This window comes from Crinia signifera, chromosome 3, assembly GCF_055691185.1.
Source record: "Crinia signifera chromosome 3, ASM5569118v1, whole genome shotgun sequence".
NCBI classification, from domain to species: domain Eukaryota; kingdom Metazoa; phylum Chordata; class Amphibia; order Anura; family Myobatrachidae; genus Crinia; species Crinia signifera.
The window spans coordinates 279,115,102-279,259,280 of record NC_139219.1 but is presented as its reverse complement, the minus strand read 5'-3'; the positions used below and the strand labels follow the sequence as shown (position 1 = coordinate 279,259,280).

Here is a 144,179-nt window from a genome sequence, read left to right as displayed (position 1 = left end):
CATTAATACCCAATGGCATAAACAGATTAAATATTCCATTCTTCTGTGCAAGATTTAATAAGATTTAACATTGTAATTATTTTCCAAGGCTACTTTGCTACTTGGCCGACACATATGTAAAAAGGTACAGACACTGTCCTTAGAACACTATAATTCCTAACTTCTAAACCCAAGTGGATAACAATGAATGGTAAGAATTGTATGTAAAACTTTGCATTGTACACACTAGAGGACCCGCAGCATCGCTGATATCATTGATATTGGTGGTGCCGTGGGTAGACTGTATTGGACATACACACTGGGCCTGATTCAGACCCCATCGCTCATCTCCAGCAAGGTCTCCTGGGCGATTTCCAGAGATCTGTGCATGCAAGTGAGCTGGAGCGAGCATGCGCATAAACTGCAGTCAGCATTTTCGCCATGTCAGTATTTTGACTGTTGGCCAATGGTGGTTGGTATTTTGTTGGAAAGGGCCCGTGTCTGCCACCGACGCCACTCTCAGCCCCCTCTTACCTGTCAGCAGCATTAGTGTCCACCCTCAGGATTTGTCTCTGGTAGCGCTGCAGATATTTTTTTATTTAAGAGGTTGTAGCCCATACATACTGACTTTTGTGACCCCTCCTCTGGGAGGAGGAAGCATGGTCGGAATTAGGGGGCGTGGCTGGCGTGGAAAAGAATCAGTTAGGGGGCGTGGTCATACAAATTTTCCATCATGGCTCAACCCCCTTTTATACAGCACTGTAAACCAGGCAAGGCTATGACGGTGCAATTCAGCGCAAGCACACTTGTGCTCTGTAGGTGGGCAGCTGAGGGGGTGTGGTGGGCCTGGATAAGATGCGGGGAACTTGCCCACCTTTCTGGGTGTCCAGGAGGTCCACTTAATTTTTGGGAGCTTCCCAGCCATTCCGGGAGGGTAGGCAAGTTTAGCCAAACCAACCACTACTAGACCATGTATCCAAAATGACTCGGGCTGCTCAGACCAGCACTCTACAGCTCTGGCTGCATATAACTGGCCTTCATTAGCAGCATTGCTGCATGTTTTATCACTACTATTAATATCAATAAATCTATGTAGTCTCACTAAGGGAGGCAGGGCCTAATTCAGCATGAAATTATATAGAAAATGCAGTGGACTGCGAGCAAAAAGCCACCACCCAGAAGGAGACGCCCCTTGCAAAATTGCAAATGCCGTGCATTCACAATTTCAGGAACATCAGAGAGAACGTTTCCATCTGTGCAAATGTGAGTAAGTCTGAGGCTTTCTCTATCCTGCGAATGTCGCTATTTAGGTCTGCGCAGTTGTTCGATAATTGCTCGATTTTCAAATTCACTAATTAGTGTTCATTGCTGAATAACTCATAGTTAAAGTCAAAATGTCAACATTTATGATCCCTTTGTATAATTGGGTGTGTCTTATGCTGGCCATACATTAGGACGACAAGCATCCGAACTCCCCGGCAGCTCCGTAGCAGCTCCACGGCTTACGATTTGGAGCATTTTGACACACGTTGTGCTAGGATGTGCTTACGACATTACTTAGCAAACACATCAGCTCTGCACAGGTGAAGACTGGGGGACCCCATTATTGGGCGAGTCCACACTCCCCCAGGTATCCTGTCCACGGCTGACCAGCCTCAGTGCTCATGGTACGGCCGGGGACCTTATGTAAAAAGTGTCCCCCGGCTGTGGCATGACACTGCGGGCTGTTGAAGTCCACTGCTAGTTCCAAAATACGGGGACCCTCAGTTTTACGGGGACTCCTAGAGTCCGGGCTTGTTTCAGAAATACTAGGGGCCCCTACACTTTTTGTCCCCTGTATTTTTGGAACCAAGTCCGGCTTAATAAGCTCGGGCTGGTTATGCTCAGGAGGGTGGACCTCACGCCGTTTTTTATTTTATTTAAACTACTACACATTTTTTAAGACAGAACCATGTACAGATCTCAATGATCTGTGCATGGATCCGTCAAATTCACCTCTCAGAACTGGGCCTACTTTTTTTTTTGTGAGAAAAAGTCAACATGTAAAAATTTGCAATTTTCGTCACAAAAAGTGCAATTTTTATCTCAATTCACATCCTATTAAATGTGCTATTTTGGAAAATGTGGAAATTCGCGTGTTTTTGTGAAAAAAATCGCAAAAGTTTAAAAATCGTACTCTGTTAAACAGCCCAAAGTTTCTATATAGCTCTCCCACGTTTAAAAAAAAACTAATTCAGTGAATTTTTGTTATTGCAACGAGGTCTCAAGCCATTCTCAGCTGTCCACTTTATGCTTGTTTTTTTTTTATGTACAGTACTAAACATTGAGAAACCTAGTAGCAGAGCATCTTGTGCCTGGTGGTAGGGGTCATCTTGGTGGGTATGCACTCACCTGTCTTTGCTTACTCCTTACTGGTACTAGTAAGCATAGCCTTTGTAAACAGAATGCCAGGCGGCAGGATCGCATACGATACATCCCATGTGGTCCTTCTGCATGTGACGGATCCCATTTGATCCCTATTCCCCGCTGCAGGGAGAGGTGCCAAGTCGGAAGTTCATACGAGCAGCACGTATGATCTCCGGTTCTGATCTGTTATGCACGGGATCAGTAGCTGCCTATTCCTGGACATTGGGGACGATTCAGGGGCGAGGTGGCATTTACCTGCAAATATGCGTAGTCTAGCGAGCAGGCCTGAATCAGACCCATTATGTAGTTCTGGAACGCCACCCCTCCACACTCCGGTCTTAATTACCGGACTGTCCAGAGTAATCCTGGATGGGTGGTAAGCCTAGGGAATTAGCCCATAGCAACAAAATCAGATTTTAGCTATAATTTCGAAGAATATAGCAGGAGGGAATAAAATGACAATAAATTGGTTGCTATGGGCAATATCCTACTCTTCTGTAAGTTTGATACATCCATCTCCCCAGTAAAAGGAGAGTCTCCTTACGAGGCTGAAGTTGGCTTCTTATTCGGCCAGCTTCTTATTCGAGCTCCAGCTTCTTATTCGAGCTCCAGCTTCTTATTCAGAAAAATCACTTTTACAAGGGTTAATGAATGATGGACCACAAATTTCACTGCAGAAATCAACACAGGGGGGTTGCCTACATATGACCCACTTGCAATTTCTTTTGACCAACAATGATTTGGGCAGAAAATGGGCACAAAAATGGGCATGGGTCCCAGATATCATTTTGAATAAGTAGCTTGTGTTCTGCAAGGGTTAAACAGCGTTGGTCAACAAATATTACACTAAAAACCCGCACTAGGGGGTCACTTACATATCACCCACTTGCCACTTCTTTTGACCAACAAGGATTTGGGCAGAAATAGGGCAGTAAAGTGGGCATAGGTCCCAGATGTCATCATTTTGAATAAGTAGCTGGTGTCCTGCAAGGGTTAAACAGCGTTGGTCAAAAAATGTTACACTGGAAACCCGCACAGGGGGGTCACTTATATATGACCCACTTGCCATTTCTTTTGACCAACGAGGATTTGGGCAGAAATAGGGCAGTAAAGTGGGCATAGGTCCCAGATGTCATCATTTTGAATAAGTAGCTGGTATCCTGCAAGGGTTAAACAGCGTTGGTCAAAAAATTTTACACTTAGAATCCACACAAGGGCATGACTTACATATGACCCACTTGCTATTTCTTTTGACCAACAAGGATTTGGGCAGAAATAGGGCAGTAAAGTGGGCATGGGTCCCAGAATCATCATTTTGAATAAGTAGCTGGTGTCCTGCAAGGGTTAAACAGCAGTGGTCAAAAAATATTACACTGGAAACCCGCACAGGGGGGTCACTTACATATGACCCACTTGCCATTTCTTTTGACCAACAAGGATTTGGGCAGAAATAGGGCAGTAAAGTGGGCATAGGTCCCAGATGTCATCATTTTGAATAAGTAGCTGGTGTCCTGCAAGGGTTAAACAGCGTTGGTCAAAAAATGTTACACTTAGAATCCACACAGGGGGGTCAGATACATATGACCCACTTGCCATTTCTTTTGACCAACAAGGATTTTGGCAGTAATAGGGCAGTAAAGTGGGCATGGGTCACAGATGTCATTATTTTGAATAAGTAGCTGGTGTCCTGCAAGGGTTAAACAGTGTTGGTCAAAACATATTACACTTGAAACCCACACAGGGGGGTTGCCTACATATGACCCACTTGCAATTTCTTTTGACCAACAATGATTTGGGCAGAAAATGGGCATGGGTCCCAGAATCATCATTTTGAATAAGTAGCTGGTGTTCTGCAAGGGTTAAACAGCGTTGGTCAACAAATATTACACTGAAAACCCGCACAGGGGGTCACTTACATATCACCCACTTGCCACTTCTTTTGACCAACAAGGATTTGGGCAGAAATAGGGCAGTAAAGTGGGCATAGGTCCCAGATGTCATCATTTTGAATAAGTAGCTGGTGTCCTGCAAGGGTTAAACAGCGTTGGTCAAAAAATGTTACACTGGAAACCCGCACAGGGGGGTCACTTATATATGACCCACTTGCCATTTCTTTTGACCAACGAGGATTTGGGCAGAAATAGGGCAGTAAAGTGGGCATAGGTCCCAGATGTCATCATTTTGAATAAGTAGCTGGTATCCTGCAAGGGTTAAACAGCCTTGGTCAAAAAATTTTACACTTAGAATCCACACAAGGGCATAACTTACATATGACCCACTTGCTATTTCTTTTGACCAACAAGGATTTGGGCAGAAATAGGGCAGTAAAGTGGGCATGGGTCCCAGAATCATCATTTTGAATAAGTAGCTGGTGTCCTGCAAGGGTTAAACAGCAGTGGTCAAAAAATATTACACTGGAAACCCGCACAGGGGGGTCACTTACATATGACCCACTTGCCATTTCTTTTGACCAACAAGGATTTGGGCAGAAATAGGGCAGTAAAGTGGGCATGGGTCCCAGAATCATCATTTTGAATAAGTAGCTGGTGTCCTGCAAGGGTTAAACAGTGTTGGTCAAAACATATTACACTTGAAACCCACACAGGGGGGTTGCCTACATATGACCCACTTGCAACTTCTTTTGACCAACAAGGATTTGGGCAGAAAATGGGCACAAAAATGGGCATGGGTCCCAGATATCATTTTGAATAAGTAGCTGGTGTCCTGCAAGGGTTAAACAGCGTTGGTCAAAAAATCTTACACTGGAAACCCGCACACGGGGGTTACTTACATATGACCCACTTGCCATTTCTTTTGACCAACAAAGATTTGGGCAGAAATAGGGCAGTAAAGTGGGCATGGGTCCCAGAATCATCATTTTGAATAAGTAGCTGGTGTCCTGCAAGGGTTAAACAGCGTTGGTCAAAAAATGTTACACTTGGAATCCACACAGGGGGGTCACTTACATATGACCCACTTGCCATTTCTTTTGACCAACAAGGATTTGGGCAGTAATAGGGCAGTAAAGTGGGCATGGGTCCCAGAATCATCATTTTGAATAAGTAGCTGGTGTCCTGCAAGGGTTAAACAGCGTTGGTCAAAAAATCTTACACTGGAAACCCGCACAGGGGGGTCACTTACATATGACCAACTTGCCATTTCTTTTGACCAACAAGGATTTGGGCAGAAATAGGACAGTAAAGTGGGCATGGGTCCCAGAATCATCACTTTGAATAAGTAGCTGGTGTCCTGCAAGGGTTAAACAGCGTTGGTCAAAAAATATTACAATGGAAACCCGCACAGGGGGGTCACTTACATATGACCCACTTGCCATTTTTTTTGCCCAACAAGGATTTGGGCAGAAATAGGGCAGTAAAGTGGGCATGGGTCCCAGAATCATCATTTTGAATAAGTAGCTGGTGTCCTGCAAGGGTTAAACAGTGTTGGTCAAAACATATTACACTTGAAAACCACACAGGGGGGTTGCCTACATATGACCCACTTGCAACTTCTTTTGACCAACAAGGATTTGGGCAGAAAATGGGCACAAAAATGGGCATGGGTCCCAGATATCATTTTGAATAAGTAGCTGGTGTCCTGCAAGGGTTAAACAGCGTTGGTCAAAAAATATTACACTGGAAACCCGCACAGGGGGGTCACTTACATATGACCCACTTGCCATTTCTTTTGACCAACAAGGATTTGGGCAGAAATAGGGCACTAAAGTGGGCATGGGTCCCAAAATCATCATTTTGAATAAGTAGCTGTGTCCTGCAAGGGTTAAACAGCGTTGGTCAAAAAATGTTACACTTGGAATCCACACAGGGGGGTCACTTACATATGACCCACTTGCCATTTCTTTTGACCAACAAGGATTTGGGCAGTAATAGGGCAGTAAAGTGGGCATGGGTCCCAGAATCATCATTTTGAATAAGTAGCTGGTGTCCTGCAAGGGTTAAACAGCGTTGGTCAAAAAATATTACACTGGAAACCCGCACAGGGGGGTCACTTACATATGACCCACTTGCCATTTCTTTTGACCAACAAGGATTTGGGCAGAAATAGGGCAGTAAAGTGGGCATGGGTCCCAAAATCATCATTTTGAATAAGTAGCTGGTGTCCTGCAAGGGTTAAACAGCGTTGGTCAAAAAATATTACACTGGAAACCCACACAGGGGGGTCACTTACATATGACCCACTTGCCATTTCTTTTGACCAACAAGGATTTGGGCAGAAAATGGGCACAAAAATGGGCATGGGTCCCAGATATCATTTTGAATAAGTAGCTGGTGTCCTGCAAGGGTTAAACAGCGTTGGTCAAAAAATATTACACTGGAAACCCGCACAGGGGGGGTCACTTACATATGACCCACTTGCCATTTCTTTTGACCAACAAGGATTTGGGAAGAAATAGGGCACTAAAGTGGGCATGGGTCCCAGAATCATCATTTTGAATAAGTAGCTGGTGTCATGCAAGGGCTAAACAGCGTTGGTCAAAAAATGTTACACTGGAAACTCGCACAGGGGAGTCACTTACATATGACCCACTTGCCATTTCTTTTGACCAACAAGGATTTGGGCAGAAATAGGGCAGTAAAGTGGGCATGGGTCCCAGAATCATCATTTTGAATAAGTAGCTGGTGTCCTGCAAGGGTTAAACAGCGTTGGTCAAAAAATATTACACTGGAAACCCGCACAGGGGGGTCACTTACATATGACCCACTTGCCATTTCTTTTGACCAACAAGGATTTGGACAGAAATAGGGCAGTAAAGTGGGCATAGGTCCCAGATGTCATCATTTTGAATAAGTAGCTGGTGTCCTGCAAGGGTTAAACAGCGTTGGTCAAAACATATTACACTGGAAACCCACACAGGGGGGTCACTTACATATGACCCACTTGCCATTTCTTTTGACCAACAAGGATTTGTTCAGAAAATGGGCACAAAAATGGGCATGGGTCCCAGATATCATTTTGAATAAGTAGCTGGTGTCCTGCAAGGGTTAAAATGCGTTGGTCAAAAAATGTTACAATTGGAATCCACACAGGGGGATCACTTACATATGACCCACTTGCCATTTCTTTTGACCAACAAGGATTTGGGCAGTAATAGGGCAGTAAAGTGGGCATGGGTCCCAGAATCATCATTTTGAATAAGTAGCTGGTGTCCTGCAAGGGTTAAACAGCGTTGGTCAAAAAATGTTACACTTGGAATCCACACAGGGGGGTCACTTACATATGACCCACTTGCCATTTCTTTTGACCAACAAGGATTTGGGCAGAAATAGGGCAGTAAAGTGGGCATGGGTCCCAGAATCATCATTTTGAATAAGTAGCTGGTGTCCTGCAAGGGTTAAACAGCGTTGGTCAAAAAATGTTACACTTGGAATCCACACAGGGGGGTCACTTACATATGACCCACTTGCCATTTCTTTTGACCAACAAGGATTTGGGCAGTAATAGGGCAGTAAAGTGGGCATGGGTCCCAGAATCATCATTTTGAATAAGTAGCTGGTGTCCTGCAAGGGTTAAACAGTGTTGGTCAAAACATATTACACTTGAAACCCACACAGGGGGGTTGCCTACATATGACCCACTTGCAACTTCTTTTGACCAACAAGGATTTGGGCAGAAAATGGGCACAAAAATGGGCATGGGTCCCAGATATCATTTTGAATAAGTAGCTGGTGTCCTGCAAGGGTTAAACAGCGTTGGTCAAAAAATATTACACTGGAAACCCGCACAGGGGGGGTCACTTACATATGACTCACTTGCCATTTCTTTTGACCAACAAGGATTTGGGCAGAAATAGGGCACTAAAGTGGGCATGGGTCCCAGAATCATCATTTTGAATAAGTAGCTGGTGTCATGCAAGGGCTAAACAGCGTTGGTCAAAAAATGTTACACTGGAAACTCGCACAGGGGGGTCACATACATATGACCCACTTGCCATTTCTTTTGACCAACAAGGATTTGGGCAGAAATAGGGCAGTAAAGTGGGCATGGGTCCCAGAATCATCATTTTGAATAAGTAGCTGGTGTCCTGCAAGGGTTAAACAGCGTTGGTCAAAAAATATTACACTGGAAACCCGCACAGGGGGGTCACTTACATATGACCCACTTGCCATTTCTTTTGACCAACAAGGATTTGGGCAGAAAATGGGCACAAAAATGGGCATGGGTCCCAGATATCATTTTGAATAAGTAGCTGGTGTCCTGCAAGGGTTAAACAGCGTTGGTCAAAAAATATTACACTGGAAACCCGCACAGGGGGGGTCACTTACATATGACCCACTTGCCATTTCTTTTGACCAACAAGGATTTGGGAAGAAATAGGGCACTAAAGTGGGCATGGGTCCCAGAATCATCATTTTGAATAAGTAGCTGGTGTCATGCAAGGGCTAAACAGCGTTGGTCAAAAAATGTTACACTGGAAACTCGCACAGGGGAGTCACTTACATATGACCCACTTGCCATTTCTTTTGACCAACAAGGATTTGGGCAGAAATAGGGCAGTAAAGTGGGCATGGGTCCCAGAATCATCATTTTGAATAAGTAGCTGGTGTCCTGCAAGGGTTAAACAGCGTTGGTCAAAAAATATTACACTGGAAACCCGCACAGGGGGGTCACTTACATATGACCCACTTGCCATTTCTTTTGACCAACAAGGATTTGGACAGAAATAGGGCAGTAAAGTGGGCATAGGTCCCAGATGTCATCATTTTGAATAAGTAGCTGGTGTCCTGCAAGGGTTAAACAGCGTTGGTCAAAACATATTACACTGGAAACCCACACAGGGGGGTCACTTACATATGACCCACTTGCCATTTCTTTTGACCAACAAGGATTTGTTCAGAAAATGGGCACAAAAATGGGCATGGGTCCCAGATATCATTTTGAATAAGTAGCTGGTGTCCTGCAAGGGTTAAAATGCGTTGGTCAAAAAATGTTACAATTGGAATCCACACAGGGGGATCACTTACATATGACCCACTTGCCATTTCTTTTGACCAACAAGGATTTGGGCAGTAATAGGGCAGTAAAGTGGGCATGGGTCCCAGAATCATCATTTTGAATAAGTAGCTGGTGTCCTGCAAGGGTTAAACAGCGTTGGTCAAAAAATGTTACACTTGGAATCCACACAGGGGGGTCACTTACATATGACCCACTTGCCATTTCTTTTGACCAACAAGGATTTGGGCAGTAATAGGGCAGTAAAGTGGGCATGGGTCCCAGAATCATTATTTTGAATAAGTAGCTGGTGTCCTGCAAGGGTTAAACAGTGTTGGTCAAAACATATTACACTTGAAACCCACACAGGGGGGTTGCCTACATATGACCCACTTGCAACTTCTTTTGACCAACAAGGATTTGGGCAGAAAATGGGCACAAAAATGGGCATGGGTCCCAGATATCATTTTGAATAAGTAGCTGGTGTCCTGCAAGGGTTAAACAGCGTTGGTCAAAAAATATTACACTGGAAACCCGCACAGGGGGGGTCACTTACATATGACTCACTTGCCATTTCTTTTGACCAACAAGGATTTGGGCAGAAATAGGGCACTAAAGTGGGCATGGGTCCCAGAATCATCATTTTGAATAAGTAGCTGGTGTCATGCAAGGGCTAAACAGCGTTGGTCAAAAAATGTTACACTGGAAACTCGCACAGGGGGGTCACATACATATGACCCACTTGCCATTTCTTTTGACCAACAAGGATTTGGGCAGAAATAGGGCAGTAAAGTGGGCATGGGTCCCAGAATCATCATTTTGAATAAGTAGCTGGTGTCCTGCAAGGGTTAAACAGCGTTGGTCAAAAAATATTACACTGGAAACCCGCACAGGGGGGTCACTTACATATGACCCACTTGCCATTTCTTTTGACCAACAAGGATTTGGGCAGAAAATGGGCACAAAAATGGGCATGGGTCCCAGATATCATTTTGAATAAGTAGCTGGTGTCCTGCAAGGGTTAAACAGCGTTGGTCAAAAAATATTACACTGGAAACCCGCACAGGGGGGGTCACTTACATATGACCCACTTGCCATTTCTTTTGACCAACAAGGATTTGGGAAGAAATAGGGCACTAAAGTGGGCATGGGTCCCAGAATCATCATTTTGAATAAGTAGCTGGTGTCATGCAAGGGCTAAACAGCGTTGGTCAAAAAATGTTACACTGGAAACTCGCACAGGGGAGTCACTTACATATGACCCACTTGCCATTTCTTTTGACCAACAAGGATTTGGGCAGAAATAGGGCAGTAAAGTGGGCATGGGTCCCAGAATCATCATTTTGAATAAGTAGCTGGTGTCCTGCAAGGGTTAAACAGCGTTGGTCAAAAAATATTACACTGGAAACCCGCACAGGGGGGTCACTTACATATGACCCACTTGCCATTTCTTTTGACCAACAAGGATTTGGACAGAAATAGGGCAGTAAAGTGGGCATAGGTCCCAGATGTCATCATTTTGAATAAGTAGCTGGTGTCCTGCAAGGGTTAAACAGCGTTGGTCAAAACATATTACACTGGAAACCCACACAGGGGGGTCACTTACATATGACCCACTTGCCATTTCTTTTGACCAACAAGGATTTGTTCAGAAAATGGGCACAAAAATGGGCATGGGTCCCAGATATCATTTTGAATAAGTAGCTGGTGTCCTGCAAGGGTTAAAATGCGTTGGTCAAAAAATGTTACAATTGGAATCCACACAGGGGGATCACTTACATATGACCCACTTGCCATTTCTTTTGACCAACAAGGATTTGGGCAGTAATAGGGCAGTAAAGTGGGCATGGGTCCCAGAATCATCATTTTGAATAAGTAGCTGGTGTCCTGCAAGGGTTAAACAGCGTTGGTCAAAAAATGTTACACTTGGAATCCACACAGGGGGGTCACTTACATATGACCCACTTGCCATTTCTTTTGACCAACAAGGATTTGGGCAGAAATAGGGCAGTAAAGTGGGCATGGGTCCCAGAATCATCATTTTGAATAAGTAGCTGGTGTCCTGCAAGGGTTAAACAGCGTTGGTCAAAAAATGTTACACTTGGAATCCACACAGGGGGGTCACTTACATATGACCCACTTGCCATTTCTTTTGACCAACAAGGATTTGGGCAGTAATAGGGCAGTAAAGTGGGCATGGGTCCCAGAATCATCATTTTGAATAAGTAGCTGGTGTCCTGCAAGGGTTAAACAGTGTTGGTCAAAACATATTACACTTGAAACCCACACAGGGGGGTTGCCTACATATGACCCACTTGCAACTTCTTTTGACCAACAAGGATTTGGGCAGAAAATGGGCACAAAAATGGGCATGGGTCCCAGATATCATTTTGAATAAGTAGCTGGTGTCCTGCAAGGGTTAAACAGCGTTGGTCAAAAAATATTACACTGGAAACCCGCAGAGGGGGGGTCACTTACATATGACTCACTTGCCATTTCTTTTGACCAACAAGGATTTGGGCAGAAATAGGGCACTAAAGTGGGCATGGGTCCCAGAATCATCATTTTGAATAAGTAGCTGGTGTCATGCAAGGGCTAAACAGCGTTGGTCAAAAAATGTTACACTGGAAACTCGCACAGGGGGGTCACATACATATGACCCACTTGCCATTTCTTTTGACCAACAAGGATTTGGGCAGAAATAGGGCAGTAAAGTGGGCATGGGTCCCAGAATCATCATTTTGAATAAGTAGCTGGTGTCCTGCAAGGGTTAAACAGCGTTGGTCAAAAAATATTACACTGGAAACCCGCACAGGGGGGTCACTTACATATGACCCACTTGCCATTTCTTTTGACCAACAAGGATTTGGGCAGAAATAGGGCAGTAAAGTGGGCATGGGTCCCAGAATCATCATTTTGAATAAGTAGCTGGTGTCCTGCAAGGGTTAAACAGCGTTGGTCAAAACATATTACACTTGAAACCCACACAGGGGGGTTGCCTACATATGACCCACTTGCAACTTCTTTTGACCAACAAGGATTTGGGCAGAAAATGGGCACAAAAATGGGCATGGGTCCCAGATATCATTTTGAATAAGTAGCTGGTGTCCTTCAAGGGTTAAACAGCGTTGGTCAAAAAAAATTACACTGGAAACCCACACAGGGGGTTCACTTACATATGACCCACTTGCCATTTCTTTTGACCAACAAGGATTTGGGCAGAAATAGGGCACTAAAGTGGGCATGGGTCCCAGAATCATCATTTTGAATAAGTAGCTGGTGTCCTGCAAGGGTTAAACAGCGTTGGTCAAAAAATGTTACACTTGGAATCCACACAGGGGGGTCACTTACATATGACCCACTTGCCATTTCTTTTGACCATCAAGGATTTGGGCAGTAATAGGGCAGTAAAGTGGGCATGGGTCCCAGAATCATCATTTTGAATAAGTAGCTGGTGTCCTGCAAGGGTTAAACAGTGTTGGTCAAAAAATGTTACACTTGGAATCCACACAGGGGGGTCACTTACATATGACCCACTTGCCATTTCTTTTGACCAACAAGAATTTGGGCAGTAATAGGGCAGTAAAGTGGGCATGGGTCCCAGAATCATCATTTTGAATAAGTAGCTGGTGTCCTGCAAGGGTTAAACAGCGTTGGTCAAAAAATTTTACACTGGAAACCCGCATAGGGGGGTCACTTACATATGACCCACTTGCCATTTCTTTTGACCAACAAGGATTTGGGCAGAAATAGGGCAGTAAAGTGGGCATGGGTCCCAGAATCATCATTTTGAATAAGTAGCTGGTGTCCTGCAAGGGTTAAACAGCGTTGGTCAAAACATATTACACTGGAAACCAACACAGGGGGGTCACTTACATATGACCCACTTGCCATTTCTTTTGACCAACAAGGATTTGGGCAGAAATAGGGCAGTAAAGTGGGCATGGGTCCCAGAATCATTTTGAATAAGTAGCTGGTGTCCTGCAAGGGTTAAACAGCGTTGGTCAAAAAATCTTACACTGTAAACCCGCACAGGGGGGTCACTTACATATGACCCACTTGACATTTCTTTTGACCAACAAGGATTTGGGCAGAAATAGGGCAGTAAAGTGGGCATGGGTCCCAGAATCATCATTTTGAATAAGTAGCTGGTGTCCTGCAAGGGTTAAACAGCGTTGGTCAAAACATATTACACTGGAAACCAACACAGGGGGGTCACTTACATATGACCCACTTGCCATTTCTTTTGACCAACAAGGATTTGGGCAGAAATAGGGCAGTAAAGTGGGCATGGGTCCCAGAATCATTTTGAATAAGTAGCTGGTGTCCTGCAAGGGTTAAACAGCGTTGGTCAAAAAATCTTACACTGTAAACCCGCACAGGGGGGTCACTTACATATGACCCACTTGACATTTCTTTTGACCAACAAGGATTTGGGCAGAAATAGGGCAGTAAAGTGGGCATGGGTCCCAGAATCATCATTTTGAATAAGTAGCTGGTGTCCTGCAAGGGTTAAACAGCGTTGGTCAAAACATATTACACTGGAAACCAACACAGGGGGGTCACTTACATATGACCCACTTGCCATTTCTTTTGACCAACAAGGATTTGGGCAGAAATAGGGCAGTAAAGTGGGCATGGGTCCCAGAATCATTTTGAATAAGTAGCTGGTGTCCTGCAAGGGTTAAACAGCGTTGGTCAAAAAATCTTACACTGGAAACCCGCACAGGGGGGTCACTTACATATGACCCACTTGACATTTCTTTTGACCAACAAGGATTTGGGCAGAAATAGGGCAGTAAAGTGGGCATGGGTCCCAGAATCATCATTTTGAATAAGTAGCTGGTGTCCTGCAAGGGTTAAACAGCGTTGGTCAAAAAATATTACACTGGAAACCCGCACAGGGGGGTCACTTACATATGACCCACTTGACATTTCTTTTGACCAAAAAGGATTTGGGCAGAAATAGGGCAGTAAAGTGGGCATGGGTCCCAGAAGCATCATTTTGAATAAGTAGCTGGTGTCCTGCAAGGGTTAAACAGCGTTGGTCAAAAAATGTTACACTGGAAACCCGCACAGAGGGGTCACTTATATATGACCCACTTGCCATTTCTTTTGACCAACAAGGATTTGGACAGAAATAGGGCAGTAAAGTGGGCATAGATCACAGATGTCATCATTTTGAATAAGTAGCTGGTGTCCTGCAAGGGTTAAACAGCGTTGGTCAAAAAATGTTACACTTGGAATCCACACAGGGGGGTCAGATACATATGACCCACTTGCCATTTCTTTTGACCAACAAGGATTTGGGCAGAAATAGGGCAGTAAAGTGGGCATGGGTCCCAGAATCATTTTGAATAAGTAGCTGGTGTCCTGCAAGGGTTAAACAGCGTTGGTCAAAAAATCTTACACTGTAAACCCGCACAGGGGGGTCACTTACATATGACCCACTTGACATTTCTTTTGACCAACAAGGATTTGGGCAGAAATAGGGCAGTAAAGTGGGCATGGGTCCCAGAATCATCATTTTGAATAAGTAGCTGGTGTCCTGCAAGGGTTAAACAGCGTTGGTCAAAACATATTACACTGGAAACCAACACAGGGGGGTCACTTACATATGACCCACTTGCCATTTCTTTTGACCAACAAGGATTTGGGCAGAAATAGGGCAGTAAAGTGGGCATGGGTCCCAGAATCATTTTGAATAAGTAGCTGGTGTCCTGCAAGGGTTAAACAGCGTTGGTCAAAAAATCTTACACTGTAAACCCGCACAGGGGGGTCACTTACATATGACCCACTTGACATTTCTTTTGACCAACAAGGATTTGGGCAGAAATAGGGCAGTAAAGTGGGCATGGGTCCCAGAATCATCATTTTGAATAAGTAGCTGGTGTCCTGCAAGGGTTAAACAGCGTTGGTCAAAACATATTACACTGGAAACCAACACAGGGGGGTCACTTACATATGACCCACTTGCCATTTCTTTTGACCAACAAGGATTTGGGCAGAAATAGGGCAGTAAAGTGGGCATGGGTCCCAGAATCATTTTGAATAAGTAGCTGGTGTCCTGCAAGGGTTAAACAGCGTTGGTCAAAAAATCTTACACTGGAAACCCGCACAGGGGGGTCACTTACATATGACCCCCTTGACATTTCTTTTGACCAACAAGGATTTGGGCAGAAATAGGGCAGTAAAGTGGGCATGGGTCCCAGAATCATCATTTTGAATAAGTAGCTGGTGTCCTGCAAGGGTTAAACAGCGTTGGTCAAAAAATATTACACTGGAAACCCGCACAGGGGGGTCACTTACATATGACCCATTTGACATTTCTTTTGACCAAAAAGGATTTGGGCAGAAATAGGGCAGTAAAGTGGGCATGGGTCCCAGAAGCATCATTTTGAATAAGTAGCTGGTGTCCTGCAAGGGTTAAACAGCGTTGGTCAAAAAATGTTACACTGGAAACCCGCACAGAGGGGTCACTTATATATGACCCACTTGCCATTTCTTTTGACCAACAAGGATTTGGACAGAAATAGGGCAGTAAAGTGGGCATAGATCACAGATGTCATCATTTTGAATAAGTAGCTGGTGTCCTGCAAGGGTTAAACAGCGTTGGTCAAAAAATGTTACACTTGGAATCCACACAGGGGGGTCAGATACATATGACCCACTTGCCATTTCTTTTGACCAACAAGGATTTGGACAGAAATAGGGCAGTAAAGTGGGCATAGATCCCAGATGTCATCATTTTGAATAAGTAGCTGGTGTCCTGCAAGGGTTAAACAGCGTTGGTCAAAAAATGTTACACTTGGAATCCATACAGGGGGGTCACTTACATATGACCCACTTGCAATTTCTTTTGACCAACGAGGATTTGGTCAGTAATAGGGCAGTAAAGTGGGTATGGGTCACAGATTACATCATTTTGAATAAGTAGCTGGTGTCCTGCAAGGGTTAAACAGCGTTGCTCAAAAGAAATGGCAAGTGGGTCATATGTAAGTGACCCCCCTGTGCGGGTTTCCAGTGTAATATTTGTTGACCAACGCTGTTTAACCCTTGCAGAACACCAGCTACTTATTCAAAATGATATCTGGGACCCATGCCCATTTTTGTGCCCATTTTCTGCCCAAATCATTGTTGGTTAAAAGAAATTGCAAGTGGGTCATATGTAGGCAACCCCCCTGTGTGGGTTTCAAATGTAATTTGTTTTGACCAACACTGTTTAACCCTTGCAGGACACCAGCTACTTATTCAAAATGATGACATCTGGGACCTATGCCCACTTTACTGCCCTATTTCTGCCCAAATCCTTGTTGGTCAAAAGAAATGGCAAGTGGGTCATATGTATCTGACCCCCCTGTGTGGATTACAAGTGTAACATTTTTTGACCAACGCTGTTTAACCCTTGCAGGACACCAGCTACTTATTCAAAATGATGACATCTGGGACCTATGCCCACTTTACTGCCCTATTTCTGTCCAAATCCTTGTTGGTCAAAAGAAATGGCAAGTGGGTCATATATAAGTGACCCACCTGTGCGGGTTTCCAGTGTAATATTTGTTGACCAACGCTGTTTAACCCTTGCAGGACACCAGCTACTTATTCAAAATAATGATTCTGGGACCCATGCCCACTTTACTGCCCTATTTCTGCCCAAATCCTTGTTGGTCAAAAGAAATGGCAAGTGGGTCATATGTAAGTGACCCCCCTGTGCGGGTTTCCAGTGTAATATTTGTTGACCAACGCTGTTTAACCCTTGCAGGACACCAGCTACTTATTCAAAATAATGATTCTGGGACCCATGCCCAATTTACTGCCCTATTTCTGCCCAAATCCTTGTTGGTCAAAAGAAATGGCAAGTGGGTCATATGTAAGTGACCCCCCTGTGCGGGTTTCCAGTGTAATATTTTTTGACCAACGCTGTTTAACCCTTGCAGGACACCAGCTACTTATTCAAAATAATGACATCTGTGACCCATGCCCACTTTACTGCCCTATTACTGCCCAAATCCTTGTTGGTCAAAAGAAATGGCAAGTGGGTCATATGTAAGTGACCACCCTGTGCGGGTTTCCAGTTTAACATTTTTTGACCAATGCTGTTTAACCCTTGCAGGACACCAGCTACTTATTCAAAATGATGACATCTGGGACCTATGCCCACTTTAGTGCCCTATTTCTGCCCAAATCCTTGTTGGTCAAAAGAAATGTCAAGTGGGTCATATGTAAGTGACCCCCCTGTGCGGGTTTCCAGTGTAATATTTTTTGACCAACGCTGTTTAACCCTTGCAGGACACCAGCTACTTATTGAAAATGATGATTCTGGGACCCATGCCCACTTTACTGCCCTATTTCTGCCCAAATCCTTGTTGGTCAAAAGAAATATCAAGTGGGTCATATGTAAGTGACCCCCCTGTGCGGGTTTCCAGTGTAAGATTTTTTAACCAACGCTGTTTAACCCTTGCAGGACACCAGCTGCTTATTCAAAATGATGATTCTGGGACCCATGCCCACTTTACTGCCCTATTTTTGCCCAAATCCTTGTTGGTCAAAAGAAATGTCAAGTGGGTCATATGTAAGTGACCCCCCTGTGCGGGTTTCCAGTGTAAGATTTTTTGACCAACGCTGTTTAACCCTTGCAGGACACCAGCTACTTATTCAAAATGATGATTCTGGGACCCATGCCCACTTTACTGCCCTATTTCTGCCCAAATCCTTGTTGGTCAAAAGAAATGGCAAGTGGGTCATATGTAAGTGACCCCCCTGTGTGGGTTTCCAGTGTAATATTTTTTGACCAACGCTGTTTAACCCTTGCAGGACACCAGCTACTTATTCAAAATGATGATTCTGGGACCCATGCCCACTTTACTGCCCTATTTCTGCCCAAATCCTTGTTGGTCAAAAGAAATGGCAAGTGGGTCATATGTAAGTGACCCCCCTGTGTGGGTTTCCAGTGTAATATGTTTTGACCAACGCTGTTTAACCCTTGCAGGACACCAGCTACTTATTCAAAATGATGATTCTGTGACCCATGCCCACTTTACTGCCCTATTACTGCCCAAATCCTTGTTGGTCAAAAGAAATGGCAAGTGGGTCATATGTAAGTGACCCCCCTGTGTGGGTTTCCAGTGTAATATTTTTTGACCAACGCTGTTTAGCCCTTGCAGGACACCAGCTACTTATTCAAAATGATATCTGGGACCCATGCCCATTTTTGTGCCCATTTTCTGCCCAAATCCTTGTTGGTCAAAAGAAATGGCAAGTGGGTCATATGTAAGTGACCCCCCTGTGTGGATTCCAAGTGTAATATGTTTTGTCCAACACTGTTTAACCCTTGCAGGACACCAGCTACTTATTCAAAATAATGACATCTGTGACCCATGCCCACTTTACTGCCCTATTACTGCCCAAATCCTTGTTGGTCAAAAGAAATGGCAAGTGGGTCATATGTAAGTGACCCCCCTGTGTGGGTTTCCAGTGTAATATTTTTTGACCAACGCTGTTTAGCCCTTGCAGGACACCAGCTACTTATTCAAAATGATATCTGGGACCTATGCCCACTTTAGTGCCCACTTTACTGCCCAAATCCTTGTTGGTCAAAAGAAATGGCAAGTGGGTCATATGTAAGTGACCCCCCTGTGTGGGTTTCCAGTGTAATATTTTTTGACCAACGCTGTTTAACCCTTGCAGGACACCAGCTACTTATTCAAAATGATGATTCTGGGACCCATGCCCACTTTACTGCCCTATTTCTGCCCAAATCCTTGATGGTCAAAAGAAATGGCAAGTGGGTCATATGTAAGTGACCCCCCTCTGCGGGTTTCCAGTGTAATATTTTTTGACCAATGCTGTTTAACCCTTGCAGGACACCAGCTACTTATTCAAAATAATGATTTTGGGACCCATGCCCACTTTACTGCCCTATTTCTGCCCAAATCCTTGTTGGTCAAAAGAAATGGCAAGTGGGTCATATGTAAGTGACCCCCCTGTGCGGGTTTCCAGTGTAATATTTTTTGACCAACGCTGTTTAACCCTTGCAGGACACCAGCTACTTATTCAAAATGATGAAATCTGGGACCCATGCCCACTTTACTGCCCTATTTCTGCCCAAATCCTTGTTGGTCAAAAGAAATGGCAAGTGGGTCATATGTAAGTGACCCCCCTGTGTGGATTCCAAGTGTAAAATTTTTTGACCAACGCTGTTTAACCCTTGCAGGACACCAGCTACTTATTCAAAATGATGAAATCTGGGACCCATGCCCACTTTACTGCCCTATTTCTGCCCAAATCCTTGTTGGTCAAAAGAAATGGCAAGTGGGTCATATGTAAGTAACCCCCCTGTGTGGATTCCAAGTGTAACATTTTTTGACCAACGCTGTTTAACCCTTGCAGGACACCAGCTACTTATTCAAAATGATGATTCTGGGACCCATGCCCACTTTACTGCCCTATTTCTGCCCAAATCCTTGTTGGTCAAAAGAAATGGCAAGTGGGTCATATGTAAGTGACCCCCCTGTGTGGGTTTCCAGTGTAATATTTTTTGACCAACGCTGTTTAACCCTTGCAGGACACCAGCTACTTATTCAAAATGATATCTGGGACCCATGCCCATTTTTGTGCCCATTTTCTGCCAAAATCCTTGTTGGTCAAAAGAAATGGCAAGTGGGTCATATGTAAGTGACCCCCCTGTGTGGATTCCAAGTGTATTATGTTTTGACCAACACTGTTTAACCCTTGCAGGGCACCAGCTACTTATTCAAAATAATGACATCTGTGACCCATGCCCACTTTACTGCCCTATTTCTGCCCAAATCCTTGTTGGTCAAAAGAAATGGCAAGTGGGTCATATGTAAGTGACCCCCCTGTGTGGGTTTCCAGTGTAATATGTTTTGACCAACGCTGTTTAACCCTTGCAGGACACCAGCTACTTATTCAAAATGATGATTCTGGGACCCAAGCCCACTTTACTGCCCTATTTCTGCCCAAATCCTTGTTGGTCAAAAGAAATGTCAAGTGGGTCATATGTAAGTGACCCCCCTGTGCGGGTTTCCAGTGTAACATTTTTTGACCAACGCTGTTTAACCCTTGCAGGACACCAGCTACTTATTCAAAATGATGATTCTGTGACCCATGCCCACTTTACTGCCCTATTTCTGCCCAAATCCTTGTTGGTCAAAAGAAATGTCAAGTGGGTCATATGTAAGTGACCCCCCTGTGCGGGTTTCCAGTGTAAGATTTTTTGACCAACGCTGTTTAACCCTTGCAGGACACCAGCTACTTATTCAAAATGATTCTGGGACCCATGCCCACTTTACTGCCCTATTTCTGCCCAAATCCTTGTTGGTCAAAAGAAATGGCAAGTGGGTCATATGTAAGTGACCCCCCTGTGTGGGTTTCCAGTGTAATATTTTTTGACCAACGCTGTTTAACCCTTGCAGGACACCAGCTACTTATTCAAAATGATATCTGGGACCCATGCCCATTTTTGTGCCCATTTTCTGCCCAAATCCTTGTTGGTCAAAAGAAATGGCAAGTGGGTCATATGTAAGTGACCCCCCTGTGTGGATTCCAAGTGTAATATGTTTTGACCAACGCTGTTTAACCCTTGCAGGACACCAGCTACTTATTCAAAATAATGACATCTGTGACCCATGCCCACTTTACTGCCCTATTACTGCCCAAATCCTTGTTGGTCAAAAGAAATGGCAAGTGGGTCATATGTAAGTGACCCCCCTGTGTGGGTTTCCAGTGTAATATTTTTTGACCAACGCTGTTTAGCCCTTGCAGGACACCAGCTACTTATTCAAAATAATGATTCTGGGACCCATGCCCACTTTACTGCCCTATTTCTGCCCAAATCCTTGTTGGTCAAAAGAAATGGCAAGTGGGTCATATGTAAGTGACCCCCCTCTGCGGGTTTCCAGTGTAATATTTTTTGACCAACGCTGTTTAACCCTTGCAGGACACCAGCTACTTATTCAAAATAATGATTCTGGGACCCATGCCCACTTTACTGCCCTATTTCTGCCCAAATCCTTGTTGGTCAAAAGAAATGGCAAGTGGGTCATATGTAAGTGACCCCCCTGTGCGGGTTTCCAGTGTAATATTTTTTGACCAACGCTGTTTAACCCTTGCAGGACACCAGCTACTTATTCAAAATGATGAAATCTGGGACCCATGCCCACTTTACTGCCCTATTTCTGCCCAAATCCTTGTTGGTCAAAAGAAATGGCAAGTGGGTCATATGTAAGTGACCCCCCTGTGTGGATTCCAAGTGTAACATTTTTTGACCAACGCTGTTTAACCCTTGCAGGACACCAGCTACTTATTCAAAATGATGAAATCTGTGACCCATGCCCACTTTACTGCCCTATTACTGCCCAAATCCTTGTTGGTCAAAAGAAATGGCAAGTGGGTCATATGTAAGTGACCCCCCTGTGCGGGTTTCCAGTGTAATATTTTTTGACCAACGCTGTTTAACCCTTGCAGGACACCAGCTACTTATTCAAAATGATGAAATCTGGGACCCATGCCCACTTTACTGCCCTATTTCTGCCCAAATCCTTGTTGGTCAAAAGAAATGGCAAGTGGGTCATATGTAAGTGACCCCCCTGTGTGGATTCCAAGTGTAACATTTTTTGACCAACGCTGTTTAACCCTTGCAGGACACCAGCTACTTATTCAAAATGATGAAATCTGGGACCCATGCCCACTTTACTGCCCTATTTCTGCCCAAATCCTTGTTGGTCAAAAGAAATGGCAAGTGGGTCATATGTAAGTAACCCCCCTGTGTGGATTCCAAGTGTAACATTTTTTGACCAACGCTGTTTAACCCTTGCAGGACACCAGCTACTTATTCAAAATGATGATTCTGGGACCCATGCCCACTTTACTGCCCTATTTATGCCCAAATCCTTGTTGGTCAAAAGAAATGGCAAGTGGGTCATATGTAAGTGACCCCCCTGTGCGGGTTTCCAGTGTAATATTTTTTGACCAACGCTGTTTAACCCTTGCAGGACACCAGCTACTTATTCAAAATGATATCTGGGACCCATGCCCATTTTTGTGCCCATTTTCTGCCCAAATCATTGTTGGTCAAAAGAAATTGCAAGTGGGTCATATGTAGGCAACCCCCCTGTGTTGATTTCTGCAGTCACATTTTTGGTCCATGATTCATTAACCCTTGTACAAGTGATTGTTCTGAATAAGAAGCTGGAGCTCGAATAAGAAGCTGGAGCTCGAATAAGAAGCTGGAGCTCGAATAAGAAGCTGGCCGAATAAGAAGCCAACTTCAGCCTCGTAGTCTCCTTCCCATATGTGAGTGTAGTGCCTGCAGCACACATCTATGTGTATGTATAATATATATAATCAATCCTACCCTTATCACATGATTTAATAACAAACAGAGCCACACCCACTCCCCAGTATAAGGCGAAAGCCACCTCTGATCACATGACCGGGATATCCGCCCTCTACCTCCTGTACTACAACTACCAGAAGCCACCTGTGCTTCGGTCAGTGTGGCTGCCTCTGGGAGATGTAGTTCACGGGAACCTGTGTTACGCGGCTGCCCACAGTACATGGAAATACAAGTCCCAGGTTACCTTGCGAGGGGACGTCACTGTGGGTAAAACTTGGGTGGGGGGGTCTGTACTTAGGGGTGTCAGGGAAAACAGGGTTGAGACTAGTTCCCCTTCACCGTAAGGACCTGGGGAGGAGATGGGGCAGGGAGAGGAGGAGCAAGTTCAGAAGAAGGGACCCAAATGGACCCTCGCATAGCTCGCTTCGCTCGCAATGCTTCGGGCACGGTGGCTCGCTTCGCTCGCCACAGCTTTAATAACCTCCTCCACGCCCTAGTGGATGGTAGGGCATGAAATACCGCCTGTCGGCACATGTCGGCTCAAAAAAAAGTTGTCTTGTTCTGACCTTGCTCCTCCTCTCCCGCCCACTCTCCCGCCCCCTCTCCTCCCCAGGTCCTTACGGCGAAGGGGAACTAGCTGCTACCGGGAAAACAGGCCCCGTGCGAAGGGTCGATCGCCTCCTGCTTTGCTGCAGGCTTGTATGCAATCAGCATCAGTAACATGGTGGCACAGCTGTCACTGGCATAGCCTGGCATGGGGGCAGCCTGCGGGCTCCATATCCTGCAGGTTTGGGAGGATGTAGCCTGAACCTTCCCCTGGGTCAGCAGATGTGTGTTATTACAGGGGGATACATTAGCATTCTGCATTAGGGCTGGGGTTTGTGTGATGAGAATATGGTCTCTAGCTGTGCGGCAATGCAGGACTTATCTCCAAACTAAGACTGCACATATGCTTCATGGTGGGTGATTATTGCATGGACTGGCATAGCTGCTTCCCATAGCGCATAGGTCTGTATATAAGGCTACTTGGCTGCTGCTGGCACAGAATTGTACTGCTAAGTACAGCAACACTTTATAAATACACACAGAAGAGAGCGCTTGCTGCTATATATGTGTGTGTCTTGCATTCTGGCTTTAGGCAGACTTATTTTTCAGGTTCATTATAAAATAGGGACATGTAAGGGTAGCAGTATGGGGTGACTTGTGGCGCTGGACCCACAGAAGCATTTAACCACGTAACGTCTGGCTGGTCTTCCGCTGACCGGGGAAAACTCACTTCAGAATGGCCCATATCCGAGACTTCCCAGCACAGGTAATAATGGACACAATATACATACTAGTCCGATTTATTTCCATTTTTCCTGAAACTATCTCCACATCTCATATATTCACATTACGGTAACCTCTAAAGTGCGCTCAATATAATTTATTTTCCTGGTACATTAGTGGGTAGGATGAACAATCCTTGGAACTCTTAATCTTATTGTCTGTGTATATATATAGAACATCTGTTGGCTTTATACCATACATTATTTATTAAAATAAACATTCCATATGGTTCTGTAGTGGGAATATGGATTTTTATATAAACACAGTATGTGTTGTTGTGGTTTCACTTTGGGTGAACCATTACTTGAACAGTTGCGCTTGCTGTGTTTGTAATGATCATTCTCTTTTCTGTAGGGGTCCAGGATGGATCCAGAGCGCCTCTTTACCAAGCTGGAACGCATTGGGAAGGGCTCGTTTGGAGAGGTGTATAAAGGGATAGAGAACAGCAACAAAGAAGTGGTGGCCATCAAGATCATAGACCTGGAGGAGGCAGAAGATGAGATTGAGGACATTCAACAAGAGATCACAGTTTTGAGCCAATGTGACAGTCCTTATATCACTCGTTATTATGGCTCCTACCTGAAGGTAATGTGATACAAACTACTGTACCTATGCTCTGTGCTACTGTAGGACTGTCCTGTTACCCTCTACAATGGTAGATTTGACCAGGAGTGAGGGTGTCTCGCAAATGATGTTTTGTGAACTTGGATGTACTAAACTTTTTTTGTTTATGTAATTTATTTGAATGTTCATCTTTTTCTACCTAGGGGTCAAAGCTGTGGATAATTATGGAGTATTTGGGTGGGGGATCCGCTTTAGACTTGGTAAGACCGTCCTAATTCTATTAGCATGTACACACAACTGTTGTTTCCCCATCATGTCTTCATCTCTGTACTTTTTCATGCTGCAGTTGAAACCTGGCCCACTGGAAGAGTCCTATATTGCAACAATACTACGGGAAATCCTTAAAGGCCTGGATTACTTACACTCTGAAAGGAAGATCCATCGAGACATCAAAGGTGGGACACTGGTACAGCGATCTGCTTTCCTTGCTCATCTTTATCTATATTGCTGATACTACTCTTCTATTTCCTCTGGCTGTAATGCGGGGTGTTTCACTGCCCAATACGCATGCCCGTAATATGTTGGCTACCCTGTTTTACTTTGCGGGTTGTCTACAGAGGCATCCAAATGTACGGAAACCCACAGGGCACATATTAAGGGTGCACCTAGCAGCCTCCTTCCTGCTTCTCTGCAGTGTCCCTAGCACTTATTCTGTGACATTTAGCAGTTTGCCCTTGGAGGGGGTTGTTTGCCGGACAAGGGTGCACAGTTGCCCAGCTACCGTACTCTTTTCTGATGTGCATGACAATAAATAGCTTTAAAAATGCGGCCTAATTCAGATTTGATCGCAGGGAAATTTTTGTTCTCAAAATGGGCAAAAACTGATGTAACTTGAGCAGAGAGAGTGTCTTTTTCTTTAAATATGTGTCTTGTTTGTATGGATTCAGTATTAAATCCCGGCGTTCAAAATCCCGACCGCCGAAATCCCGACAAGGGGGGGGGGGCGTGGATCGCGGGCCCGGTGCCTCGCTACGCTCGGCACACTAATTTATTCTCCCTCCGAGGGTGTCGTGGACACCCACGGAGGGAGAAAGTGTTGGGATTTCGGCGGTCGGGATTCCGGCATCGGGATCCTGACCGCCGGCATTTACACTGCATCCCATTTGTATTGTTCGTGCACAAAAGTACAATGCTGGGGCTGGCATTCATGTACTTATGTGTGTACACTGTGACAGACCTTGTATGCAGCTGTGAGGCGTATAACGTGCAAAAGTTAGGAAAGGTTGTGAATCACTACCGGTGATTGACATCTCACACGGCGTCTTTGTGCCACAAAAACTAACTATAAAAGCATGGATTTTATTTAAGCATTTAGAGGGTGTTTCTGGTTGGTTTTCAAAAGCAAACTCCTTCTTTAATGGACAAAACCATGTGCACCGCAGGTGGGGCAGATGTAACGTGCAGAGAGTGTTAGATTTTGGGTGAGTTATTTTGTTTCTGTGCAGTGTAAATACTGGCTGCTTTATTCTTACACTGCAATTTTTAGATTACAGTTTGAATACACCCCACCCAAATGTACCTCTCTCTGCACATTTTACATCTGCCCCACCTGCAGTGCAGCATGGTTTTGTCCATTAAAGAAGGAGTTTGCTTTTGCAAACCAACCAGAACCACCCCCATAATACGGTTTCACATAAGTCTGGTACATAAGATGAGAGTACTAGGTTGAAGACAGAAGGGGAGATTCATCAAACCTCTAAAGAGGATAAGAGGATGTATTGTAAATAACATCGAAATCAGATTCTAGCTACCATTTATGTAGTGATCTCTAAAATGATAGCTGGAAGCTCATTGGTTGCTGTTGGCAACACCTCCATAGTGTTCATTCTAGCACCCGCCATATTTGAAAACCCATGCAGTTCCTCTTCCCTGCCTGGGGTGTCGCTGTCTGCTGTGGTGTTTCTAACACAGGTTTGGTTTGCATATCAGTGCTGATATACAGACCACCCTGTGCAAGAAGCACTACAACAGACATCGACGCCCCAGACAGGGAAGAGGAACTGCATGGGTTTTCAAATATGGCGGGTGCTAGAATGAACACTACTTCACATGTCTACTGGAGGTTTGATCAATCTCCCTTAGAGTACAGGGTCCTGTATTTATTGCAATCTTTGCTAGAAAGTATGGTATCCTTGGGCAATAAAGTATTGCATATAGTATGTAGTACATCCCTCCACCTATTGCATGCATACTGCAGGTTAATAATGCTGGTATGCATAAATACATTTATCTTGGGACAGCTCTTCCAATGTAGAGCTATCCCAGTCCTGATCTGGGTTTATGACCTGTTGCTCATGTGCAGCAATTGTCCTGTGCAGTCATTGGGGGGATTAGAGGGGTCCTTTGTATCCCTCTCTGGATCTTTGTGCAGAGCTGTGTTGCCTATCACTACAGAAACTTTTGCTTTCTGTAGCTTACTGCATACTGGTATATCGCAGTCCGTGTAAGTCTACCCTTTGAGCGCCATGTGAAAATTGCCAAGCTAACATTTGTATTCATAGTAATGACCTGTAATGTTTATCTTGTATAGGAAATCTAATCTTTTTTTTTTTTTTTACACAACGATTTGAATTGATATAACAAATATGAGCGACGCTGGTTTTTTTTAAGCAGATATTTTAAACATCTTTCACAGATGTTGGCACTCAAAGGTTTAATATCTGCTGCGGAAATAGGGGAACTGAAGAAAATCTAAATGCAGTCAACCTTTTTAATAAAAAGCAATATAAAAAGTTAACTTTTGAGGACAAAGAGTGCCTTAGGCGATACATATGCATAAAAAAACATTAGAAACAAATGCGTTGTATATAAAGTGCTTTGTTTTCAAATATTTTGGTTCCAAGGACCAGAGAGAGGACAAGAGGTCATCAGTTATTTGCCACATAATACTTCTTTCACATCGCATAAATAACCTGTGTCGGACCCGGGTCAATGTGCAGTGTGAAAGCGCCACTAGTCAATAACCCGGGATGACCAAACCGGGATTTGAACACGGGTTAAAAGAAGGGTTTAACCCGGGTCGATGTGTAGTTAAAAGCTACAGACCCTGGGTCGGTGAAAAATGATGTTGATAGACTGTTTCTGTGTTCATGTCACCAGCTTGCATATACAGTATGCATATCCTGTACAGAGCACACTGCATTCAGAGAGCACATTATCAGTACACACTTTTGGAGTGATGAAGAGGTGAGGGAGCTGCTGCGGATCAGGGGTGAGGAAGAATCACAGGCTAAATCCACCAGCAGTACAGCAGAAACAATCATGAAGTCGGGACTGTGTGCTGTGACATGTGCTCTGTCAGCCATGATTGCTGCTCTGCACAGAGCATTCCGCAGCCGCTCCTTTAGTTTCATGCAAAACATCATAAATGTGAGCCAAAAAGTCCATTTAAAATCACATCACTACTGTTTAACATGGGTGACCCATGTTGTTTAATTAGGCATCAAAATGCACCAAACCAGGTCTAAAATGGGCTAAATAAGGATCTGAGCCTGGTCGTACAAAGGTCCAACCCGGGTTTGCAAGTGCAAAAGGGGTAATTGAGATGGGAGAACAGAAAAACAGAACACGCAACCGTGTGTTGACTGATCGGTGCTGCACTGCAGGTGGGGCAGATGTGTAATGTCCAGAGAGCTATAGGCCAGTAACCAATTAGCCATTGTAATTTACCGCAGTTAATTGAATCTTCCGGGGCTACCCTATTATCATTGTTACCAACAAGTATAAGGGATTTTGGGCACGCAGAACAAAATCAACAGTGACCGTCCATTAAGAGCCCCGTGCTTTTTTTTTTTTTTTCTTTATTAAAGTATCACTTTATAAAAAAAAAAAACATATAGCAATTATGACATGTAAGAGGAAATGCATTGAATGATGGCAGCAATTACAATTCTGGCAGAATCAGCAATTCTGATTCTAAAACCACAGAGGCAACGGGATTCATTTGTATTGCATCATCATATGTAGAACATGTTATTGTTAAATAATTATAGTTCAACTGACATATAGGGCACGAAGACATGGGAGGGTCCCGACCCAGCAGAAACTTCCCTACTCGGTGCAAATGCCAAGTCAAAACAATCTATGTAATTGGAGCATCCCCTGTCAGTACTCTCGTTTCATAGTATTCTGTGTTTTGAAGAGAACATTTGATTCTGCCTCGGAAATCACTAGAAAGGGTACAAAGAAGCCAGTTATTTGCCAATTTTTATGTAATGTTGTTTCTAAACAATCCATAAAGAATATATGTTGTTAGTTAATTTTAAACAATTCATTGTTTTTGCGAAAAACACATAGGTCTAGGCAGGGGTTAAAGTGAGGGGGAACAGGGTGGAACAGAGTTCCATCACCTCTAATGGTGAGGTGGAACATTTATACCTCCACATTGGCCCTGCACAGTAATTCTCACAGAGAAGCATTCTAGTTTGTAGGGGGATGCCAAAAACCCTACCACTGGCCCTGTCTCTGCCTAATGGGGGTAGAGGAGGGGGGTAATTAGGTGGCATAGAGAAATGAGTTCCCCCACCTCTGCCTGACCACTTTATGCCCTGGGTCTAGGAATTTATCCTGGATCCTGCCGATGTGTCCACATACATCTATTATTCATATGTTACAAAGTCATGTTGCACATAAGGCGAGAGCACCGTGTGAACCGGTAGCACAGAGCATGGTTTTGTACAAGTTTCTACATTAACATGCATCTTATTCACAAAATAATGCCTACACACAAGCAGCATATGCTGATTAAAATGCGACATTCCTATATACTGTGAGCGACTGGCATGGCATGACTAGAAGGGATTTTTAATGCACATGGAGGCTTGGTATATGTGTTTTTTTTTTTTTTTTTTCACTTGAAAATTATTCACATTTAACTGATTAACCATATTTATAGTGTACTAGTTAATTGCAGCTATAATTAGTTGAGAATTTATTGTGTGTGTGAGCAAACTGAAGAACTTAATCAAAATTTCCAGTTTTGAGGTTGGAAACAATTTTTCTTTTACCCTGTAAAAACAGCTTTCACACTGGGGCTGTGGTTGTGCTGTCCTGTATGTAAGCAGAATGACAGTGTATGAAACATGGGGTTGCACACATTAAATAAACTGATAATAAATAGTGGAGATTTGATTCATGAATTGATCAGTGCATTTAAGCCTGCAGCCCCCTTCACGGGACCCCACTTTTCTGCAAGTCCTAACACTATCACTGAAAATGGCTACAATACACATAGCTATCACATCAATGTTTGATTCCAGGCATACTATCTGGTCTAAGGCTCACAGCACACTATGCTTTTATATGTGAGCAGTTACCAACACACCTGTCACTAATCATCTAGGGAAATGGTTAACATAAGCTATGTTAACCATTTCCCTAGATGATTAGTTTTGCATTGATCAATTCATGAACCAAATCTCCACTATTTATTATCAGTTAATTTAGTGTGTGCAGAGCTCCTACAATGTCTGTTTAAACAATGTGGTCACAAACCATAGGGCACCCCAAAACTAGGAAAGGTGTGTGTGTGTGTATGGGGGGCCAGCACTCACTACAACAAACTAACTCACCTTAACATTAAAATAATCAATTAAATAAATAATGGGGTTTTAGTTCATGAATTGATCAATGCATTTAAGCTTGCAGCCCATCGCCAAGGGACCCCATTTCACTGCAAGTCCTACACTAACAACTGATTTTCATGGGAACCTGGCAACTGTTGTCACATCATAGCTAAAATGAACATGTGTTATTTTCCGGGGTTAAAGCTCAACTGCCATGTCCTTATGGCTTTTAAAGGTGAGACCATCCCAAACACAGCACCTGAATTAGTATTAAAGGGGCAGCTGTCACAGGTTTCAGGTAAATGAGCTTATCTAGGGTGCATGAGAAAGCTATGATCACAGTAACAGAGGTTAATTAAAAAATCAACCCAAATATATAGATACAGAAGTACCAACACACTCGCCATTCCTAGGAATGGGGTGCAAACAGCACCCACTTCCCAGGATGGGGTGCATTGGCCTGTGACCACACACTGTGTTTGTATTTACTAGAGTCTACTATTGTAAAGCGCAACGGAATCTGCTGCGCTATATAAGAAACTGCAAATAGATAAATAATACTTCTGTGTATATATATATATATATCACACACACACGTTTATGATTGTGTTCAATAGTTACTAAAAATGTTAAGCCCACATTAAAGGTAAGCTCCTTTTCGTAGAAATCCATTTTGATGACCTTGTCAAAGTGATATATTGCTTTGTAAATATAGGCAACTCTGGAAACTGAATACTTGTCAGGAGTTATGAGCCAGGCGTCTCGCTGCACCTCAAGTCATGTAAAGTGTTGTTTTTGGTTGCCCTGACATCCCACTGGCTATAGTAGGTTCTCAGGTGGAAGGCTTTTATTTTGTCTGTGATTACTCTTATCTGCCACGTGTCTCATCTCCACTCTGTTACTGGTTATTCCTATCTGCTTTCTGTACATCCTAACATGACAAGCAGATATATATGCGCAGCCGAACATTGCCGCTGTTTAAACTGCTTCCCTTTTTTTATGGAAGTATAGCAAGTGCGATAATCTAACAGAGAAATAGGCTGAAAGAGCATGCAGACTTTAACCCACGGAGTGCCAACATCTCTGTGAGAGATGTGCAAAATATCCTCTAAAAATACCAGCGTCGTTCACATTTGTTATATAAATGCAATTAAAATATGGGTAAAAAAAAAAAAGATATTTCCTATATAGGGTAAACATTACAGGCCATTATGATGAATAAATATGTTTGTGTGGCAATTTTTACACCTATTTTGACAAATTTACCTTGGCACTCAAAGTGTTAATAACCAGGAACCTGTGGTAGGAAGCTACGCTGGTGATTAACACTTCACTGTATTGTACCTTGGTTCATATCTGAATTTGGTACTTGTGTATTATCACGGCACCCAAGTTTCCTACGTACGGCACCATAGGAAAATCGCATCGAATCGCATGGGCCATTTTAAGGGCCGTGCGATGCGATTTTCCTATGTAATTTATACAATTGCATGTGATCGCATGCGATGCGATCCCCTGGCGCTAAGAGAGCTGTGAATAAATTACATAGGAAAATCGCATCGCATGGCCCTTAAAATGGCCCATGCGATGTGATGCGATTTTCCTACGCAGAATAGCCCACTAAGCAAATTGCTTAGTGGGCGCCGTGATAATACAAGTACCCTGAATTTTTGAGTTTAGTGATCATCTAAAGTTTGTAAATGTTCCTTTTTAGGCCATCTAAAATCTTTGTTACCATACTTAGAGCAGTTTGTATAGTATGTGATGTCAGCTTCTATTATCATGTCACTGCATTTATAGCACATCTTTGTTACCATACTTAGAGCAGTTTGTATAGTATGTGATGTCAGCTTCTATTATCATGTCACTGCATTTATAGCACATCTGTGTTACCATACTTAGAGCAGTTTGTATAGTATGTGATGTCAGCTTCTATTATGTCACTGCATTTATAGCACATCTTTGTTACCATACTTAGAGCAGTTTGTATAGTATGTGATGTCAGCTTCTATTATCATGTCACTGCATTTATAGCACATCTTTGTGACCTTTAGCTGCAAACGTGTTGCTGTCAGAGCAAGGAGACGTGAAACTGGCTGATTTTGGGGTAGCGGGTCAACTGACAGATACTCAGATCAAGAGGAACACGTTTGTGGGCACCCCATTCTGGATGGCACCAGAAGTCATCAAGCAGTCGGCCTATGACTTTAAGGTTTGAACCCATGTGAAATTTTTAGTTTTTGCCATACAGAATCCACATTTGATAACTGTTCTCATTCTTTTCATCCTCCCTAGGCAGACATCTGGTCCTTGGGCATCACGGCCATTGAGTTGGCCAAAGGCGAACCTCCGTACTCTGACCTCCATCCCATGAGAGTCTTGTTCCTCATTCCCAAAAACAACCCTCCATCTCTGCAAGGCCAACACAGCAAACCGTTTAAAGATTTTGTGGACGCTTGTCTGAACAAAGACCCTCGATCTGTAAGTGTCTATTATCCTTTTAAATCTAATTTCTCTATCATTCTTATGGGATACAGGGAGTCGTTCATAACGATGGGGAAAAGAGCTTATCCGAAGGAGACAGGTTTCCTGCTGTTGGGTAATAAATACATTAATCAGTGGCGTAACCACTTCCCCAATGGCTGAGCCATTTTGCAAATGCCAATGATTGCAATTTGTCAGAATGACCACTGACCTGATGAAAAATAAATGCAAGTGTATTACTGAGGGTCCTGAAGTCTAGCACATGACATGTGATGCTCTTTCTGTTGCATTAGCTGCTATGTAGACACTGTGTTGTTGTTGTTGTTGTTGTTGTTGTTGTTGTTTTTTTATCAACTTTCAGACATTCTGAATGTAAGAAGAGCTAGTGATGAATTGTTGTATTCTATGTTTAGAAAAGCACACTGTACCATGCCTGTGATACGTTTTATAAACCATCGATAACTAGGAAGCCTGCTTGAAGCAAATGATTCGAAAGCTATTAAGGAAGCTAATGTGAGAGAAAGATCTAGTTTTCCATTTAATGTCTATAATAAATCATTATCTGTATGTAGAGGCCCACGGCGCGGGAGCTGCTCAAACATCGCTTCATCTTGCGATACACCAAGAAAACATCCTTCCTTATGGAACTGGTGGAACGATACAGGCGCTGGAAGTCCCAGGGCCACCGCGATGACTCCAGCTCGGACGAGTCTGATCTGTGAGTAACGTGAGAAGAGTTAGACGCTTCATTTCTCAGTTAGGGGCAGATTTTTTAAGCTCGGTGAAGTGATATGGTTTTTATCACCGGCCAATCAGCTCCTAACTGTGAAGTTGCAGGCTTGGTTTGAAAAAATGACAGGTAGGAGCTGATTGGCCGGTGATAAAAGCCAGACACTTTATAACTTCACCGAGCTTAATAAATCTACCCCTCAGTGTCAGGATGACTGTGCAGTATGTCACGTGACCTGCATTGTGCAGTAACATCCAATGCCTTGTTTTTGTGATGGTCAGGGATAACGAAGATGAGAGAAATCAGAACCAGACACCTCACTGGTCCTTTCCAGAAACCATGAGACCCTCTTCCATGAGCAGACTGCAGTGGGGATACCAGCAGGTATATTTGTGAATCATGTGTAACGTGCACTTTAGGGACAGTCACTATGGCCTGTCCTTTACAGCTGATCTAATATACCTGACGCTATTATTGCTTATCAATGGGTTTTATTTTTGCTAAACCTACAATGAGCCAGGTCTGCATTTACCATATACTGTAGGCACACTGACCGAATAGAATTATTATCAACCCCTTTCCTTCCCCTGCTTCCTGCTTTATACTGATCAGCCAGAAAATAATTGCGTCTGATAGGAGCATGGAGGTTGCATGATTACTTATAGCCACCTGCCCTAGTTACACTTATCCTAGATACAGTGGCTGTAGACATCTTAAAGTCCCACCCATTTACTAATAAACAGAGACCGTTCTAAGGCTGAATATTTGTTCCACCCACAAAATTGTTGCCTGTGTTAGGTTTTCTATGAGTGACTGGCAGTAGGGGATTAGCAATATCCATCTGATAGGTACGGATTACCTGTTTCACAAACTCTTCCATTACAGTCTAGATTTAAGGCTATCAAGGCCTCAGTCCAGATGGTCAAATCAAATTGTCTGAGGTACCAATTAAAGGCACTTACTCAGATCTGATCGCAGTACAAATTTGTTCTCAAAATGGGCAAAACCATATGCACTGCAGTTGGGGCAGATGTAACATGTGCAGAGAGAGTTAGATTTGGGTGGGGTTTGTTGAAACTGAAATCTAAATTGTAGTGTAAAAATAAAGCAGCACAGAAACAATCTAACTCCCCCAAATCTAACTCTCTCTATACATGTTACATCTGTACTGCGATCAGATCTGAATAAGGGCCAAAGTTCTGTGTGCTTAAGAAAAGCTATGCTTAAAAAAAAATGTACTGCAATGGAAGAGTTTAAGGAATTCTGGGTTAAGGCGTAAAATGGACAGAGTGGAGTTCTTGCTTCTTCTATCAGGTAAGTGAACAGAAGAAAAATATATTTTTTAATTATTCATTTTATTGATATGCATTAAAATTTGGGCACACACGGTCTCCTTGTTGTACATTCAATAATAACAGATATATACACAACAAAATATAATGGTATAGATGTATAGCGAGGAAATGTATCAGCCAGCGTGCTTTATGATTTCCAGATCAATCCTGTGAATCACTTGCTGATAAGGCTGTAATAATTGTATAAGTGCAGCGGTGTAGCTACGTGTCACGATGCCCGAAGCAAGGGCATGTTGCACAGGCCGCCACCTCTTCCAACCCTTCCCCAGCAATGATTATTACAGGTACCTTTTGCAGAGGGAGGGGGGAAGACCTGGGAGTATGTGGAGCCTATAGGGAGTGTGTGTGTCCTGACTCTTGCGCCGCCCGTCCGTGGCACTCACAGCTGACATTGTGAGCCACGGCTGGTTGGTGCAGGAGTTGGGACACAGAAGACCGCGGGCGACACAGGTGCCTTTTGCGGTGCACGGCTCCAGCGCTCTATTAACTCTCGGCGCCCAGAGCTCGGGCTACACCCCTGTATAAGTGACCATACATTTAGACAAAAAAACGGAATTGGCGAAAATATTTATATAAATGGTGTTCACGGATGGGATACCAAGGTCAACAAGATGTACCCTAAAAAGTGCTCACTCTCTCCAAGATCCGTTTCTACCTCTTATCCATGTGCCAGCAGTGAACGGAATAAGTGAGGGCACGGAGACCATGGATTTATTTTAAAGTAGGGGATCTGCTGTTGTAATTCAAAACCAAGTTTAACCCCTGTTCATCCAGCGCAGGGGGTATATCCTAGTCCGTTCACCATGAGAGTCCCCAGAAGAAGAAGTCCAGTACAGCAGAGATAGTGTTACTTATTTTATTCATAAATGCAATAATACTTATATATATATATATATATCGAGCAAAGGGTGGTATAAGCGCCGAGTGGATTCTCCCAAAGAAGAAAAGTTCTGTCCTTTTGATCACAAGATGTATTTGATCTCCTCCATATACACCAATCCTCTTCCTCTTCTAAGAGTGGCAGCTCCTCTCCTATTGGTTCCTGTTCCAGGGAACCTTTGTACAGAAATCTAGGAAAAAAGAGTGAGAAGGGCGCCTTCTGGTGAAGTAGGTTTAAGCTGTATCACCCAAATGTGTACAAGTGTACCGTTGTTAGTGGATTCCAACCACTTTTAATGAGCGTGTTTACAGGTAACGTCCAGGACTTGGGTTTCTCTTATCCCCTCGTTCTTTTCTCTCAGACCCTCCGCTTCAATCTTTTTGGACGCTGTCCGCCGCACATCGCTAAATATGCTGCGTGTTATAGAGTCCAGTTGCAGTCGGACAGTCGCGGGCCGCGGACAGCGTCCAAAAAGATTGAAGCGGAGGGTCAGAGAAAAGAACGTGGGGATAAGAGAAACCCAAGTCCTGGACGTTACCTGTAAACACGCTCATTAAAAGTGGTTGGAATCCACTAACAACGGTACACTTGTACACATTTGGGGTGATCATTCACTAAAGGTGAAGGGATCTATATTAAGCTTAAACCTACTACACCAGAAGGCGCCCTTCTCACTCTTTTTTTTTTTTTTTTTTTTTTTTTTTTTATATATATATATATATATATTTGGTGTGCCCTATGGCTTGTGACCACATTACTTAAACAGACATTGTAGGGGCTCTGCACACACTAAATTAGTTGAGATTTGGATTGATCAATGCATTTAAGCCTGCAGCCCCCTTTCACGGGACCCCACTTTTCTGCAGGTCCTAACACTATCGCTCAAAATGGTTACAATACACATAGCTATCACTTGAATGAAACATTAATGTGATAGCTATGTGTATTGTAACCATTTTAAGCGATAGTGTTGGGTTCCCGTAAAGGGGGCTGCAGGCTTAAATGCATTGATCAATTCATGAACCAAATCTCCACTATTTATTATCAGTTAATTTAGTGTGTGCAGAGCCCCTACAATGTCTGTTTAAACAATGTGGTCACAAGCCATAGGGCACCCCAAAACTAGGAAAGGTGAGTGCCGATGTTTAGTGTATATATTGTTAATCAGATTATTTTTTTAAATTAGTCTTATTGTGGTCACATTCTCTCATGCACCCTGTTTTAGCTAAGATTCCATAGCTTATGCTAACCAGTTCCCTAGATGATTAGTGACAGGTGTGTTGGTAACTGCTCACATATAAAAGCATAGTGTGCTGTGATCCTTAGACCAGATAGCATGCCTGGAATCAAACATTAATGTGATAGCTATGTGTATTGTAACCATTTTCAGCAATAGTGTTAGGACCTGCAGAAAAGTGGGGTCCCGTGAAGGGGGCTGCAGGCTTAAATGCATTGATGAATTCATGAACCAAATCTCCACTATTTATTATCAGTTAATTTAGTGTGTGCAGAGCCCCTACAATGTCTATATATATATATATATATATATATATATATATATATATATATATATATATATATATATATATATATATATATATATTCTCATTATCAAATGCTGATGGGTGCTGCAAAGTTTTAGCACTTCAGTGTCATGCCAGGACAAATGATGATTTAACTAATTGTTAATTTAGATGAGTACATATATTGTACAGTATAAAAGATTATAATCTTTGTACTCATCTCAACTAACAATTCTCTAAATCATCATTTGTCCTGGCATGACCCTGAAGTGCTAAAACTTATCAGCACCCAGCAGCATATGATAGTAAGAGAGATATATATAAGAAGTATTATTGCAATATCCCCTATAGTAATCTTTACTTCAGCTCTAGAATAAATCCCTGGTCTCCGTGCCATCATTTATTCCATTCACAGCCCATTGTAACACACGGATAAGAAGTAAGAACGGGACTTACAGAGAGATGTACTAAGCTTGAAAAGTGATAAAATGGACAGTGATAAACCACCAGCCAATCAGCTACTACCTGACCTTTTTCAAACACAGCCTGTGAGATCACAGGTAGGAGCTGATTGGCTGGCTGTTTATCACTCTCCATTTTATCACTTTTGAACCTGAGTACATCTGGCCCTAAGAGAGAGAGCGAGCACTTTTGTAGGGTACACCTCCGTGACCCACTATCCCTATCTTGGATGTATATTCTGCCAACACGGTACCGATAGATTAAAACACATTATGGACCTTTATTCTGGTCCGTTTGCAGCCAGCATTCGTTCGATGTTAGGTGTATGTGCATCTATAGCCGCATTTCTTGTGCATACGCCGGGTGTGTGCAGCCGGGGGGCGTGGGCTGCACGGCGGATAGTCGTGCCCATGGAAATGCCCAGCATTTCTTGGGCGTTCCCATGGTAATCGGGCTGTGACATTGGGGGCGGGCAGCTGACCTCACCGGATGTCACCCGTCCATGTATATTATGAATATTGATGATAGGATACTAATAGTAGTGAAGCTATCTGTTGATGATGTGTCTTACATACCGTCACTGTGTTGTGCTTGACTCTGCAGCCAGCGGATGTGATAAAACGACTGCCACGATCTCACTGTTTATCGGCTCTGGTAACACCCGTATTCCAGGAGGTGAGTTCTTCTATTAGTCTAAAGGCCCCCACACACTAGAACGATTTTTTTTGTCCGACAGATCGTCCGATATATCGGCTGGGTTTTTCCGATAATAGTCCGATTATTGTCAATTATCGGGATGCGGTCATTTGGTCTACTGCATTATGGTAGAAAGTCATTAGGTCGAATCCATTAGGTCGACATGCTAAAAGGTCGACATGACTCTAGGTCGACATGGGAAAAGGTCGACATGATTCTAGTTCGAAAGGTCATTAGTTCGACAGGTCATTAGTTCGACAAGGTCATTAGTTCGACATTGTCTATGTCGACATTCACAAGGTCGACATGGAGTTTTTCACTGTTTTTTGAGCCAACATGTGCCGACAGGCGGTATTTCATGCCCTACCATCCACTAGGGCGTGGTGGGAGAATAAAATAGTGTGCCGAGCGTAGCGAGGCACCGTGCCCGACGCATTGCGAGCGCAGCGAGCGATGCGAGGGGATGCAGTGCACTTTAAACTGTGTCCATGTCGACTGTGTTGACATTCAGGTAAAAAAACAGTGAAAAACCCCATGTCGACCTTGTGAATGTCGACATAGACAATGTCGAACTAATGACCTTGTCGAACTAATGACCTGTCGAACTAATGACCTTTCGACCTAGAATCATGTCGACCTTTTCCCATGTCGACCTAGAATCATGTCGACCTTTTATGGAACAATTGGGTTTTAGTGCTGCGCTCTGCCCTTGCTTATGGTTTGGAAGGAACTTGTATTTAAATAAAGGAAATTGTATTTAAATAAAATGAATTGGAGAGAGATTGTGTTACTCTTTTAAATAAAACAAATCTTTACTGATAATCAAAAAGTGATACTAAAGGTCAAACACAATGATAACAATTCGCATGTTACAAATAACGAAAAGAAATAATAATGGATGTCTTGAAGGTCAGGAACTCTGCAATTTAAACAGAGTTGGGTGTCCTGAAATGCTTAAAGATTACAGTTCTGTTTGTTCTCTGCACAAATACAGATCATGAATGTCTGATAAGAATAATATTCAAAAGCAAAGCATAAACCGTAACCAGATTACTGGTTTTTTAAGTTTTGATGAAGTTGCTCAATGTCCTGTGAAAGGAAAAAGCATGTGTGTCACCACGGCGTCCCGTTAAGTGACAAAATTTCAATGTGTACACAGTCCCGTCAGTGGTGATTCTTCAGGTACCTCTTTAACATTGGTGGCCAGTGGCGCCTGGTTTTCGGGGGAAAGTACTCACTTGCCGCCGCAGGTTACCCGGACTCTGGGAGACTTGTACAGCGGGACCGCTTGCACTCGGGGCTGTGTGTTAACACGGCTCCCTGTGCTGCGGTGCACGCGCTGTGATGTCTCCCTGTCTCGGAGGCTTGCAGGACACTGCCACGGATGCCGTTAGGTTCGTGGCTGCGCCTGCTTCACCTCTCTACGGGCTTCCTGCAGAGGTTTGTTTTTCTCTCCCCGTACTCACCTCTTGCTGCTGATGGATTCGGTCCCACGCTGTCACTGACGCGTACAGTCTGGCGCGTGCACCCGCCTGCTGTCAGCGTCTTCTGTTGCGGAGGTCCTGCAGTCTCAGCCTGTCGGGGTAGCTGCTTACGTGTGGATGAGTCAGTAAGTATCCTCCAACGCGTTTCAGCTACCTTGTAGCCTTCTTCTAGGGAGATTCATGCTGTATGTATGTCCATTGAGGGTTTAAATAACCCTCTCATTCCCTTTGCTATCCCACCATTGGTTGTTGGCTTAAGCTGGTGATTGGTTGTCTCTGTGTGACGTTTTCCATCCGCCCATATTTGAAAAAACATGTTGTTTCTATAGGCTAGTGTCAGACAGTTTGAAATGAATTTGTCTCCGTTCTTAAATACAATATTGCTGCAATAAACAATGGTGTTTATTGCTAATTAGGTCAATCTGTAATTACCAATTAGGTAATGGTCTGTGTACGATCTTGCAGTGCTGACTTCAAAGGAAGAAAAAACATGCTGTCTCTGCAAACTAGTGTCGGACCATTTGAAATACATTTGTCACAGTTTCTAGATTAGGGGAAATGCAGAAATGCTATAAAAAAAAAAAAAAAAAAAAAAAAAAAAAAAAAAAAAACAATAGTGTTTATTGCTATAGTAGTTTAAACGGGGGTAATTAGGTTCTGCTATGTTGGACAAAATGCACTTTATTACTTCTTGCCAACTATAGCTTTGACCTCGTTGTCCAGATTGAGACCTCTGGGTTTTAATGTTTTCAGGATATACATCCATTTGAGTTCAAGTTTGTTTATTTTCATTTGAAAGTCTCCACCCCGCCAATTTTGTTCTACTATTTGGATACCTGTGAATTTTAGTGAACTTGGGTCCCCGTCATGGTGATCGTTGAAATGTTTAGATAAATTGTGCTCATCATTCCTCTTTTTAATATTACGTAGGTGTTCATTAATCCTGGTTTTTAATAGTCTGGTGGTCCTCCCTACATACTGTTTTTTGCAGCTGCATTCTAGCAAATAGATTACCCCCTTACTATTGCAAGTTATCATGTTCTTGATGTTAAATGTTTCTTTAGTTTGATTAGACATGAATGTTTTAATCGGTTTCGTGGATTTGACATTTTGGTTTTTGCAGCCTGCACACGTCCCGCAATGGAAAAATCCATTCCCTGGTCGTGTCGTTAGGGTGGTCTGGATTTGTCTTTTGGGTGGAATGTGATTGTTCACTAATTTTTGTCTTATGTCCGGGGCTTTTCTGTATACAATTTTCGGTTGATTGGGCAAGATGTCTGCCAGGGTCTCGTCCTCTAGTAGGAGGGGCCAGTGTTTTTTAAGAATCCTGTGCATTGTGCCTGACTGTTGGGAAAATTGGGTAATAAATGGAACTTCTTGATAGGGGGTATCTGTTTTGTTTTTGTATTTTAGAAGGTCTGTCCTGTCAGTTTTTTGTACTAATTCTAAAGCTGTTGCTAGTTGGTCACTGTCATAGTCTTTCTCTCTAAACCTGGTTGTCAATTCTGCACTCTGTTCTATGAAGTCTCTTTGCATAGAGCAGTTTCTTTTAAGTCTGATGTATTGGCCTTTCGGTATTCCCTGTAGCCACTTGGGGTGGTGCCAGCTGCTTGATAGAATAAAGCTGTTCACATCAACAGTTTTTTTGAAGGTTTTTGTGTGTATAGTGGAATTCTCTATAAAGATATTAAGGTCCAAAAATTCTACGCTGAGTTTACTGTACTTTGTAGTGAATATTAGGTTATTGTCGTTTTGGTTCATGTCTGTCAAGAAATGTGTTAGTGAATTTTCGTCCCCTTTCCAAATAAACAAAATGTCGTCAATAAAACGGTTCCAGAGCACGAGATTCGCCCCGGGTCCGCCCCCTCACCATATGTGATGATCCTCCCACCAACTCATGAAGAGGTTTGCATACCCCGGAGCGAATTTCGTGCCCATTGCGGTCCCCGTGGTCTGTAAGTAGAAGTCGTTCTCGAACCATACGTAGTTGTGCTTTAGGATGAAATTAATACTGTCAAGGATGAATGTGAGTTGTTCTTGTTCTATGGATTGGTCTTTGGACAGGTGATAATGAATGCTGTTTAGTCCTTGGTCATGGTCAATAATGCTATATAGGGAAGTGACATCGGATGTCACCAACCACATGTCATCTTCCCATCCTATGTTCTGTAATAGTTGTAAGATGTGCGTGGTGTCCCTGATGTATGATTTCTGTTTTTGAACATATGGTTGAAGAAAAGTGTCGAGGTATTTTGAGAGGTTAGTGGTTAATGAATTAATTCCAGAGATAATTGGTCTGCCGGGTGGGTTTATCTGGTCTTTGTGAATCTTTGGCAAGTAATAAAACACTGGAATGACTGGATGAGGTGTCTGAATGAATCTTAGTTCTTGCTGATTGATAATTCCTTTTTGGTGTCCTGCTGCGAGGTGTTTGTCTAATTGGTTTTTAAATTTGATTGTTGGGTCTTCTGTTAGTTTAATATAGGTTTTGGTATCGTCAAGTATCCTATGCGCTTCTTTCAGGTAGTCATTTTTGTCCAGTATTACTGTCCCTCCTCCCTTGTCTGCTGGTTTTACAATTATCCCCTTATTGTCTTGTAGGTCTTTAAGGGCTTGTTGTTCTTTCTTAGTTAGGTTATTTGTTTTGGGTTTGTCGTTTATGTTTTCTATCTCCCTCTCGACCATTTTGATGAAAGCATCTAATTGTGGGCCTTTCATGTGACTTGGGTAAAAGTTGGATGGTGGTTTGAGCTCAGTGTGTTTATAGTTATCAATGCCCTTTACTGGTTCGTTTCTTACTGGTGCTGGTACTATATTGGCGAAGTATTTTTTGAGGGTTAGTTTTCTTGCAAAATTATGTAGGTCCAAGTATGTTTGAAATTTGTCTATCTTATTTGTGGGTGCGTATTTCAAGCCTTTGTCTAAAAGTTTCAGGTGATTATCTGTTAGTTCGTTCTTACTCAGATTGAAAATCCCCTTACCTAGTTCTGTTGTTGTTGTATTTGTTTTGTTTTTGTTTTTTTGGGGTTTGTCTCCACCTCTACATCCTCTTCTAGTGTTCCTAATTTTCTTTTTCCCGTGTTGTTGGGCTGTCTCTCTGTTATGTTTTTCATTTGTGGGTTTTTCTCTAAAAAAAGAAGGGGAGAGGGGATCGGGGTGACACATTCTACTGCGTCTGTTGTGGTATTTTTAATTATTTTAGGTGTACTGGCAGTTTCTGTTAGGGCGCTGTTTTCCCACCCTTGTTCTAATGACAATCTGGCTATTGCTGCGTATCTGTTTCCTTCTTCTTTTTGCAAGTGTTCACTTATCTCATATATTGAAAATGATTCTTCGATTGTAGGGATTTCTATACTGTCTTGTGTGTCGTCATACACTGAAAAATCTATGGGTTCTGTTGGTTGTTTGGTGTGCAGTCTCGTCATGTATTGTTGATAGGTCAAATTCAATTTTTTGTATATCGGGGTTTTTTTGGGGGTATTTGGTCTGTTTTTTATCAAGATTGGTTTTTTGTTTTTGGATTTCTTTATTTTTCCTGTGGCCCTGATCCCAAATTTGTCCCTTAGAATTTTCTTTTTTTTGATTTCAATTAATTTGCTTTCCCCCTGTAGCAGTCTTTTGTTAGTGAGTTCTGTCAGAGTGATGAATTCTGGCTCATTTTTAAAAGGATCTAGTTCTTTGTCAAGTTGATTAATTTCTATCTCTATTTCGTCCAGTTTTTTAGTATTGTCGTCAATAATTAGTTTAATTAACTGTGATGAACAGCTTTTCAGTATGTCAGTCCATTTGGTCATAAATATCTCATCGTCCAGGTTGTGCGTTGGTGTCTTTTTAATGCATAAACCTTTCGGGATAAGTGCGTTCTGTTCGTACAGTTTTAGTGTCTGCGTCTCCCACCAGAGTCTTGTTTCTTTATTTATGAGTTTTTCTAGTCTGAGAAGTGTGTCACATCCTAATGGATTCGACCTAATGACTTTCTACCATAATGCAATAGACCAAATGATCCCAACCCCAATTATCGGTAAAAATCGCCCGATATATCGGACGGAAATCGGACAAAAAATCGTTCTAGTGTGTGGGGGCCTTTACTGTGTAATTGGCCAAATCAGCCCCTGCTATTGTACTGAACTGTACCTTTTGCTGTAGACAAAATCCAATCTTGCTGGTCTCTCGGTAATGCAGAACCTTCTAAGAGACTAGCAATGCAATACACCAATTGATGGCACAACCGGTCCTGTATCATTATAAAAGTTATAAGGAATAGAGAAGCTGTATGCACACTATCTGCCAGTTGCTCTTGGACATTAGAAAAAGTGATGGAATTGTGCCAAGATTTACATAATTATATTCTGGTACTTGTGTACTAGCACGGCGCCCATCGCATCGCAGACCATAAGCCTGGCATGCGATGCGATGCGATGTTACACGATGGCAGGCGATGTTATACAATTTTAAATTGTATACCATCGCATTGTATGGCATTCTATCGCATATACAATGGTTTGCAATTTAAAATTGTATAATCACCCTAATGGGTTTTTCCAGGTGAAGTGGCCCCTATAAGATAATTAAACGTGATGGGTGCTTAGTATGTTAAAAGCACCCCCACTATCAATGCCAACCCAAAGCGTGGCAAGCGCAGTGGTACGTGTCCTACGACCTTTTCATACCCCCACTATCCACGTCGTTGTGGAGTTTATTTTATATAGTGTGGCGAGTGCAGCGAGCCACGAAGCGTGGCGAGCGCACGCGGAATACATGTAAAGTAATACGTGTCCTCTCGCGGGGCTTGCCATGCTTCGGGCTCGCCACACTATATAAAATCAACTCCACGCCGACATGGATAGTGGGGGTATGAAAAGGTCGTAGAACGCGTACCGCCGCCTCTCGCCACGCTTTGGGTTGGCGTTCATAGTGGGGGTGCATTTAACATTGTAGCCCCCATTAGGGTGCTTATACAATTAAACATCGTATAAGGGGCTTATACAATTTAAAATCGGATCACTGTGCATCGGGTGTATGGCATGCGATGCGATTATATGTCGTGTGACCTAATATCGTGGGCGCCGTGATAATACACAAGTACCTATATTCTTCTTAACTGTCCATTTTATTTATATATATATATATATATATATATATATATATATATATATATATATATATATATTTACACCCTGTTGATAACACAGCACTAAATATTCGCATTAAATATAAAACAGTAAAGCTACATTTTAAAACCCCATGTTATATAAATAATGACAGAGTTCTATATAACTCATCTATTTTTAATGAAAATTGACCTTAACTAAATATAACGTAGTGACGTCCAAAATGGATATAGCAGTTCTTGGTCATCAGCATTCATGTACAAGGGAACCAATAATTGGCCTCTGAAGATCTGGTATATTTGTCCATTTTGGAGGAATGTACTAAGCAAGTCCCCGAATGTGTGTGCCCAAAACACACTGGGGTGTACTGCCAGCAGTGCTGCCTGCTCGCTGTCACAGATCGCATGGTCAGTATTCAACTGACCCCCTGCACACACTGTTTCTCCCTCGCTAGATTTTTGCAGCGAGGCGGGAAACAACGTATGCAGCCACTAAAACAGCGAGACTCGCGGCTAAATGCAGCAGGCTCCCTGCATTAGCCACGAGCCTCGCTGTCATCTGACAGCGAGGATTTCCCCCGGCGAGCAAGACTAGCTACTGAATAGGGTGAGCAATCGGCAAGGGGGTTAAAAGGTGAGGATTGCTTGTTTTCGTCGATCCCCGCCGTTGGACCCACTCGACGCTCACATTGAATACGGCCCTTTGTGGCAAAGCTGATGAATATGTGTGGGTATTGGCAACAGTGGTTACTTGCTAGTTCTGCTGGAGCCTGAACTAAGGGTCTTTATGTCTGCAGAGGGGTCTTTGCAGATAATACCCACAGCTTGCCTTTGGTAACAGATGTGTATTAGAGGTTTGTATGGTTCTTGTGGGGTACTGTTGTATTCAATTCAATTAGGGTTAAAAACTAAGAACTTAGGGCCTTATTTTAGTTCACTCTGACAAAATCCTTCTTAAGCCGTGTACACACGGCTGCGATAGGGGCTGAAATCGCTGGAAATATGGTTGCTGGCGACAACATTGATGGGAATCGCCGGGTGCGCGCTCCCGTTTTAAGCCCCATTCTAATCGCTGGTCGCAGGAGCTTGCTCCTGCGACCAGCTGATTACCTCTGCAGCTCCCCTGGCAGAGATTCCTTTTCATCAGCGACCATCTCTGGTCGCTGATGAAAAAGAGACACGTGTGTACGTACCTTTTTAGATGGACAAAACCACGTGCACTGCAGGTGGGGCAGATGTTACTTGTGCAGAGAGAATTAGATTTGGGTGGGGTTTTACTTCATAGTGAGATCTATATTACAGTGTAAAAATAAATCAGCCAGTATTTACCCTGCACAGAAACAAAATAACTCGCCAACATCTGCCCCCCTGCAGTGCACATGGTTTTGTCCATCTAAGAAGGATTTTGTCAGAGAGTGAACTAGAATAAGGCCCTTAATGCCTTGACATGCATGTTTCTCTAGTGTCCTGTGGTTTTTCATTTTAGAGTTTATTAATAAAGTAAAATACTCTTAATGATTAAAACTAGGCTGGAGGGACTTATAACGGACACAGCGCCTCACACATTCATGTATGAGGAACACTGTTTGCTCTGCTTTTTTATTCATTAAACCCTAATAAAGTCCTTTCTGTGTCCGTCTGCCAGCTGCGGGAGCAGCGCTGTGCTGGAGCATTTGGGTCCGTGCAGGAACTGGAGAATGCTTTTAGCTTAGCGGAGGAGTCCAGCCCTGGAATTACAGACCAGCTGATCTCTCACCTGGTTCAACGTGTGCAAAGGTAACGGGAAATGTACTCCACACTAAGCACTGTTCTCAGAGCCGGCCTTAGGCATAGGCAAACTAGGCAATTGCCTAGGGCATTTGGAATGCCCAGGGGCATCAGCAGCTTCTGCTGATTAAAATGATATGCAGCATGCCTATATTCTGTGTGTGAGTGAGGCTTATGTGTGTCATGTATAAATGCATTAATAATGTGCAACATATGTGTAAGAGGCATTATGTGTATCATGTATAAATTCATTAATAATGTTCCACATATGAGTAAGGGGCATTATGAGTGTCATGTGTATAAGGGCATTAATAATGTGCAACATATGTGTAAGGGGCATTATGTGTGTCATTATGTGTATGAAGGGCATTAATAAAGGTTGGCATAATGTGTAAGGGGCATTATGGTTATAAGGACATTAATAATGTGTGTCATGTTTAAGGGGCATTACTGTGTGGTATTATCAGGGGTGCCAAGAGAAAGGGGTAGGGGGTACAAATTACCCAGGCCAAAGTCTGGTGGAAGGGCCCTGTGGGGGCCTTGGGCCCCCTCCCCTTAAGTGACAGCAGCAGCTGCAGCTCTTCTCCTCTGCCCAGCACACACTGCTTTGTGCTGGGCTGCAGTGTGGCCATGGAGGTGCTTAAAAAACAATATTTTCTCAGGATTTTTTTTAAGGGTATAATGTAAGGAGTAATGTACATTAGGTAAAGTGGTACTACTGTGTGATGTAACGTGAATAAGGGACACATCGCATGATATATTGTGAATAAAGTTGCACTACTGTGTGGCATAATTTGAATTGGGTGTACTATTGGGTGGCCATGCCCCTTCCCAGCAAGAACACACCCCTGTTTGGGCTGCGCACCCAATGTGTGCACTGTTTCTATTTAAGTATTGCGGGTAGGAGCATCAAAATGATGACTGCTATGATGAGAGTTGATGGTGCTGGGAAAGGGGAGCAGGGTCAGAGGTGGAACTAGTGGCGGTGCTAGGGGGCACCAGCCAAAATCTTGCCTAGGGCACCATTTAGGCTAGGGCCGGCTCTGACTGTTCTTCTAGGGAAGAGTTATGAACTGCAGAGAGTTTAGATATAATGGGGCAGATGTATTAAGCCTGGAGAAGAGAAACTGGAGATAAAGCAGCAGCCAATCAACTCTTAACTGTCATTTTCAAACACAGTTCATTGGCTGGTGCTTTATCTCCCTTCAGTTTATCTCTTCTCCAGGCTTAATACATCTGCCCCATTGTCTGGTTACTTATTTGTTGTCTTCATAACAGTTTCTTATATACCCTTCTCTCTGTTTACTGATGACATCCATGAGTATGGGTCAATGGGTCGAATACTGAAGGTCGACTCAGACGCAAGGTCAACATGCCTAAGGTTGACAGGGTCAAAAGGTGGACACAAGCTTTAGGAAGGTCTTAAGAAAAAGCTGTGGTTTTCAAGTTTTTTTTCCAACATGGACACGGTATCGGTGCTACGCTTGGCACACTACTATATTCTCCCTCTACGTGCTAGTGAATGGTAAGGCATGAAATCCCGCCTGTCCGCTCACAAAAAAAAAACAGTACAAATCCATGTCGACCTAATGCTTGTGTTGACCATTTGACCCCATGTATGTCTCTTTTGCGTTGTAATTGAAAGGCAGATAGTGCTGCCCACACATTATGATCTGGGCTAATCAAACTGACCAAATATTACTGTATTTTGCATTTTAAAGCAATCCTTATACTCCATTCCCATACTTCAGTAGCCGCTGTCAAAATCTGTACCAATCACCACTGGCAGCTTTGGGCAGGGAGGCGGGCATCATTCATCTAGGAATTGCAGGGGGTAATGGGAAGTCATCTGAGCCACCTAACCAGCACAGTGTAGCCAGGTGACATTCCAGACTGTTCTCTGATCTGGCTGCTCAACAATCCATGTGTGGAAAGGGCTGCAGGCATACCTCCCAACTTCTGCCCGGAGGAAATAGGGACCCGTGCGAGCGCCCGAAAAGGGGGTGGGGCGTATGCAAATGAGGGTGCGGCTTATGCTAATTAGCCGCAACCTCATTTTCATACGAGAATAGACGCTGTGCGCATGCGCACAGCGTCTATTCTACTAGATTGGGGGGTCTCCCAACTGCCACCCCCCGCAGCGGGACAATGCCTGCCACGGGTGGGACAGCGGGACAGGACCCGAAAATCGGGACTGTCCCTCTAAAATCGTGACAGTTGGGAGGTATGGCTGCAGGTCAGAGAACAAACTAGAAGGGGTGCAGCCTCCAGCCTGCCAGAACTGGGACCTGATAATTGAAGGTTATAGTTCTTTATAGGACTAGCTTGGCACAGCACGCTTTACTGTACGTAGCTTAGAAAAGACAATAACTATGAACGTATGCACCTGGAATATGGCGGAGTGTTTGTCAGAGGGATCATAATCACCCAGTTCATCTCTTACCAGGTTCTCCTCTGCATCCTGAGCCAACACCATCCTCCTCCCGATGTGTATTGGGACTGCACTGTGACCAAGGACACTGCCATCATGGCATTACTTATGTATTATTGTAACGTACAAAAATGTTTACCAGTATTTTTCATCACCCATCACTTACTGTATAGAAATAAACTGACATTTTATACATAAGTGGTATTATCATTTGGCATTTATTGGAAAACAAGCAAATTTTTTTTTTTTTTTTATATTCAGCTTTTGGTACACTGGTATGGAATATGTTTGTGCTTCGTACGTAATCATTACTTCTGTGATAACCCAAATGTTTTGGAATCTCGTCACCCTGGAGCATCAAAAAAAAAAAAAGTCACTACACCCAGCCCAAAAGTTTGTTAAAGAGAAATTCCTAGGTCCTGGACCACCATACTGGGCCACCCCTGCAAGTGCGCTGAGACACCTCAGGGTACCACGTACACAGTTTGGGAACCAATGCATTACTCCCATTTATTTGTAAGCTTGCAGCAGGGATCTCCTACCTCCAAGTCTGTCTGTTGTTACCCAGTTTGTTTTATCACTGTCTACTATTGTAACGCGCAACGGAATCTGCTGCGCTATATAAGAAACTGTAAATAAATAGTAAATACATTTATTAATGTAAAAACATACAGCTTATAAATCACAGTGATAACACTGCCACCTTCAGGCAGAAAGTTCCATTTTACAATGAGCCTACCTCTACTGTGACATCAATGGAAATAAGATATTGTGACTATTATAAAGGAAAATAAATGCAGAGCAGCCACCTATACACAGTGCAGGAGGCATTTTTGTGGGCTGAAGATATATTTCTGATAATGCAGCCTGTCAATCCATTAGTCACTCAATCAAGTTACTTTGCCCCTGGACTGCACTCGGACATAGGTCCCTGTAATTGTCCACAGTGAGAGCACACGTGCATACACGGATCCTCAGGAAAATGCCTGTTTGTCTTCTTCTAGCTGGTCTTCCACAATGTTGATCATTGTGACATTGGTCAATCAGCAGTGCTTCCATCCTCTGTCAGGTGTCCAATTTTCCCAGGAGAGCTCACACCACGTCTAATCACTTCCATCCACCTGAAGGGACAGCATACAAATAAGACACTAGTGCATTTACTAGTATGAGCTGCAGAGCCATAGAACTGCAGGCAGCCCATTACAGCTTATTGCTGTTGGATATTGGATCAATCAGGGCTTGTAGTACTGGTATCACTGCCAGGGAGGCTGATAACACTCCAGTGCAAATAATGCAGAATACCTTCTGGTATAGGATGTTCACGGCATTGGAAATGCAGACTAGTCATTGGCCCGAATTGAATGTGGCCGGCGAAGGAGTTAAACGGCGGGGATTGCAGAAAACCAGCAATCCTCGCTGCTTAACCCCTGCGCCAGCCGCTCACCCTATTCTATGTTCCAGGGAAATCCTCGCTGTCACAGGACAGCGAGGATTCCCTTCAAACAGCAAGGCTCGTGGCTAATGCAGGGAGCCTGCTGCATTTAGCCGTAAGTCTTGCTCCTTCACTCACTCCAAAAACGTAGTGAGGGGAATTGTCGTATTGCGGGTTTGTTACAGCTGTTACAGCTCATCCTTGGCATTGAATATACCCCATTGTCTACATAACTATAACAGTGGGGGCTCTAGACAAGGGACTGAAGCACAGTTAAACTGAAATAGGGGTATTGCACCAACAGCCATTCCAAACTGACTCAGTGGCAGTTGGTATTTCTCTCCTATTTGAAGTTTGAACTGTGCTGCAGCCCATCTAGATTTAATGAATCTGTAGTGCCTTACTTGTCATTTAATACGTAAATATTGTCATTTAATATGAGAACATGGATTTGAAATGAACCAAACAAAATGTGCTTTAACTGCAGACTTTGTTTTCATTTGAGGGTATTTACATCTAAATCAGGTGAACGGTGTTGGAATTACGATGGGGGGAATAGGCGAGAGAATGTATAGGTGTGGTGCACCAGAAGAAGAAAATACTTGTTTTAACTAATAAAAAATAACTTGTAAAAAACAGCGAAATCTTAAAAGAAACACAAATGGGACAAACAAAGTGAATAGTTGTGCGTGTTAAAATAGCACATGCGGGTTTTGCCGTGTGTTACTATATCCTCTTAAATATATAATTAATGCAGTTTCAGCGTATATACTGCAACAGCTGTGGTCATGTAAGTGTGATATAAATTTGCTGTTTCAGAATGAGGAGAATATCAGGTTCCCCTATCAGTAAATATTTAAGAATATCTCCTCCTCACTTCAAAAACCAGCAATGTTTGCAACACACTAATGCCCCTTTCAGACCGCACTTTTAAAACGGTAAATTGCCGTTTTTTTACCGTTTTAAAACGGTAATGTGTGCGGTCTGAAAGGTCCAGTCCCACTTAACCGGTTAGAAAATGCCGTTTTTTCTAACCGGTTAAAATGCAGGGTCCTACCCGTTTCTGAACCGGTATTTTAGCGCAAAAATCGGCTCAGAAACGGTATTTAGGACCCAGCCAATGAGCTGGGTCCTAAATTCAGCACAGTGAATACTTAATGAGCGCTCATTAAGTATTCACAGCACTGGAGCCCCCCCCCGGCGCGTGTCGACACCCCCCGCGCGCGTGTCGACGCCCCCCGCGCGTGTCGACGCCCCCCCGCGTGTCGACGCCCCCGCGCGTGTCGGCGCCCCCCCGTGTCGACTTACCCCGTGCCGGTATCTCGAAGATAGAGAGATGCTGCCCGCGGGTCCTCCCACAAAACGATGACAGCATTGTAGTGGCGTGGTCAGGATGTCGGGACCGGAGTCCCGCTGTCACTGCTGCTCTGAGCTGACGCGCACTCGCTCCTTCTCCCTCTATAGAAGTGCACTCCTCTCCTCCGTCCTGTCCTGTCGGGTCCTGTCTCTCCCCCCCCAATAAATTAACCAGCTTTGCGGGAGGACCCCCCACAGCTGGGATCAGTAGTGCACCAAGTGCTGCTTCAAGGTAAGCGCCAGGCGTGCTGATACAGTGTGGCTGGGTCCAGTAGTGCGCCGGGTACCGTGATGAGTAATGCCAGGCAACTTCAAAGAAGATCATGCCGCTTTCACACCGCAAACCTGCTTTAGACCAGGTATTTAGATGCGGTGTGAAAGGGGGTAAACTTCCTCTGACACGTTTTAAAAAACGTTTTAAATACCTGGTCTAAAGCAGGTTTTGCGGTCTGAAAGCAGCATAAGTGTAACATTAATGATTGTATCTTGTGTTGCAATTTAGGAACTGGCAACTTTTTATACACGTTCTTATTTTGTATACACACTTGTAGCTATTCATAAATAGAATTGATTGACACTCCAGGTTTCCCTATGGAGTTATAAGATCTTGTGCATAGGACCACTGATTAACCTTCCATATGTACTCTTTATCATAGGGGTATACTTGTAAAAATCCCCTATTACTTATGCAAAATGCATGTTTTAGAATAGATGCTGCAGAATAAGTTACCCTGTTTTTGTAGTCTACCTAATTGTGCACACCACAATAAATAGCAGGAATTATAAGTCTGTTACACAGGTATGTAATAAAATGCGCTAGTTAATATCAATATGCAAGTGTCCACTTGTTAAACACTAACCACAGTATATTTGCAAGAAATGGAGGGTTAAGTTAATATAGTAAATATCAGACATTATTATCTACACTGTGATTTCAAACATTAACATATGCACAGATGATGCTGTCTGTATGTCCGTTACTGCAGCCCACAGACAGTGTGTGCTGCGGAATTAGTACGGACATATGATTAGCTGTCATGATGGCTCAAGCTGCATACAGTGTTATTGGTAGTCGAGCCCTTACAAGGGCTGTACGACCGTAACGCTGAAACTGTAGTCAATCGAGTATGATAGGACACACGGGAGGAAGCCCGCATGGCTAAGGGTGCCGATGCGCGCGTTTCGCTTCCCGCTTCTTAACTCTTAGGAAGTGGGAAGCGAAACGAGCATATTGGCACTCTTAGCAGTGCGGGCTTCCTCCCATGGGTCCTCCATCATACTCGATTGACTACAGTTTCAGAGTTACATTCGTACAGCCCTTGTAAGGGCTCGACTACCAATAACACTGTATGCAGCTTGAGCCATCCTGATAGCTAATCATATGTCCGTACTAAGTCCGCAGCACACACTGTCTGTGGGCTGCAGTAACGGACATACGGACAGCATCATCTGTGCATATGTTAATGTAACGGGAGGAAGCCCGCACTGCTAAGAGTGCCAATATGCGCGTTTCACTTCCCACTTCCTAAGAGCTAAGAAGCGGGAAGCGAAACGCGCGCATCGGCACCCTTAGCCATGCAGGCTTCCTCCCGTGTGTCCTATCATTCTCGATTGACTACAGTTTCAGCGTTACGGTCGTACAGCCCTTGTAAGGGCTCGACTACCAATAACACTGTATGCTGCTTGAGCCAGCACACACTGTCTGTGGGCTGCAGTAACGGACATACTTATCATCTTATCAACATAATTATGTTTGTGGTAGCACACCCCTGATTATGATACAGAGTATTATCCTGAGAAATCATAATAAACAGGGGGCCTTATCTCCTTATCTCTATTATAGGCATCTCCAGATAAAAATCCTGTGCGACTGGCCCCAACACAAATTGCCTGGTGTAGGAATTACAACTATTTCTATATGTGCCACACACTTTTTTTTCTAGGAGAGTATTCAATCCGGGATTCTTACTGTCGGAATCCCAGGCCGTTTTAGCTTCTCTAGACTGCAACTCGACAGCCGGAATTCAATGTTCCGGCTGTCGTTTGTCGTAAAGTCTGAGTATAGTCGAAACCGGCAGCGGATAAATGCAAAACAGCCGTGAATTCGACAATCCACAGTAGTTTCTGACAAAACAATAAAAAGTCAGATCTGACACCTTTCAAAGCCATCATTAACAGCAGCATTGAATAGGTGAGGGCTGATATTTCCCGTCAGGAAATATTGGCATATATTGAATAACCCCCTTAGTCTGTCAGTGCTGCACCTGTCTGAGTGCAGGAGCCCAACAGAATTGTATCCTCCTGTTGTATGGATGGAAATACAGAGGAGGGAGGAGCAGAAGTGTTTTATCACATTTCTCAGAAACCCCCCATGTACCAGAAGATACAGTTACTACTACGGCCATGCCATAACTAACACCCTGACTACTATTTACACAGACAAGCAGGTGTTCATATTTTGTTAATTAAAATTATTTGTGCAGTATAGTAATGTACAGAATGTATAGTAGTACATACCGCCTCCAGGTGTACTCGCTGTCTGCTCTGAAGAAGTAAACATGTGACTTAAAGTGCAGTTTGAAGACGTGACGACAGCTGACAGGATCCAGATAGGACGGGACACTTACTGTATATCCCAGTAAGGGCAAAGAGGCCAGCGGAGAATCTTCCTGTGAATAAGGACACAATACTCTGATCTACACATGCACAAATTTCCTAATAACCATTGGCATGATCTCATGCCAAGCAAGCAGAATATGCGGACCCATTTGGCGTTACTATTGTGGGTGTTTATGGCCCCTGGCATCACTGATGGAGCTATTCCTGGCACCTACAGAGGTGTTGGACCCCCCCCCCAAGCTGTTGATGTGAACAGATGCTGTGCATATAGCAATTAAATGCCGGCAATGGCACCCAATCTCACACCCTTCGCAGGCAGGTTTCAGCCGAAATTCCCTCTTAATGAATCATTACCCTATGAGGGTACCAATCAATTTTGTGCCATAAAGTGCGGCCACTGCTGTGATGATTTGCATTGGTGAATTCATCACATGTAATAGGATCAATCCCTACTTCTGTTACATGTGATTTACACAATTGATGCATTTCTGCTTAAAGTCATCCAACTGTACCTGGTGCGTTTTGTAAAAGAAAAGGCAGAAGTTGGTGAAGATCACCCATAGCCGCTGCCAGCCGTTGCTGTTCTTAAACTTGCGGAGCAAATAACCAGAGAGCTGATTCTAGGAGAAACACATTTTATTTGTAATAAAAACACTAAAACCAATAAATAATAAACCTTGTGCTAATACTAAACAATCTACACTAACAAGCACCAGGCAAGGTGTGTGGGAAGAGAAAAAGGAACAAGAATTATTAAGTAACCGGGACAAATGGACACAAGAGGCCAGATGCACCAAGATTCAAAAAGTGGTAAAGTGGAGAGTGATAAACTAATAGCCAATTAGTTCCTAACTGTCATGTCACCATCTGGGTTTGAAAAATGACAGTTGGGGGCTGGTTATTTATCACTCTCCCAAGGGGGTTAATTTAGGAAGCGCCTGGTTGTAAAGCTGGCACTTCTGAGGGCACTTACATATGCCTGATATTTATATGCAAGTAAAATCATTGCCCTTTTAAACATTGGGCATGCCATGGACATGCTCAGATGCGCTGGGTTTTACAAACAAATTATTTGTATATAAACCTAATGGATGACTACAATTGGCCTTTGTGTTAATTCACTGTATGCCAGAAAGGATTTGGGCACCGGTGTATACAGCCAGATTTGTGTTGTCACACACATTTATATTCAGCCGAATGGTATGTTACAGTTGTCTGTCTGCCTCAATGCCCTCTGCTGTCACCTATCTGTGCTGATACCGGTCTGTTCTCCACAACAGCCACAACATCCAGCACAGCCCGATCCTACGTCTCACCTCCCAACTCATCCTCTCAGCACCGTACTCCCTTGTGTACACCATCTCACACAAGCATATCACATCATCTAGGAAAGGTTTTCTTTCACAGGGCCAGATGTACGAAGCTTGAAAATTGATCAAGTGGAGAGAAAAAGTACCAGCTAACTAGCTCCCAACTGCCATGTTACAGGCTGTGTTAAAAAATAACAATTAGGAGCTGATTTAATACACAACTTTATCACTTTTCAAGTCTTATTGCATCTCACCCACAGTGATCTACGCTGGCACTTGTCTTTTCTTCTTCAGAGCTTATTAGATATCTTCCTACTATTGTTCTGCATGTCTTATTTCTTTTCATTGGAGGAGTTGAATATACATTTAATTGTCAATCAGTAGTAGAGGAATCAAACAGTGATTTATGTCACCATTAGGTGGCAGCACTGTAATATTTATGTCACCATTAGGTGGCAGCACTGTAATATTTCTGTCACCATTAGGTGGCAGCACTGTAATATTTCTGTCACCATTAGGTAGCAGCACTGTAATATATATGTCACCATTAGATCGCAGCACTGTATTATTTATATCACCATTAAATGGCAGCACTGTAATATTTCTGTCACCATTAGGTCGCAGCACTGTAATAATTCTGTCACCATTAGGTGGCAGCACTGTATTATTTATGTCACCATTAGGTGGCAGCACTGTAATATTTCTGTCACCATTAGGTGGCAGCACTGTATTATTTATATCACCATTAGGTGGCAGCTCTGTAGTTCCTCCAGCCTGGTTCCTCTTCTACTTGCTATTTCCAATCCGGCAATCCCCTTCATATGGTGCCAGATTAAAATATTAAAATATTGACATGCAGTGACAAAAGCTCAGAGAGCGGCAATCATTTACACTGCTGGTTTTGCCATGTAAATGATTGTTGCTTTAAAAAAATAAATAAATGGGGATTTCTTACCAAATCTCTCACTTTCTAATTCTCTCACCCTATTACATTCCCTCCCCCCCCCCCCTCCCCCCCTGTGTCAACCTTTGGTCAATGGCGACCTAATGCATGGCCACCATTTGGTGTCTACCTATTGACTGTCTATCTAGACACTGTAGCTTTATAAACAGGATCCCCTTCATATGAAGAAGACGCAGGACTTGCCTACAGATCTTTCCTTCATGAAATAATTTAGCTTAAATCTAATTTTATATATATATATATATATATATATATATATATATCACTAGACGGCACTCTGATGACTTCTTGAAAGAATAGAGACCTCACACACAGGTTCTTCAAGATCTTTCAAGATTTAATCTCGTCATCCGGACGAGATTAAGGGCCTTATTCTGATTCACTTCTTCTGACAAATTCCTTCTTAGAGGGACAAAACCATGTGCACTGCAGGGGGGCAGATGTAACATGTGCAGAGAGATTTAGCTTTGGGTGAGTTATTTTGTTTCTGTGCAGGGAAAATACTGGCTGCTTTATTTTTACACTGCAATATAGATCTCACTTTGACGTAAAACCCCACCCAAATCTAATTCTCTCTGCACAAGTTACATCTGCCCCACCTGCAGTGCACATGGTTTTGTCCATCTAAGAAGGAATTTGCTAGAAGGTGTGAACCAAAATAAGGCCCTAAATCTCGAAAGATCTTGAAGAACCTGTGTGTGGCCTCTATTCTTTCAAGAAGTCGTCCGAGTGCCGACATGCATATGCCAGGCACCGGGTGCAGTTACTTGTTTTAAGCATTGGATTGCCGGCTACTAAGTCTGGGGACGAACCACAAGTACTAGCTAAGTGGTTTTACCCAATCTGTGTCTTGCAGACAGACAAACAGGCCCGTGAACATATTCGGTATAGAGGCCAAATATACCGCTTTCACAACGCAATTGCCGGGTCGCCCATTATACACATGGTGATCTGACCACTACCCTTCATATATGCAGGGTCGAATTGCTAGTTGGTCGACGTGGGATATAATGTTTGGACTGCATCTCAACCCAATTCGACCCAGCAATAACCCAGGTATGGGGTGATGTGTGAAAGGGGTAATAGAGTGATAGGAGATATGTACAGAGTGCAGGGTTACCTCCATCATGGTGATGTGATCACTCAGAGACACACTCTGGTTCCTATACCAGCACACGTGACTGAGCGTGTTTGGGCGATGGTTCTGTCCGGTAGACTGTAGCATTGGCTCTGTATGGGGGCAGACACATCATGGATAAACAGGGAAACTTGGAAAAAGTTACATCTATAAAGATGGCATTGCTATCAGACAATGGGGGTAATTCTGGATCAATCGGTCCCCTGCGTGTATGCACGGGTTACCAATGGTAAACCTCTGCACATGCGCATCATATGGGCAAGACATCATGGCTATGGGGCATGGGAACGCTGAGCGCTTCATGGATATCCCCATGCAAATGCTGGGCGTTTACATGCAAATGTGGGCGGGGTGCAGTGTGCCGGGGGCGGTCAGCCGCTCGCCCTGTCTTCAGCCTAGAACCCGCAAATATAAGATCAGTCTCCACTGACTTATATTTGCGAGCTTAGGAGAAATCATTCAGTGGTGGCCGACCATCATTTGTGTTTGCTGGTGTTCACGCAACTGAGTGATTTTCAGTAGACTGCGCATCCACTATGACCGCACTGCGCACAGGCCAAAAGTACCTGTGCGCTGCTGGCTGCAGCTAAGATTTAAATGCAGAGTGGCTGACAGAAAGGGACCATTTGCTGGGAGTGGCAGCTATAACGCAGGTGTGTCACTTGTCTGGGCGCTTTTATCTGCCATCATACACATTACTAGTACCGTGGCCAGTCTGCCTGACCATAGATGCACTTGGGGAGTCACGTTGCTTGTTACTGCGATGATTATGTATATGTGTATGTAGTTACTGATGACTTAGGGATTGGCTCCGCTGGGTATCTATAGGCTTTTCTGTGCATCAGTTTCACTTGCAATGATTAGCAAATCCGTAGCCTGAGCAATTGCAGCTGCGTAGGCTTTTGCATACAGGAATCAAGCCCAGAGGGAGTGGATGAAGGGAAGGGTAATATTATACTGGAGGTGACTGATACTCACGCTGTAGTGAAAGGGCGGATAATTCACTGTATCTTGGAGCCCGACTTATAGCTGCATTCAGATCATCCAGCCAGCGCCTCATGTCCACCTGAGAGCTGAGAAGGACACAATCCCCCAGTGCAGGGAACAGGATACAAAGAGGATTGTTATTCCGTTGTATGTACAGTACATATTATATGGTGTATGTACAGTATATATTATATGGTGTATGCAATGTTACATGCAACTGCCCAAAAGCTAAATAAAGTTCTATGTGGGAGGGGGAGCATCCCAGCACAACTGGCCACCTGCACATTTGAACCCCATATCAGCTACACCCCTTGTTGTTTTCCGATTGCAATTTACCATCAGCCTCTAAGTACCTAGCCAGTGCTACCACCTCTACAGTAAGTACTCACCCAGTACTAAAGCCTCTACAGTAAGTACTCACCCAGTGCTACCACCTCTACAGTAAGTACTCACCCAGTACTACAGCCTCTACAGTAAGTACTCACCCAGTGCTACCACCTCTACAGTAAGTACTCACCCAGTACTACCGCCTCTACAGTAAGTACTCATCCTGAGCTACATCCTCTACAGTAAGTGCTCATCCAGTACTACCGCCTCTACAGTAAGTACTCATCCAGTACTACAGCCTCTACAGTAAGTAGTCACCCAGTGCTACCACCTCTACAGTAAGTGCTCATCCAGAGCTACCACCTCTACAGTAAGTGCTCATCCAGAGCTACCACCTCTACAGTAAGTACTCACCCAGTACTACCGCCTCTACAGTAAGTGCTCATCCAATGCTACCACCTCTAAAGTAAGTGCTCATCCAGAGCTACATCCTCTACAGTAAGTACTCACCCAGTGCTACCACCTCTACAGTAAGTACTCACCCAGTGCTACCACCTCTACAGTAAGTACTCACCCAGTACTACAGCCTCTACAGTAAGTACTCACCCAGTGCTACCACCTCTACAGTAAGTACTCACCCAGTACTACCGCCTCTACAGTAAGTACTCATCCTGAGCTACATCCTCTACAGTAAGTGCTCATCCAGTACTACCGCCTCTACAGTAAGTACTCATCCAGTACTACAGCCTCTACAGTAAGTAGTCGCCCAGTGCTACCACCTCTACAGTAAGTGCTCATCCAGAGCTACCACCTCTACAGTAAGTACTCACCCAGTACTACCGCCTCTACAGTAAGTGCTCATCCAATGCTACCACCTCTAAAGTAAGTGCTCATCCAGAGCTACATCCTCTACAGTAATTGCTCATCCAGAGCTACATCATCTACAGTAAGTACTCATCCTGAGCTACATCCTCTACAGGAAGTGCTCAACCAGAGCTACATCCTCTACAGTAAGTACTCACCCAGAGCTACATCCTAAGTGCTCATCCAGTGCTACATCATCTACAGTAAGTACTCAAGAGGTAAATCCTCTACAGTAAGTACTTACCCATTACTACCGCCTCTACAGTAAGTACTCACCAAGAGATACATCCTCTACAGTAAGTACTCACCCATTACTACTGCATCTACAGTAAGTGCTCACCCAGAGCCACCACCTCTACAGTAAGTACTCACCCAGTGCTACCACCTCTACAGTAAGTACTCACCTAGTGCTACCACCTCTTAGTATTCAGCAGGTGCTACCACCTCTTAGTATTCAGCAGGTACTACCACCTGTAAGTACCCATTTAGCGCTATCACTCTAAGGGGTAAATTTACTAAGATGGGATGTTGCTATGCATCAAGTGGTGAGAATTGGGGTGGGGAGAGAGGGGGATAGGCTACAAAGAAATTGACGATGGAGGTGTGTCACTCAAGCGTACCAATAGATGTTGCTAATTTGTGTTTCAACCGGATATGAAATAAAACGAGTTATTGCACTGATAATCTAAAATATTCTTTTGGTTTATTGTGAGATTATCAGTGCAATAACTCATTTTATTTCATATCTGGTTGACACATAAATTAACAACATCTATTGGTACGCTTGAGTGATACACCTCCATCGTCAATTTCCCTGTAACCTATCCCCCTATCCCTCTCTCTCCCCACCCCAAATCCTCTTTTCCCTCATTACTTCCCACTGTACTTGTTTCTTATCACGGCCACAATCGCGGGCATCGTGTGCCTTAACTTTAAGGCACACGATGCGACGCGATGCCCACGATTCCCCATAGACTTCAATGTTAAAATATTTAACATTGAAGCCTATGCGATGGACCCGATTTGTTGTGTGCCTTAACTTTAAGGCACACGATGCGACGCGATGCCCACGATTTCCCCATAGGCTTCAATGTTAAAATATTTAACATTGAAGCCTATGCAATGGACCCGATTTGTCCATAGGCTTCAATGTTAAATTATTTTAACATTGAAACTGAGTCCATTTAACATAGTAAAAAATGGGAAAAGGCAGAATAAGGGCCATTTATCATTGGCTATGGCCCCGTCATGTGTGTAAAAAATAATGGCCCCCCATTGTGGCCGGCACCCCCACGATTAACGCGAACCCGAAGCGTGGCGAAGGGCGGCGGTGCGCGTCCTCCGACCTTTTCATTCCCCTACTATCCACGTCGGCGTGGAGTTGAGAATAGATTAGTGTGGCGAGCGCAGCGAGCCACCGAGCCCGAAGCGTGGCGAGCGGACGCAGGGATCTGTGAAGGTATCAGCGTCCCCTCGCCGCGCTTCGGGCTCGGTGGCTCGCTGCGCTCGCCACACTAATCTATTCTCAACTCCACGCCGACGTGGATAGTAGGGGAATGAAAAGGTCGGAGGACGCGCACCGCCGCCGCTCGCCACGCTTCGGGTTCGCGTCAATCGTGGGGGTGGCGGCCACAATGGGGGGCCATTATTTTTTACACACATGACGGGGCCATACCCAATGAGAAATGGCCCATATTGGCCCTTTTAACATTTTTTACTATGTTAAATGGACTCAGTTTCAATGTTAAAATAATTTAACATTGAAGCCTATGGACACAATGGACCCGATTTCTCCATAGGCTTTAATGTTAAAATAATTTAACATTGAAGCCTATGGACACGATGTACCCGATTTCTCCATAGGCTTCAATGTTAAATTATTTTAACATTTAAGCCTATGGAGAAATCGGGTACATCGCGTCGGTCGCGTCGTGTGCGTTTTGGTATGCACCCGACGCGACCGACACAATTTTTTCCGACACGACCACCACGATAGAAATCGTGGTGGCCGTGCTAGGAAACAAGTACCCTTCCCACAACCACATCCATTTGAGTGCGCAATTCTCACCAATTGATAATAGACTTTAGGGCAGGCATGTCCAAACTGTGGCCCTCCAGTTGTTGTGAAACTACAAGTCCCATCATGCCTTGCCACAGTTTTACTATTAGAGAATGCTAAAACTATGGCATGGCATGCTGGGATGTGTAGTTTCACAACAGCTGGAGGGCCACAGTTTGGACATGCCTGCTTTAGGGGTTTGGACACACCCCAGAATTTGCAGCACCACCAACAAATTACTGCCAAACACCCCCCCCCCACACACACACACACACACACACACAAGGTAGAGCGCAATATATCCTGTTTTCTTTTGAAATGTTGCTATGGGCAACCAATCAGATGCTACTTCTTTTTTATGTATCACCTTCTAGAAGATAATAGCTAAAATGAATTATTGCCTATAGCAACATCCCATCTTCAATAGAAGTCCCATCTTAGTAAATGTGCCCCTAAGAACCTAGCCACTTCTGACCTCTATTTCCATACTGTAGCCTTTATTGAAGCTTCTACAGCCATCCAGTGCTATTTCCTCTAGGTGTCTAGACAGTGCTACCGCCTCTATATACAGTACCTGCCTAATGTTCTCACCTGTACATTCCTTCACAGTGGAATTTACCCCCCCTTCCCCAGTCTGAATATGTATAAGCCAGTAGTTCACAACCTACTCCAGTGGTTCTGAAACTCGGTCCACACAGTTGACGTTTTCCAGGTCACCCGACAGGTGCACTCATTACTGACTTGACACATTTTAAAAGATCCACAGGTGGAGTTAATTATTTCACTTGATTCTGTGAGGAGACCTGCAAAACATGCACTGTGTGGGGTCCTGAGGACCGAGTTTGAGAACCTGTGACCTACTCTGATAAACTCTGAATATAGCATTAGTGTAAAAGGCATTTAGAGCGGTATTCTCCGCAGCACCCAATCTGATAACTAGTTAGGCTACTAAGCCAAGCTGCTGCCAAAAATAGGTCACTGAGTTTGGGAGGTCACCCGGATAGAAGCTGGGAAATGAGAATATTGTTCTTATGACTAGAAATGAGTTTATAAATATATGAAGTTCAGATTCTCCGTAGCGGAGGTCCGGCTCACCTGGCAGCCACTCCTATTGTTGTCTGTGCAGTGTAGATAGTAAAGCAATGTGGCACAGAACTGTGACTGTCCTCAGCCTGTGGACAGTGACCACACAGATAGACAGAGATGAAGGATGAATGGTAACATGCTGATGGCACAGATATATAGCATATGGCGTTATATAGGGTTCACAAGGACAGACATCACAGGCACAAGAAACACACAAGAAGCGTTCTATCACAAAGCCCAAAAGTGTGACAGGTACTCACTGGAGGATCCAGCACCATCAGCTGAAACAGTGGCAGATGTAGAGAAGAGGAAACATGAGAAGGTAACAATCAATTCAGATAGAAGGGGACATGCACAGGGAATGAGCAGCAGCTGAAGTATGTGATCCGTGTGGTAGCTTTATCAATGCTGGTTCTCATCTTATAGTAAGGATTTATGTAGGGTGCAAACTCTACAAAGTATTGGTTGTCAGCTATGTGTATGTAAGATAGACAAAAGATAATAATTCCAATGATTGGGATCTAATGTATAATGGTTAGGGATTGTGATGTTCTATCGAGCAACAGTTTCATTAGATGCCAGTCATGGCTTGTCATTAGGCCCAATCGTACATTGTGGGGAAAAGTGGCATCTGATCCGCCTGGAACGAACATGCCAGTATGGTGCTTCCTTATCTCCGTCATCTGATCATGACCAGCGAGAATCAGAATTTAGCCGAGATTTTGAACCTCTTCAGTCCATCTGGATAAAATAATCGCTCGGTAGCTAAATTTACCATAGGACCGGCACTGTCTGTACATATATCGCCATAGGACTATGTTCTCTTTGCTAGAGCTTATGGCCAGTGTGTAACACCGAATGGATCATCTAGAACACATTCTCCTACTCACCAGCATCCCATGTAGAGGAAGACGCCCATGGACTCGAAACTGGTTGGTGCAGCTCAGCCCCTTTCGTGTGTATAGCAACATATCTGAGAACTGCAAAGCTCAAGAATAGTTTGTAGCACAATGTTATCCTAATATTAAAATCTACACTCGTTACCAAATTAAAGGATTATATTCATGGCTTAGTTACCAATTGTGGCTTCTGTACCAGTTTCCAGCATTATATGGAGATCTGACACATCGCTTATTAAATGCTACGCTTAGATGCCACATGCACACAGGGGAGGGAGAGAAAAGGCAGAGAATTCTGAATGGAGTCCACTTCACACTCTGGATCTCCCTACAATAGGAAGGAGCAGGGCTCCACAGGCTAATGCCATCAGATGCCCTAAAGATTTAGCTGATGTTTGACTTTCCAGGTCTGGGTCAGCTGACATCCTGCTCGCTCACTATTATTACCATTACTCCTGCTTCCACATGCAGTGTATTAAAGCTGCTTTCTCCAGTTCTTGTGTGGGTCAGCAGGAGCACATGGATGTGTGATGCCTGCTGCATTCTTCCTGCTCCTATCCGGGTGTGGTATGGCGGTCCCAAAAGGGGGATGCCGACGGCCGGAGCCCGACTGCCGGAGCTCCGACAGGGGGCGAGCAGAAAGAAGCCCCTTGCAGGCTCGCTGCGTTCGTCGCGCTACGGTCTCGGTGGCTCGCTTCGCTCACCACAGGTCCTATTCTCCCTCTATAGGGTCATGGAACCCCACAAGAGAGAATAGCCCCTGTCAGTTGGGATCGCCCAGTCAGGATTCTGACCGTCGGGATCCCCCCTGTTGGGCAGTCATCCGGCACCCCTCCTATCCATCTACTCATATTTCAGGCCTCCAAGACGGCTGCTGGCGATGGCATGTAGGGGTGAGGTGAGCAGTGCTGGTAGGCATGTACAGGATTTTGGGAGGGAGCTGGAGAGCCTGAATGCTGGAACATTTGTAGCATTTGAACTATCTGGCTTCAATTAGAAAGATCCTACATTTTAAGATTTAGGTGAAATGATTAATAAAGTCACTATTTTGGCAGCGGTTGGCAATATAACAGAATGACATTGCATAATAATAATAATGTTAAGACAAGGACTCAGAAGATATACCAAATGGGAGAGATCAGAGTATGGAAAAGCCATGAAAGTATATAAGGCACACTCACAAGGTAGAACATGCGCTGCTGCAGGCCATTCTTGGTGAGTTTGTACAGACAGCCCTCTCGGATGAACTCCTGCAGGAGAGGGACACCACAATATAATACGTGTCTTGGGGTTTGTCAAGCCGCCTTCATTCTGTAGGGTATACTCACTCGGCCTGGGGATGCTAGGTGGTCTCCTCCCAGCAAATCTCTCTCTAGCTGGTCCAATCTCTGTAAGTTCTGCAGATGCAGCAGGCGGTGCCGGATCCGAGAACTCACCGCACTGGCCTCTCCTAGCGCCCCTAAGACAGGTAGAAAGCAGGAGGTGGACAGCTATGAAGGGCTTCTTCGGTGCTCAATATATAACCCTCATTCAGGCGTAGCTCAGCAGAAACATCATAAGCTTTCTGAAAGCTTTATATGGTCAACTTAATCCTGTGTATCCCGGCATTTAGAATTTTTCAATCCCGATTGAAAAAAAAGGACACAATTAGCCAAGTCCCTTAAGTGCCCAACCACACCCACTTTGTGATGAAGCCACATCCATGTTGATGTCCATCGGCCCCTGTCAAGGTCCACCGACTACGACATTGTGTTAACTACAGCCTGAATAGCCAGAGCCTGGCTTCACAACTGGATTCTTGACTTGTAGAGACGAGGTGAGATCTGGATACTCCAACCCCAAATGAAACATTTAAAGCTGAATTATACATCAAGCACAAACGAACACATTCCCCATTATAATGTCCCTTTACTGATGAGAACCTGTTTTGTAAGCTCCGCACAGAATGCTCACTTTGGCAGTTGTTATAATCATGGTGTAAAGGTGGATAATGGCGGCACAACCTCTCCAGCAGTTTCTCATACTGTAGAGGGCGCTGTAGAGGCTTCAGCAGAAGGCAGCTAAGTGGCAGGTAACACACTCTCTGTTGCTCGAATTCCTGCAGCAGGACATCCACCTCGTGCTGCCCGGGGGACTTCCTCTGCATTTCCAGGAACACTTCTTCTAGCTGATGCAAGGATGGGAGCAGGGCCTGTGGGGAAAGAGCATTTACTGACAACAGCCACATCTACAAGGGACTATTTAATTTGACACCATTTTGTGCAAATTACAGAGTTCCAACCTATTTCCAGCTAATCGCTGGGCACATCCACATACCTGGCAGCACAGTCCAGCTAATAGGATGGTGTGATCGAAAACCTTATCAATGGAATTCAGTATTAATTTTTTTACTTCTCCATTAGGATAAATATTGTTTTTATACATCAATATTTTTGTACAGCTTTTGTGTGTATAAGGCTACGGCATTTTACATTCATATCTATGGGTCTGAATCTTGGCAATGTATATTACCTACAACAGAAAAGGGGTGGAGAGCTGCGCAGCTCTCCACCCCCTTTTCTGTTGTATACATTTCTCCTCTGATCCTCAGCTGGTTATAGTATATTTCCAGCTAGAGATCAGTTGTAGTGTACTTACACTTGTACACTTAGAGGGCTGCAGCTTTTATAGTATATATTATTTATATATTACCAATTATTGTATAAAAACACATTTTTTTCTGTGCTGTAAATTTTATTAGCGCCCTAATTTCGACACTACATAGTGTCGACCATTTTGTTTGTTTAATGTATATTACCTGCCAGGGAGATGCCACATGTGCTACTGGTAAGCACTACAATCTATGGGAACCGGTAGTGTGCCAGCAGCAAGCAGATTCCGCAGCCTTTACACAGATGATGGGAAGTGACAGGTGCAGTCACCCAGCATGTCCCTATAAGCACCATACCATACCAGGTGGGGCCGTGGCTTGGCTGCACATGCACAGTTCCTTGCCAGCTGGCAGTACATCACATGGCACAGATTATCAGTAATCTGCCGTACTAGCCTTGATTAATGCTATCTGACTTGGGGGTGCCCTGAGCAGAAACCTTTTGGCATGGATGAAAATGGTGGTTCTCCCCCCTGTACTAGGCAGCTAGGCTGTAAACTATGATATCTACATAGAAAGGTTTTCATCTGTAGAACCAGCACCTGCCACCTGTCTGGGGGACAGTGGCTGAATCAGAGACGCATTTTAATGATACAGTAACCCCAGTATCTCAGCTCCAGCAGGAAACCTACACAGATTGGGTAGTATTCAATGCTGCGGCAAGCGCAGGGGCAGCGTACGTTGTCTTCCGCCATCTTCACTTACGCCTGTGCTCGCCATCCTTCCGCCGCCTTCACTGTCTGCCGCCAGCCCTCACCCTATTCAACTCGTCAGGGGCTCACTGCCCCTGACGGCGAAACTTGTGTAATCCGGTGAACGCAGCCAACAGGGGGGATGGCGTCAGGCAGGGGGAATGGCAGTGGCAGGGAGCTTCCCACAGACCTCAGGCTCCTGTTCCCCTGGGCAGTGAGCATAACCCCCCACCAGCATCCCTGATACTCGCCGTCCATGAGCTGACATCCTGTCGGGATCCCGACAGTCATTAGCCCGATGTCGGGATCCCGACTGGCCGCACCCAGAAAGCATGGTGAGCAACTAAGCCCCTTGCTGGCTTGCTGTGGGCACGGTGGCTCGCTACGTGAGCCACCTATTCTATTTTCCCACGAGGGAAAATAGCCGGTGGGAACCCGGCTGTCGGCGTTTTAAAAGTCGGGATCCCGACGTCGGGAAAATGCCTGTCAGGATCCTGTCCGGCACCCGACTATTGAGTGCGCAATAAAACCAACGTGCAGCTAAAAACAGATCCACAAAATAGAAACACCATAAACTACTAAATACGTGGTACAAATAGTGAATCTGAAGGATAGCACTCAGAGGTAGCTATGCCCCAAGGTAAAGTAAACCTTGTACAAATATAATGTACAAAACCAAACACAGGTTGATTTTATATAATAGTGGACATGAATAATACAGATTGTTCCAATTCTTCCCTATTAAACAAATGGGAGAAAAAGTAGAACACAACATAGTTCAGATCAATAAGATTCAAGGGGTTTTAATGTAGACAATGCACTTACAATAGGGTGACTTGGTTAAAAGCATAAAACATGTGATCCCAGGCAAGCAGCAGGCAATAAGATGTAAATGGATTGTCCTCCAGTCTGGGTCCCTTGGTCCGGAACAAGGGGGTCTCACTCAGGGATTCACTGTAGCCACAGCACACTTTAAGGGAACCACAAGTCCAAAGTAGCAGCAGATTATCGCTTAACGCGTTTCAGAAATGTTCCTTCGTCAGAAGCGTCTTATTGATCTGCACTATGTTGTATTCTACTTTGTCTCCCGTTTAGTTTCATACATCTTCCCCTTAGTGCCCACATGATCATTTAGGGGAAACCATGTTGGTGGTGGCAATGCTACTCTATGACAGGTGCATGTGTGCATACTATAGCAGGCATGTCCAAACTATGGCCCTCCAGCTGTTGTGAAAAAGTCCCATCATGCCTTGCCACAGTTTTGCTATTAGGGAATGCTAAAACTATGGCAAGGCATGCTGGGATGTGTAGTTTCCACAACAGCTGGAGGGCCACAGTTTGGACATGCCTGGTGGAAGCACTTCCAGGATCTCACCCTTAAGGCCGTCATATTCCTTAACATGAAGTCACCAAGTATCTGCATGTCCTTGGCATGTGCAGATCGTCCTTCCCTGAGAAAACATACATGTGACTAAACATCATGGTAAAACTAATAAACACAAAATAACTTCACACTCAAGGATATAATGTATGATAACAGAGAACAGGTCCTGACATTAATGGCAATAGCTGTCACTTACATACTGTACACAGGTACGTTACATACATAAGATACATACAATAATCTACATTCACATTGGACCTAATACTCTCCCTAACACCATGGGTGGGATGATTAGCCCCGTTTTAGGAACGTATTATTATATGGTACTTTTTCTCTCTTCTATATTGGAACACGGAGGAGAAAAAATGTACTTACTTTCCAAACTTAGGTTGTGAGCGCAGTGTGTGACAGGTGAAGAATTTGTTATAGAGAGGGGGTCAGTATGGGGCATTGTGAGGGGTGGAGCAGTAGATAGAGAGGGTGTCAGTATGGGGCATTGTGAGGGGTGGAGCAGTAGATAGAGAGGGTGTCAGTATGGGGCATTGTGAGGGGTGGAGCAGCAAATTGAAAGGGGGCATTGCTGGGGTGGAGCAGTAGAGAAAAAGTCGGCATCAAACTGAGATGACCTGTCATATGATTGGACCTTTTACCAATTATATTTTTATTCTCCCTGTCTACTCCAATATTCAGTCCATCTCTAACTGATTTAGAGTTTACCTGCTTGAACACTGACACATTCATCAAACTTCCATCCAAAACCTCAAGTGTATCGATTAGAGCAGTGGTTCCCAACCTTTTTTCTCTCCCGTAACCCTTGATTAGGCTTTTCATTGATGAGTACCCCCTCCTCTCAATTTAAAATATAGACAGTACTTATGAGCGGAGTGGAAGTGAGCGGTATGCATATCCTCCCGCATGTCCTTATATTAAGGAGTAGCGGACAGGAATAGTGCCCTTCCGTGTCTGGCCGCTGGTTGTGTATTGTCTCCAGGGTTCCCACTTACACCTGTAGGATTAAGGCCGCTGCTTCTTCCACCCATGTCAGTGCAGGGCAGATGATCGCTGATGTTTGAGGGCAGCATGGGTAGCTCCCATTGGATTGCTGGTCAGGCAAAAGCACAATGAGACTCTGATGAAGCTGAAGACAGAACCATAAGTGACACAACATGGTTCTTCTCCATAGCAATGGGACTTCTTCTGTCATCAAAATACTTTTTTTAATGTTCCGCCATTACCAATATTATTTTCAAGTACCCCCAACTGGTCTGCAGAGTACCCCAGGTTGGGAACCACTGAATCAGAGTACAGTACATGCTTGTGTTGTTACCAAAGGTTGAGGACATCCTCAAGCTGCTGCAAAAAATCCTGGTGAAATTGCTGTATAGGTTCCATGCAAGAGACGAGCGGCTTCATCTGCTGCTCCAGTGTCCCCCGCAGATCCCCACCCTTATACAGAGACCGGAGGAGCCACTGCCAAAGAGACGCATATTAGACCCCACGGACATGCAGAATACAGAGGAAACATCACAGACAACGCTGCAGCCTAGACTCCTGATTGGTCACTGCTACATCTGTGCATAGATTACACCATCAGTTATTCTATTCATAGTTCTGCTCTCTAAATAGTATAGGGTTTAGATGGTATTGTTTTGCTAGGAGTTTTCTCTGGACATTGATTTATCAGAAAAGAATAGGTATGGGGAACAATAATATCATGGCATCTATAAATGAAAGTCTTTATCAAGGGCTCAAACAAGGCACATTGAGGGGAACTGGACCTTATCAGGAAACAAGGACACATGTAGAGGCCTACATAGGGGGCAAGAAGGGTTAGGAAAGATGAGAAGAGGAGATAGGGAATAATCTAATCATTGAATACTTACCACCGTTATGACCTCAATATCCTTCAGGTGAGAGGTTTCTGTGCTCAGTATTTCTTTAGTGATGTAATAGGTTTCATCCATCTGCAGCCAATGGAAACAAGACAATTCTACTACATTCTTCTCCATAGGCATTCCAATGAAATCGCTGAGCGTTCCCATGGCAATCGGCCCGTGACGTGGGTGCCGGGGGTGGGCAGTGACATCACCAGATGTCAGCCGCTCCCCCAGTTTCTGGTGACCTGAGAGTCACTTTAGATATGCGTGCACTCACCACATCATTCGATGGCCGGCGACAATCAAATGATGTGGGTGTAACCACATAGCCTGCGAATGGATGTTTGTGTTAAACATCCCATTTGCAGCCCGTGCAAACGAACCCGGCGTGCAAGGGGGGGACCGGCAGGCGGCATCTGGGGGACTCGCAAGGTTGCGAATTCACAGCCTTGCCAGTCAACCAGAATAAGGGCCATAATGCAACTGAGGATGCACGCTCCTACCCTGCCGTTGGTACGCGTTCCTAGCAGGGGCTACGACAAATATTCATGGCAGCTAGTGAGATCTGTGATGCAAGGTGCACGGGAAAGCGCCTCACATAACAAATTACATGCGATGTGTCACTTTTTATGCGATCCATCGCAGCAATGCGTCGGAATCGCATAAAAAGTGGCCATATCGCACTTGTGAATGGGGCCTTTAAATCACTATGATAACCAGTGATTTGGAAGTTGCGGTTTAATGGTACAATCTAACAGAAACATGCAGTATTGAAATTCACAATATTGCGATGGCTATAAATGTACCCAAATACACTTACACAGGAAGGTGTGTTGACCAACTGAATTAAGGGTTAATACTTATCAATAATTATTTTCATATTGTTATGCTAAAGCTTTAAATGTGCTTGGGTCAGTGAACTATAGAGACTATAGAGACATTGATTAGTGGCAAGATTGGCTGAATAAATCCATTATTTGATCCACAATTCAAGAAAATAAAATCTAAAAACAAAATACCAAAGCAGGTGAATACATGACATTCTGCCATGTAACCCCCCCCACGCTTGTTATGGGAATACCACTGTTTGCCCTTACCTTATTCTCCGAAGGATCTTCCCCTTCATCTGTCCTGGAACTACCAATGTCACTTAATGCTGGGCTCAGCAAGGGGGAGCTGCCAGGTTGGGGGTTAGAGGACACCCTGAGTGTTACTGGAGACAAGTGACAGCCTACAGATAGAAGGAACATGGAGTGTTAGGAAAACCTTACCAATGGGTATAGGAAGCAATGTGCCATGGATTGTGTAAGGGAAGGATCACTTTCTACACTTCTGCTTGCACAGAGGGGTTTTCTTTTAGGTTAAAAATGCCATTGAGGAATAGTACATCTTTATGGGCCTGATGCTGAGATGGGCGCTAACTGACCCTAAATCCAATATTTGCACAGTTGGGCAACTTTTGTTATGTACTGTGCATGTGCTATAGTGGTCACGGTGCAAACGGGAGTTAATGGGGGGTAGTCAAACACAGCTGCGTCATCCTTGTTTTGCACTCAGAACTGCATCTTTGTTCATAGTTTTAAGAGATCATGTGGTTTAGTGACATTAGGAGATGGTACAGTCAATAGTGCATCTTTCTAAGCAGCCAGCGGATTAGAGATGCCGTCTGTGGGCATCTAGGTTAAAAAAAAGTTGGTGCGCAATTAGCGTATTATTTAGTAAACAATCCTTTGCTAATGTACCTGCGTACTCCTGAGTCAGACCCTTAATTTATTTTTATTGTATAATAAATTAGAATATCTTTTTAATTTTTTTTACTGCCAATTTACTCTGTGGGATCAGCTGTTACATCAAGTCATTTCTACGGGGGAAAGTTTTTCTACTGCAATGTGCGCAAATATGTTATTTGTTGGTTTGTATTACAAGGCCATATTGAATTGTTTTTTTAAACATTTTGGTGTAAATATCTTTGATCAAGTGTATATTTTTGAATATTATAAAATGAAGGAAACATTTAGATTATGTCTAATAAAAAGGGTGATTTTTTTTTATACACACAAAGGGCCAGATGTAATGTCATGGGAGTCCTGATGCCATGTGGGATGTTGGGTGGAGGTTTTTTTTTAAAATGGGCAATCAATTTCAGTTGATGATGGAACAAGTTGGGTGAGTTATTTTGTTTCTGTGCAGGGTAAATACTGGCTGCTTTATTCTTACACAGCAATATAGATTTCAGTTTGAACACACACCACCCAAATCTAACTCTCTCTGCACCATGTTACATCTGCCCCACCTGCAGTGCACATGGTTTTGTCCATTAAAGAAGGAGTTTGCTTTTGCAAACCAACCAGAATCAGACCCTAAATCCAGATACAAGCAATTAAATTTTCCCCGATAAATTACAGCAGTGAATTCATCCCCAAGGGTCATTCAACTGATGCAGATAGCCGGCACTATTGGGAAATTTGTTTCACCTGTCCAGGGAAGGAGAAACAAAATATGTGTGAAGTGTTGTTTCTTCAGTTTCGAATGCGAAAACACAGGGATCGGAGAAAAGTTCCTGGATACCTGTTTTCGCCCAGAAACCAGAACATTTTATGAACAGAAATGGGCATTAATCAAAAAGCCCACCAAAATACTGGGCAAATAATCTTGAAAAAGATTTTTATTTTTTGTTTAACCCCTTCCCGACGAGGCCTTTTTTGTTAACTTTTTTTTTTTTTTTCCTCCTCGCGTTCAAATAAGCGTAACTTTTTTAATTTTCCGGCTATATAGACACGAGGGCTTTTTTTTTGCGGGACAAGTTGTACTTTTTAATGGTACCATTTACTATACCGTATAATATTCTGGGGAATCAGGAAATAATTCAATGTGGGGTAAAAAAAAAAAAAACGCCATTCCACAATTTTGCGCTGGTTACGGTTTTTTTGGAGGTCATAGTTCGTATAAAATGATGGGTTATCTTTATTCTATGGGTCGTTACGATTCCGGTGATACCAAACTTATATAGTTTTCGTTACGTTTTACCACTAAAAAAAAAATAGAAAATTTTACGGTTTTTCTAATTTGCGTCGCCATGTTCTGCGGCTTATAACTTTTTTATTTTTCCACCTACGGACCTGGGTGAGGGCTCATTTTTAGCGGGCTGAAGTGTACTTTTTAATTAATACCATTATGGGATATGTGCGACTTTCTGATCTCTTTTAGTTACATTTTTTTGGGTAAGCGATGCGACCAAAAAACGTAGTTTTGGCGTTGGGAATTATTTTCCGTTTACGCCTTTAACCGTGCGGGATAACTAATGTTATATTTTAATAGATCGGACTTTTAGGAACGCGGCGATACCAAATATGTTTATTTTTTATTTATTTTTATTTGTGAAATGGGGAAAGGGGGGTGATTTGAACTTTTAATATTTTTTTTTTTTTTTTTATTTTTTAACTTTATTTTTTTTTTTTTTTTTTACTTTTACTACAAGGCCCCCTAGTGTACTTGACCACTAGGGGGCGCGATCGCCTGTACTAGGTTCAGCCATAGAGCTCTATGGCTGAACATAGTGATTTTCAGCACTTCCTATTACATCCTGCCTCAGGCAGGATGTAATAGGAATGCTGACATGGCCAGCACAGGGGGTCTACATTAGACCCCTGGCTACCATGGCAACCGATCGGCACCCTCCGATCTCGCCGCGGGGGGCCCCGATCGGCGCCGGAGGGGGGCGCCCCCCCTCCGATCAGCTATTTAAGCACTGCGGGCGCTTTGCCCGCGGTGCTTAAAGGGTTAAACGGCCACGATCGGCGAACTCGCCGCTCGTGGCCGTAAGAGCAGGTACCTGGCTGTAATATACAGCCATTACCTGCTCTCTTTCAAGCCAGCTCACTCCGTGAGCTGGCTTGATTCCCCCGCAACCGGCATATGACGTACATTTACGTCATATGTCGGGAAGGGGTTAAAATAAATATGTGTACATCCCTCTGTGCATGAAGGGACTAATATGGCTCTCATGTTAAAAAAAATCATCATCATCATTAACTAAGACCTCAGTTAGTTTATTATGGTTTCCGTTTTGCCAGCACCAATAGATTCAGTGATGGGGTGGCTACTTATCGGTGTATAAAAGTGGTCACAATTAGTCGCTTGATAACAGCTACAGGGGTTCCGTGTTTATTTCTTCAATATTAAGAGACTATGTGGGGGGTATTCAATCCAGGATTCCAACTGCTGGAACGTCACGGGCCGGTTTCTGTTCTTTCGACTATAGCTCAAAATCCGGAATTCATGTTCCGGCTGTTGAGTGTTGGAATGGTGGACCATTTTCTTAAAAAAAAAAAAAAAAAGGCAGTGGATTTGACAATCCATGGCGGTTTCCGACAAGACAGACTCACCTCCAGAGGGAGGCGGGTCTGTAGCCGACTCTCACCCGGGATTGCAGGTCCTAGCCGGAATTGAATACTGAACTGCCGATATTTCCACGGTCGTAAATAGTCAGAGATTAAATATCCCCCAATCCATTATAGAATTGAGGGGCAGATTTATTAAGCTTGATAAAGTGACCGATGATAATGCAGAAGCCAATCAGCCCCTTAATGCCATTTTCCAAATCCAGACAGTTAGGGGCATATTGGTTGGTGCGTTATCACCGGCCACTTTATGAGCTGCAGCCAGATACCAGGAACCAACTAAACATCCTCCAGGTCCCAATCCCGGGCTGTCCTCAAACAATGGCACAGGGCTGACGTGTATACAAGGCCTGTAGTTGGGAACTTTTTACGGAGGCTATTATTGTGCAGCTTTCAATTCCCAACAATTCTGTCATGTATGTTATATATTTTCAACTTTCTACCTGCAAATAAACAGGAAGGAAGTATGTGGCTGAAGACCACGCTGAGGTATTACTGCCCCTCAATGATGCTTACAACAGATTTCCGAAATGCTGCAATTATCCCGCTCTGTCTTTTTTTGGGAATGCATATTTGCAGGAACAGAATATTAATCTAAAAGATCCCAAAAATATAGGACATATTTTTATCTTTCCAGCAATAGAATAGATGATGTATTATGAAGCCGTTAATGATTTTCAGTTATGTTACCAAACGCCTTGCGCTAAAGCAATGTATAATCATTATATCACCCTGACAATCATATGCTAGTGACCTTTCATACTTTGTGTATAGGGCGATGTCTAGGATTGAAATCCATGGCTTTGTACCAAATAAACACATATGTACAGTTCTGTATAATGAATAAAAGACATTGTGTAAAGAAGATAGCTGTACTGTATCTGCTCGCTTGCAGACTGATCATGTTAATCAGCTGCTGTAAACCTTTGCCTCCAGCAGCAACAGCTGTAGTAACAATGTTAGGAATGGCAAACTAGAATTTAGTCCCGATTGGCTTAGAGCACTTCTACCCCCACCCTAAAGAAGGACAAAAAAACAGCATGTGTTGGGGATGTAAGGATGGCTCCAAGTCTTTTATCTACTGTAAGGCCAAAAGGAATTCTGAGCTATTTTCTTTGGGCTATTTCTCCTGATCCAGCGGTAAGCATCAAGTAGTGTATATCTGTAACATGAAAACGTCTAGAAGCTGATTTTGTGTTGAAAGCAAGGCAAAAATATAGTTGTTGCAAGCAGGGAGATATAAAATGTGCAAAGAGCAGTTGTTCCGAAACACGGTCCTTGAGGTGCCAGATTTTAAAGGATATCTATGCCTAAGGTGCCCATACACTAGTGCGATTTGGTTTTTTTTCATCCGATTAGTTAGATCAGTTAGTACCTGTCAGTTTGTTTTTACCATTTGTGCACAAGCAGGGATAACCCTAAATGTGGAATGTTTAGATGCCTTGAGAATGGCATTTGGAAACCACTGGCATAGAGATTTAGGGGTAGATTTATTAAGCTCGGTGAAGTTATAAAGTGTCTGGTTTTTATCACCGGCCAATCAGCTCCTACCTGTCGTTTTTCAAACCAAGCCTGTAACTTCACAGTTAGGAGCTGATTGGCCGGTGATAAAAACCAGACAGTTTATCACTTCACCGAGCTTAATAAATCTACCCCTTAGTTTGGGAGGAGCAAGTCCTAGCTCAAATGTAAATTGCAGTTTAAACCTAAAGCTGCTCAGTATTTGTGGGCTACACGCAAAAGCAGCCAGTATTTACCTCACACACAGATACAATAAATGCACCATTGCAGTATGGTTTGTCCTGGTGCAAAGTTACTTGCTTTTTTTAATTATTTTAAGTTTGATTCCAACTCAGATTTATTTGTAATATATCAATCCAATCTAAATGTATTGGCTCTACCATTAGCCAGTGGCTCAAGAGCAACACCACTTATGAGGGTGCGGTGCACATCGTGGGCTCTGCCTTTGCGATGTTGTCTTTGCAAAGCGCTGACACATCTCTGTGTGCTGAGTGATCTAGCATCGCTCAGCAAAATCTCCACATGTGTAGGCCCCATTAGTTTTTGCAGAAATAAATAAAAATTAGACAAAAATGTACTTAGTGTTTTGGAAAGGCAGAATTTGTTATTTATGGGGTTTCATTGTATGCACATTCCATGGCACATTTTAGAATCTGAAAAGGAAAGTAAGCTTTTCCATACAAAATAAATGAGAAACAGCGCAACATATTCAGAGCATGAAATGATACACAGATAAACATGCAGAGATAATGCAGCCATTGCAACACAAAAGCACAACCAATCTACACGGCAAAATTAGAACCCAAACAGCTGAAAAAAAACATACAAAGCAGAAAGTACCAGAGAGGCGCCAAGAAACATGAACAAAATGGAGCTCAAAGTAATATAACTGGTGCACAGAGACAACAGAATATGCACAGCAGCCAAGAATAGAGTAAGTCCTAGTAAGAGGAAACATGCAGACTGCCTCCAGCACACCTCTCATCTGCAGGTGTGGTATGCGCCTCCGACAGTGGGGATCCCGACTGCCGGTGCTCCGACAAGGGGGTGAGTGCAAAGAAGCCCCTTGCGGGGGTCGCTGCTCTCACCATGCTACGTGCCCACAAGGAAGAATAGCCCCTGTGTGTCGGTATTGCCCCCTGTCGGAGCACCTGCAGTCGGGATACTGACTGTCGGGATCCCCACTGTCAGAGAGTCAACCAGCACCCTCATCTGCTGGGTGCTGAGGACATGGATTACCAAGAAACAGGAGTCTGCTGGTGCCACTGTAATGGCTGTCCCCTCTGTAATCGCTTTTGTGACATCAATGTACATATAAGTACAGTATTTTTGTTCCCTTGATGGTCGATTGTCTTCTGTAGCATTTGGACCACGACAGGATGCAAATAATCAAGTTAAACATGCTTAAAGTCAGTAGAAACGTGTGCTGCCAGATTTACACATTCACTGAGAAAATGAATTAATGGAAATCACATGACTCTAGATGGCGTATTATGGGCCTTACTCAGAGCTGGAAGATGATGGGAATCTGTATGCAGCATATGTATGAAAATAAGCCAGAGTGGCAGCCACCTCAAATTGTACTGAGACACCCTCTGGCAGCAGCTGTGTACATAGAGGAAGAAACAGACACAGATGGGTTGATTATCAAAGTTCTGAGGAACCCTACGGTTACTTAGAATGGTTCCTGAAACGGAGACGACTGAGCCATCACATATGGGATTGTAATAAATCTGTGCCACGCCTCTAATATAGTCAGGGCACGCCTGCATTTTAGCTGCCACCTTCCCCCGTTACCTCTAACACTCACTATGTTGCAAACTAATTGGGGGTCCTTGTGCTCAGATGTCAATACTGACAAAAAGAAAAAAAAGTGAAAACTAACGTCAATCTTTCCATGTCAACCTTTTATCAATGTTGACCATCTGCTGTCAACCTAATGACTATCGACATAGACATTGTCTGTGAGCTACACCACAGCGCTAGATTTCAAGGTCACTCACTTTCAGAAGCAATGGGTTTACGATGTGAGGACCGCTCCGTTTAGCACTTTTTAAACAAGATAAAAAGGTAAATTAAGTGAGCTACAAGCGCAAGTAAAGCATTAGATACAACTCCATAAAAATGTGCTGGAGTCTAATTTTCATTTACATTTCTACGGTGAGTGGACTGGCAGTGGGTAGCCAGCCTTAAATAAATTAAGAAGAGAAAAATGACAAACTAGTTGATGTAACACGAATATAGTCTGAGGAGATAAACCCCACCAGAGTATGGGGGTTATTCTGGTTCCATGTGCACTGCAGGTGGGGTAGATGTTACTTGTGCAGAGAGAGTTAGATTTGGGTGGGGTTTTACTTCAAAGTTAGATCTATATTGCAGTGTAAAAATAAAACAGTCCGTATTTTCCCTGCACAGAAACAAAATAACTCACCCAAATCTAATTCTCTCTCCCCCCTGCAGTGCACATGGTTTTGTCCATCTAAGAAGGACTTAGCCAACAGGAGTGAACCAGAATAAGGCCCAAGGTCATGGAGAAATACCAATCAGAAATTATGGATAGGCAATCAGTTTTGGACTGATTTAACTTTAAGTATATGGTTGATTTAAAAAAATGTTTTTACATTAGTGACCACGTTGTGTTGATTAATGGGAACAAATTTCTTTTAAACCAAACACCGTTCCATGTTGCAACAAATATAAATGTACACTAGCCCAATTGGGAGAATACGTTACATAGCCGCCCTAAACATACACAGTTAACATTCACGCTCATCCACTGTCTTGCCCTTTCCTGATACTTTCATTTAGCTACTGATAATCCACAAGCACAAGTGTGGGAACTGTTCGATTCACTGTATGGTCATTTTTTTTTGTCAGATGTGCTTAAGGTATCAAATCCTGAATGCCAGGGCATGGTGGCACTTGTGGTTCTGCAAGTATCAGTAGGCTCTGGTAGTCATAGTAACAGGTTATGATAGGTCTTGCTAGAACCTGTAGTATGGCAGTAAAATAAAGTATATGTATGTATGTATAACTATCTAATGTCTAAGGCTGTTGGGAAGGACCCCAGTGCTATTGTCCTGTGACTGGTCAGCCTAGGCTATCCCAACTAAGACATACCAGACTCAGTTTTTGTTGACACTATGGCTCATGGAGCCCATGCTGTGTGTCCTCCTACTATAGTGTCACCATCCCTGGCTAGAAGGCCTAATGATGGTACTAAGGCTGCAAATGATCAGGGCAGAACTACCCTACGCCATGTTGTGGCAGATTTGCAGCTAGATTGCAGGTTGGAGACATTTAGGGAGTGACAGTTGGTTCAGTACAGAAGATCAGAAGACCTTTAGAAAACAGTGGATTTGAGCAGGACTCCTTTGTCAACTCGGATTCCAAACCTTGATAAAGTGCAACTAGGTAAACCCACCACTAAAAGGTAAATGCAGAAACATAACTGGTGTCACTGCTGGTGAGAATACTTTGTTGAAAATTATGTACACATACAAACATAAAAAACCATTAATAAAATGTATGTGAAGTAAAATGGCCGATGTCATGTCACTAGGAGTTCTAGTCTCTCTTTTTTATCAGTGATATATGTTATTGTGGCCTAAACGTGTGGAACACAGTACAGTCTGTCTTAACCACACTAGTCTTTTGTTCAACTGTTGTCATTTGCTATTGTGGCCAGACTCGTATTGAGGTTATCATCGGCCATTTAACTGTATAAATGGTGTCAAGGATTATGGGGGAAAATGTATTAAGCCTTCTATATTGGTGAAGTCTACAAGGTACCAATCCAACAGCAACAGAGATGAATCCAGATGTTGTTGTATGGGAACCGCTGGTGGGTGCAATCAGACATACATGATAGATGATATGCACAATTTGTCATTCCAATATGACAAAACGTACCAATAACCTAGTGTGTACCTGGCCTTGAAGATGTTCCATGGCTTCAATATTGTATATAGGTTTTCACATAAGCACACTCTATAACCGGTCTTACATTGCTGATACTGCTGTTACAATTAACTACACTATATCTAATTGTATTTAAAAAAAACAAAAAAACAACCATGATGCTAAATATCAGAATGTTGTGAGAACTCACCAGCATCTTCTACAGCATTATAAAGGAGATGGCGAGCAAATACTAACGCGTTAATCATAGAACCTGTTCTTTTTGTTTGTTTTACAACTTTAACCATTGATTTGCATATATAAAAGGACAATGGTAGCCGTGTAAAAGTGTAAAAGAGGAGAGCACCAGCACTCCGAGTTTTATTTAGATACATTTGGTATTAAACATGTTAAAACAATAAATCAAAACAAAAACAGATCAATGTGTTGGAAACACTCCTTTTCCTGCAGGCGTATTGGCACTGGGATGGTTTAATGTATAGGAGCTGTACAATGAGTCTGATGGTACCACCAGCAACCTATAATTCTCAAGGCACAATTCGAAAGTAAAGGAGAACTGGTAAATCCCCAAATCAGCTGTGAAATTTGATCATGAGAGTTCCGGACATCTCAGCTCCTTAATATTACTAACGGGATTGATCATGACCTTAATGTAACACAGATATGGGTCCGCAAAATATTACTGAATAAACACTAGAGGCATCTCAACAGCAAATACTTATCCATTTACCCATTGATACCATATTCAAATTGAAGCCGGTATAATCAAGTTCTAATTAAGTTAAGTATAGATTCAAATATACTATTATGTACATCATCAGGATTGGCACAATTCCCATAGCCCACCGTACAGTTATGTTACGGCTGTAAAGATGGGATACCTACTGACTATTTGATATGATTTGTCTGCTTTTTTTCTTTTTGGTTGTTTTCAGCAAAAGGCAGAACTATTTTTTTAAACTTTCCAATAAGTTATTGATGATGATGACGTTGCACAGTTGATAAACTCGTAATTATTACTCTATGGTGCTAGTAACTTATAAAGTACAAACTTTAAGAAAATGTACAAAATCTACTCACATATGTATTACATCAACATTATCACTGAATTAAGACTTAAAGATAAACTCTATATTTAGTGTTTCCACAATTTCTTTAAAAAAAATGACCCCACTTGATTGGCACAAATACCTGTGTGAACCTAGCAGCCGTTACAGTTGACCACGTGGAACCCTGGACCTATGAACCATAATACAATTCCAGGAAACTGTCAATATTCCATTCGTACGACTGAGCTTGTGGAGATTAAGGCATATTCCCCATTGTAGTTGTGCGTGAACGGTTAGCAACATGATTTGCAAAAAAAAAATTAGTGATTAACAATCTCTGCTGGATCTTCAGGTGACAGGAATATTAGGCACAGACATTGACCAAGATAGTGTCTTTCATAGCAAGCGTGCAACATGCAATAACTCCTTGGCGATATGCATGAATACTAATTTCCTCAGCGACGCATGACAAAGAAGAGGTTTTAATTCATGAACCATTTTCTGGATAGATTTTATACAATCATAGAGAATATATGTTTTAGAAGAGCCAACTTGGGTTAGCTGTAAGTAGGATTAGTCGATGCTAGGAAACAGATTTAAGGAAATCTTTTAAGCCACAGAAAGAAAATGTGGAGAGGAAGAAGAAAAAAAGAAAATAAAAAAGCAAAGTTTGAAATAAATGACCCTTTGTTGGTCAAAGAATTGATTACAATCACTTTCATCTACAAAAAAAAGGTATTCAAAACTATATATTATTTGGATCAGAAACCAGGTACTAGTGATACTTCAAAGACGCCACACAAGGGAAACACCACAAATATAGCACCAGCAAACCCGGACCTGCCACTGATGACTGGCATAAAGACTTCAACATCCACCCATTCCAGAATCAGGAATAGTGCCCTTACCTAAAATTAATATATACATCTATATTGCAGTTAACTACAGGGGTGCAAAGGAAAGTTTCGGTGATCAAAGTGATGGGGGACAGGAACAATATATATAGGTGGAACGTGTTCTACAGAAATAAGTTGGATTAGTGATAACATGCAGGGGAACTTTGGTGAATGGGAGATCATTGTGCAAAGCGGACCACATGTAAGCAGGGGAGATAAGAAAGTAAGTGCAATTTGAGGCAGAATATAAAATACCCAAGGGTAAAATCATTATTATATAGAATATTTCCAATATTTCAATAGCTGCAATGCAAGAGGTAATCAATCACAGTTCAACAGTGACTGTTGTGCTAGACCGTCAAATGCTTCATTGAACACGGTTGCCTCCACTTGTTACTGTGATAACATTAAATCAAAGTCATCTACAGCATATCCCTGAACATACATTTAGAACATTTTCAAGAACATTCATCGCTTAGACCGACTGATTTCTGAACTCTTGTTCTTGATATACCCCGAAAAATATATATTTCAGATATCAGGGGGTCCCTTCTTATCCTGCAGCCCAAACTGGTTTAAATTGGCAAAATTTGTTAGTGGATTGCTAAAAAATAAGTTCATGTCAAGTGGGGCCTCTTCTTCAGAATCCCAAGAGTCGCCCTCAGAGCTGCTGGAGTCCTCTGTGGTTGTGGGTGGGTAGCTGAGCTGTTCCAGCTGGTCCAGGATATCTCCAAACTGGAAAGCAGAGCTGGATTCTGAGCGCACTGAGCAGGCGGGGAAATTGATCATTGAGCTAGCGGTGGAGTGGTTGGCCGAACGAGAAAAACTGGGAATTCCATTAAGGTTTGTAAGAGAACTGCTTTCAGAGCGGTGGTGTTGTAGAGAGCTGCTTTCAGATCGGTGGTTGAGAAGGGAGCCATTATCCGATGGGCTCAGAAGACTCTGCATGAGACTAGCCTGAGCCTTCACTTCAAATAACTCACTGGCATCAGTTAACCTTGTATTGCCATTAAAATCTGTTGAATCCACATCATCCAGATAATATTCTTCAGGCGAGAAGTCATCGTGGTCAGGTGGCTCTACTCTCCCGCCATAGGTGTACAGCTCTGCTCCTCCACTGAAGGAGATATCAGCTGGGTCATCATCTATAAACTCTCCACTCAGGAGAAGTGAATCAGAAACACCTGTTACCCACAACCTGATATCCTCACCCTGGTGTACATTACCGCTATCCAGGTTATCACCTGGGTCATGTCTACTTTGTAAGGAAAGGGTAGGGTTGGAGGAGAGACCTTGTAATGAGGAGTGCCCCGGAGGTGCTGCATTCTCAGGAACTCCTCGGACAGTTTCCTCTTGCCAGCTAGATGTTGAGATAGTTTCATTTCTGGGAATGCTTTTCTGGTGGGAGGTGGGTGGGCTGGAAACAGGATGGGGGGGCAGGATAAAAGGAGAAGGTAAAGTAGAAGTCTTCACACTCTCAGTGAGAGAGATGATCTGTAAGAAAAGAACAAATAAGATTAAAATAAAAATTGTAATAGAAACTGGCCAAATCAGTGCACTGTAAATTATGATTTAACGTGTTGTTCTATATTTGTAAACCACTTAGGGTGGTATTCAATGTCAGGCGCTATTTCCGACAGGGGAAATAGCGCTCGCCGCCTACTCAATTCTGCTGTTTCTGACAGCATTGAAGGAGGATTTCTACAAAACAGATCCAATTTTAAAACAAGTCTGATTTGTTTTGTCGGAAACAGCCATGGATTGTCAAGTGCATGGCCGTTTCTCGTCAATCTACATCCGTTTTCACCGACACGCCCACTTTTTGACACTGGACAGGCTGAACAATGAATTCCGCCTGTTGAGTTGCAGGCAAGCTGAGTAAAAACGGCCTGGCATTCCGACTGTGGGGATTTTCCGACAGTCAGAATCCCACATTGTATCTGGCAAAAAAAAAAAGGGAGTAGTGTAAAAAAAACAACAAAAAAAAAAACGTACAACCAGAAATTGATCAGCAAGTAGACTTGGCTCATGTGAAATGGGGCCGGGTATTGCCAAATAGAAAGCAAGCAAGTATGGACACGCAATAGTAATAGTGCAATAACTAAATATAATAGGTGACCGGTACATTTTCTATTTTGGCCCTAACTACTGAATGCAGGATGTCTGTGTTGAATCAATTTATGTTTTCAGTATAGTTTAAGATTTTGGAAAGCTGCATTTTAGATACATTTCATAAGACAAAGCACAGCACAGCCCAATGAGCATGAAGTAATAGAAACAGAAGATAGGCAGCAAATATTAGCCAACAAGCAGCAAAGGATACTAAAGGATCCTATGGCACCACAGAAGAACAGAAAAGCACATAAGAAAGCCACAAGCAACAGAGACAGCAAAGCAAGAGGCACCCGGGGCTATACATCTTAACGCACCTGCTTTGGAGAGTCAGGGACCGCAGTGCAAGGGGACACTCTGGGTTTGCTGTGTCTCCTGCAGGACAGAGAGCAATGCAGTCAGGAGGATGCCGCTGACACCAAAGCCCATTGGTTAACACATAAGCAGATACTATGCATACAAGCAATGTTGAAGAGACTCAACACAAGAGATCAGAACAACTGATATGGGAGAAGACAAGAACAAGCACTTTGCTCCTGCTTGCACTCTGTCCTATTGTACTTGTATACACTATCACTCAGTTTTAGCTTAAAACACATGTTAACGAGCAGAGTAGTTAACAGCCTCCAAGAAACGGGTCTTTAAACTAGAAATTCTCATCATGTTGTAGGGAAATTAGCTTGTATGCACCAAAGTGCCAAAACCAAATGATATCACTGCATAATATGTTGCTATATAAAGACAGGATAACAATGTATTTAATCGCAATCGCTTGATGGGAACATTAACAAATACATAGGATGAGATCCCATTGCTTGTGATCGCAGGAGCTGCGGCTTATCAGGGGATTTGTTTCGCCTGCCAAATCCCTGAAAAGCAGCCCTGCTTTGGGCAAATAGATTTTACTGAACTTGTGTGTTTTCGGGCAAAAACATGTATTTTATTGTAAGATCCAATAGGATAAGCCGTTATAAATTACAGTTTTACTTGGGGATAATAGGATAACAATATACAACGATTTGCAAATATTTACTGCAAAGATCCTCTCAATGCTGGTCACAATATGTATATATGGAGAAAGCAGTACTGCTGATGTTCTATAGAAAACCCAGATGAATTCGATTTACTTAACTGGGACTTTAATTCAATGGACTGAGACTCAGTTGAGAAAACAATCAATGTATGTCGTCACACACAGACTACAAAAGAGGTGAAACTTAATTTTGGCTGGTCCCTTTAGCTTTTGCAATGTCTTTTCCATACATGAGTGACACAGGAACACAGTCACCCATGTGAAACTGAAGCACTGTGGTATGGAATGTAGTGACAGGCGAGCAGACATTTTCAAATTTGCCTTCAAAAGTGAAAGTTTCTCATTTTCCATATCGGCACTGACTGCTGGATCTTCATCTTTTAGTAAGTGTCCTCCAAAGCTAGATAATAATTATAGGTGTGTATGCAGAAGTTATTTTGTTTTGTGGTTCTAATCCACCAGAAATACCTGGTGTCCCCAGTGTTCCCTATTGTACTTAACATAAATATAAAAATCCCATTTTCTTTCATCCAATGTTAGCATCGGGGATGTTCTAAGACAGGGGTGGCCAAACCGGTCCTCGAGATCTACCAATGGTCCATGTTTTCCCAATAACCAAACACACATTTTGCCCAAAAACTGTTGGTATTTGAATTTAGGCATTAGCCGGTGCATGGGCATTTTTTATAATGCATGGCAGTGCTGAACACCTGCAGCAGATGGCTCTGATGCTGCCCAGCTCCACCTGCCACAGGCTGTGTGTAGAGTGATGACAGAGGTCAAGCTGCAAGGCCCAATGCCAGCTGTACCAGCCTGCACCATGCAGAGGAGGATGGTCCATGGCTTCTTGAAGCGTATCTTCTCAGGCTGACACTCTACCACATCACTGTGGGAGCCAGCACAAGTGAAGTCTGATCCCTGGCCGTGAGTGAGTCGGGAGATTCAGGGGTGGGGGAGAAGCATAAATCCTTGGAGTACAAAAAACATTCTGTGATTGCCCTTCCTAGTTCTGATTCTTGTTCTAGCTGGAGAATGTTTTTTTCTCCTCTGCCTCTTGTTCTCTATTTCAATTTCTATTGTTGGCATTTACCACAATCTCCGTGCAGCCAGTGTTGGTATAGAGGTGGAGAAGATTGAACTCTTGAAGGTAAATCTGAAAGTGCTCAAGCTCCTATAAATGCACTCCAGTACCCCCACATTGTCTCAAGCTCCTATAAATGCACTCCAGTACCCCCACATTGTCTCAAGCTCCTATAAATGCACTCCAGTACCCCCACATTTTCTCAAGCTCCTATAAATGCACTCCAGTACCCCCACATTGTCTCAAGCTCCTATAAATGCACTCCAGTACCCCCACATTGTCTCAAGCTCCTATAAATGCACTCCAGTAACCCCACATTGTCTCTTCAATAATTTCACCACAATAAAAGTAATTGTTCTAGATTCTTCACATTTTGGATTTGCTGTTCATACAGAGCATTTCGTCATCGATTCTTAGCATTCAGGCTGCAAGTTTTCCTATGGCCAAGGAATGTTAGGAATATAAACCAGCAGTTTGTTTGTAAAATGATCCACTAATTGTCACTCTGAAAATGTCAACTTGCCAGCGCATGTGTAAAACTTTGGCAAAAATAAGGGTCATATTGCTAATTACCAATTTAACAATTAGTTATATTCAGATCAGGCTAATACACCATTATTGGACAAAAAGCTGACACAGACGTTTTAGCTGTAAACAATAATTTTACATGGAAGTCATGAAAAAAATTGAGGTGAATGCTTTTAATTGGGGGGTCAATCCCTGGATCAGCGAAATCCAGAATTCTGCCCTAAAACTGTCACTATTTAAATCCCAAAGTGAAGCTTCCAATGCCAGGATTTTGGGATCAGCCAGCACATGAATATATATATGAATATATATATGAATATATATATGAATATATATATATATATATATATATATATATATATATGTATTTTTTTTAAATCAGGGCAGTGCTGAGCACGTGCAGCAGATAGCTCAGATACGGCCAGACTCCCCTGCTCCCGGCTGTGCGCAGCATGATGTGATGTCAGGTTACACTGCACAGCCCAATGCCAGCCGTACCTGCCCACATCATGTACCATGCGTGCCCTAAACAGAGGATGAATGCCTGATGTGGCGGCTAGCGTCTCTTGCCAACACGGTCACACATTACAGAGGGAGCCAGCCGGAGAGAGGCGCACTAGGGGAGGAGTGCTCAGTGATGTCCAACCGGAGATGGGAGACTCAGGGGGGCGTAAGCATAAGACGTATGGAGGGATATTGTTTTCTCAGAATCCCCGGATTAAGATTTTTTCCAATCCTAAATCCCAGTTTTGAAAAAAATGGCCTAGTATTGGCCTATTTTTTACCAACCAACCCTTCTTTTGAATAATAGATAACCATTTTTTAGTATTCCCTAATATAGAAAGTTCCAATACTTATAACAGTGGGGGTGTACGTTTTATTTATTAAAAATGAACAGTCCAAAGCAGCCTGATCTCCCCGGGTGAGCTCACCTTTCATGCAGGGGTTTCTTCACACTGGTGTCTCGTACATAATCTATCAGTTGTTTTTGTGTTCGGCCACTAAAGCAAAAGAAACGTGACACGAATTAGTGCAGTTGTGGAAAATGCCATCTACCAGAAACCAATACAATATTACATAGTCCGGTACCATTACATTATTATCAGAATGGCTACATTACATTTAAAGATGACAATAAATGTTAGACCTGTGTGAGATTCCTAAACCAGGGCACACATACTTGTTACAGCAATATAATAAATATATATATATATATATATATATATATATATATATATATATATATATATATATATATATATATATATATGTTTGTGCTTACCTGTACCGAAACGAGGATCCCCGACTTAAAAGAACTGGCCTGGATTTGGGCTTAGGCTGATCTTGGAGACGGAAGAAGCTGTGATATTCAACACAGATCTTCCAAAACCTCTTACACATATCGCGACTGGGAAGAAGGAATTCCAGAGAATCTTGGTAAGGACCCTAGAAAACAGAATGTACCGTTATAGAAATATCAGCACTGCTCTTAGCAAAGGGTATAATGCTCTGCCATAGGGAGAGACATTTACGTGTTCACATCAATGCACATTTAGGGGATGATTCACAGCTGCAGGTAACTCAATTTTACATCTCTCTATTTTTTTGCGTTCCATGTGCTCTGTTACCCAGCATACACTACTTTTAGCATCTATGGGAGATACACAATAGTACTTATCTCACATATTTCTAGACTTCCCAATCTTTCCTTTGGTTAAAACCAAACATCTCCCATATTGGACAACTCTCTGATCATATAACCTTTCTTTGGCTTGTATTCATTTATATATTAGGAGGTCCAGTTTTCACGTTATATATCTAATTAAGGTACTGTGCCTGGGTAACTAAGGCCATACATGTAATCAGAGTCCTGTAAATGTTGCTATTATATATCACTAAGCAAAATTGCCCATATATTGTACTACAATTGCAGAAAATACCATTAATACCATTTAATGCAGGGGTTCAGTAGCAGGGTAGCACGGTCGGTGGAATGGTTAGCATTAATGCCTCACAACGCTGAGGTCGTTGTTTTGAATCTCACCATGGCCCTGTGTGAAGTTTGTACATTCTCCACTTGGTTGTGAGGTTTCCTCTGGGTACTCCGGTTTCCTCCCACAATCCCAAAATATACTGGTAGGTTGATTGGCTCCCTCAAATTTAATCCTACAATGACTATGTCATACTTGCCTACCCTCCCAGAATGGCCAGGAGACTCCCGAAAATCGGTTCAAGGAGAAAAGGAGAAAAAAAAAGTACAGTAGGCAAGTTTGCTGTGTGTGCATGTACAGGTGGTAGGATATATAGATTGTAAGCTCCACTGGGGCAGGGACTGATGTGAATGTTCAACCAATCTCTGTACAGTGCTGCGGAATAGGTGCGCGCTATATAAATAACTGGTAATAAATAAATGTATTGGGAATGGAAGCGGCTGTCCCTCTCATGAGGATATATCTAATCACTGACTGAGTAAAGTACCTGCTGTCTGAGACAAGGAACAATCCCTCTGACACATAGAATCTTCCATGCATACTAGAAGAGAAAGAAGCTTTATGGCGCACTCACATGAACCTCCGGGTGCAGCTTTATAAGGAAGCGGCGTCTCTTAAAGCTCAGCTTACGGATCTTCGACCAGTTAAATGTATTAATCTTTGTGTTACCCTGTGAGCCAGCAAGGAAACAGCATACATGAGTCATGTACAGTAAGGTTCTTACAGGGCATCTTACCTCAACATCCAGGTTACTTTACATAACTGAACTACCAACAACCTGCACAATTACTGCATATCTACTGTATAGTAACACTCACATAGTAAATATTAAATGGTAATAACCGATATAAAGCGACTTGGCATTGTATTATTGTATTTATATCACTCACTACTTTTCCCGGTTAGTCATTTTATGAAAGGGGAGGCTAAAGGTGAAGGTGGCTGTAATGTCATTAAATAAGATTACAGTCAGAATTTTACAGCGCATATAAAAATACCCGCCCTGACTAACCACAATCCTTTCAGCTTTAAAAAGCATCCAAACCATTTACATATAACCATTTGTGATACAAATAGTGCTAAAAGCCAGCGCAGATATTAGCCCTTGCATGACACAGTAGGGCCTCAGATTTGGAGTTCTGGTCACAATCGGAATTCTCCAAGCGGTTACGCCTGTATGGTACAGCAGTCATAGGAGCAAGGTGTGCCACTTTTTAAAAACTGTAGATGTATAATTTGTGCAATCAGGGGATCAGTAATAAAAGGACTGCATGATATATGTACAGGTTGAGTATCCTTTATCCGAAATGCTCGGGGACCATGAGCGTTTTGGATAAGGGATTTTTGCAGATTTTGGAATACATTTTTTTTTTTTATACTTACCTGGTTCCCCTGCGGTGCCCAGATGGTCCCCTAACTTAGTGTACCCTGGCGTCTACAGCGCCCTTTGGAATCCTCATCTCCACTCCCAGGGGTGCATTGAACGAGTGCGTCGGTGAGGTCACCGGCGCACCCGTGCAATGCATACTTGGGACTGGGGATGCCACTGAAGAGAATTCCGATGGGCGCAGTGGACACCGGGGGACGAGGTAAGTATGAATAAAGAGGCGCAGGGGTAGGGGAACAAAGACGAAATACTCTGAAAAATCATGTTTTTTTGGAATATACAGATAAGGAAGACTCAACCTGTACTAGCAATTCACAATATTAAAATAAATCTCAAGACAGAAGCTTTGCTTCTCCACAATCCATTACAATAGGAGTTGGTGTATGCTGGAGGGGGCGGCAGAGGGATTCTGGCCGGTTACTATGTTTACAAGTTGTTAGGAGCCCAGCTGAGCAGTTCTTACACATGTAAGGGTGTGTGTAGTATAGTGTATACAACTGTACTGAATAGAAAATACTGGAGGATTTTGCTATGGCCTCTTAGCTACACAAGTTGTGCAGCTAAACATAAGTGATGCCAACCTCTCATGCACGGACTACAATAGAAGGTTACAGACAAATACTTTTATTATCCAAACTTTTCATTAGTATTTATTTAGCTTTAACACAAGTGCTCTCATTTTGTACCTGAAAAACCAGCACTCCCATATGCGACACGGACAAATTAATTTTGGCACCTTCCCGGTCAGATGCTAGATGAAAACGGGTTCCATACAGATCCAGTCGTCTTGAAATCTCCAGGATCTGAAAATCTGCATCAGCAGGAGACATACCGCTGCAGGGGGGAATTACAGAGCGTCAGTGGTCACATGCACCCAATTCCATCCTTACTAAATCACCCACTGAGAGAAAACATCATCAATGGCAATCTCGGTACTCCGATATATGTGACATTGAGGGTATATGTAGTAAAACTTCCAGCAAATATAAAAAAGAGGCATTGCCCATAGCAACCAAGCAAAGTCTAGGGAACATGTATTTATCTATAACATCTTAGAAAATGAGCTTACATTTGATTGGCTGACATGAGCAATGCCTCCACATTTTTGCTTAAGATGTTTAAATAAATCTACCCCATTGTAAGCAAACGGATACCCCTGACCTACAAAGTCCCGTAACATGGAAATCCTAGGCCAGACTCACAGGTGCTGACTGTGGCACTGCAATATCCGCTCCTCCAGCCCATGCTGCCGCTGCAAGTACTGAGTGTTCTTCAGATGCTCCTGGTCTCCTTTCTGATCATAATCCCCAACCTCAGCTGTGGTAGACACAAAATATTAATACAAACGTATAGAAATCAGAACAGCCATCCACAGCAAGTCCTCCTGTGGATAGATTTCAGTGTAAAGATATCAGAAACTTGACACTTACACAATATAACAATGCCACCAAATGATACACATGCACTCACATAAAATAAAGTTAATGCGCAAAGAATCTATTCCACCTCACAGGTCTAAACACATGAACTACAGATAACTTCTTTTTTAGGAGGCCAGTTTACTTTCAAAAAGTCCTCCTTGCACTCAGATCCTCCTCATCTACCTTTTAACAAGCTTCCATGTTAATTGTATCTAAAAGTCAAACAGTGAATGTGAATGTGTTGGTTAAAAGACTTTTGGTAGTTGTTTCCTAGCACGGCGCCCACGATATTACATTGTATGGCATCTCATCGCATCGCATGCGGGCATGTGGCATGCGATGCGATTAAAAATTGTATAAGCCCCTATACCAGGGGTGGCCAAACCTGTCCTCAAGATCTATCAACGGTGCATGTTTTCCAGGCAACCGGTGGATGTATAGTAGGAATGAATGCAGCATGTTTTAAAATGTGACAGTTAATAATGACTACAGCTGTGCATCAGCTAGGTAACATGGAAAACGTGGACCGTTGGTAGATCTCGAGGACCGGTTTGGCCACCCCTGCCCTATACGATTTTAAATTGTATAAGCACCGTAATGGGTGATTATAATGTGAAATACACCCCCAATATCAACGCCAACCCGAAGCATGGCGAGCCCGCGAGGGGCGGCGGTACGGGTCCTCCGACCTTTTCATACCCCAACTATCCACAGCGGCGTGGAGTGGCGAGCGCAGCGAGGCACCGAGCCTCGCGAGGGGACACGAATAACTTCACATGTATTCCGCGTCCCCTCGCGGGGCTCGCTTCGGGCTTGGTGGCTCGCTGCGCTCGCCACACTATATAAAGTCAACTCCACGCCGACGTGGATAGTGGGGGGTATGTAAAGGTTGGAGGAAGCGTACCGCTGCGCTCGCCACGCTTCGGCTTAGCGTTGATAGGGGAGGGTGCTTTTAACATTGTAAGCAACCATTACGGTGCTTATACAATTATTAATCTTATAGGGGGGCCATTTAACATTGAAAGCACCCATTAGGGTGCTTATACAATTTAAAATCATATACCATCGCATTGTGTGGCATTGTATGCCATATACAATGGTATACAATTTTAACATTGTATGACATCGGGGGCCGTCGCATTGCATGCCTTATGGTATGCGATGCAATGGGCGCCGTGCTAGGAAACAAGTACCAGACTTTTTATCCAGATAATCACAATGAAGTGGTTTAGGTACTGTAGCAGGGACGGGTGGTGGTCCCACAATCAAAGAGGCCAGCCAATGCATACAAGGATGTTAAGACGGCCCTTATGGTGTGTACACACGGTACAATCAGCATGAGATTTTGACTATATAGTCAAAATCTCATAGGGATCGCATGCAGACCATATGCAAATTGCATGCAAATCGCACAGGTTTTTCACCTTGCACTCCCGATGCGCGCTCCCGTGGCAGCACAAATCGAAACCCAGATAGACAGTGCAGCAATGACTATATAGTGCAAATCGAATGTAGATAACATGAATAGTATGTAAATAGTACAGAGTTAGCAAAGATTGCATAGCATTCGAATCTTACAGGTGTCCACACATGTTACAATTATTGTATACAATATTGTATACAATATCGCATCTCATCGCATCTTGGTTTTGCGATGAGATGAGATCTAGTACAAAAAGTATGTGCAGCACATACTTTTTGTACTAGATCTCATCTCATCACCGAGATGCGATATTGTATATAATATTGTATACAATAATTGTAACGTGTATGGGCACCTTACACGTCGAATAGCAAGTGAATCTCACCGTGTGTAAACAGCATTATAATAACATTGTTTAAGGGAGGAAAAACAAATCTGTTCCAGGAAAACCAAAACATGCATGATCTTGTTAATGGCAGATGTCCAAGTAAATACAAGTGGATCACTCACACTGTAACAGCAGAGAGATCAGCAGTGCCGTTGTGTTATCACTGCATATTAGCCTCTCCTCCGCCAGGTCCCTCTTTATCTGCATAGCAAAAAGATACCTAAAACAAGAGGGATACAGATTACCGCATGATCATGTGACCGGTCTGCTGTACCACTCTCCACATCACGGGTTCTGACCTTGTGTATTCCTCCTGCAGCTGACCTGGATCAGGGGGGAAAAACTTCACAGCCAGACGTAACTTGGCATTTTTCGGTTCTGGAAATAGACAGAAAGTTACAACACAGCCGTACAAACTTTAAGCTGTCTGACATTAAATATGTGTGCTGTCCATAAGGGGAAAAAAAAGCGTAATTCTTACATTTAATTTAATTGCAAACATAGGAACACAAAGAGAAACTAACCAGACTATAGAAAACTAGCACACGCAATATTCAAATAAAAAAATAAAACCTAAAGATCTGCAACTGCCACGACACGCAACACAAAGGGGTTTATTATTGAAGATGCTATCTATCATCTAGAAGGTGTTAAAAAATAAGAAGTAAATTCTGATTGGTTGCTATGGGCAACATCCCATATTCAATAGTACTCCCCCATCTAGTAACTAAACCCCCAAATATTTTTTGGGCATAAACTTAATATTGCATTTATAAAGTACATCCACGTTTTGGACTGGATACAGAATTAGCCAACAACTATTTTTCCGCTGGGACTCCATCTGTATCTGTTGCAGCAAGTTTCTGAGATGCCATTTAGGAGGGGATTCAATGTGGGATTCCAACTGACGGAACATCCCGACAGTCAGAATCCTGGGCCATTTTTGGTCAGCTCGTCTGCAACTCCACATTGCGGAATTTAATGTTCTGCCTGTCGCGTGGCACAAGGTGGGCGTGTTGGCGAAAATAGCCGTGGATTGTTGAGAAACGGCCGTAAACTCAACAATGCGCGGCCGTTTGCAACAGCACAGATTCGATGCGGTCGGAAAAAGCGGATGACATTGAATACCCCCCTTAATGTTGCATATCTCCGAAGATACATGATACGAAATGCAAGTGTATGAACACATTTTTGCATACATGTTTTACATTTAACTCTAAAGCAATCTGATAGCCTACAATAACCTACACAGCTCAGTACAGTAATATGCTGATCTTCTCTAGGTCTCAACTACCAATAAATATGATTAGCATATGTTCATTATAATAATGCTGGACATTAGGTGACTAGTTGGCCGCAGTGCTCAACCCATCCCCTGCCAGCACAATAACTGCGGAACTTACTGCGCAGCTGCTTGCACACAAATTTCAGAGGCTCCAACCACACCTAAAAATAGGAAAAGAGCGGAGAGTTTACTTTTTATGGGCATTCAAAAGCTATATTGCAATAATTAAAAACATAATATTATGGGTGGATCTGTCAGTCTCCAGCTTTGCTATACTTCTTATACCGACTACCCTTTATGGAAATACTCCATAACCAGCACAATAATCACTTCCATAAACAACAACAGCAAAATTAGACAAACAGAGCAGATATAGGAAGGAAACTTGGCAAACAAATAAATTGCTAAAACATGTACTTGCATTTTGAAATTTGAAACAATACTATGGGGCCGGGCTTAAGTTGTACGATACAGTAGCTACTGCTACACTGTGCTAATGCTGCATGAGGTGTCTGCTGTACATAGATGCTTACTACTGGCCTTCGGTGATCCGAGGATGAAGCATGGGATCATCTGTGTGACCGCAGGTTCTCTAACTTGGTCCTAAGGACCCCACACAGATTAGGTCTTCCAGATCACTTCTGGGATTTTAAAACGTGACAGTTGGTGATACACAGTGCACCTTCCAGGTGACTTGGAAAACATGAACTGTGTGGGTCCAGAGGACGGAGTCTGAGAATCACTGTGCGTGACAATTGGTCAAGTAATGCTCAAGTTAATGAGGATATTCCAGCAGCTGACACCAGTAAAGCTGCAATGGCTTCAGCACACCCAGTAAATAGGGGAAACATGCTCCCATTTTCTCCAATGCTGCCCCCAAACAGCTGCAGTATGTGTATGATGCTGTGAGCTTGGGAACATCACATGCGATCTTGCAGAACTAAATCTGCAACATGTATGTTCAACTCTGAAGCAGGGCCTAGATCACTACAAATCTCAGCACATAAACAGCTGTTAGCACTATGTGGTGTCCTGTTGGTGTGTGTTTAGCGATGAGTGCTAAGCGATTTAGGCTAGGCGATTTCCTTTTAACAGCACGTTGTTGCTAGGTAATGTACACAGCACACCATACTGCAGCACAGTGTTGCTAGGTAAGGTACACAGCACACCATGCTGCAGCACAGTGTTGCTAGGTAAGGTACACAGCACACCATGCTGCAGCACAGTGTTGCGAGGTAAGGTACACAGCACACCATGCTGCAGCACAGTGTTGCTAGGTAAGGTACACAGCACACCATGCTGCAGCACAGTGTTGCAAGGTAAGGTTACACAGCACACCATGCTGCAGCACAGTGTTGCTAGGTAAGGTACATAGCACACCATGCTGCTACTCAGTGTTGCAAGGTAAGGTACATAGCACACCATGCTGCAGCACAGTGTTGCTAGGTAAGATACATAGCACACCTTGCTGCTGCAGCACAGTGTTGCTAGGTAAGGTACACAGCACACCATGCTGCAGCACAGTGTTGCTAGGTAAGGTATACAGCACGCCATGCTGCTACCCAGTGTTGCGAGGTAAGGTACATAGCACACCATGCTGCAGCACAGTGTTGCTAGGTAAGGTACATAGCACACCATGCTGCAGCACAGTGTTGCTAGGTAAGGTACATAGCACACCATGCTGCAGCACAGTGTTGCTAGGTAAGGTACATGGTAAACCATGCTGCAGCACAGTGTTGCTAGGTAAGGTACACAGCACACCATCCTGCAGCACAGTGTTGCTAGGCAAGGTATACAGCACGCAATGCTGCTGCCCAGTGTTGCTAGGTAAGGTACATGGTACACCATGCTGCAGCACAGTGTTGCTAGGTAAGGTACATAGCACACCATGCTGCAGTACAGTGTTGCTAGGTAAGGTACACAGCACACCATGCTGCAGCAAAGTGTTGCTAGGTAAGGTACATAGCACAGCATCCTGCAGCACAGTGTTGCTAGGTAAGATACATAGCACACCATGCTGCAGCACAGTGTTGCTAGGTAAGATACATAGCACACCATGCTGCAGCACAGTGTTGCTACGAGTGTTGCTAGGTAAGGTATACAGCACGCCATGCTGCAGCACAGTGTTGCTAGGTAAGGTACATGGCACACCATGCAGCAGCACAGTGTTGCTAGGTAAGGTACATAGCATGCCATGCTGCAGCACAGTGTTGCTAGTTAAGGTACACAGCACACCATCCTGCAGCACAGTGTTGCTAGGTAAGGTACATAGCACACCATGCTGCAGCACAGTGTTGCTAGGTAAGGTACATAGCATGCCATGCTGCAGCACAGTGTTGCTAGTTAAGGTACACAGCACACCATCCTGCAGCACAGTGGTGCTAGGTAAGGTACATGGTACACCATGCTGCAGCACAGTGTTGCTAGGTAAGGTACATGGTACGCCATGCTGTGGTCGTTATTTCCATGCTACAAGTGCCGCTGTTGCACATATCTACATATATATCATCTACATATACGTCTAGTGTCCGCGAGTGTCCGAAACACTGCCATCTGCGGCGGAGGATTGCATACCCCCCATAGTGTTTGTGTTTTAGCCATATAAACACGTTGATGATTTATATTGATTTTCATCTATTTAAGATCGATACAAAATCACCCATAACTCTTTGAGTGCCAATGTTGCTGTGAGAGATCCTCAAAATATCTGCTAAAAATGCCAGCATCGCTCACAGCGACTGTTCTTTTTATATAAATAAATACAAATACAGTCAAGTCAATTATTGAAGTTAAGTTACATATTGCACCCCCCAAAAAATTAAGCGACGCTGCCATTTTCGGCAGATATTTTGCGGAACTCACACACCGCTGTTGGCACTCAAAGGGTTAAGTAAACATACTCCCTAATAATTTGAAAATATCCATAACGCAGGACACATCTATTTATTATTCATAGGTCACAGCTGACTTTCAACCAGAATAGACATGGAAACCGCATGGAGAGCAAGTCCACGAAATTCCAGAAGTTTCCATCTCCCTGCCCAAGCAGACACTTTTGGACTACTAAATTACACAGAATTAGCCTACTCTGCATTAAACCATGTCAATGAAATTGGCTCACTTTGTAACTAAGAAAGTCAGCAATGCTAAATATTATACATTTACAGCACTTCTTATTATAATGGATACTCATAAGCATTGCTATTTTTCAGCAGGAACTCCGTTTATGAACCTCTTATTAAATATGACATCATCAGGAATCTGGTTCCTAAACCTGTCCTTGGCCAAAATGTACTTTCCAGAAAATAAGTTCCATTTTAACCCCGGCATCCACGGAGGCCTTCAGGAAGGATCCTCTTCACCGGTGAGTCGTGGACATCGGGGGACTTGGTAAGTATGAAAAAAGGGGGTGGGGGAGGAGTTAATGACTAAAAAACTGAAATATTCAAAAAAAAAAAAAAAAAACCCACGGTTTTTGGAATATTTCGGATAACGGATCAACGTATATGGGAGACTATCTGTATATTATAAAAATAGCTCCACTCCCATTCCCAGAATTTCTTTACTTTTTCTTCTAGTTTTTAGCCGAGACAACAACGGTCAGCTGAGGATATAATTGCAATACTCTTATAGACTGTAAGCTCCAACTGGCCAGTGACTCAATGGCTATATATTCTTTGTAAAGCACTGCACAATTGGTGCGCACTGTCGAATAACAGGTAATAAGACCAAAATAAGCTGATTAAATATTACAAAAGCTTGAATTTGAGAGTAATAGATCTGTTTATTATTTATGTCAAGCAGGCAGAGAAAGCATGGAAGATAATGTGCAAAAGAAATAGGGACACGTAGAATCTTTACATACCCACTGTGACTGTGCGGTCTGGAACTCAATGCCAAAATAGTCTGTCTCCACCACATTCAGATGAGTGAAGAGTTGGCTCAGCAATGCTTGGCCTGTGGTCTTTGGCTGCACCGGACAAAAAAACAAACAGAGAGGGCCCAGAAACATCACGTTACCTCAGAGTGTAATTTATCGCCTAAAAATCAGTGGTTCAGTCCACATAACCTTACAATATAAATATATCTATTGCTGTGAGATCGCGGATATTGAGTGCATCATTTACAGCAAATTGCTATGATCGTAGGGTCTGATTCATCGTAATACGCTAATGCTGCTTTACATGCAATTGTTGACTTTGAGACTGTAGGGGAATATGCTTATAAAACCGGCCCTAGGATTTCTATAGAGACATCCTCCGCAGCCTTTGCAGCTGCCCACAGATTCATGCACGTTCACAGCATTGACGCGGATTCTGAAATCATTGACTCTACGAGGAAGTCTATGGTGTCAAAGTCGAAATTATATTTCTGTATTTAAATGCATTATGGCGTTTGTAGGCAATACGGTACTTTGCGCATAAGTGTAGCCATTGCTTATTACGGTAGAATGCGTACTTGCTGAGAAAGCCATAATGGTACGCATCATTACCTTCTTACATAACACTTCATTTACACAGTCACTACGCATCCAGAGCGCTGTCTTTTTATTTGAAAACATTAGTATAATAGCTACAATTCAGTCAATTCTGTAACACATGATTAGAGCAATAGTGTACTCATATCTAGCATCTAATTGTTCAACATTGCGTTTACTTAGATGGTGGTTGCAGGGATATTATAACATAATGCGTTCGCAAATTACAGAAAATGTGTTAGATATTGCTTCATTAAAACCCAGAGAAGGGTTTAAATAAGTTGGTTCAAACAAGTTTTTCCAGTGGACATTGCAGAAGAGACATGACCACTATTGCAAGAACAAAGCCCTTTTCATGCTCTTGGACTGACCTATGACAAAGCTGGGACTAAACTCTGAACCAATGAGAAAATACATTGCATACCATAGCATACTCCCCTGTATCTAGGCTATAAAATCGGGTCACAGAAACACAGAATCACACACCTTCACACAAACTGACCCCCACACTCACCACTCATTGCATCCATTCAAATACACACACACACACACACACACACACACACACACACATCCCACCCCTATTCATTCCACACATGAATCAAGCTGTTTCTGGAACCTGGAACCTTATGTATAATTTGCTTGCTTTGTACCGTTATGTACTGTAAATGTAATCTCGCTCTCACTGTTATTTGTTAAATCACTATTTGTGTAAAAACTGTTATATTATTTTTTCTTGGTAATCAAAATACATTTTGTGCTTTGGAACCATAGGTATCAGTGTGCACAAAACCGCACAAAGGCTGTGTTATGCAAGTAAGAGCAGATTACGTACGCAGCATGCTATAGTGTATATTGGTTATTAATATTTCTGCATTTACAATGGTCACCTATAATGCGTCTCCTGAGATGTGTTTCCTGCAGCCAGCGGCTGATATATGGCTAGAAAATTGTCCCAACAGGTCTACATTTGCCACCACTCACCCGTTACCACCCACAAAAAGAGCCACTTCCTGTTCATAGCTTGCGCCCAAATCCTTCGAGTGTAAAAGCAAATGAAACGCTGCATGTATGCATAGTGTCCGCGACACATCCGCAGTTAACAATAACCACTTACTTGTGAAAACATCGGCATAGCATAAACCGTGAATAAAGCCCATAGTTCTGACTATTGACTGGTACACCGTATTGGAAATGATATAAAACACTGATCGTGTAAATTGGTAATGTGGTAAACAATACAACTATACGTTTACACTCCTTTCCTTTACACTAGAAACATTCAGAAAATGTACAACTAGTTGATCAGATATATAGTAGACTAAAGGTTTCATCTGGAGGTGGCGGGGGGGGGGGGGGATGTTTATGTATGCACAGAAAATGTAAGGCCAATAAAACAACATAAGAATCTGTAGTCAGCAGAGCCTGGGAAAGCAGGTGACACATCAATGAATAAGTCTCCCCAGGGAGGTCACTACAAGTTTGCCACCTTTAGCTCTTTTGTAGCCAAAGGAACCTCCATCGGGTACATGACAGACATATGCTTTGGACTATTTAGCTGTCTCAGCATCTGGACACAATTCTCTCTGGAATTCAGAACATTTCCCTACAAATGTTAATAACAGATCAGCCTGTGTGAGGCCGGGAAATTCCACCATGTTAACCCCCTTACATCCACTGACACCCTCTGCTTTCTCACTGGATCCTGTGTGATAACTGGGCAGGGGAGAAGAATGACCGTCACTCTGAAGCTAGCCATACATTTGGCAGTTTTCCAGCATTTCAAAGCAAATGGTCAACTGTCATTTGCTCTTAACCATTCCAGGATTTTGTTCCAACCAGCCCAATCAATCTGTAGATGTATGGCTGGCTTAACACTGGCACCAACAGCAAATGCACTTGTGACATTGCATTGCCAATAACAGAACACATGCAGTGAGTGGGAGACACTGATTGGAAAAGTATCTTTATGGTCACACAGAGAACATGAATACCGCTTTCAGATCGCAAATGCAGGGTCGCACCGGGGACTTTGAAAAGGTATAGTCCCGGTGTGACCCTGCATGTGCGGTCTGTTCAGATCGCATGGTGGTGCATCATCGGGGCGGAGGAGGAGGCAGCGCTTAGAGCTGGCTCTGCTCCAAGCGCTGCGTTCTCCATAGAGTGAACTGGAAACGGGTTGCTCCACCCGATTAACCCGTTCACACTGCACAGCAACGAACCGTAAGAACTCTGCATTTTACCCAGTTTGCATTGCCGTGTTGCTACTGGTTAGCTGTAACCCCTTTCCCAATTCACCAATTACCCGGTCGAACCGGCAAGAAACCAGCATGAAACCGGTAATTAGGTGCGATGTGAAAGGGGTAGAAGTTTCAATGTGAAAGTGTCCTTACAAAAGTATGAAATTACAATCATTAGAAACACAATTCTAAAGTGTTTATTGTAATGATTAACTTCCCCAGAGCTATTTATGTGAGAACTCCACCTCCTCTCCTGTAAGATTATACAGAGAGGGAGAGAGGGAGAGAGAGGGAGAGAGAAAACCATGTGAGGCCAACCCTGTTTTGTTGTAACCGGTGGTGAATATCGGCAATACTTTCATTTGGCGCTTAGTACAATGGATGGACAAGATGTTTACGATTTAAACAACGTTAACCTTTAAACTGGAACCATGAATACAGGACCCCAGACACAGATCAAGGACCAAGTGTTCTGGTTAGAACATTGTCGATCTGACATGTAGTCAAGTTCTGGTCAGGCGATGGCGATGCATAGAACCACGCATCGCTGGCTTCAAGGGCATACACACGGAGCGATCCATGCTTAATTTCTAAAGCTGTGTACACACGGTGCAATATATTGCGGAGTGTCGCCTTTTCATCAGCGACCAGAGATGGTCGCTGATGAATAGGAGACTCTGGCCGGGGAGCTGCAGAGGGATCAGCGACCATTAGGAGGCTGAACACGGGATCATGCACCCGACTATTTATCGCTGCAGCACAAACAAATCACTGGCAATATGGTCGCTCAGCGACCATATTGCCAGCGATTTTGCACCATGTGTACACAGCATAAGTCATCTGGACAGGTGGCTTAGAAATAGGGCTAAAATCACCCCATGTGTATACCCCTTAGACTAATTGGGGGTGTTCATCAAAGCTTGGAGAGAGATAAAATTGTAAGCTAAAGCACCAATCAGCTCCTCCCATTTTGCAAACCGCCTGTAAAATGTAAATAAGAAACTTATTAGTTAGGACTTTGTCACAAATTTCGCTCTCTCAAACAAATATCCCCCTTAGATAACCCCTCAATGTATATCTACTTGGAATGCAGCTTCCTTTCTCATTACCAATGTTCAGCCAGGACGTGGGAACCTTTCCATATAGATCTGTGAAAGTTAAATGTTCCCTCAACAAACAACTTACAGTTTCACACTGTTTATGTGGAATGGGAGCAGTCCTGGTGTGACTTGTTTCATGTTACGAAACCTCTCCACACTACATAAGAAGAGTGGGTGCAGATTATTTAGCCCTAAGAGAGATCAACAGAAGTAAAGAAAACAAAAACTCCAGTTAAACAAAGAAACCTCAAAACTGTGAAATTATCCTGGGACACCGATCCCATGTCAGAGACGATTACATCTTCCTTATGCTATCTGGGTGTGTGTTAGCTCCCCTTCCTTTCCCCTCAAAACTGGATGCGTCCAAGCAGGAAGCAATCAAGCAGCTATTAGGAGTCACTGCGGTTTCCTGTTGCAGCCTCAGAGCACGGTTTAGAACTGCATCAGCAATTTACCTTCTCGGAAAACACACATGCTGCGTACTGACAGTGTTCTAGCAGAATACAGCCGGTATTTGTGGATCTTCACTAATAAGATATCTCACAGGCCGATCCCACTTGCAAAAAGTTGCATGGAAATAGGTCAAGGCTTAGATGTACCTCAATGTACTGCAATCTCGATCATGAAAGGTTTTTGTACCGGATTTATATAAATTATTTGACTCTTTTTTTAACAGGGTTTTGTTTTCATTTAAAACAATCTTGTGACGCTCCTGTCACTATGGGGATCCTGCTCCCAATATGAAGCTTCCTGTGTGTTTCATTCCACACACCAGGACACCACAGCCAGGCCAAATCAGAACACCACAATCCTGTCGCTTCTGCATGTATGAGAAATTCCCCCATTTCACGCTAAACACATCCCCAACCAGCTCTACTCCTGATGAAGCAGATTCCTGATGGGATACGGTCATTAGGTTTACACCAACTAGGTCGACAAGCATGGGGTCGACAGCACTAGGTCGACATGGGTCAAGGTCGACAAGGGTCAAGGTCGACAGTCAAAAGGTCGACATGGGGGTTTTCGCTGTTTTTTGAGCCGACATGTGCCGACAGATGGTATTTCATGCCCTACCATCCACTAGGGCAGTAGTTCCCAACCCTGGTCCTCAAGTACCCCCAACAGTGCATGTTTTGCAGGTCTCCACACAGAATCAGTGACATAATTAGCTCCACCTGTGGATCTTTTAAAATGTGCCTGAATAATGAGTGCACCTGCCGGGTGACCTGGAAAACGTGCACTGTTGGGGGTACTTGAGGACCAGGGTTGGGAACCACTGCACTAGGGCGTGGTGGGAGTATAAAATAAATAGTGTGCCGAGCGCAGTGTGGCACCGTGCACGAAGCATCGCGAGCGTGGCGAGGGGATGCAGTGCACTTCAAACTGTGTCCATGTAAATTGTGTCGACATTTGGGTAAAAAAACAGTGAAAACCCTATGTTGACCTTTTAACTGTCAACATTGCCCATGTCGACCTTGACCCAAGTCGACCTAGTTGGTGTAGACCTAACATCCCACACCCTTCCTGATTAGGGCCCCTAATGCAGTGAGCTTCATCAGGAAGTAGAGCTGGTTGGGGATGTGTTTAGCATGAAATGGGGGCATTTCTCATACATACAGAAGTGACAGGATTGGGTTACCCTGATTTTGCCTGGCTGTCGTGTCCTGGTGTGCGGAATGATAACTCCACAGAAATATATCTACAGTTTCTACATAACTTGCCCATTGCTGCCAGCGGGTACAGTTTAAACTGCTGGAGAACAAATCATCTTCCTCCAAATTGAGTCACATATCGGAAGCCAGCAGGGTTTTAAATCCCCAGAGGGAATGGCGTACCGCTACAAGAATTTTAAATACCAAAATATAAAAAGCGAATATATATATAAAAAAAAAAAAGCGGTGTTTTTAATAATGAATTCATGTGTAATGGGGCAGTTTAGTACTTGACACTAGATTGTGATACACTGCAGCTTAGAAAGGATTTGTAAAGGTCTGTTGCTGGCACTGGCATATCTTGTATAGGGCATCTATCCAAGATTGTTAACAGCGTGATTATTAAATCATGCCCTAAGCCTTTTCTCCTGAACTGATGTGGGCGTTTGTGTGCCTCCCTCCTGACTCACACAACAAGCAGCGACAGATCTGGTGGCCAGAACAGCAGCATCAATAACACGGCTATTAGAATAAAACGCTCATACAAAGCAATGAGGCACTGACAGGGTGAGCGTGCCTCGCTCCCACTAACATACACGAAGAAATCAGCCAGTAGGAAGCAGAGGGAACAGTTCTGCTGGTTTGACCTCTCTCATGACCTCATTAAGGGGATTTTAAGATACGGTCAGGCTGATTAACTATTACAAGGAGTACAGTCATTTATAAACAGTTTTGTGCCAACTACATCAAGCCTAAAAACAACGAATAGATGTTCCTATAACTAAACCTGCAAATGTAGGCAAGTTTGGTTCTACGCAAATGTGTGACATTTTAACATTCTAGGATTCAACAGGACACAAACTATAGACACAATGTTATACCTGCTTAGCGGGATTGTGTTTGCTTCCAAAGACAATCTGGATCGGGGACAATACAAAAAAGTTGCAAGCAAACCCAGATCCCTCAAGGTGGAGTGAATTGATTTTTTTTTTTGGGGGGGGGGGGGGGGGGGGGTGTGTCACAGACACTAGGTAAAGTCAATTATGTTTTACATGCTGGTAACGTAACACTTTGCGTGCCAACGCTGTTGTGACAGATCCTCAAAATATCCGTTAAAACTGCCAGTGCCGCTCACATCGACTGTTCTTTCTTTTGGGAGCGATATTTAAATAAACTTCAATGAATTGACTTGGCTGTTTTTGTATTTATTTATACTAAAAGAACGGACGCTGTGAGCGGCGCTGGTATTTTTAGCGGATATTTTGAGGCTCTCTCAGAGCAACGTTGGCACTCAAAGAGTTAAACACGGTACCCACAGAAGTTACAGGATATAACATTTTCTGGTGCTAAATGTATTTCAGCAAGAACACAAAGTGCAGCTGCAACTGCTCGGTGGGTTAGCAGATGCGGAGGAGAAAGAGAACATTTCTGACCACAGCAGAGAGGTGGTGGTAATTCGTTTGACCTATCAACAAGTTTTAGTGATGTAATACTGATTGGCTGGAAGCATCATTTATAATAGGCAATCACCTTATACCAGTCATGTGTTTGAAAAATGACAGTTAGGAGCTGTTTGGCTTGCCCACCATTTATCATACTCAAGGAGTTTTAAATTGCTAAAACTCAATGCTAAATGGGCCTCATGGACCATCCCACCCCCTTGTAGGTAGTTCTGGTGGTACTCTGATGGTGTCACCCATATTTGGGAGTCTATTGTTGCTTTCCCTGGCAGTGACACCATAGGAGTCCCAGGCCAGTCATTATCCTGCATTAAATAGCCCCCTCCTAAGACCTTGAGCAGGAATAGCACACGCCCCATCCATTTTGTTGGATGGGGCGTGTGTTGGATGGGCAGCCTTAAGCGGTCGGACTTTGCGCATACTCTAATAAGTGTTTTCATTTCTAGAGATGCCAATTTGCCATTGTAGCAGCTGGCACAGAGTTAGGGTAGACAACGTTCCTGCAGACTCCCTCTGGATGCCAACAAGCTCTGCTCTGGATCAGAGATATAAAGTACAATACTTAATAAAACATGTCACAATCCACAGCCTATGCTGTTATTTATAGGGCATTTTCAGGCCATTAATAGAGCCATTTATGTTGGGGAAAAGAAAGGACCCTTACCAGAAATGACCAGACACTACTACAGAAGATGGATTTGTACACAGCGAGGAAAGAGAGCAAAGCTTGTTAGAACAGCTTATCCCGTCTCCATCTGCTGCCCATTCAACCGAACCTGTCCTAAGGATACCAGCTGCTCTCAGTCATTACATACATCAAGTGCAGGATTACCCTGCCTGTGCCCATCATACCAGTCACTGTAACACAGTGGTTCACAGTCACTTACACTCATGCCAACCACAATCATCAAGCGAATGCCAAAATGCCAACCAGTTATAGCAGAACAATATTGATAACAGTGAACAGCTTTTCAAGAACTAAAAACTAACTTTTACTAAAGAAGATCCCAGTGTACAATATTACAGTAGCAGTGTGTGCACTATAGCATGCATTTTGACACCTGGGAAAGTTTGATCACATTATTATTTTATTACCATGCCAAACAGCATAGCATGGATAATCTCTAGGACTAGCACCAGCACCAGTCCAATGCTGTTGTTCTAGATATCTGAATTTAGAGATCTAAAATACATTTTACTTGCTGCACACCTGGCTCGTAGTGAACCCTGGTGTGTCACACTCTGTCCTGGAAGAGATAGAACCCACCAGACAGCAATGAGCACTGGTGAGGTCACACACTGTTCATAAAGAGAGAGCACCCCTATGTAGCAGTGGGCTCTGGTGATAGCGCACACTGTCCTAGACAAAAATAAAAGCACCCTGGCTTGTAGTCAGCCCTGATGATGTCACACTCGGTTCTACAAATGATAGCACCCCAGGCTTGTAGTCATACCTGATGATATCACACACTGTTCTAAAAATGATAGCACCCCAGGCTTGTAGTGAGCACTGGTGATTTCATACTCAGAGAAAAGTGCCCAAGGCTATGAGCCCTGGTAAGAATGTTAATTGTGGTTTTCTCCTGTCCTATAGGATTGTTAGGGGAGGAGCTTGTGGAGTATTAGCTGATGCGAGATATATTTGGTAACACTCTGATCTGGTTCACCCTCCCTATTTGTCTGTTGAGTGAGCAGAACCAATGCAGTAAATTCACATTCTCCGTCACCTCCCTGGTTGCTTCCTCCACCCCTCACGCAGGCTGTCCCGGTGCCTCCTTCACCCCCCACAGCCGGAAGGACGTCCACCTGCGTTGGTAGGGGGAGGAGGGTATCTGCGGGGGAGACAGGGGGTTGCGGCGGGCGTTGATAGAAGCCCATAGGTTATCTACAGGTGGCGATACCCTACCCGGTGAAAACAGGGCGGCCAGGTCTTAGTACATTTGAAAATGCGGTAAAACCCCCAAAAACTGGGATTTTACCGCATTTTTCGTTTAGCATTTCCCACTCATGGTCTGACAGCACTAATAGGATCTAGTGCCTTTTGGTAGGTATTATATCCGGTGCTCAGCCAACCATGATGGCTGGATCTCATGTATGGCATGTTTCACATGGACAAACCTTGCTCAGCTCAGCAGGATAAGCCCTTGTGTGGTCATCATTAAAAACACTGTATAGACTCCTTACTGGTATGTATGCAGCAGACTTGTTTATTTTACAATAAAACTAATCTGGTTCAACTGGCCGCATCAGACTAGCATTTGTCCAGCTGTTCAGCAACAGCAGGTTTACTGCCCATTTAACAGGAATTTTATTTGAACCACACACTTTCATTCCTGTCATAGGAAAAGAGCACGCAGGGTGTGTCCCTCCAACTACTCAGACTGGGGAGGAATGCTCCAGTGTAATGCCACATATTACTGACAGCTCTTTGTCCTATTGAAGGACTTTGCTTTATTCTGTACTGTATATGTGTCCTATACCCTCCAGCCTCTGCTACACTTGCACATGTTTATTTACAGTTTCTTATATAGCGCAGCAGATTCCATTGCGCTTTACAATTGTAGACAGTGATAAAACAAACTGGGTATAACAGACAGATGGAGGTAAGAGGGCCCTGCTGCAAGCTTACAATCTATAGGGTACATGTTTGGGATTCGGTATGAAATCCCGACAGGGTCAAAATCCCGACATTTAGAATGTACAGGTGAAACAGTAAACATGACTTTGTGTCGACAGGTCGACATGGGTTTTTCCCTGTTTTTTTTTACCCAAATGTTGACAAGTTCGACATGGACACAGTTGGAAGCCCCTCGCATCGCGAGCGTTCGGGTACGGTGCCGCGCTGCGCTTGGCACACTATTTTATTCTCCCACCACGCCCTAGTGGATGGTAGGGCATGAAATACCACATGTCGGGTCAAAAAACAGTGAAAAAAAACAAACATTTCAACCTTGCGAACTATCGACACAAAGTCATATTGACTGTTTCACCTATACATTCTATATGTCGGTATTTTGACCTTGTCGGGATTTTAAATGTCAGGATTTTGTCCTTGTCGGGATTATGACCCATTCGGCATTTTGACCATCAGGATTTTGACTGCATTCCCATGTTTGTACCTTTCTGACTGACGGCTGAACATCTGATCTAGACAGTCATTTTTAGCTGTAGGTTCTTTTTTTTTTTGTTCTAAGTGCCATAATCAAATGTTTCCGAGCTGAAATGCGCGAAAAAGTTTGAGCAAATTGGACTTTTCGCGCTGATGCTAAACCTGACCTCAATGAACGCAATAAGAACGGTCATTTGAATATCGCCATGAGATTGGGCGCAATTAAATATTTGAATACGGCCCTTAAAATGTATACTTTAAAAACTTGATTTGAAGTGACCTCACTGGGGGGGTTTTATGTGGTTTGTGTTACAAAACTGGAATCCACAAGCAGATTTACATGCGAATAACATGTTCATAGAAGTAAAATACTTGGTGGTAGAATTGTGGCATCCCCTGACCACCCACATTGGCAGGACATCCATTTTGCACCACTGAATGCAATATTTATAAAAGGACCATCACCACTGGGAACGCTCCATAAGGCCTGAGATCTTCCTCCAGCGGCAGTCTACCACCATTGCTCTACCGCAATATAGTGAGGACACCAGGACCCAAGCACGGAAAAACACCCATCACTAAGTGGTGAGATCACCTTGTAAAATCAGTGCCATTATTAATGCTGCCCACTCCTTTGGAAAAGGGACACAAACCATTATTGCCACTGAACTGTTACCTGCCATAGAGGACATTTCCAAATAAGATCTCAGGAAATACTTGCTGATATTTTATCTTTTAAAGATTTTTTCTTTTTGCGTTATATATATATATATTTTTTTTTAAACAGCAGCTCATGCCTCCCATTTCCCCCTTTTCCCTTCCCTCCCTGTTTTTAGAATTCAACAGAAGCCTCTCACATCAGCGCCTAGTTCTTTTTTCCACCTTGGTAAAAAAAACGTCCACATCAATGTTGTTAATGCAACATCCAGATTTCCTTTTCGTTCATGAGAAATATAAAAGTTATCTGCCATGAGCCGTGGTGATGTCCGCCGACCACCATGTGAGGGGTGGGGGGAGGACGCAACCCGAGCAGGATTTACTTACCACTGAGAACCTTTGCCCTGGTGTGTCCATCAATATTTGTGATGTAGCCAATCCCCATAAGGAGAGCTACCAGGAGCAAGGGCCTTTAGAGCGGAGCCATCAGTGATTAGCTCCTCCCATTAATTATCATTGTGATGTGTAGATAAGGGTTGTCTGCTAATGAATATTATAACAAACAAATCTTCTTGCTTGCTTAACAGTGAAACAGTAAAAAAAAAAAAATTCCCAACAGTGAGAACCAATCACATGCTTATAGTTCTAATGGTGCGTACACACAGGGGCGATTTTGTGCAAAATCGCGGGAAATATGGTCGCTGAGGGACCATATTGCCCGCAATGGGAGTGTGCACCGGCGATATATCGCCGGGTGCGCGCTCCCGTTTTTGCCCCTGTGGTGATCGCTGGTCGCAGGAACATGCTCCTGCGACCAGCTGATTACCACTGCTGGGCTCCCCCGGCAGTTTCTTTTTCATCAGCGACCATCTCTGGTCGCTGATGTAAAGTAGAAACTGAGCAATATATTGCTCAGCCATATATTGCTCAGCCATATATGGCTGAGCAATATATCTCACCCGTGTGTACACAGCATTACAGTGCTGAAAATGGTAGAAGAATGGCTGAAACTTCTCATAAATCACATACAAGTGTAATACAATGTTTCTTCCCAGTATATTTACATACCCCCATTTCCACAGAAAGCTCTGTTCCATCCAGAAGCAACACAGAGGAGCATAAGTCTTGATTTGAGGATTTGGGAGGGGAGGACGACAGAGCTGTGCTGAGGTTCTGTCCTGGCTCTAGCGTGCTAATCCCGGTGGTCCTCTGCGCACCTAGCCGGGCTCCTGGAGTCTGCAACACGCGATATGTGCCTTCTATGTCTCCCATGATGGTTGCTTTGGGATCAACTTTCTGCAACCTGTACAAAAGAGCAAGTGCATAGTTATATTATACATCATGCAAGTCGCACAATATGGCAGCCAGCTCCTTTAAAGTGTATGTCCACATATGGTACCAAGACCACAGCTGGTTACTATTGCCCAGCACGGTGTTTTAAAAAAAGCAATGCTTGGGCAAGATAAGTAGAAGATTACCAAGCAATACCTGGACAATGGTTTGGAGATGGTGGAACAAATACTTGGGTAAAAGGTGGGCGTCTTTGTAGGAACACACTCTACACTAGCCTGGGTACCTTTTACCAGTTCTCCTATGTAGCTTAAACATCAGTTAACCTATGAACAGGCCACATACCTGCTATACAGTCCAGTGCAAACCTATAACCAACTGTACAGGATCAAGTGGCCTCTTTCTAAATAGATTTACATATAGATTGTAATCTCTTCAGAGCAGGGCCCTCTTCCCTCCTGTCATCTAAGCCCTCTTCTCTTCACATTTCACTCACAGCTGTCCCATACTCTCCCATCTTTGACCACCAGCCCCTAGTAGTATGTATCAAGTCCTCACTACTTACATTTAAGCTGTAATGTGCATTGAACTGTGGCGTTCATTTTACCTGTAATCTATTTCTGTTATTTACTGTAATGTAAAGTTTTGTCTCCCTGTACTGTTCCTTTGTACGGCGCTGCAAAACACTTGTGGCGCCTTATAAATAAAATAATAATAATAATAATAATAATACACACACACAGGATTTCTGCATCACTATTATATATAATATTGGTGTGGAAAGAAGGAGAATAGCATTCATTAAAGTGACACTACCAGTTTATCCAACACAACTAGTTTTACGTCCGACTAAAACAAGTAAACAGCGATAGGTGACAAGGAGAAAGCATATGGCTAACAGCACAGACCACTGAAAGGATCCTGTACAGGAAGCCGGACAACAGAAGCCTTTATTGTGCCTTTATTATGTTTAAGTAAAGATCAACTGGCTGAAAGTAGGACACATTCCGCACAAGGCAAAGACAACACACACCCATGAGAGCTTAAGCAAACAACGCATTTACAAGCAATTAGGCCTACACAGAACTGCTGTGCTCCCCACTCAGACCCATGTGGTAGAACCATCAACAGAAGAATTTCCAGAGGATAAAAAAATCTCATTCTTAAAACTATAACAGTTACATAGTTGGGAACTTACTAAAGTATTTAAAGGTGCCCATACACGGTACAATTGCTGGGTGCAATGAGATGTGCAGCCCATGACGCTCCCCAAATGTGCGTGTCGGATTTCAAAGTCCTTTTTGAATGGCAAGAAAGTTAAATTTGTTCCAAATATAAAAATATTTTTGTATTTTAGAACCAGACGTATCAAGCTTCAAAAAGTGATAAAATGGAGAGTGATAAACAACCAGCTCCTACCTGTCATTTATCAAACACAGCCTGTAACATGACATATAGGAACGGATTGGCTGGCTGTTTATCACTCTCTACTTTATCACTTTTGTAAGCTTGATACATCTGGCCCTGAATGTTTAAGTGCCAAATGCATTATGCAGCTACAGTATGGCCCTTATTCTGGTTCACTAGCAAAGGCAAATTCCTTCTCAAATGGACAAACCATGTGCACTGCAGGGGGGCAGATGTAACATGTGCAGAGAGAATTAGATTTGGGTGAGTTATTTTGTTTCTGTGCAGGGAAAATATTGGCTGCTTTATTTTTACACTGCAATATAGATCTCACTTTGAAGTAAAACCCCACCCAAATCTAATTCTCTCTGCACAAGTTACATCTGCCCCCCCCCCCCCCCCCCGCACTGCGCATGTTTTACCATTTGAGAAGGAAGTTGCCTTTGCGAGTGAACAAGAATAAGGAGGTCGACAGTCAAAAGGTTGACGTGGTTTTTTTCACTGTTTTTTGAGCTGACATGTGCCGACAGGCGGTATTTCATGCCCTACCATCCACTAGGGCATGGAGTTAGATTCTAATAGTGTGCCGAGCGCAGCGAGGCATCGTGCCCGAAGCTGCAGTTCACTTCAAACTGTGTACATGTCGACTGTGTCGACATTTGGGTAAAAAAACTGTGAAAAAACATGTCGACCTTTTGACTGTCGACCTACTGGTACGTCAACCTAAAAGCATGTCGACCTATTGAGTTGTCGACCTAATGGCTGTCTTATCTTCTTGTTGTAGACAAATGGTCCCGCATCCCTGTGAGTGAGGTGAGAAGACGATAACTGCACACACACAGGCCTGTATTGGTCATTCTCTAATACCGCTTTCAGACCGCACTCCGAACACGGCTTATTGCAGTGTTCGCAGGGCCTAAACACGGGTCACGGTGCAGTCTGAAAAGGCCACCACGGGTCGAGCAACACAGTTGTTCAACCCTGGTAATGACCAGGGTTAAACACGGCTATGACCCGTGTCAAGTGCAGTGTGAGCGGGTGCCTGGGTCGAGCGACCTGTGTCCCGTTCACAGTATGGAGGAGGCAGCACTGTCAGCTCCAAGTACTGCCTCCTCCCGAGCCCCCGATGACGCGCCGCCGCCCAGCACCGCCCCATGTGACGTCACCGACTCGGCAATATGCCGTGTCGGTGTCAGAACTTTCAGACCGCATTGCCGTGTTGCTCTGGGGATGGGACCCGTGTCCTAATCCCGTGTGCGACACGGCATTTGCGGTCTGAAAGTAGTATAACTGACTTTGCCAACACACTTGATGCTAGTTAGTGTTTTAGTGCGAAGTCCCCCATATCGCTGCTGGTATCACAGTATCGTGCCCAGTTTTAATAGCGAAGGAGACTGTTGTATCCACCTGACCTTACTACATAATTTATAGCAATACAATAGGATCAGTCACTATAATCATGTTTTAGAATTCACGGAGACAAAACTCAAAAGTGCATTTTTCTTGGCATGATTGGGGGAAAGACTGTTTAATTTCACATGGAATTTTGCTATGGGCAACAAATCAGATTCTATCTATTATCTGCTAAATAAATAAGTAGATTCCGATTGGTTACCCATAGAAACACCCAGTCTTAGTAAATTTCTCCCACTATGTTTTTTTTTATTTTTACAAGGTTTAATAAAGCTAACAGAGTGTCTGGAGGACAAAACAAGCTAACTGGTGCATGGCCAGGGCCTATAGTACCAGTGAACTGCTGGGTTGCCTGGGTCCTGGGATAGGTGTCCACTGTTTCCAGATTTGCCCATTCCTCCCCTCCCCTCGTGGCAGTGGTGGGCAGTCTTAAGGCCCCTATACGCTGGTCCAATTTATCCTAAGGACAAGTCGGACCAGTTTTCCTTTGAGAGCCCCAGGGAAATCCCCAGGAGGCTCACATGTGATCTGGTACTTGATGTCGCATGCGATTTATTGCATGTAAAATACTCCTGGGGAGCTGCTGCGGTGGCAGGGGGCAGGCAGCGGGGTCCAGCCAGCTGGGGGTGGTGGCAGGCAGCTCATAGTTGCGGGTAGCGGGGTCCGTCCGAGCATTGGCTGGGAGCTTGTAGCTGCATTTTGCCGGGCGGGATACGGCTGATGAATATTTTTAAATAACTGGCCAGACACTGATTGGCTGAGAGAATTCTCTCAACCAATCAACTTCCGGACAGTCATTTCAAAATATTCAGCTGCTGCATCCCACCCCGCAGCCCAAAAAATGCACCTACAAGCTCCCAGCCGCCACCGCCCGCCCCTTCACCACTCATCAGCGACCGGAGATGGTCGCTGATGAAAATGAGACACTTTCAGGGGAGGAGGTAGGGAAACAGCTGACTGCCAGGGGAAGCCGTTGATCGCAGGAGCATACTCCTCTGACCAGCGACCACCCCAGGGCTGGTCATGGGAGCACGCTCCCAGCAACCGTTGCCCCATACACTCGTGATATGGTTGCTTAGCGACCATATCCCCAGTGATTAATTATTGCTAAAAATCGCAGCGTGTGTACGGGGCTTACACACACACACACCACACACACACACACACACCCTATATGCAAGGCCACATTTACCTACCAAACCCGACTTCCTTTATTATAAAACATCAAGTGAAATATGCGCCTGAAGCGCAACACACAAGCATGTTGCTGTTAATGAAGTGGACAAAGAGAAAAAAGGAAGAGAGAAAAAGGGGGAGACGTCAAAACAGAAGAAGATGGAGGAAGGGTTAAAGAGTCAGGGGCTGGGTAATGAGGGGGAAAGAAACACATGGAAGAGAAGGTAGAGAAAAAAGGGAAAGGAGAGGAGATGGAATAAAAACTAAGGGGGGACAAGTTGGAGATAACGGGGAGAGATACACACACAAATAAACACGTGGACAATATGTGCTTGGGCTCAAGAACAGAACTTTAATAATAGTATTGTTCCCACAACAGGGCCTTTTATGTGCAGTACAGAGGCTTGGCGACTAGTGCTCGGGAAGCCTGTACCTTGCTCTTTCCTGCACAAAGTTCACCTTGTCAATGTTACCTCTAGGGTAGAGACATGAGCGCTACTCCCAATAGTTATGCCCAGGCATGTTCTAAACCTGATGGCAAGTTCAATTCAGCAATGCTGCTGATGTTTGATTAGTTAGTAAATGTGTAATATATACTGGCAAGCTAACTTGTGGTCTAACATAACGGGGAAATTTACTAAAGGAAATTTGAAAAAAAAACTAGGTGTATTTGTATCTAGAAATACACTTATTTTTGACATTTACTATCCCAAAAATACGGCAATTCGTAGTCGTATTGATGTGCTATCAATACGAATAGCCGTATTTTCGGGATAGTAAATGTCAAAAATAAGTGTATTTCTGGATACAAATACACGTATTTTTACAAATTTCCTTTAGTAAATTTCCCCCAACAAGTCTGTGGGCACACACTATGCAATAATCGGGTTGATCAGCCATATTTCAGATCCAGCTGTTGTTCAGAAAAACCAACATATCCAGACATCGACTTATTATATTTACTAGAAATCATTTTCCACCGATTGTTATTGCTCTTGAATCAATGTAAAGTAATCTGAATCAATGTTGTGTTTCTGGGGCTATAATGCATGTTCCAAGATTTAAAAATGAATAGAAAAAATGGTACTTGTGTATTATCACAGCACCCACGATGTTGATCGTACTGCAGCACATCGCATCGCATGCAATATAGCGGCATGCTATCCGATTTTTATTTGTACAAGGGCGAGGGGCGGCGGTACGCGTCCTCCGACCTTTTCATACCCCCACTATCCACGTCGGCATGGAGTTGATGTTAGATAGTGTGGCGAGCGCAGCGAGCCCCCGAGCCCGAAGCGTGGCAAGCGCTGCGAGCCCTGCGAGGGAACGTGGATTACTTTACATGTCTTCCGTGTCCCCTCGCCACACTATCTAAAATCAACTCCACAACAACGTGAATAGTGGGGTTATGAAAAGGTCGGAGGACGCATACCGCTGCGGGTTGGCGTTGATAGTGGGGGTCGCGTTGACAATGGGGGGGGGCATTTAACATTGTATGCACCCATCAGGGTGGTTGTACAATAAAAAAATCGCATGCCATTTGCATAGTGGTATGCGATGCGATGGGCGCCGTGATAATACACAAGTACCGAAAACAAAAATCTGTTAGTACAGTTGTGTTATAGTCCCACAATATCATTTTAGATTGATTTAAACCAAAAAATAAAAAAAAAAGTTAAAAATCGACCCAAGAGTCCTGCAGCAAATGCTAGTGTTATTTCTAGCACCCTGCACCTTTCAGAACCTGCAATGTTCCTCTTTTCTGCCTGGGTGTCGCTCTCTGTTGTGGTGCTGAAATCCAGACTAGAGCAGCAGAGAGCCACAATCCAGGCAAAGAGCAGTATTCAATTCGGGTGGTGAGGGGGTTTGTACGGCAAGAATGGCTTTTCCTTGCCGAAAATAATACAACACCCCCACCCCACCCCCGTCTTATTCAATGTAAGGGCCCAATCCTTGCAATGAGAGGCCGGCAAGGATCCCCTTTAACGCTGAGGTTTGCCGCAAATGCAGCAAGTCCACTGCATTTTGTGGCGAGCCACGCCGTTTTAATGGCCACGCCGTTTTAATGGCCACACATAGCTCACCACCAGGGCATTGAATACCGCTAATAAAGACGATGGGTTTTGGAAAGTGCAGGGTGCTAGAATAAACACGAAAAAGCAGTGTTTACAGTCTGACAGACTCCACGTACAAAAAATAAAAAAAAAAAATCACTTCTAGCGGATAGGACTGACATATTTGGTACATTGTTTAAAGTGTGCCCACAATTACACTGACAATGCACTCTCCTGCGCTTTGTCAGTGACATCCTGCATGTAGGGCCGACAGTGCGCCATCGCACAGTCTCTGCTGGCATCAGCAATTGTGCATGTATGCCGATGTAACTGGGTACATACATTGTGTAGTGTGTACCCATCTTAAATGTTAGGAATAACCTGTGCCAAAATATGACTAAACTAAGGGATTATTTATTGTATTGCTGGTTCTCACTGCTGGGAGCTATATATGAGCTGAAATGGTTTTTTCTAGTCCAGTGGATTTAAAATGCCACCAGCCAATGTGGAACGACACATCCCAAAATACCCAGCCACAGTCCTGTGTTAGAGAATACTAAAATTGTGGCATGTCATGCTGGGATGAGGAGCCCTATAACTAACGGAGAACATCTCTGCTAAGGTGCCCATACACTAGGGCGATATACATACATACATACGATTTAGTAAAGATTGATGTGACTGCAACGACCAATCGCATTAAAAGCAGCCAAATTGCATGTATTCGACAGCAGCTCTGATGCGATGAGCACCGTATTGGAGTCTGCGAGTCACACCGCCAGCAGGAGAGATCTGTCGGATTGCAGCCAAGCCAGGCAGGCTTGGCTGCGATTGCATGTGTATGCAAAAGGACTGAATACGATATATTGCGTGCGATCCTGCCACTCAAGGGGGAGAGGGGGGGGGGGGGGGGGGGGGGATCAAGTCACCCTAATGTATGGCCAGCCAGCTTTAGTTTATCAAATCCTCACCTCATGTACCCGAATGCCTGTACAGGACTCCATATAATACATTTGGGTGGTAAATTTGCATCTTGCACTACAATTTTGGGCACTAATATCATGACCACAAAGGGCTTTCTGAGTGATATCGTTCACTCAATATCATTAACGATGCGCGCTCCGGCAAGTAGTTAACTATGACCAGCATGTTCAGTGGGTCCCGTCGACGTCACGACAATATCATTAAACTACATCACCGCGGCCAGGTCGGCTAGTGTGTGTGGGGTATTAGACATTATTACAAGTACATCATGGGTTACTGCTTGTGAAGAAACAGAGGGGGATCTGGAAGAGATGTTTGCATATAAGTGACCTTATGATTTACAATTTCTATCTTATCTTGGTACTTATGTAGTATCTGGGCGTCCGATTTAGAAATCGGATCGCATCGCATGCGACCAAATCGTATGCGATGCGATGGTCAAGATTTTTCCATAGGATTCAATGTTAAAATGGTCTGAGTCCATTTTAACATAGAATTCAATGGGAAAAAGGGGTCCTTTTCCTTTCCCCACTATCCAAGTGGGCATGGAGTTGGATATAAACCTGTGGCGAGCGTAGCGAGCCACCGAGCCCGAAGCGTGGCGAGCGCAGCGAGCCCCGCGAGGGGACACAGAATACTTTTTAAGAAATATGCGTTCGCTCGCCACGCTTCGGGCTCGGTGGCTCGCTGCGCTCGCCACACTATATAAAATCAACTCTATGCCCACTTGGATAGTGGGGAAATGAACAGGACCTTCTTAACATTGAATCCTATGCAAAATCGCATCGAATCGCATCGCATCTGATTGTATGCCTTAAGGTAAGGCATACAATCACAAAATCGGCAGCCCAGATACTACATAAGTACCCTTATCTTTATTTAATTATGGTGGGGTCAAGGAATGCACCCAAAACATAACCAGAGAGGGAGCGCACATCGTTCATAGCATACACACTGGGCGATATTTTAAATGATATTGCTCAGAAGGGACAAAATGAGCGATATTGTGTAAAATGTCAAATAGTGTGTATGCATCTTTAAATAATTCCATGTTCTAGTGCCAGCTATCATATTCGGTACAGCTAATTGCCCAATAACATGCTTTAAAAAAGGTACTTGGCACTACCACATTATGCAGTGTGTCCCTGCCATCATTTCTAAAATGAAGACACAAAAATTGTATTCATTACAACAATAAATCATACGACTCTAAAAGTGTGTACACACTTGTACAATTTAGACTATCTGCATACAATTTAGACTATATAGTGCACTATATAGTCAATGCAGCCAAGACTTTCTGGCTGCAATACGGGAGCGAGCATCGGGACCGCAAGGGTTAAAATTTGCATGAGATCCAGATGAGATTTTGACTATATAGTCAAAATCTCATGCACATTGTACAAGTGTGTACACACCATTAGAAAAGCAAAATACACAGTGACCGTTACTGGGATACCGGCCTTACCAGCCCAGATGGAGCAATGTTATACAACAAGGCGATCCTATCCTATACCTGACAATAAAAATCATCATGACATAGCAGAGGTGTATGGCTCTCCCCTACAGGAGCCTGTACAAGTCATGGTGCCTAAAAGGACAATGAAACAAGTGTTGAAGCTCATGAATTGGTTACATATTATATGCATGAATAATATTAGTCAGCAGATTGCATGGGGCAGCAAGTGTTCACAGTTACTGCAAGTTGCTGTACGCACTGTACATAGAAGGTCTCCTAAACAAATAAAGTAAATGTGCATGATATACAGGAAAACATCTAGCAAGCAGTATCCTAAAACACACAGCTGCAACATTCTAAAATGGTTCTCTAGACACTTAGCTGCTAACAAGCGCATCCAGGGCCGGCCTTAAGCTGGGTACACATATATACAATCGTCGGGCCGTTCTTCCAATCTGGGGGCAAACGGCCGTTCGATTGTATAGGTGTGTACGCTGTCCCAATTGCTGCTGTGCGACCGATAAACGGCCAAAAACGCTCTTGGCCGTCCACGGTCGGTCGGTCGAAGGTTCTTTGCTGCTTAATATTTCATCCGACAGGACGGCTCCATATCGGAACAAAAGTGAAGTGTGTACGCACGTTCGATCGATATGCTTGACAGTTTGACAAAGCACGGTGGTATGCTGCATTATGAGAGACCCTGTAACCCTTTGCCTGCTGTTTTAACTAATGTGTGTATAATGCCTCACTGCTCAACACTTTAGACGCATCACTTTAAGACATTAATCAATGTTGAAGTTTTAATAGAGTGGGCTGGAAGCTCTTTTCAGGGCACCATACACACTATTAAAACTTCAACATTGATTAATGTCTTAAAGTGATGCGTCTAAAGTGTTGAGCAGTGAGGCATTATACACACATTAGTTAAAACAGCAGGCAAAGGGTTACAGGGTCTCTCATATACTTCTTCTTGCGATTGTTTGGACGGGAGTACATCGGACGTCGCAAGTAAAATTGTACATATGTGTACACGCAGAACGGTCGTATGTTTTGGACGGCCGAACGTGTATTCGGTCGATCGAACGGTCGCAAGAAAAAGGAAATTGTACATATGTGTACCCAGCTTTAGGCATAGGCCAACTAGGCAATTGCCTAGGGCATTTGGAATGCTATGGGGCATCAGCAGCTTCTGCTGATTAAAATGATATGCATCATGCCTATATTCTGTGTGTGAGTGAGGCTGTATCTGCATATGAAATAGTGTATTCATGGAAATCACTGTAACATAGCATTCCGTATGCAGGTACAGCCACAGTCGCACACAGAATATAGGCATGCTGCATATTTTTAATCAGCAGAAGCTCCTTGTGTGTGCTGGTCATAACAATGCAAATAAGACGAATTTTCAGCAAAAAAGGCACCGAATGGGTGTGCTGGTTCTATTTAAAATATTGCGGGTAGGGACACCAAAATGATGACTGCTATGATGAGGGTTGATGGTGCTGGGAAAGGGGAGACGGAACTAGTGGCAGTGCTAGGGGCAACAGTCAAAATCTTGCCTAGGGCGTAATTTAGGCTAGGGCCGGCTCTGAGCGCATCCACCTTATGGAATGCCCTTCCACACACACACTCTCCTCTAGCCTCCAAACTTTCAAGCGTTCCCTGAAAACTCACCTCTTCAGGCAAGCTCATCATATTAGCATTCATATCTAATTGGATCCCACCAGGACTGTCTTGTAATCTGATGTGCCTGCCATGCCATGGAATTCTATCCTTATGTATCCCTCCTATTATCCCTATAGAGTGTAAGCTTGCGAGCAGGGCCCTCCTACCTCCATGTCTGTTTGTATCTACCCAGTTTGTTTAATCACTGTTGTTTCCAATTGTAAACGCAACGGAATATGCTGCGCTATATAACAAACTGTAAATAAGTAAATAAATATGGTGCATACACACAGGATATTTTGTAAGTGATCTGTCTACCGATCTGTGCATCGTGAGCGGGTCGTCCTGGTGTGTACCCTACATAAGTGTGTACCTAGCTTATGTCAGCATTTGGCTGCCTGTTTCCAAAACAATATTTGCCACTTATGGCATGTTTCTACTGGAGTCTATGATATGTATATAAGTACAGCATGGGAAATAATACATTATGGGCCTGCTTCAGATTGGTACTTAAGCCCAAAGGTTGACGCACAACTCGGATGTTTCCCATATGGCACATGCGGAGGATCTGTACTGGGCATGTGCTGGTTTTGTATGGCAAAATCGCTCATTGTGCCCTCTAAGCTGCTGCTGATTGGGTGGTGTTGGAGGTGTGGGTCTGTGGCTCCCAACATGGATTAACTGGCCCAGAAGCATTTTAATGGTTCTTTATGAGAAAAGCAAAACAAAAAGGAGGGAGTCAGTGGGGTAATTCAATTGCGGTGTGATTTAACAATTAATAGTAATGATAGACACTCATTACTATAGATCACAGGTTTTCAAAGTCGTTTTTTAGGTCTCCTCACAGAATCAAGTGAAATAATTAGCTCTGCCTGTGGATCGTTTAAAATGTGTCAGTCAGTAATGAGTGTATCTGTCGGGTGACCTGGGAAACATGAACTGTGTGGAGTCCTGAGGACAGAGTTTGAGAACCACTGCTATAGACGGCCAGCAGGGGGCATGCAGCACAATTGAATTACCCTTTGCTGACTCCCTTCTTTCTCATTCTCTCTCGGTTCAAGAACCATTAAAGGTGCGCACTCAATGGCAGGCATGTGCGGTACCTGATGACTTTTGCACTGCGATACAGTGGACAGAATAGGACTGATACAGAGCCCTCACACATTACTACTTTAGTAGTGTGGCCTTAAATCAGCAAGTATACATTATTAACTATATGGAAATACATTTTCATTTGGAACAACCATTTATATTGTTTGCACAAAATATTAGACAGAGACAATAAAGCTTTATATATTATCCCCTTCCCGACATTTGACGTACATGTACGTCATGGTCGGGAAGTACTTCCCGACATTTGACGTACATGTACGTCATGACTTCAAACTGTCACTGCGTCTAGAGACGCAGTGACAGTTAGGTGATGTCTGCTGTCCCTGACAGCAGACATCCCCCCTCGTCGCCCAGGGGGGGCAGGGGTGCCCCCCCGGTCGGCGATCGCTGTGATTGGCTGTTCAAATCTGAACAGCCATTCACAGCGTTTCCTGTGTTACCGGCGGCTAAGCCGCTCGGTAACACAGGGATCGGTGGTGATCGGTGCAGCACCGATCACCACCGAGCGGCAGCACCCCCCTCCCACCCGCCGGGCACTCACCCGGCAGCAGCAGCAGCTCCAGCGGCTCCACCGCTACGTCCGGAGCGCACGCTGCGCTCCCCTCCTCCCCCCTCCCCCCCGCAGCAGCAGCAGCAGCAGCAGCAGCAGCATCATGCTGCTGCTGGAAAAGTTAAAAAATAAAATAAAATAAAAAAAAATGTGCAAATGTGTATATATATATATATATATATATATATATATATATATATATATATATATACACACACATATATATATATATATATATATATATATGTGTGTGTATATATATGTATATATATGTATATATATATATATATATATATATATACACACACATATATATGTGTGTGTGTGTGTGTGTGTGTGTGTGTGTGTGTGTGTGTGTGTGTGTGTGTGTGTGTGTGTGTGTGTGTGTGTGTGTGTGTGTGTGTGCGTATACCGCACCGATCACCTACGATCGCCAGCCCCCCCCCCCCCCCCCCCTCCCACCCGGCAGCCCCCCTCCCTCCCACCCACCCGGCTGCCGCAGCGCCAGCACCCCTCCCACCCCCACGCCAGCCGCAGCGCCAGCCCCCCTCCCAAAGCTGGTGACCAAAATGGGGTCACTTGTGGGGGGGTTCCACTGTATTGGTGCTTCGGGGGTCTTGCTAATGCGACATAGCACCCGCCATTCATTCCACCACCAAAAATCACTCCTTCCCTTCTGAGTCCTGCCATGCACCCAACTGGTATTTTTTGGTCACATGTGAGGCATTGCCGTACCCGGGAGAAATTGGGGCACAGATTTTGGGGTGCTTTGTCTCCTTCATTCCTTGTGAAAATTAAAAATTTTGAGCCAGAACTGCATTTTTGTGTAAAAAAATAAATTTTTTTACACAAAAATGCAGATCTGGCTCAAAATTTTTCATTTTCACAAGGAATGAAGGAGACAAAGCACCCCAAAATCTGTGCCCCAATTTCTCCCGGGTACGGCAATGCCTCACATGTGACCAAAAAATACCAGTTGGGTGCATGGCAGGACTCAGAAGGGAAGGAGTGATTTTTGGATTTTGCAGCACAGATTCTGGTTGAATGACCCCCGAAACACCCATACAGTGGAACCCCCCCACAAGTGACCCCATTTTGCAAACTACACCCCTCAGGGAATTCATCTAGGGGTATAGAGTACATTTCAAACCCCCCGGGGTTTCACCAATTTTGATACAACTGAGCTGTGAAAATGAAAAATTTTTTTTTTTCATTTTCACTGCCCAGTTGTACCACAATTGGTGAAACCCCTGGGGGTTTGAAATGTACACTATACCCCTAGATGAATTCCCTGAGGGGTGTAGTTTGCAAAATGGGGTCACTTGTGGGGGGGTTCCTAACTTTTAGCATCTTATGGTGCCTAGAAACCTACATGGTGCCTAAAAAATCTCATAAAAAGGAGGCTCCAAAATCAAGTAGGTGCTCCTTCTATTATGAAGCCTGTGGTTTGGTCACCGTGCACACTAGGGCCACATATAGGATATTTATGAAAACAAAAGAATTGGGGGAATCAATTTTCAGTCACATTTCTCTAGTAAAATGTACTGTGTTCCTTAGAAAAATGTATTAAAATTGCAAATCTGCAAAAAAAAAGAAATTTTGAAATTTCACCTACACTTTGTTTTAATTCCTGTGAAACACCTAAAGGGTTAACAAACTTCCAAAATGCTGTTTTGAATACTGTGAGGGGTGCAGTTTTTGAAATGGCATCATTTATGGGGGTGTCTCACATACAAGTCCCTCAAAGTCACATCAGAACTGAACTGGTCCCTAAAAAAATCAGTGTTTGAAAATAGGATTTTGGGTACCTACCGGTAAATCCTTTTCTCGTAGTCCATATGGGATACTGGGCTTCACTACTATGGGGATTGAGACCTCCGCAGGAGAGACAGGCACATAAAAAAACTTTCAGTGTGGGTGCACTGGCTCCTCCCCTCAATCTCCCTCCACTAGTCAGTTAATGCAAAAACTGTGCCGAAGGAGAGCATGTGAGGAGTATGTGATAATGTATTGTGGTGAGATTCATCCAGCACACCCAAACGAACAAAAAACATATAAGAGAGGTGAATCCTAACAACTTAAGAGGACACCTGTAACTAGAACAATCTATAGACATATTTATCCTATAGAAAACAAGGCAATAAGCCTAACCATAAAGTAGATCTGACAGCAGAAAAAGCCGCACTGAGGCGGGCTCCCAGTATCCCATATGGACTACGAGAAAAGGATTTACCGGTAGGTACCCAAAATCCTATTTTCTCTACCGTCCAATGGGATACTGGGCTTCACTACTATGGGGAGGTCCCAAAGCTACCAGAACGGGTGGGAACGTGCGGATTCTGCTGTAGAACCGCATTCCCGAACTGGGAATCCTCCCTGGCCAGGGTGTCAAACTTGTAGAACTTCACAAATGTGTGTTGCCCTGACCAAGTTGCGGCCCTGCATAGCTGCATTGCCGACACCCCTCGAGCAGCCGCCCAAGAGGTACCTACAGACCTGGTTGAATGAGCCTTTACTGAAAAAGGAAGCGACAAACCAGCTGATGCATAAGCCTGTTGGATAGTACATCTTATCCACCTGGCAATGGTACGCGTTGAAGCAGGTAAACCCTTCTTCTGCGCATCATAAAGCACAAACAGGCTGTCCGTCTTACGGATCCTAGCTGTGCGCTTGACATACCCCTTAAGGGTGAGGACTACATCCAAGGTATCCGGTATATCTGGGTGTGTCGCGCTAGAAGGAACCACAATAGGTTGGTTTAGGTGGAACCCTGACACCACCTTTGGAAGGAATTGTGGTCTAGTCCTGAGTTCCGCCCTATCGTTGTGGAACACAAGGTAAGGGCTCCGACAAGACAAGGCCCCGAGCTCGGACACCCTCCTGGCCGAAGCTAGCGCCAGCAGAACAACAGTCTTCCAAGTGAGGTGTCGCAGCTCAGACTCTTCCAGTGGAACAAACCGGGCTGATCTTAAGAAAGTAAGAACTACTTCCAAATCCCATGGTGCAGTGGGAGGCACAAAGGGGGGCTGAATCCTGAGCACCCCCTGTAAGAAGGTTTGCACTTCAGGCAAGGCCGCAATCTTTTTCTGAAAAAACACAGATAGTGCGGAGATTTGGACCTTTAAGGAACCCAATCTGAGTCCCTTATCCAGGCCAGCCTGAAGGAAACGTAGCAGACTGTTTAATCGAAAACTGTCCGGAGGCAAGTCATTCTTCTCACACCAGGCAATATATCTGCGCCATATTACATGATAATGAGCAGCCGTAACCGGCTTCCTGGCTTTTATCATTGTAGTGACGACAGAGGGGTGGAGACCCTTGTGGACTAAGATCTGCCGCTCAACCTCCAGGCCGTTAAACGTAGCCGCTGTAAGTCCTGGAAGACGAACGGGCCCTGGAGGAGCAGGTCTTCTCTTAGGGGCAGACGCCACGGGTCTTCCACTAGCATGGCCTGAATGTCCCCGTACCAGGCCCTTCTTGGCCAGTCTGGTGCCACCAGTATGGCCTCCGTCCCCTGATGCCGGAGCCGCTTTAGCACCCGAGCCAACAATGGGAGAGGTGGGAAGAGGTACACCAATTGGAAATCCCAGGTCCAGGTGAGAGCGTCCACGGCTATCGCCCCTGGGTCTCTGGTCCGTGCACAGTACATTGCTACCTTGTGGTTCAATCGTGAAGCCATCAGGTCGATCTGAGGGAGCCCCCACAGATCCACTATGGCATTGAACACTTGAGTGTGAAGGCCCCACTCCCCCGGGTGAAGATCGTGACGACTCAGGAAGTCTGCCTCCCAATTGTCGACCCCCGGGATAAAAATGGCAGACAGGGCCTGGACATTCTGTTCCGCCCAGGACAGAATTTTTGACGCTTCTCTCATGCAGGGCATGCTCTTGGTACCACCCTGCCGATTTATATAGGCCACAGTGGTGGCATTGTCCGACTGGACCTGGATCGCCTTTCCCTGTAACAATGGAGCTGCCTGTAACAGGGCATAATAGACCGCCCTCAACTCCAGCTTGTTGATATGAAGGCCTGACTCCAGTGGAGACCATCGACCCTGTAGGCGGACTCCCTGTGTCACAGCTCCCCAGCCCCTCAGGCTGGCGTCCGTGGTTACCAGAATCCAGTCCTGGATCTGAAACCGTCTGCCTGCCAACAAATTGGATGAATCTAGCCACCACTGTAGCGAGATCCTGGTTCTTGTTGCAAGGCCAATCCTTCTGCGCATATGCAGGGGGGAGCCGGACCATTTTGTCAGAATATCCAATTGAAAGGTCCTGGAATGGAAGCGGCCAAATTGTATTGCTTCGAATGAAGCCACCATCTTGCCTAGAAGCCGGAGGCAAAGATGGATCTGTACCAGAGGTGACTGCAGGACCTCCCTGACCAGCTGTTGTATTGCAGTGACTTTTTCCATCGGCAGAAAAACTTTTTGTTCTGATGTATCCAGGATCATGCCCAAGAAAACCATCCTCTGGGTTGGAACCAGCGATGATTTGGGCATGTTTAGGATCCACCCGTGGTCTCTTAGCACCTGTATGGACAGATTGAGAGCACTGCTTAAAGCCTCCGCCGACCCTGCTTTTATTAGCAGGTCGTCCAGGTAAGGCACTACATTCACCCTTTGGAGCCTGAGTAGTGACATCATTTCCGCCATTACCTTTGTGAAAACCCGCGGGGCTGTCGACAGGCCGAAAGGTAACGCCCGGAATTGGTAATGGTTGTTCCCCAAGGCAAACCTGAGATAGATTTGGTGTGGGGGCCAGATAGGAATGTGTAGATAGGCGTCTTTGACGTCTATAGAGGCCAGGAACTCCCCTCTTTCTAGGCTGGCGATCACAGAGCGCAAGGACTCCATCCTGAACTTGAACACGCGCAGGAAGGGGTTCAGTGACTTTAGATTCAGGATGGGTCTTACTGAGCCGTCTGGCTTCGGTACCAGGAATAAGTTGGAATAATATCCCTGGCCCTGCTCCGTGACTGGCACCGGTACAATTACCTGAGACTGAAGCAGCCTGGTAATGGCCCCCTGAAGGAGCACCTGATCCTCCTGGGATGCTGGAAGTGCCGACCTGAAGTATCGTCTGGGAGGGGGTTTGTCGAATTCCAGCTTGTAACCTAGAGAAATGAGACCTCTGGCCCAGGTATCCAGACCCGAGGCGTCCCACACATGGCTGAAATGCAACAATCGCGCTCCCACCGCGAGAGAGTCTCGTGGCGGGAAAACCCCGTCATGCTGCAGGCTTAGAGGAAGTCGCGGCATTTGGACGGTCCTGGGTGTTGGAGGTGTTAGGCTTCCTAAACTTGCCTCTCGTGCCCCTGCTGGCATTGGAGGCGCCCCTAGCCTTGGGGCGAAACCTGTTCCCACGAAAGGACTGCTGGGAAGCACCTGTGAAGGTACGCTTTGCAACCGTGGGGGCTGATGGGAGAAAGGTAGACTTTCCTGCCGTGGCTTTGGAAATCCAACCGTCTAATTCACTGCCAAACAGCCATTCTCCTGTAAAGGGAATACCCTCCACACTCTTCTTTGAGTCTACATCTGCAGACCACTGCCGCAGCCACAAGGCCCGTCTGGCTGACACCGCCATGGCTGAATTGCGCGCGTTGATTGCGCCCAATTCCTTTTGTGCCTCGCACAGTATTTTTGCGGTGTCCTGAATGTTAGAGAGGCGGGAAACAGAGGAGTCCACTACCGGTGGCTCCTCCCATTTCTTTCTGCCCAAAGGTTCAAAGGGATAAGCATTTGTGAACCTTTTTGAAAGAGTAAACCTCTTATCAGGGTTTTGCCATGCAGCCCTGAAAGCAGTTTCTAACTCTGCCTGCTCAGGGAAGTACACTGGCTGTTTCTTCTGGGTCATGAAGAAAGGGTCTCCTTCTGTGGATGCCTCTACAGGGAGATCTAAAACATCCCTAATGGCCCTGATAAGGGGCTCGGGACCATGTACTGCCGTCTCAGGAGCTGGTTCCTGCAGACCCTGCTCCTCACCCTCCTCCAATATGTCCTCATCGTCCTCATCTGTGTCAGGATCCATAGCAGTAGCCTGCCTCTTTTGAGGCTGTGCGGGCGGGGGAGGTACATTTTGGGTATGAAGAATATCCACCCTAGCAGATAACATGGATAATTCCCTCTGAACCCTCTGCGTTTGCTGAGTGTTAGTGGAAAGCTGTGAAGCCACAGAATCCAACAAGGTCTTTATGTTGGAGGCCCACGCAGGCTCCTGCTCGTCTGCCTGCGATTGCCCCGCAAGCTGTGGGGGAACCCCACTGATCTGGGTGTCAGCACTACTGGGCTGTGGTGACATACAAGCCTCACAAGTAACCTGGGACTGTGACTTGGGCACAAACTTGGTGCTACACACCATACAAGTGAACTTTTTCACCATGATGAGATATAACAAACACAACCCCCACGCAGTCACACACGTGCACACACTGCTGGATGTGTTTCCTCTGAGTGAAAACAGACTATGTGCTTGCTTTATGCTGTGTCTGTAACTAAACAGTGGGGAAAAAACAGAGCAATTGGGGAGCCAAGTGCACCCTTAACCTGAACTCACAGATCTGGGTGAGCTGGTAACGCTAAACACAGTGATATAAACAACACAGTGTCTGAGTAAGCTAGATAGCGCAGCAGCGCTAAATCGCTATAAAAACCTGCTGTCTCTGCCGTGCTGCAAGTACCCGGATCCACCACGCCAGTGAGGAGCCCTGTAATGGAGTCTGGCAGCGTGTGAAGAAGCAGGAAGTGACAGCGCGCGCCCAGCAGAGCTTGGTCCCGCTCTGAGTGAAGCCCCGCCCCCTTACACGGAGCTGGCGCTTACAAAGAATTATACTGACATTATTAAAGGTGTAAAATATATATATCATACATTATACATTATACCCTGAGGGGTGTCCCTGGTGGTCCAGCGGCAGCACCCCTATGCCAGTTATCAGACGCGGTGTTCACGCGGTCCCTGCTGGAGAGCCGCCATTACTAGCCGTCGTCTTGCCGCACCAGAAATGGCTGCGGGGACCCCTTGTGGGACCCCCAGCCTGTACTCACCACCGATGTCTTCAGACCTGTCAGGGGTGTGCGGCGGCTAGGGGACTTGCTCGCTACAGCGCAATGCTGTGCGGTGACAAGTCCCACGCAGGACTGGATTGTCCTGTAGCAGGGTCAGCTCTGCACCTGAAGAGGTCGGGGACTGACCCTTCCCCTGACACCCACGAAGCAGGACAGCTGTGTGGTCACTACAGCGCCCCAAAATAACAAACTTGAAAATAAATGTGGAAAAAACTCTGGAGCATCCAGAAGCACTGCCTCTCCTGAGGCACATTTTTCAAAACTGACTAGTGGAGGGAGATTGAGGGGAGGAGCCAGTGCACCCACACTGAAAGTTTTTTTATGTGCCTGTCTCTCCTGCGGAGGTCTCAATCCCCATAGTAGTGAAGCCCAGTATCCCATTGGACGGTAGAGAAATTTTCTTGAAAATTTGAGAATTTGCTATTCATATTGTAAGCCTCCTAGTGTCCCAAAAAATGAAAAGGAAGTTGAAATAATGATGTCAACATAAAGTAGACATATGGTCTATGTTAGTTATTCACTATTTTGAGTGGTAAGATTATTTGTCTCACAAGCAGAAAATTTAACATTTTGCAAATCGCTAAATTTTCCATTTTTTCACGATATTTTGGTATTTTTCACAAAAAAACACAGACTGTATCGACCCAAATTTACCACTAATTTGAAGTACAATGTGTCACGAAAAAACAATCTCAAAATCACTGGGATAAGTAAAAGCAAAAAAAAGTTATCCCCACTTAAGTGAGACATGTCAGATTTGAAAAAAAGGGCTCTGTCAGGAACGCAAAAACTGGCTCTGTCAGGAAGGGGTTATACAGACTGTCTAGGCCTGGGGTAGCCAACTCCAGTCCTCGAGAGCTACCAACAGTGCATGTCTTCCAGATCTCCTGACAGAATCACAAGTGAAGTAATTAGCTCCACCTGTGGATCATTTAAAAATGTGTCAGTTAGTAATGATTACACCTTTTGCAGCAGCTAGGTTGTCTGGATAATGTGAACTGTTGGTAGCTCTCGAGGACTGGAGTTGGCTACCACTGGTCTAGACCATTTTTCAGAATTCCTCACAGAACCTACATCGTTCGCTCCCCCAGAGGAGAGTCGAACCCCTGCATCACTTCTAGTAAGACAGTGGTGGCCAAATCCAGTTCTGATAGACCGGTAAAAGTTTTCCAGATCCCCAAGCATTTTAAATGCTAAAGAGGCGGTCTGGAAAACATGTCTCCGAAGACTTGGTTAGGCCACAACTTTTCCATGAAAGTTTAACTGTTGAATATGTTATATAATATCCATGCAGTATCGAAATTTTTAGATAAATAAAGTATACTGATCCACAGTAAACAAAATACTTTTGGTTTATTCAACATTCAATTGTAAGATAAAATGAAAATTCTATGCATATTACTGTCTGGATGATAAAAGTAAGCTTGTCAGGTGGTATTGTATGCTGCATGTGACAGTGGTTTCCAGACTGGGTGCCATGTGGCACTTGCAGAGATGCCATGGGTTTGTGGTCCAGGACTAAATCAAATTATTTCTGTTCAACGTAATCGGCAAGATCAGTGTTAGTGGCTGCCAATCATAGAATCTAGTGTTCATTCTAGCACCCGCTATGAAAACCCATGCAGTTCTTCTTCCCTGCCTGGGGTGTCACTGTCTGCTCTGGTGTTTCTAGCACAGGTCTGGTTTGCATATCAGTGCTGATATACAGACCACACTGTGCTAGAAGCACTAGAGCAAACAGCGACACCCCAGGCAGGGAAGAGGAACTGCATGGGTTTTCAAATATGGCGGGTGCTAGAATGAACACTAGATAATATGTAATAAGCAGAAGCACAACCCTGTCCACAACAGCATAACTGACATAAGGATGACAGGTAAGCACAATTTACAATATTGACTGAATTTTTCAATGAGATTCTTTTCTTCTATGGGCGTTGTGAAAAAATGATGATACTCTAGGCCAGGGGTGGCCAAACCTGTCCTCAAGATCTACCAACGGTGCATGTTTTCCAGGCAACCTGTAGATCTATAGTAGGAATGAATGCAGCATGTTCTAAAATGTGACAGTTATGCTGCCCATACACGTCCCGATGCGGGCGGGCGTGCGTTCTGTGCTTAACTAGCACGGATCGCATGCCTTGTGCATGCGATGCGATGAAAACCAAGTACAAAAAGTATGTGCAGCACATACTTTTTGTACTGTGCGATGAGGTGCCGTGGGAGAGCGCACCTCAAAGCACGCATCGTGTATGGCCACCTTTAGTAATGACTGCAGCTGTGCACCAGCTAGGTAACGTGGACCATTGGTAGATCTCGAGGATCGGTTTGGCCACCCCTGCTCTAGGCTATGTGATTCCAGAATATTTGGGAACTATTGGCATATGACAACACAATATCTCAGAACCAATTAACCTACGTAATGCAGGCATCAGCTGATGAAAGGTTGGCGAACTTCTGGTCTGAACAGTTTTAGTTGATTAGGAAAAACAAAGCTTTGTAGATAAGGTCTAAACTACAACCCATAACCAGCTCAAGGACATCCGACACAGATTTTTGTAACATATATAACATGTCTGGAGATAAATAGAAAGACCAGGAGCCTCTTAATTCGCTTCAAACTCACTCCACAGCAGAGCTGGATTTAGAAATCTGTCCATTTGCGGTAATGATGCTGGATTATCTGATCATTGACTCTCAGCAGTGATTAATGCTAATTAGTGGGATTTAAACAGATTCGCCTCAAAATAAAGGTAATGAGAAAATTAGGGAGAAAATTTAAGTGCAAAAAAACAAATCTTTATACTCATACAATACAATTTCAAAAAGAGGATGATCGCCCCAAAGAACTAGATGAGACAGCTATAAATACTTGTACTATAACTAAATTATTTATAAATTCAGAGGGTCTGCTCCTCTCAATGGTAGCGATTGTCATTGACAAGAAAAATGATAAATTAACCCTTTAAGGGTTTTCTTTTCGAGCGGTATCTTTACAAAAAAAGGCTAATGTGTACACTTAATATCATTAACGATGCACGATCCTGCGCATTATTAGTAAACACCCCCCTACCCGTCGGCGGAACATGCAGGCCGATTTTGTCTATATAGCCAATAGCCCGCATGTCCAATGGGTACCGGTGATGTCACTGAACAATGGGGCAGATGTATTAAGCCTAACAAGAGATAAATGCAAGGGCGATAAAGAGATATACATGTCCAACCAATCAGCTCCTTACTGACTTTTTTCAAACACAGCCTGTAACATGGCAGTTAGGATGTTATTGGCTGGACGTTTATCTCTCTTTATCACCCTTGCATTTATCTCTTGTTGAGGCTTAATACATCTGCCCCAATGTATTTTACAGATAGGGTTTAGTGTGTACAATCCAAATTGTTTGAACAGCGGCACCGCCGATCTAGCCATCTACATCGGTGGTTCCCCTAAGTACAACACCCTTTGTGAAACAAGAACCAATGCCCCTTTTCCCAAAATTTTGATTTCTAGAGGTAAATCTTATCAATGTTGGACTGTAACAGCTCCTACTTTGGAAATGGAAATGTGTCTATGATCTGCTACTGGTCTGAACATTTTCGTACATGCTACCTGCAGGCCGCTGCCTTACATTTATGTGAGGACTTTTAGCCACAATGATCTTGCAGGTGCGAGTCACCGCAGCAGCAACATTTTATGGTGGCTGAGACCAGCCTGTGAAGAGTGTAAGATTGTTTACCGTTGCAACGCAGTTAATATCGAGAAATTAATTGGCACCCGTTAGAGCAATTCAATTGATCCCAGGCACTCCTTAATTATCGTACTCAAATAGACCATATAGCATAGTGGTTAAACTTTTCTGAAGTTCTTGAGAGGGCACCAAAACCAGTTTTCACACACTTCTGCTCACCAAGTCTGAAGGCTGCACAGGGAACTACAATTTCTTCAGGCTCCCACTAGTAACATCTGAAGGGGAAAACAATTGTATTGCCCCTGTGTGTTTCTGGTAGTTTTTAGTGACTATTACTATTGTGTTTATTATCATTTAATCATTTTTTAAAACAGTTTCACAACATTTGAGTCCTGTTGGAGAAAGTGCGCTATATAAATTAAACTTACTAACTCTACTATATTACACTATACATTCTACATTTTTGTTTTCCCTTTTTTTTTTAAACATGTATTTGCATTGTATGGAGACAAAACAGAAGAAATAAGGTTAACAAGTATTTGCTTATAATTACATTTGTTCATCCAGCGGCTTATAGCTATCTAGACCCCTGTAAAATCAAATTAAAAAGTAAAAACATGCAAGTTGATTATTAAAGTCAACAAATGCATAGTAATAAAAGCAATATGGCTGGATTATTTATTTATTTTTATACATATCCTGTTCAGAACTGTATTGGACACATCCATTTGGTTTAATAAATCACATTTAACTTGGAAAAATAAGCAAGTATTCTACTATTTTATATGTATGGGCTTTTATTCCTCTATAGTCTATGGCTAATATTATTTATTTACAGTTTCTTATATAGCGCAATATTTTTCGTTGCGATTTACAATTGGAAAAAACAGTGTTTAAACAAACTGGGTAGAAACAATCCGACAGAGGTAGGAGGGCCCTGCTCGCAAGCCTACAATAATATGTCATTATATAGTAGCCTATAAGATAGTGTGGCCATAAACTGGAGGAGATGTGTCCAGCCTTGTAGAGAGAGAGTTACAGCCAATCAGCTTCTGACATTTACAGGCTGGGCTAGAAAACTCTCAGTTCTACCCCTTTCAGGCAGAAGCCCTGAGTCCGATCTGTGCCCGACTGGGGATGTTGAGCAGGTAAGGGTCATAGGTCGACTGCATGAAGGTCAACATGCATTAGGTCGACACCTGAAATAGGTCGATGTGGCTAAGGTCAGAAGGTCAACAAGCATTAGGTTGATGATGGAAAGGTCGACATGAGTTTTCACTCTTTTTACCGAATGTCGACATGGGTACTGTATAAAGGTGCCTACACACTGTACAATTTTATTGAGCAACTTTTTTGACCAATTTTGTTCATTTCAGCCGTTCATATTGGTCAAAATATCTTTCAGTGCGTTTGACGAAAGACGAATGATGACGCGCATACCCGCCAGTTGTTCATTAAGATTGTTCATCAACTGTGCATGTAGCTCAATTTGTATATCTTTCAAAAAGAGCCTATAAACTGTAGCTAGATCTATCATCTTTCGTCCAGGACACTAGATAGCAAAACTGTAATAAGCCATGCTGGGATGTGTAGTTCCACAACAGATGGAGGGCCGAAGGTTCCCCATCCCTGCTCTAGAGGATGGCAGGGTATGGAAAACCACCTTTAATTAACAAAAAAATAAAAAAAAACTTTTAAAAACCACGTCGACCTAAAGTCCCTGTCAACCTTTTAACCCAATGTATGTTGACCCAACGACAGTATCCCTCTTTTCCATGCTCCATTTGTCTCATGCCACCAACCCTGGTTCTCAAGTACCCCCAACAGTGCACGTTTTCCAGGTCACCCAGCAGGTGCACTCATTATTCAGACACATTTTAAAAGATCCACAGGTGGAGCTAATTATGTCACTTGTGATTCTGTGTGGAGACCTGGAAGACGGGCACTGTTGGAGGTACTTGAGGACCAGGGTTGGGAACCACTGCTCTAGTAGCCCACCACACTGGGACTGATTGCCGTACAGATCTGTGATGTACGGAACATTCTACGGCTGGCCATTGATGGTCTCTTAGCACCAGGTCTTCAGGTAGCTGAAGGTGAAGTTTTATTACAGTAATTTTTCCCACGAGAAAGCATGTTATGCAAGGCTGAGCAAAGCAAACCAGGACATGTAAGCAGAAAGAAATGGTGTTGAAAAGGAAAGTCTCCAGGCAATTTACCATTATCCGCAAAAACAACAAGTAGGGGCAACGCTTTCAGACTCCAGTTAATGATCACATTCCCTGGGAGGTCTCTGCCGTGATGAGTCACCTCATGCTGACGGTTCCATAGCTCACTCCCCGCTAACACCTGTACAGTCTATAGCAGTGGTTCCCAAACTTTTTTGCATCACGGCACCCTAGATTATCAGAATATTTGTCACGGCACCCCTAGGTGCAAAGTTTGCTACCGAGAATTTCAGAAAACAATATTAAATTAAATAAGTGGTGCGTATATGTCATCCTTAGGTCCAGTTATGTGGTGAGGGACAGGATTCACTTCTGTTTATCCACATATTTAAAAACTGGAAGCCACCAGCACTGATTTTGCCTATTACATTGACCATAAATAGTTTGAATCAGTTCAGGCCAACCAAACCGAGGCACCCCTGCAAGTGCTCCGAGGCACCCCAGGGAGCCTAGGCACACAGTTTGGGAACCACTGGTCTATAGGGATCCTATGCTAGAGTTCAGGTCCCTTATTCACTTTGTCTATAGGAGCTGAGGGAAACCTGTGTAGGCAGGAGGAGACACTGCCAATTCGGATACAGAACATTAAATACCAGCCAGAGAGACAAGGCACAATGGGGGATTTCATGGTATTGTTTGTATTATTCTCCTTTAATGTGAGAAACATAGAATGCCGGTGACACATGACATGACCGTATTGTCACTATGATTAGTGCAGCTATACAGGCTTCAGATAATGGTACAAAGTGTCACACACAGGTGTATTGTCCCCAACAACCCTTCCTGAGGGGTAGATGTATTATTCTTTATGTTTTCAGAGCAGCAGAGACTATGGCAGGTGCTAACTCTGGACTGCATGCGAGATTGCACACAAGCGTCGGCCGGGAGACAACGCGCGTCAGCACTAAGATGACATACTGTGCGCTCAGGCAGAGATCACCAAGGGGAGTTATCACTCCCCCTATTCGTCAGACAAGATGGTAATAAATCCTGGCGATGTAGCCTCCTGCGTCTGGGATACGGTCGCTAGTTGGACAGTATGAAGGTCAACCACTAAAGGTCGACAGGCCTAAGGTCAACAGGGTCAGAAGGTTGAAACAAGCATTAAGTCGACAATGGGAAGGTCAACAGTTTTCATACCCTACCATCCACTAGGGTGTGGAGGAAGAATAGAATAGTGTGCTGAGGGCACAGTGTCCATAGACACCAAGAAAAAAATGTTCGTGTCGACCTTCATACTGTCGGTAGAAGGTGAAGTGGGGCGTCTAAAGCCCCATTACCTACACTACCTGATTCAGAAGGGCCTTTCTGAGCAATAGCTTAAAAAAAAACCAAGAAAACAACAACAGGTAGTGTGAACAATATCATTAATGATGCGCGCCCGTCACCAGACAATTTAGTTTACCAATGTTGTTTAGGGTGTATGCTCAATTCGGTCACTCGCAGCTGATATCATTAACAAAATCTGCCGTGATGCGGGTCGTCTAGTGTACGGGGCTTACGTTACAGGACAACCTAATTATGGTCGATCCAATGATCCACGCTGCCAAAACACAAAAGCTAGAAGCCAACTGAGTCCCTCTGATGGCCTGAGTATTACATCGGCTGGGCATGTGGTGTTAATTTTACTGTAGGATCAACATTCATGTTTGTTTTTAGAAGAACATGGCCTTTTGCTGCCTGCAGTGCCGTATATAATACTTGTAGACAGGAATGTTCCCCCACTCCGAGGAGCATACCATCTAAATGTGGAAACTACTAAAGTACTTTTTCCAAAGGCACATTGGGGGGGGGGGGTCTGAGAAATGCAGGCATCAGCGTGACTCCGACATAGTGACCTCATGTTTTAAAGTAGCAATAATTTATTTACAAGGCAAAACCAATTTATCCTTTAAATTATTTCCATTTTAAGACATTGGACACTCACCAGAACTGAGTATCTTCCTGCTTCAGACAGACTCACCAGAACTATCTACGGTATATTCCTGCATCAGACAGACTCATCAGAACTGGATATATTCCTGCATCAGACAGACTCACCAGAACTGCCAATATTCCTGCATCACAGACTCACCAGAAATGCTCATAGTCCTGCACCAGACACACCAGAACTGCGTATCTTCCTGCATCAGACAGACTCACCAGAACTGGGCATATTCCTGCATCAGAACTGCACATATTCCTGCATCAGACAGACTCATAAGAACTGCATATATTCCTTCATCAGACATACCAGAACTGCGTGTATTCCTGCATCAGACAGACTCACCAGAACTGCCAATATTCCTGCATCAGACAGACTCACCAGAAATGCTCATAGTCCTGCACCAGACACACCAGAACTGCGTATCTTCCTGCATCAGACAGACTCACCAGAACTATCTACAGTATATTCCTGCATCAGACAGACTCACCAGAACTGCATGTATTCCTGCATCAGACAGACTCACCAGAACTATCTACAGTATATTCCTGCATCAGACAGACTCACCAGAACTATCTACAGTATATTCCTGCATCAGACAGACTCACCAGAACTGCATGTATTCCTGCATCAGACAGACTCACCAGAACTGGGCATATTCCTGCATCAGACAGACTCACCAGAACTGCCCATATTCCTGCATCAGACATCAGAAGTGCACATATTCCTGCATCAGACAGACTCATAAGAACTGCGTATATTCCTTCATCAGACAGACTCACCAGAACTATCTACAGTATATTCCTGCATCAGACAGACTCCCCAGAACTGCATGTATTCCTGCATCAGACAGACTCACCAGAACTGGGCATATTCCTGCATCAGACAGACTCACCAGAACTGGGCATATTCCTGCATCAGAACTGCACATATTCCTGCATCAGACAGACTCATAAGAACTGCGTATATTCCTTCATCAGACATACCAGAACTGCGTGTATTCCTGCATCAGACAGACTCACCAGAACTGCCAATATTCCTGCATCAGACAGACTCACCAGAAATGCTCATAGTCCTGCACCAGACACACCAGAACTGCGTATCTTCCTGCATCAGACAGACTCACCAGAACTATCTACAGTATATTCCTGCATCAGACAGACTCACCAGAACTGCATGTATTCCTGCATCAGACAGACTCACCAGAACTATCTACAGTATATTCCTGCATCAGACAGACTCACCAGAACGATCTACAGTATATTCTTGCATCAGACAGACTCCCCAGAACTGCATGTATTCCTGCATCAGACAGACTCACCAGAACTGGGCATATTCCTGCATCAGACAGACTCACCAGAACTGGGCATATTCCTGCATCAGAACTGCACATATTCCTGCATCAGACAGACTCATAAGAACTGCGTATATTCCTTCATCAGACATACCAGAACTGCGTGTATTCCTGCATCAGACAGACTCACCAGAACTGCCAATATTCCTGCATCAGACAGACTCACCAGAAATGCTCATAGTCCTGCACCAGACACACCAGAACTGCGTATCTTCCTGCATCAGACAGACTCACCAGAACTATCTACAGTATATTCCTGCATCAGACAGACTCACCAGAACTGCATGTATTCCTGCATCAGACAGACTCACCAGAACTATCTACAGTATATTCCTGCATCAGACAGACTCACCAGAACTATCTACAGTATATTCCTGCATCAGACAGACTCACCAGAACTGGGCATATTCCTGCATCAGACAGACTCACCAGAACTGCCCATATTCCTGCATCAGACAGACTCACCAGAACTGCCCATATTCCTGCATCAGACATCAGAAGTGCACATATTCCTGCATCAGACAGACTCATAAGAACGGCGTATATTCCTTCATCAGACATACCAGAACTGCGTGTATTGCTGCATCAGACAGACTCACCAGAACTGCGTAGCTTCCTGCATCAGACAGACTCACCAGAACTGCACATATCCCTTCATCAGACACACCAGAACAGCATGTCTTCCTGCATCAGACAGACTCATAAGAACTATCTACAGTATATTCCTGCATCAGACAGACTCCCCAGAACTGGGCATATTCCTGCATCAGACAGACTCCCCAGAACTGGGCATATTCCTGCATCAGACAGACTCCCCAGAACTGGGCATATTCCTGCATCAGACCGACTCCCCAGAACTGGGCATATTCCTGCATCAGACAGACTCCCCAGAACTGGGCATATTCCTGCATCAGACAGACTCCCCAGAACTGGGCATATTCCTGCATCAGACAGACTCCCCAGAACTGGGCATATTCCTGCATCAGACAGACTCACCAGAACTGGGCATATTCCTGCATCAGACAGACTCACCAGAACTGCCCATATTCCTGCATCAGACAGACTCACCAGAACTGCATGTCGCAGGCTATTACATTAGTGACATATGGGGAGATTTATCAAAGCTTGGCGAGAGCTGAAGTACTAACCAGCTTCTAACTACCAGGTTACAGGTTCTTAATATCTATATTATGCTCGGTGAGAACTGAGAGATATAGTGTTAACGATATTGATATTGTTAATGATATATTGCACATATCGCCTAGTGTGTATGCTCATCATTAATGACAAACCCCTCACCCAATTGTCTGTACATGCAGCTCAATGTTGACTATATTGTCAACATCTGCATGTAGGTGCGGGTGACCTCACTGAACAATGTCTTTCGGCAGGAATCGGTGAGGATAACTTTAGCTGTGATTAATCTCCACCATGTACAGATACAAATTCACTATTATACAGGATGCTACTTGTTCAATGCAAATCTATCAACACTTTTTACCAAGACTGAAAGCACTATGGGATATATTCCAAAATAGGATCAATCTGCATGGAGTGTGTATGTTCTCACTTTGTGGGGGTTTTCTAGATTCTTCACATGGTCATAAACCTATTAGTAGTTTAATGTTAAAGTCTCTGTGTGTGTGTTGTAGAGAATTTCAATGTAAGCTCTACTGGGGCAGTGACCGAAGTGAATGATAAAACATTGCATAACACATTGCCATTATTTAGCGGTGGAAATAATAATAATAATAAAACAATACCACACAGTTGCACAATGAGACCTTTTGGAAGCTCCCACCTTAACAACAATACAGTCATTATTACATCACTATTAACCCCTCCTTACCTACCATCACATAGTACCAACAGAACCATTGCTCATATACTGAACATACTTGAACAGCACTGATACTGTATATAGGGTTACGAGAAAAGCACATCCAGCAGACGTTCCACAGAATAAATCAGGTGTCCGTAATAAAGCCTCAGTTAAGAAATCAAGCACACACGTTTAATGCCAGGGGTAGTGCCAGGAGACTGTGGAATAGACTCCGAGCAGTAGTTTAGCATTAAGCCAATGAACTTTGAAACATGCAACTTGACCTGAATGACGAGGCTGCACAAGGAACACACAATCACACAATGATGTTACATGCTGCCAGATAATGAGCCCCTGTGTAACACATGCAGCCATGCCCAGCTGCTCCAGTCCTGCCTGCATATAGCCCTAGTTTGGGATTACATGAATGAGGTTTCTTATATATGCTGTATGCAATGACATGCCAAGTACATATCACGTCTTATATAATGGAGAGAACACTCTACATACAATAGCCCTACATGCAAACTGGTGTTACACAACAGCATCAACAACGTTCCAATGGAACACTGTATATACTGTGTATTGCATCGTCTTTTCATGGGCAAGACACAGGAACAAGTACATACGATAGATTAGATAGATAGATAAGATAGATCTTTGCCACCCAGAGAGAAGATAAGGGGATTATCAGGCCACACCTACCGAGGGTCCCCAGCCGCCGCTCTCACCTCTCTCCACCGAGACTCCAACCGACACTAACGGTTACACTCAGGATTGGCCACTTCACCGTCAGGAGGCGTCGCCTAGGGGATGGGTGTGTCGTTCGGTGCAGAGAGCGGGTGGAGCTAAACTTCCCTATTCCACGGCAGCTTGCTTGGGATAATGTGGGAGGAGCAGAAGCGATGATTGACAAGCGATGTGTTCGCTTGTAGAGCGGAGCTGGTCTGGTCGGTGACGCCAGCGCTACAACTTTTCCAAACTTTTCTCATTGGCTGTTATCAGCCCTGACTGTAGACACTGAGCTGTGATTGGCTAGAAGGAGGCGCTCTGCGTAAGGCTGCTGGGCTCGGAAGTCGCCAAGGGATACAGCCGTATACAAGAGTGGAGCTTTGGGCGCCATGCCTGTTGTGGGCAAACGATGCTATACATTTCCTTATTCATTTTTGCCATTTCTATTTCACAATCTATACTACATGGGCATACCTCCCAACATGACCATCTCCAGGAGGGACACAAAGCTCTGCTCCTGGACTTCACTCTTAATGCCATCACCTGTTCTAAACAGGTTAATTGATAAGAAAGGCGCTTCCACACAGGAGATGGCAAACACAAATTAAGAAGGAAGTCCAGAAAGAGAGCATTGTGTCCCTCCTGGAGAGGGTCATGTTGGGAGGTATGCATGGGTAGTGTCTAGATCCCCTTCAGTTTGATCAGTGTTTTCCGGGTATGGGTGAAAACCGGACCAGGACAAAACCCCCGGACCAGACATCAAACTCTGCATTTTGGAGCTTGTAGCCTCTGGTCCGGCCCGTCCGGGGGGTGTCCTGTCCGGGGGGGGGGGGGGGGGGGCTGCCTGTGACACCTGTCACCAGGGAGTGGAGGAGGGGGAGAATAAAGCCTCCCTGTATGGTCCGGACCACGCAGGGAGGCTGTAATCACCCCTTCCCCATGTCCCTGGTGATAGCTATCACAGGGACCCCCCCGGACAGGACACCCCCCGGACCGGACCCTACAAGCTCCAGACTGCAGATTGTGATGTCCTGTCCGGCGGTCCGGAGTGTAGTCCGGTCTGGTTTTTACATAGTCCCGTGTTTTCCTATGTACGTTCGTCAACGTACGTTCGTAAAAAAATCAGCATTTCTAAGATGCTATGATAAACACTACAAGGATAATTAAACGCATATGATAACTATTGAATTGGCATTTAATATCTGGTTTGGTTTAGCAGAGTTGTCTTCCATGCAAGATTTTTTTTTTTCTGGAAAACTTTGTCCGCAGTTGTTACCAATACATTACTACTTTTCTTTTTTTTGATTGTAGAATTTTTAGCCCCTCTCATTCACTACCAGCGCTCGCCAGAATGTCCCAGCTGGCGAGGGCTGGTGGAGAGACTCCATTAGACTGGGACACACAAGAGTCCCAGTCACTCGGCAGCGGGACCCTACCCGTTTCCAATTCAGGGAGACGGACAGGGTTAGGGGGGGGGGGGGTGCGGGGAGGTGGGGGCGATCAGCAGGGAGCTCCATCGGAAATGGGCGCGAGTGTCTCATGCGCACGCCCCCTTCCAACGGATGGCAGGGCCTGGGGGCTGGCGATTCTATCGTCAGCCCCGCAAGCATGAGAGGCGCTACATCTGTACAGAGTTGGTCCTAATCAATTTGATGCCCACCAGGCAATAATTTGGCTGATGTCCCCTAGTGTGCAGCTAATTTGCACCCAGCTGCACAGATCACAGCAGTAGCCAGTAACACCTAGGACAGTCCTCATATTGGTGACCTGTTGCAGCAACAGCATTATAAACTAGTAAGCTCGCTCAAAGCAAATGCTTCCAAAGCTAGCAGATGTAGTTTCACTTTCTGCCAACAGATTGTAGCTCACCTGGCATTGTACCGCCTCCTGCCCGGTGCCGGCCTTGGTGAGCAGCAGCAACAGCCAAAACAGACATTCGGATTTGAACACTAATCAAATAGGTAGTGTCAGGTCCATTCCGACAAATTAATGTTGGAATGAATCCTACACTAATTGAATATATGGTTAACAATACACACTCCAGTAGATCATTATCAGCTCCCTCGGACATCCACACATGCAGTAAAATCCAGACTATATCATCAACAACAGCTATACTCCTGGATATGGCCAATGAACAATTTAGTTTTTGCAGGAGTTCAAGGGAAATCATTAGCAGTACCATGTGTACTGTTGGCTAATGTGTATCCAGCTTAAGTCTCATCCTAGTACAGTGGCTCCCTGGGGTGCCCTGGAGTACTTGCAGGGGTGCCTCAGGGTGGTGGTCCAGAAAGGATTCAAATTATTTATGGTCAATGTAATAGGCAAAATCAATGCTTGTACCTTCCAATTATA

The 144,179-nt window shown here is 43.9% G+C and overlaps 2 protein-coding genes across 4 annotated transcripts; one reads left to right on the top strand and one right to left on the bottom strand.

The window, feature by feature from the left end:
- Positions 1 to 23,010: 23,010 nt before the first annotated feature.
- STK25 (serine/threonine kinase 25) lies at positions 23,011 to 49,330 on the top strand. 2 transcript variants are annotated; one of them, XM_083178202.1, is made up of 11 exons: positions 23,012 to 24,005; positions 24,377 to 24,607; positions 24,790 to 24,846; positions 24,933 to 25,041; positions 32,265 to 32,422; positions 32,506 to 32,691; positions 33,267 to 33,412; positions 33,706 to 33,808; positions 38,248 to 38,319; positions 46,580 to 46,710; positions 49,148 to 49,330. In XM_083178202.1, the coding sequence occupies exons 1-11, from the start codon at positions 23,976 to 23,978 to the stop codon at positions 49,164 to 49,166; spliced, it is 1,242 nt and encodes a 413-aa protein (XP_083034328.1). In that variant the 5' UTR covers positions 23,012 to 23,975; the 3' UTR covers positions 49,167 to 49,330. The 2 variants fall into 2 exon arrangements, with proteins under 2 accessions (XP_083034329.1, XP_083034328.1); XM_083178203.1 differs by lacking the exon at positions 49,148 to 49,330 and having other exon boundaries at positions 23,011 to 24,005; positions 46,580 to 46,714.
- Positions 49,331 to 49,768: 438 nt separating this feature from the next.
- FARP2 (FERM, ARH/RhoGEF and pleckstrin domain protein 2) lies at positions 49,769 to 142,045 on the bottom strand. Of its 2 annotated transcripts, XM_083178200.1 has the most exons (28): positions 141,798 to 142,045; positions 110,976 to 111,210; positions 99,078 to 99,182; positions 95,331 to 95,373; positions 94,227 to 94,305; positions 94,050 to 94,147; positions 91,898 to 92,012; positions 91,382 to 91,529; positions 89,883 to 89,978; positions 88,600 to 88,763; positions 88,250 to 88,318; positions 84,993 to 85,050; positions 83,856 to 84,057; positions 71,874 to 72,007; positions 70,783 to 70,863; positions 70,227 to 70,369; positions 68,891 to 68,966; positions 66,127 to 66,364; positions 65,502 to 65,632; positions 65,355 to 65,423; positions 64,165 to 64,254; positions 63,535 to 63,555; positions 63,284 to 63,360; positions 58,930 to 59,024; positions 57,934 to 58,043; positions 55,052 to 55,159; positions 54,438 to 54,589; positions 49,769 to 50,253 (listed from the first exon to the last, which is right to left on the bottom strand). In XM_083178200.1, exons 2-28 carry the CDS (start codon positions 111,177 to 111,179, stop codon positions 50,172 to 50,174), a joined length of 2,988 nt encoding a protein of 995 aa, XP_083034326.1. In that variant the 5' UTR covers positions 111,180 to 111,210; positions 141,798 to 142,045; the 3' UTR covers positions 49,769 to 50,171. The 2 variants fall into 2 exon arrangements, with proteins under 2 accessions (XP_083034326.1, XP_083034327.1); XM_083178201.1 differs by lacking the exon at positions 63,535 to 63,555.
- Positions 142,046 to 144,179: the final 2,134 nt, after the last annotated feature.

What these genes read in the sequence shown, in the direction of transcription:
- STK25 (XM_083178202.1), top strand. Translation starts at nt 23,976, where the DNA reads ATGGCCCATATCCGAGACTTCCCAGCACAG. An exon ending in AGTCGGCCTATGACTTTAAG is followed by an intron (nt 32,423 to 32,505) that starts GTTTGAACCCAT and finishes CATCCTCCCTAG; the next exon opens with GCAGACATCTGGTCCTTGGG. An exon ending in TGAACAAAGACCCTCGATCT is followed by an intron (nt 32,692 to 33,266) that starts GTAAGTGTCTAT and finishes ATCTGTATGTAG; the next exon opens with AGGCCCACGGCGCGGGAGCT.
- FARP2 (XM_083178200.1), bottom strand. Translation starts at nt 111,179, where the DNA reads ATGGGAGACATAGAAGGCACATATCGCGTGTTGCAGACTCCAGGAGCC. An exon ending in AGACCGCACAGTCACAGTGG is followed by an intron (nt 95,374 to 99,077) that starts GTATGTAAAGAT and finishes TCCTATTTTTAG; the next exon opens with GTGTGGTTGGAGCCTCTGAA. An exon ending in GAGGATGTCCTCAACCTTTG is followed by an intron (nt 68,967 to 70,226) that starts GTAACAACACAA and finishes ATGTTTTCTCAG; the next exon opens with GGAAGGACGATCTGCACATG.